The following is a 144,179-nucleotide window of genomic DNA, read 5'->3' as shown; positions in this document are numbered from 1 at the left end:
TCGACCGTTTACTTCTGGTATGATGATTGGCTTGATTATTCTATCGCGGACAGACACAACATCCCTAGCTTTATGAGATCGCGTCTTTATCATACGGTGGCTGATTATCTCTATGATGGGGTGTGGCATTTCACCTTGGATTTTGTGGAGGAACACCCCAGTATTGTTTGCGACATCCTTTTGCTTCCCATTGGTAGTGAGAAGGATATTCGCTTTTGGAAGCCCTCGGTTCATGGAGAGGTTACTTCAGCTTTGGCAGTTTGCTTCGCAATGTCATCGTTTTCCACGGGTCACTTGGGACCTGTGGATTTGGGAAAAGTTTATCCTAACTCGCCGTTCCATCACTTGCTGGCGTGTGATTCTTAACCGTTTGCCTACTCTGGACAAACTTATTAAGAGAGGCCTGGTTGTGCTTAACTATTGCACTTTCTGCTTAGGTGTTGCGAAAGACATGGACCACACTCTCTGGTTGTGTAAGATGGTTATTTCGATTTGGACTGAGTTCTTGGGTTGGTTCAATCGTTCTAAGGGTATCAATTGCGTGGACATCCAAAGTTTTCTTGCCTTCGCCTGGTCAACTAAGTTGAGCTCTCAGCTTAGCAACTACTGGAAGTTAGGCGTTATCACTATTATTTGGGCGCTTTGGACTGCAAGAAACAAAAGCCTATTTGATGGTGTAAAGATGCATAACCGTGCTATTCTTGCTTTTCTTAAATCTTCTTTGATAGAAGTGGATAACACTTTTTCTAAGATGAGGCATATTAATAATCTCTAGACGGATTACTTGGTGGTGTGGCAACTCGGCGTTCGGGTTCGGGCTAGGCCTCCCCCGATGTTTTTGTCGATTTACTGGTCGCCGCCGATGTTTGGGTGGTTCAAAGATAATACTGATGGATCAGCTATGGGAGCTCTGGGGCGTATTAGTGCAGGTGGCGTGTTCCGTGATTGGAGAGGTTTTGTGCACGGATGTTTTCATGTGGAAGGAGGCCTCGGCTTCGCTTTTGAAGCTAAGCTCCTTGGTGTTATCTCCGCGATTGATTTTGCCTATAATAATGGTTGGCGTAAGGTTTGGTTTGAGGTTGATTCCTCCTATGTGGTTCACACTCTCTCGACTAAGTCACGTCGCATACCTTGGCGTTTTGCGGCGGTTTGGAACCATGCTCTTGGACTTCTTGAGGAGATGGAGTTCTGGATCTCTCACATTTTTCGGGAAGGGAATGTCCCGACGGATATCATGGCGAGCCCGCACACGCCTTCTGGTTTTTGGACTCACAGTATTGATGCTATTCGCGGGGCCGTGGCTCGTGATTTATCTGTTCACATCTATATTCGTGAAAATGGTTGAGTGCGCTGCTTCGTGTGGCGGCTTGGTGGATCTGGGGTTCAGTGTTTTCCTCGGCTGCTCTGATGCGGCGTTGTGGAGCTGGTTGGTTTGGTTTGGTTGGGGTGTTCCCTCGAACACTTGGCAGGTTAAGCGTAAGGGAATAAGGGTGTCTTCTTGGAGCTGGAGCACTTGGCGGATGGAGCTATGGGGCTTACTCTTAGGTAGTAGGCTGTCCTGGCGCTGCAACCTTGGGTGGGCTAGCAGCTATGGTACACCGATGGGGGCTGTTCGAGGGGCCTTCGGCACCCAGCTATGTGGCGGTTTGAGGCGCGACTTCATTCTTCGGTGTGGCAATGCATGAGGGAGTTTTTTGTTGGGTTTTGCTCGGGTTTTGGAGCTTCCTCTCGACTCTTTACAGTTGTTTGGTGTGCTAGTGGCTGGGGTTGAGGGGCTTAAGCTTGTTTGGAGGCTTCGCGCACGATCGACTCTTTTCAGATCGGAGGGAGTGAGGTGCTTCGCTCGAAGGAGGTGCGGCCCATGTCATTGTTGCGCCCTCCGGGTTGATGTTTTCATCGTGAGCGTGGTTTTTTTGGCTTTTTCGGTTTGTGTTCTCACCATCCAAGTGGCCGGGGTGGCTTGGGGGCGATGGTTAGGCCGGAGCTCCCGAAGCTACCTCACTCTTGGATAGTTTCCTTGTTCTTTGTTTTGGTTTCCTTTTAGACGAGTACTCTTTTTCCATTTGCGGTTTTTCTCTTTAGGTTTTCTGTAAAGGAGTTTTAACGAGTCTCGGCCCTTAGTCTGCATTCTTGTGCATTCAAGGGGTTTCTTAGGTTTGTTTTTTCTTTTTTTCGTAATAATATTAGCCGTATTTTAATAATTGTGTAGTAGATGTACATCCTTAGAATAGTACTTGCACGTACGGCATACGATTATGCAGTATCATTACAAACGACTCATATCATGGATTTTAGAATATAAAATATTTTTTTGTTCATTAGAAAATAAAATAATTAATTCAAAATAATTTATGGTTATATATATTTGACAAATTAGATGTGGCTAGCATTTTAAAATGGATCAAATCCAATACTCCCTTGGTTCTAATTTTATAGATTAATTGATATATTTACAAAAATTAAGAAAATTACTAAATAAAATAAAATTATACAAATAATTTCTTAATATATACATATTTATTAATCCCCCTATTCACGAATATAATAGTGAGGTTTGTGGCACGTATTTTAATAAATTAATATGGTATGTATATAAAATGAAGAAAGATATCACCAAAATTGAATGTAGAAAGAGAGATCCACCAAAATTGATGAATAATTGATTTTTTTTTTTTGTAAATCTTACGTTTGAATAAATTTAAAAATATAAAGGGCAATTTCTAAAAACAGGGGAAAATTAAAATTTTATGAACGAACAAAAATAATAATAATAAGACAATAATTTATGGATGAATGAAATATTTAATAATAGATTAACGCCAGAGATAATCAATGTGTTAAATATTAGAGGCATGTCAATAAATACTTTATAAAGTAGTATTATCTTTTATAAAATCTGTCTATACATGTAATATGTGCGGAAAAAAGTACTCCATCCGTCCCACGAATCTTGACACGTATTCTTTTTTGGGTCGTCCCACGAATTTTGACACGTTTCTAAATATAGTAACAACTATTACCTTCTCTCTCCTACTTTATCATTTTATTACCTTCTATCTTCTATTTTATCACCTTTCCTCTTCTATTTTATCACTTTTATACTTTATTGCCTACACACTTAAAATACTAATCTACAATTCCTTAATTCTCGTGTCGAAACCAAACGTGTCAAGATTCGTGGGACGGGGGGAGTATATAGTTGAGAGTAAAAGAGGATTACTTATAGGATTTAGCAAGCATTTTAAATGGATTGAAAACCGACTAGGGTAAATGTCACTTTTTGTCCCATCGTTTTAGCAAATTCTAAAAAATGTCACAATTTAACGATATTGACAAAATGATATCCAACATACCAAAAAAATATTTTTGTGTCATGTTAAAAAAATTCGGTTCCCAAAAATTAACGTGGATTGTTGGAGTTCCTACATGGCTCACTCCCCCTCCATCTCAAACCCTCCTCTTTCTCTTTGAGGTCCGTATGCATAGCCGCTCTTCTTTGTCTTATCACAAGAGCTATGCATACCCACCTATATATATCTCCCACCTTCATCTCCACATCCACGCTCCTCTTCTCCATCCCTCCTTATCTCCCTCACCCACTAGGCGTCTTCCTCTTCTGAGTCACATCTGCTCAAACTTCTCTCGAATGTTCTCACTGGTTTCTGAGAAATGGAGTTGGGTATCGTACGATCATAGCTTCCATCATCAGTCATCATTCCTTTTTGATGTTGCCAAAAAGGGGGGAAAACCCAAAGAAAAACCATCTGAAACTAAAGCTGGTAAAGCAAAAGGATCACCAGAAGCTCAAAAGAAAGACGAACCAGAAAGACCTCGAGTCAATGGAAAATAAGTGTTGAAGAAGAAACAACAAAGGAACAACAACAACAAGAAGAAGATGAAGATCAAGCTGGAGTCCAACACTTTTCAGTGTTGTGTTTTCTCTGTATTTTATTTTCTTATGTTCTGCGCTGTACTGCAACTGATTTCTCATCAGTTATTCTTAAATGAAAATACAACTCCTTTTGATCTCAACCTGAAGACAATATCTTTTCGTCCAGGCTCTGATTATTTACTTCAGTTTTGTCCTCGCTCTGTTTTTCTCTGTTCTATTTTTCCTCTGTGTGCAAGTTTATAGGTTATCTTGTTAAGGGGGAATAGTATTCACCCTGTTTAGTAACTTGCCTTTTGATTTCTGTCGTTGTTTGTCTTAGAAATTGTTGTATGGTTTTGGCATCATCAAAAATGGGAAAATTGTTGGGAACTTAATGAAATATCTTAGCCCTAGTTTTGATGATACCAAAATCCTTAAGGTTTCTTTGTAATAGACTAGAACTTTTAGAACTCAAGTGTTGGAATTCATCTTCTAGTTGTTTAGTGTTATGAAGACTGAAGACTGAAGACCGGAGGAATGAAGATTAATGAAGAACGAAGGACTAGAGACTGAAGAACTCAGCTGATGTTCGCAATTAAAGGCAAAAGTCAATTACTGATATTTGACTAGAACGAGTTTCTCAACTGAAGAATCAGCTATGACTGATTCATCTAATGCTGGCTACGTGGAATCAGCGGACTGATACTAAAGTCAAGTATCAGTTGACATTCTTCCTCGGACTGAAACTCTAACGTTAAAAGGAAGTCACGCAATCAAAGTACAACCGCAATAAATGCAGAGATACAGAGGATCGTCCTTTCTCTGCAGAGCATTTATTTTTAGTGATTACCATTTCAGAGGTGCTTTACCTCCTTGTACTTGAGTAGCCGTTTCTCACCAAACAAGGAACCTCGAAGATTGAAGCCTCAGCAAAATTCGAATTACTCTCCAACGGATGAATTCTTGAAGACCATTCAAGATATCTCTTATAAATAGAGGTCGAGGATCACTTCAATCTTCACCGATTCAAATACATAAGCTAAAACGCTGCCGAAATTGCAACTCAGCAAATCAAAGCCTTCCAAAGTTTGAATCGAAGAAGAGAATCACAAAGTCAAAATCAGTCCATTGCTGATTACATATATTCTCTTAGAACCTTAGGCAAATATTGTTTATCCAAAGCCTAAGTTACTGATTACAGAGAGCCTGTTCTCTGTGATCTAGTTGGTAGTTTTCGAACCTCCTTTCAACTGAGCGAAAAGAGTGTTTGAAGTTGTGTGGAGTTTAGACCAGTGTTCTGACTCCAAGAGATCTTAGTGCCCAGTGCGCGCTAAGTGTGTTTGAGAAATCTAACCCAGTGTGTTGGTGCTTGAAACGTGTGGTTTCAGTTCAAGGTTTGCTGTGCACCCATAAGCATATGACTAGAGTGTTTGTCAGTGTGATTTACTGACCTGTGGATGTAGCAATTGGATTCCGAACCACGTAAAAATCCCTTTGTCGTTTATCGCTTTCAGTTTTACTTTCTTATCTGTGCACAAACGTTCTTAACTGAAATTGACTAATCACAAAGTGAAACACTAACCTGACAACGTGTCTCTAAAAGGCTTTTTCAAAAGACAGTTTTTCGCTGCGTGTGTTATTAGTCTAACTGATAATTCTTCGGATAGTCAGTAAGATTCATAACACTTCTCTGATCAATCCACATCTGAACCTCTACGAGAGTATTAGTTAAAGTCTTGACTTTAACTGATATCTTTACTGAAGTGTTTTTCAGTATCAGTCTTCAACCTTTCGTTTACTGTTAAAGGTTATATTGTGTTTGATTTTGAAAAACTGCCTTTAGGTATATTCCCCCCTCATACATCTATTCTAGACATTTCGGACCCAACACTATATATTGTTAATATCATTAGATTGAGATATTTTTAAGATTCCGGTAAAAACTGATAAGACAAAAAAATGACATTTACCACAATAATCATGCTATCAAAATTATGTGCTGCTGCAAATCTGCAATTTGGAAAGGAAAAATGGCCCATCATTTGCTGGAATACACATTTATGATACCCTTTGCCCATCATCCTAGCACCACTACTACCCTATATATATATAGGCTTCAACACACGCGAGGAGTGGTGTATCGCTCACTTTCCGTGAAATGTTTTTTTTTTTTTTTTAAGTATTATTATTATTATTATTTGAATGAAGTATAAATTATTATTAACATAATCAATTTTAATATTTTTATATATTATATAAAAGATAAAGCTCAATGTTGTTTCTTTATATTCAAATAAATGAATAAAAATAATAGGTCGAACTTTAATCTTTATATATAAGAATTAACAATGTCAACAAAAATTTTTAATATGTTAAAATTAAAATTGATGTATAAAATAAAAAAGTAATGGTAAAATGAACTAAATGTGAGTGATGCTTATGGAATGTGAACGAAAATATCAATCATATGGCTGATATTGTACCTAGAGGGCGATTTTTTTTCTCAGGATTCGAATCTTGGAGGGAGCGAAATATTTTAAAGTTTGTTATTCATCAGTATATATTGCCTTGTTCATCAGTATATATGTCTTATTCATTACTAATTTTTTAAATTTCGTTATTCATCAGTATATATTGCCTTGTTCATCAGTATGTATGTCTTATTCATTGAAAAATAAGGGTCATCAGTGTCTCATTGGAGCACACCCCTATATATATATATTGAGAATGCTATCTTTCGTGAGAAACAAAAATGATTGCATAAGTTAGTATATAGTGTTGCATAAGGTGTAGTATAACACTGTATAAATTTTTTACCTGCATGGGTTTGAATCTTGAAGGGAGCGAAAATTTTATCTAATTAATTGAATTTCGTTATGCAGTCATTACAAGCAACTTATGCAACATATAAACTAGCTTATACAATCATTCTCTTCTCACCACATTTGTCCATTCTCATTTGATTTGATCTTCTCCCTATATATATATTAATATATAGTTAAATTTTGGTATATCGTGTCCTTAGGTAATATGTAATTAATATTAAATCTGGATCATATATTGTGTAATGTGACACAAAACAGAAGGCTTTCAAAGCAAAATATATGCAGGGGTAAAATAAGAATAAAAATTTCAGATATTAACAAAAAAATATATTTTTTTAATTTTTTATTCACTCTATGGAATACAATGCATGTAATTGAACATAAAAATACTTTGCATTAGGCAACTCGACGCGTCAGGTACCACTCGCCGCTGCTCGCCACCTTGATTATGCATATAATGCATATAATCGAACACAAATATGTATAACATTACACAAAAAAATTCAAATATATAAACGCCAAATATGCATAACTTTGCACACAAAAATATACATAATATTTTCGTGTGCGAAGTTATGCATATTTGTGTGCAATATATATGCATTTTTGTGTTCAATTACAAATCTCACTGGAACCACACTATATATATATAAATAGGGGTGCGCTCCAATGAGACCCTTATTTTTTGTGAGACACTGAGACCCTTATTTTTCAATAAATAAGACATATATACTGATGAACAAGTCAATATATATTGATGAATAACGAAATTTAAAAAATTGGTAATGAATAAAACATATATACTGATGAACAAGACATTATATACTGATAAATAACGAAATTTAAAATATTTCTCTCACTCTAGGATTCAAACCCTGAGAAAAAAATTCGCCCTCTAGGTACAATATCAATCATAGGATTGATAAAATAAACGCACAAGATCATGTCTAAGATCTCACATGTCGTGTTCTTAGTGCGTCATATGTACACAATGTGCGATCCATATTTGGTACTAACTACTATCTAAAGACACGGTACTACTGGAACCCAATCATATATATAGAGAGAAGATCAAATGTGAATGGACAGATATTGTGAAAATGAAAAATGATGGCATAAGCGAGTATATATGTTGCATAAAATGCTTGTAATTTGCATAAGTTGCTTGTAATGACTGCATAACGAAATTCAATTAATTAGATAAAATTTTCGCTCTCTCCTGCAGGATTTGAACCCAGGTACAATTTTTATGCAATATTATACTTGCAGCTTATGCAACACTATATATTAGCTTATGCAATCATTCTCATTTCTCACAAAAGAAAGCATTCTCAGTATAACCCATCCATATATATATAGTACTTATAATAAGTTCTATCATGTTATTTTTAAAAGATAATATGGCTTGCAAGATAACTAATTAAATTGAAATTATTTTTTATTTTTATGGTTTTTGTGTGGGTTAACTATATTGTAGTATTATTGATTAGGGATTTTGGCAAATAAAATTATAAATTATTTTAAAATTATAATTTTAACGTGACTTTTGAAGTATAACAAATTAAATCGTCACCTTTTCAATTTTTATAATTTCGTCCCCTCAAGTGTTTTTGGGTAACCGGAGTGTTGAATTGATGCTTACGTGAATTAGTAAAACTGACATTGTTTTTGTGAGGCCTAAATGACATTGTTTCGTACAATTTCAATAATTTTTTTTTTTCAAATTATAAAGAGTTGTATCATGTATCTATCTGCACCATAATTTTCAATATTAAGCAATTTTATTGCAGACAATATCGTAACATGAATATTATTGGTAAACTAATCCATGTAAACTCCAATACAATCCGACGATTGAAAAAAATTAAGATACGGAATTATAAAAATTAAAAAAGTGGTGCTTTAATTCCTCTCATCTTAAAAGTTACGTTAATATTTACAATTTCGAACCAAAACCCATATCCATTAATCAAGATTTCCGCTAAAAACCAAATGCAAACCCGACTACTATATCGGTATTAAACAAGATTGCTCCACTGATAATTAAATAGTGTGAAATGTTAGAAATAAGTTGTATTCAAACGATTAATTAAAGTCAAATCTTAGTAATCCATTTATTAGTAGCCATTAATTGCATATGGATCGAACCACAAAAAGTAAGAGATAAACATCGTTGATTGTAATTGTCGATTAATTTGAGGATCTACGCCTACAAAAGTGATGGATCAATCCTAAATTACACCAAACACATTTATACAGCTTATTCAATTAAATGGCTACCTAAATAGAGGTAATAGAGACTAGAATGGTAAACCATTTTGTAGTTACCCCTAATCCTTTATTAGGTAGTTAAGCTATATTTGTCCAAACCTTGTGTCTATGATGTCTATAGCTCCTAGCTAGTTTGATAAGGCTATTAGTTTACCCAACCCTATTTTATAGTTTATTTATTGTGGGAGATTAATTTAATTGAGAATTAATAAATCATTCCAAGAGGGTTTGACGCGTATATTTAAAATGACACTCAAACTAAAGTATGAATTTAGCCACCATATTTATTTATTTCATTTTTCTTTATGACGATTGAGAATTAATGAAACGGTGATTTATTTTTTTTTGTATATTTTTCTGGTAAAACATATAATATGATAATTTTGTATTTTATTTCACATATATATATGACTGCAAATAATAAATACACAGTCAAATTCAACTGTTGGAAAGAGCCAAATGAAGTAGATAAATTGTAATGCAAGAAATGTACTATGCCATAAGTGATTTTCATGTTCGGAAACATTTATTGCGGTTTGAAAAAATAAGTATTGAAAACTTTAATGCATTTAAGTATTTATTTATTTTGGTTTTTCTGTGTAAATGTTTTTGGTAGTAAGATTCTTGCGTAAGAACATCATCTAGTGTCATCATCTTCGTATGAAAAGAAGGGCTGAAAATTGGCAGAAGAAATTCATAATAACTAAAACAACATCTAAAAAGAGAGAAGATATATAATAGAAAAACTGGAAGGATAAAATGATTAATTTATTGACCGTTTCAGGATTTTTATTATTTCGTTTTTCTCCTAGAGGTTATTAATTATTTACCTCTAAAAATATATATCGTCCGACAAAACAGTTTTCCTCCCACAACCCATTTTCAATGCCCTTTCGCCACTAAAGTAGGATATGATTTGTCCTCAACACAAAATCATCCCAAAATCTTGATAAATTTGACCTTTTAACCTTTTACATTATAAAATGGGAAAATTGCACCTAAATATATAAACTTTGCCAAAAATCCATATTTGACGCGAAATTGGGATTTTACATTTTAATACACCAACTTTCGTTGTTGTCCAAATTTGACACGACTTAATTATTAAAAATTCAAAAAACAACCTCTTTTTGTAAATAATTATACAAAGACGTATGTTATTATTTGGGACATTTAAACCAAAACAAGATATTTCCTTATGATGTTTTCTTTTAAACCATTTTAGGCGCGGATCAAAGAAAAATTGATGTGTTAAAGTTACAGCCCTAAAAGTCTACAACATTACAAAGTTTTAATAAAAGATTAATCCAGATTCACCTAAAAAATAAAGCAATAAGAAGAAGAAAGAACCTAAGAAAAGAATTAAAGAATATTGCCATAGGTTGAAAAGAAAATTCAATTCACTTCACACTTTATCTTATATGTATATCTTATGAATTACAAGTACGTATATAATGTCAAAAATGGCATAATTTTATACATTTTTTTTTTCAACAATAAATATACAACAAAAAATGAAGTACATATAACGCCAGATTATCAAAATTTAGCTTAACAAAACCTTCATATAATTCCGCCGACGACGACACCCATTTTCTTCGACCAATTCTCACTCTTTCTCTCATTCTCATTAGAAAAAAAAAAGTTAATTCAGCCCAGAAATCTCGATCCACTCTTCTGAATGCATGTTTTAGTATGAACTGAATAACTCCTAAGTATAATTGTGTAGCAGAAGGTACAACGAAAAGCAAAAAGTTTAAGAAAAGTTGGATATTTTTTCTGATTCTAATTTCCTTGGTTGATTCACGTTATTCATTCAAAACCCCAAATGTGAAAACACTCAGCAAAAAATAAGCAAAGATATAATTCCATGATCATCAAAAAGAAAAAAAAAGGCACATATATACATGTAGCTGATGAAATGAATAATTTCGCAGTTTACGTATATAAATAGATATAGATATGTATATATATCTATATGATGAATGTATATATGAAAAAAGGATCCAAAAAGAAGACTATTATTTACACATAATTTAAGCACTAGTACAGTGTGATTTTTCTTTTCCTTTTTTATGAAAATTTGTGAAAGTCATGGTTAAAAATGATCATGAAAGACCACACTAATATTTTTTACCTCATTTTTTTTTTTGAATGATGGTGTTCATCATTGCTCCAGCAGCATACTTTCTATACTACAATGATGCCTACTCTGAAGAACATATCCATGATTCCACCATACCTTCTCCTCTGACGGCAGCGGCAGGGGCGGCGACGTTCTCCGAGGTGGAAGAGGGGGAGAAGTTAGTGATCTTGGCGTTCCTCTGGAAGTCGTAGAGGGGTCTAAGATCAACTCGGTCATCTTTGGGACTGCTCCATCTGGCCGCATTGGTGGTGTCGTTGTGGGGATCGGAGGGGATGAGGTTGGGGAGGCCGGCGAGGGTTTCTGATACCTGACTGTGATGCCCAAGGCTGAAGTGATCATCATTTGATGGGAATGCATTTTGGGGTTTGGAGGAGGAGGTGGTGGAGAATGGGAATTTGGGGTTTGATTGGAGGAGGGAGGTGAGGATGTTTTGGTTTGGAATGTTGAAGCTCTGTGGCATCGGGAGTTGGTAATTCATGGAGCTCGACGCGCTGTTAGTAGTGCTCACCTTCTGGGCGAAGGGCCGGCGGAGATAGGGCGGTGGTTGGGCGGCGTCCAGGGCGCTGGATCTCGAGCCGAAGAAATCGAGCCTGCTCCTCGGGAAAGAGGAGCTGTTGAAGGGCGGCGCGGGGATTCCGGTAAATTCCTGAACCATGGCTCTGAAATTGGTGGTGTCTGTGGTCAGCACGGTGGTTGGCGCCCGCCTCGACGCTCTCGACCGCTTCTTCGGGTTCCGCGCCGCCGGCGACGCGGCTGCTGGGGCGGCGGGGCCTCCTCCCTGCCGCGGCGGAGCTGCTGTCCAGCCCGATCCCGGCGCCTTGGAAGGACGGCATGAATGGGGAGGAGGTGGGGAACACGATCGGATTCGGGTCGGATCTTAGCGGCGGAGTCGAGATTCTTGGCCATGACAGATTCGAATTCAAGAGCAATGAATTCGGGTTTTGGTGGAGTTGAAGATAGCCGGAGAGCGGGTCGAAGAACTGCGGCGGCGGGTTGGGAATGGGGACTCCGCCGCCGGTGCTCATGTAGGCGGAGACAGAGTCGGCGGCGCGTGAGTCGTACTCCTCGTCGCCACCGCTGGATGATTGTAGGCTCCCACTGTTGGCAGAATCCATTGCTTCTCTCTCTCTCTAAAACAGCACCCCTCAATAAAAGAAGGAATAGACAGAGATTTTGCGTTGTGCGACTCAGATTTTTCTCTTACTTAACAAAACCACAAAAACAAAGGCTGCCAGAAAAATCCATCACAGATTGAGAGAATTTTCAGACATCATTCAACAACACCTCTGATCTCCAAACAGCTTCTGCTGTTTGCCTTCTTCAACCAAAAGGGGGTTTCTCGGATGAAAACAAACCACCAGCGACTTCTCCTTTCCTTTAATATATGAGCAACTAGCTAGGGTTTCACCAACAAAGAAGTGAAGAGAGAGAAAGAGAGTAAAAGGAGCTCTCTGTTAACCTTTAGAGAGAGAGAGAGAGAAGGGGAGAAGGCTGGAGCTCAATTTTTCGCACTAGAAAAAGGAAAAGGTGGGGTCTCCATGAAAGGATGCTACTGTGCCTTTGAGAGAGAAAATTCGTAACTTTTGTGAGATGTCAAACATATAGAGAGGGAGGGAGAGAGAAAGAGATTTTGTCACGCCTATTTTCTTTTTTTGTGGTTTGTAAGAATTTTCGAATGTGAATACGAAAGATAATGAGAAAAATTTAAGAACAATATCTGTAATAATTTATTGGGATAAAGAGGTAGTATACAAACTGCCAAATTAGAGAAGGATGGTTGTTGAAAGCTATGAAAGAAACAGGGATCTACCATCATCTTTTTTAATACACAAAACAATTTAAATAAATACTAGTAGTATTTATTAGCTTTGATTTTTCTATAAAAGTAAATAATCCAAGAAACAAAAATGTCTTCATTTCACAAGTCAAATATTTGAATTTAATTTCTTTTTTTTCCGTCTAAATAATCCACCGTTTGTGCTCATTAAAAACAATACTGTTCATCATAAAAGAAAGTACTAAAAAATTGGGCACGTAGGTAGAGATTTAACCATCATGATTTAATGTTAATTTCGGAGAAGAAAGTTGTCAACTATAACATCAAATTCTAGTTAAATGTAAAAATTAATATTCCTCCCCCATATTATTCATAATTACTGCTGCATATATAAATTTGAATAGATGAAGAAATCGTACAATTTCATAAATAATCGTGGGTACCAACATCCGCACCCAAAATTAAATTCATGCTTCAAAAATTAAATGAAATATGAGACGATGGGAGGCGTATGGCTAGTGAACTGCAAAAAATAAATAATTTAAAAATGCAATATAAAGAATATACCAAGTCCACTAATTTTCGAGTGTTGTAAATAATATTCTGCTTTGGCTTCTAATTTTCAACCGAATATCTTTTTCTACTTTTAGTTTGGTTTTATTTTGATATTACAAGCATATGGGTACACATGTTGCCGTTTTTAATGATGGATAAGGATAGTTCAAGAGATGTTATTCTGAGATGGATGGATCAGTTCAACAACACACTTTAGTTCGCTGCAACCATCAGAACTAAAACATCAAAATTTAATTCACTTTAATTTATAACTTGCTTCAGAAGAAATACTATATATGTATATTGTATTCTCTTCCACATGTATAGAACGTAATTAGTTTTCATACACGTTGCGCCTTATGTATAATTTTAGATTGATTTTATCCGACCGATTTTAAAATGTCTGTCATCTTCTATGGGTAAAATATATATTTTGACTTGTAATAGGATGGAGATCACACAATAATATGTATACATATTATAGATTTTTTTTAATAAAATTTGATTTATGTATTATATTTCTATTGTATATTAATTTAATTAAGGATAAACATATAATATGGTATACTATATTTATGTATCATTACATGAATTACAAAAATATGTATTATTATAAAGTTTGATTATGCGTATTATATTCTTACATATTTTAGTTTTAAAGATAATTTATTAATTTAATATATATTGAATTTATATGTTCAATAGGATAGTCGTCATTTTGATAATTTGAATATAAATTCTTTAAAATTGTGATAAATTTGATCTATTCAGTATTATATTGGGCTACCATGAGAGCACATATTAAAATAAGAAATAAGAGCAATTTTTAATGTATGAATTCGATATATAAAGGTATGAATTGTGAAAAATAAATTTTTGCTATCTTTGAGATTCGAACTCAGGACCATAAATCCATCCAACAGGATTATGAATCAACCGTAGATCTTGATGATCTAAGGGCTGAAAATGTTTCTTATTTTATATCTTAAGAAATGCTCTTATTTTAGCCCTTCCCTATATGGTGTGGTTATAATAAGAATTGTATTTTCGTGAAAACATGAGAACAATGTGTAAGAAATGATACATGCACAACAACAATTGAAACAAGAACAATCCATGTGGAAATTAAAGAACTCAACACAAAGAAGGAAGAAGGTTTACGTGGTTTCGATGAAAGTTACAAGTACAAACACTAAGCCCCAAAGCCTAATAATTCGTGTAATCCGCTCAAATCATAGGAACACACGAACTCTCTAAAGCTCTCATGTATCCCTTCACTCAACTGCTAAGAATGAAAGATAATGAATAAGCATAAACCTCATGTATATATAGACAAGATTCACACCCTCTGATTTTAATCTTCAACCGAGAACAAAGAGCGAACGACTGAGATGCACTTTGCTGCATAAATTAAACGAATGCCTTCATGGATTCTGTTATAACTGAATCAATAAGTATACAACAAGCTGTGATTATACCTTTACATAATTGCAAATTGACTCTTAAGCTGCATGCAAACTAATCCTAAGTTGATCTCAAGCTGATCCTCAAAAACTCTGCGAAACCCATCCTTAAAAATCTCCACCTTGGGTGAGCAAAAAAACCACAATAAATCCATTAGAGCTTTCATTTCATGCTCCATAACAGGGCATGCATACTATCTTCAGTGAGAAAGAACATTCTCAATTCCAAACAATACTTGAATTTGGCAGTTGGTAAGATTTTGTGAGCATATCAACAACATTATATATGTTCAGTACACACTTTGGATACTTGCACAATTCCCTTGGTAATCTCATCCATGATAAAATGCAGTCTCACACCAATGTGTTTTGACCTCTCAAGAAACACTTGATGCTTTGCCAAATGCAATGCACTCTGTGAATCACAAATTATGGCAACATAATCTTGCTTAATCCCAAAGTCTTCAATGATTTCTTTCAACCATATACACTCTTTAACAGCTTCAATCAAAGCAATGTATTAAGCTTCTGTAGTAGACAAAGCTACAACCGATTGCAATGATAATTTTCAACTAATAATTGATCCATAGAGATTGAAGATATAACCTGACTGAGACTTCCTAGTGTCTGAATTTGCTGGATAATCTGAGTCACAAAATCCAACTAAAGCATCACTTTGGTAATCACTATCTCCTCTTAGTAGAATACTATAATTTGTAGTACCTCTAAGATATCTTAAAATTAATTTTAAATCCTAACATATATCTGTTTGCCACACTGTAGCATGATCCGCATCAGGCTTAGTACAAACCATAGTGTATATATGTAACACTACCCACAATATATATTAGTATAAGGTATTAGACTAATTTCTTACTTCTCTGAATTTGTCTAAGCCTTATGTTCAGTGGGCAACTTAAAATGTTGAGCCAATGGAACAAATATTCACTTATTTTTTTGACTCGTCACAAGTATACGAGTGCAATTGAGTATTATAAGCAAGCAAGGTCGTATCCACATAGATTGATTCCTAATGATTAATTACTATTCTATGCTAGTGTCCTCTATCTAAATGACAGAAAATAATGGTTGTGTTAAATAATTAAAATAAATGAAAATGGAAATAAATTCACACAAGCATGAAGAGATAAAACTTATGAAGAATAAATAACACATGGCTATGATTTCTACATTCCAGAAATTAGACAAATTCAATTCAATAATCAATGACAAGTTGTTCCTAAGACAATCTCAAAATTAGTCTATACCCACTTTCGTGGCATACAAACTGTGGATTACATGCAAGGTTATCATCCCCGGATCACTCTTAAATATATACTCCATCCGCCCAGTTACAAATGTCCCATTACTTTTGGGCCCAGAAATTAAAAAATGTGTAATTAGTAGATAAAGTAGGTGAAAATTGTTTAAATATTAGGTATAGAGAGAGAATATGTTACAAATAAAAAATAAAAAAATAAGACATTTGTAATGAGACATCCTATTATGGAAAGAGGGACATTTGTAATGGGACGGAGGGAGTAACTCCTAAAAGTTCCTAGGATTTAAAGTCTCCACACAAGTCTCAAGTTCCTTCGACTAATATTGACAAACATGTTCCGTGTTCTTAGTTCAGGCTATAATAATCATCTCCCAACATCAACTTAATGCTAATAATCATGCAAAATTGGTGGCCAATTGACTAGCCCATTTTTAATGCTCTATCTGTGTGTCGTTTAGGTCTAGCTCGAGTCTATATTTTTGTGTATTTTGTGTTAGGAGGACATATTTTGGGCAATAGGATGGGTGGACAGGATCTTGGACAAAACAGACTGCATTCCACAAAAGAGGCAAGGACTTGAGATCATTCATGGGCACAACAGTCGTACTCTTTTGCCTAGACCAAGTATCGTGCGGAATCCAGTTGCATTCAAGGGCAAAGCAGCGAGCCAAACTGTGAGCAAAATCTAAGCATAGACATCAGGCAAACTTTGAGCAAAAAAATGGTGGTCAAGGGCAAAACGATGAGACAAGCAAAAATTGGTGTACAAGAGCAAAGTGGCGAGTCAGACCTCGAGCAAAAACTGAGCAGAAATATGACATTACCTTTGAGAAAAATTGGCGTACAAAGGCAAAACGCGCACCCATCAATAGAAGGAAAGAAGAATGCGGATATTGATTTACCTTTTATAGAGAGATCCGATGTGATTCACTTGCCAAAGTATGGGAATGCATATCTGATTGGGCTAAGCGCATAAGAAAACAAATATGACCAATCTTGGCTGCGCCCAAAAACCCTAACCGCCGTGCCCAAAAACCCTAGCTGATGCGCCCAGAATTTCTAGTCTGCATGGACTTGGCCCAAGGCCAACTACCATTCTCTATATAAAGATGCAGACCCTCTACGCCCACAAGAAGATCTTACACATCACTTTCCATCTTTTTCTTTGGAAAGCTTAAATAAATCACAATGTAATCATTAGAGTAGTTTAGGTAGCTATGATTTAGCTTAGTTGTATTTACCTTGTTTTATTTGCTCTGCCCAAAGTTAGTTTTGGGCAGAGATATTTTCCGTTTTGACTTTCTATCATTTATCAAAGTATGTTTATTTTATGTTATTTCCTTTGCCTGCTTACTTTATCATGTCTAGTTAAGTTTTTTTTTCTTTTCCGATTTGAAAAAAATCGAGTTAAGTATGAGCATGTCAAATTGTGAAGTCGTATATTGGAAAAGTAGTTGTGCATGTGTGCTACTAAAGCATTAGGCCTGAATCCAAATAACTTGGATAAACTCGGAGCTTTATTTGGCCGATAACTTTCTAGGCAAAGTCAAGTTACAAACAGTACACGGGCATAAGTTTGGAAGGAATCCTATTCTGTATAGTGTGGCTGATGCGGGCGGTAGTAGTATGTCCTCTTGGCATGCCTGTGACCATTTAGATCTGTTATTTGGTAATTCATTCTAGGTATACTCGCACAACTATAGTTTGATGCAGGGAATCTACCAAGGCAGAGGGAGGAAGAGAGTACACTTCTATCCAATACGAAGGGCGCGAATGAGGGTTGGGTGAGCTTGTGCATGTGCCACCGTGACAATGGGGGCACGACTCATGATTAAATGGCTCATAACCAATAATAAATGGGCACAACGAATATCTTTGAACCTATGAGCAATGACTTTGCCCAAACTGGCCAAGGCTATGCCCAAAATCAGGTTGCCTTTTTTTTATGTTTTTCTTTATTTTATTTTAATTTCTCGTTCCTAGGCAAAGTCTTATGTTCCCAGCACTCTGACCAAAGTGATTGATTGTGATCGTGACAAGAGAGAATACGTGGGATCAACCCTATACTTACCGCTAGCGGAACCTAACTGTGGGCATAGGAACTATAAATGTACTTGCGCGTGAGTCTTCAACGACGGGCTCCCACACAAATCAATAAGACAAACAATAAGCACAATAACTCAAAAGGATAAAACAAGTCTTGATTAATTGAATAAAAATAAGTCAGAAAACCATCATTTGTTTACTACCAAATCCTAGGATAAAAATGTACTAGCCACACTGCTGAAATAGAAATTTTATTAGAAAGGAAAAAAAGAAAAACAAGAGTCAAAACAAAACAGTCTTAAACACCCGCGAGAAACCACGGGTAAATGAAAACAAACACCAAAACTATGAGAAAATATTTAGAGATTCATCCTCATCCAAAGAGTCGTCGTCGTCCAACATATCTCCCCATCTTTTAGAAACCACCGCCGACATAGCTCGAGCAGCGTCGGAAGAAGAATGAATCACAAAATTTTGTAGAATCGCACCTCCATCCTGAGCATGTTGGACTTTATTCAAGAACTCCACTGGCACAATATGTGCTCCTGCGCCCTGCAAAACGGCACCATCCGCACGACTCTTACTCATATCCATACTATTCTTGATTATACGCCGGAGCCGGTGCTTTATAGAGGAATCGGAAACCTTCCCCTTCTTGGTAGAACCCTTTGGGCGCCCACGGCCGCGAGGAATGGGAGAATCCTCCATCATCGCCTTTCCTGGCATCACCACCAAAGCTAGATCCGATTGCGGGACCTGAAGCATAGTCTCCGCAGAGGAAGACGACCCAAGTTGGGCCTCAGGGAGGACCTGATGTAGAATCACCGCAGAAGAGGGAGACCTGGGTCGGGCATCAAGAACAGGCTGCCCACCAGAACCCGTCGAAAATGGTTCCCGATGTGAAAGGGACGCCGAGGGGTGAGGATCCTCAAACGGCCCCTTAGGCAAAGGCTGCGTGTCATGTCGCTCTGGATTATCCGCTTCCTCTTCAACCAAAAATTCCCCCTCCTCAACATCGAGACCAGCAAATTGATTTTTTCCCGTGGCCAGAGACTCCTGCTGCTCTTTAGGCTTCCAGTTACTAACTTTAGCAGGAGGCTTGAAAGTATTCAACACCTGTTTGCTGACTTCCTTCGCTGGCATATTGGCATCCTTGTTCGTCCTCTGATTATTGCCTTCCTTAGTTGGAGCCTGCTTGGAATCATTACCATCGGCATTGATTTTAAGCCGCTTGCATTCATCGAGAACGTGGCCTGTTATTTTGCATAGAGAGCAGTAGCGAGGCAAATGTTCATAAACAAATTCCACATAAAAGGAAGTAATATCGCAATCAATTGTCATAGAGTCAATTAAAGGAAGAGACAAATCAATCTCAACAAGCAATCGAGCAAAACTTCCCACTTCCCGATTCGCCGAAGCGCCATCCAATTTGATAGGAAATCCTAACGTACGTCCCATGGCCGCAAAAACCTCTGGGTGCCAATATTCAGCGGGCATATTATATATGCGAACCCAAACTTGACTGAGGGAAGAAATCTCCTTATGAGGATCAAAGTTGCGAGTCCATTCACGCAATCGAAGTGAGCCAGAAGAAAGATCCCAAACCGTTTTGGCCTTGGCTATGTCTTTGTCTTGTTGCGTTCCGAACTTCAGCGTGAAAAATCCTTTTCCCATCGGAATCAATTGCCAACCATTTTTCAGGTTCCATAAACGTTGCAAGTCGGATTTGATGTCTTGTGTAGATCTCGGTTTGTCACCCTTTTGTAGGAAAAGTCGCCCAATAGCGGCATGCTTAAAGCCCTCCAAGTTCTTATCAATGAGGGCCTTAGGGATGGTGAGTGAGAAACCGCTCCCCGTTCTCTCGGAATTCAGCGAAGTGAATTTGTGGATGAGTAAATCAGGCTTTCGCTGAGACGATGTATGAAGCAGAGATGCAAAGGTCCTTTTCGTAGCCTTAGCAGACCCACTGTCTCCAGTATCCGCGATCGGCGCAACACTTGTGTGAACAGCCTTTGGCGTCGGTGTGGTAGCCGCACTTTGTGCCTGAATACCAGAAAAGATGGCTCCATGGTTCGCATCTCTTACCAGATGGGAGTTCGGGGAAAAGTTGTTAGAGATAGGAGGGAAATCAAAACGTGAAGGCAAGGCCGCCGAGGAGTTCGGGGCTGCGAGAGCCTCCGGCGCCGTCATCAGGAGATCGTCACTTTGAGCAGCTGAGCCGTGAGCGCCGGTGGAAGTCCGGAGTCGCGGCCTGCCGGTGCAGATGTCGCAGATCGGAAGTCTCAGCGGCTGTCGCTGCTCCTCCGGCGTAGGCGTCGATGAAGGTGAAAGAACGGTGTCATGCGGCTCTTTAACCTCCGGCGGCCTGCAGCTGGGCCCGCTTGAGCAGCGCGTCCGTCTTCTCGGCATGGCTCCCGACGGCGAGCGGCGAGAGCGCGGCGTCGAGCGAAGCGAGAGCGGCTGCTGCTGCTGCGAGGAGGGCGGCGTCGTCGGTGACGATCTGCTGCTGCTGCGAGGAGCGGAGGGCCGATCTGCTGCTGCTGCGAGGAGGGCCGATCTGCTGCTGCTGCGAGGAGGGGCGGCGTCGTCGGTGACGCAACGGCCAAGGAGAAGCCGGGGAGGGGGAGATGGCACCGGCGTGGCGCCGCACACGCACAGTTGGTCAAAAAGCTTGTGCTTTCATTTTTCGCGTGGGGGACAAAAGCTCCCTACTTTTTCAACAACAAGTAGTTCAATTTTTTATTTCAATGTACTAGCCACACATAGACATATAAATTAGCAATGAGAAATCAAGACTTGAATAAATCATCCATCAATAAAACCTTTAAAAGTTGTGATGAATCTTTAGTTCTTGCTTCCAATCTCCAAGTTTGTCGTCTCTTCATGTTCTCCTAGTGTAAATTTGAGCAAATGTCCCTTAAATATGTTTCTTGGGAGTATTTATATGTTCTAGGTCTCAAAATATATGTCAAACCCATGTAAAACCGAAAAATAGGTGGAAAATTGAAAAACACGCAAAAATCGAGCAAAAGCGCGGTTGCGGCCTGGACCGCGAAGTGCGTCTGACTTTAGGACGAATGGTGCGAATAGGCAAATTCTTACCATTCGTGCCAAGCACTTAGCGCGACATACCTTGGGACGAATGGTGCGCGTAGGCCCTTTCATACCATTTTCCCCCAGTGTTAGCTCGACAACTCTTGGAACAAATAGTGCGAAAAGGCCATTTCGCAACTTTCGTGCTAACACTTTGCGCTACAGACCTTGGGATGCATCGTGCTAATAGGTCCTTTCGTACCATTCATCTCAGGTACTAGCGCGTTAGACCTTGGGATAAATGGTACGAAATAGCATATTCGTATCATTCGTTCTAAGAGTTGTCGCGACAAACCTTGGGACGAATGATACTCTTAGGATGAATGGTATGAAAGAGCCTACTCATACCGTAACCTTGCAATTTTTGCATAGACATAAAGTAACACAAATTTAAATTAAATTTTTATTCATCTTCTTCATTTTACAATAAATATTACTGCAAACACAAGTACTAATCTCACAAAATAACATAAAATAATACTCCCTTCGTCCGTCAAGATTATGGCAATTTGCTTGGGCACGGGATTTAATAAAATTGGTGATGATTTTGATGTAGTGGAGAAAGGGTCCCACCACTTTATGAGATGAGTGGTTGAGATTGAATTTTGAGTGGTTTTTTTGTAAATAAAGAGTGTTAGAAGGATAAAATATTAAAGAGATGGTGGGACCATGCCATAAAAGGAAAGTGACATAATCTTGGCGGACGCCCGATATAGTAATTGTGACATAATCTTGGCGGATGGAGGGAGTAATAAAAGTTCTCAAATCAAACTAAATACATGATCTAAACTTCAATGATTTGAAATGGATACTACATGCTGCGATGGTGAATCCGTGTTCTAGTCACGTATTATGGAGAAGCCTCGAGATTGGTTTATTCTCCACTCCAAAAAGTATATGTCAGTACAATTGGTACGAATAGTACGAAATGACATATTTCGTACCATTCGTGTTGCGCATATATGTGACTGATCTATGAACGGATAAATTTGGATGGTGTTAATGGGTGCATTTGCATCGTACATTGCTCCAGTTGGCGTGACATAACTTGGAACGAATTGTATGAATTCATTTCATTCATACAATTTCGTTGCAGATATTTGTATATCTTTGGGTCTCATCTCATAAATCTGAAACTCCTTGAATTACCTCATAAATATTGGAGAAGGGAAGTAGATACGGAGAAAATGATATTGGCGGCAGCGTAGAGGTGGATATGGAGAAGAGGATAGTGACTCCAATGAAGGCGAAAATTAGAGAAGAGGTTGTTGGAGATACAGAGATATAACTGCATGAGATTTAAGATTTGATGGAGAGGGGGTGCGAAACAAAGAAAATTCCGCCTAGGCATGTTTTGTAAGTATAATTCAAGGGCAATTTTGTCCCCAAGATTGAAATGTGACTATAATTTATTAAAAGAATATTGGATGAATGTTCGCTATTATTTTCACCACGCCGCAAGTATACGGGTATAATTGTAATATATGGAAGCAAGGTCGTATCCCACAAGGATTAGTAGTTCAATCTAGTAATTATCCTAATTCATTTTACTAAGACTATTTAGACTAAACAATATGGTGATTGGTTTGATTATCTAATTAATTAATTAAACAAGCAAAAAGGATTAATGTGATGATTAAGATGATTTAGGGGCTAGACATCAATGGATTAGTAATGGACCTCAAATTAGCGCAACATTAGTCTTGATATTACCTATTATCTAGAATGATCTCCCAACTAGTTCTAGCCCCCTCCCGGACGACTAAAACGGTAGATTACAGGTCATAGTTACCGTCCCCGGTTAACTTCTAACCTATAACTCCTAAAAGCACAACAAAGATCAATAAACTCTCACCCAACTCTCAACCTCCCGGTTTATTGAGTCGATATGTTTCAAACACCTAATCTATTGCAATTATCCTCTCCCGATTCAAATTACAAATTGGAAATGTATAAAGAGTGGCCAACACTTCATACAAGGAATAAAACTAGGGCTTGAAAAGATAATGGAAAAGGCATTATCAAAGACAAATATTGAGCATAATAATCAATTCATTACATCATCCATGAGCCTAATCTCCAAATCAAAGGGGGATTTTAGCCTATCGTGCTTACAAATAACATACCCAAATCAAATGGGTACATAAATGAAAGAGTGAGTAAGAGGTGACAAATCCTATTCAATAAGCTTCCTTCAATCTTCTATCTTCTTCAATGTCCTTCCAAACTTGGTGGTTGAATGTAGTAATGGAGGCTAGGGTTGTGTGTGGAAGATTGGGAGTGTTGGGGTTGGTGTGTGTATTGAATGATATGAGAAAAAGAGGGCGAAAAGGGGGGTTTTGGGGTCAAAAATCGCGTCTGGGCCCACCAAAGGGCGGATCCCCACCTTTTCCCCGCGGTCGCGGCACGAACCACGGTCGAGAACGTGGCCGGAAGGAGAGGAGGTCGTGGTCGGGGACCGCGGCCATGGCTCGGACCACGGTCGATCTTCAAAACCGTTCTGTACTCGGGCACAGGGGGCCGCGGTCGGCCTCGCGGCTGCGGGTGGGACCGCGGTCCATTCTTCTTCGGCCACGGCCGGCTGCCGCGGCCGTGGGTGGGGTCCTGCACAACTGGCTTTGTCGGCTCCGTTCTCCCTCGTCCGAGCTCTGATTCCGGCGCCGTTCACGCTCACGGATTTCTCTCGAGACGTACTTCACTCTTATATCTTCACAATCTTCCAATTAATCATTTATTTTTCCTGAATTTACTCCAAAAGCTACACCAAGCATCAAATATCAACAAAACTCAAAATTGGGAAATAAACACATATTAACATTTAATTCATGGGGGAAAAAGACAACAATTCATGCACTATTGAGGTACGAAAACCATGTTTGTCAATGAAGTAACTTTTTATTATTATTAACAATTAAGTTCAATGAGTAGTTAAATACCTGATAATATATAGAAATTCAGGGGTGGACTTTGATCTCAACTTGTACGAGGCTTTACAGAAATTCGAAAAGCATAATCGGGAATGAGACTCAATGTCATACAATTTTGTTTGAGTTCTATGTTTCACTATTATATTTGATTATTTTAATAATATTTATTATAATATTGTAAATTATATTTAATTGTTATTTCAAAATAATGAAATTTAAAAATTTTATAGAGTATATACTAACTTTGGATTCATAAACCCTAAAAATAAATTATTAACAAATAAAATTAAATTAAATGATAAAAAATAATTATGTGCATTGATCAATGGAACAAACCCTAGTTAATAATTGTAAAATTAAATTAAAGCATACAAAATTTAAAATGAAGAAAAAAGGAATAAAAGAAAATAAATGTGAAATATTAAATATGGTACATTGTGACAAATGTTACTAACCATAGATTATTATACTTCACAAAATTCACACATGGTAGCCAAACATTATTACGACCATTATGAGTACATAGAAATACTTTGATCATATTAATCAAAGCTCAATTTGATAAGAAATCACGATTAATCAAAGAAAAATCACTTAAATTTATCTCTAGTTGCTTCAACTATACACATGATTTTATAATTAATATAAATTCATTTAGCGGCATTACTATTTTCTAATCAAAATTATATAGTAAAAAAGAAATTTTGTTTATATAGATAAAAAAAATTATGGAAATAATAGTCATTGTGATCAAAATACACTTGTATCAGATAACAATGTAAAATATATTGTTGCACAATTTTTTCGATTTACACAATTTTGTAAAATCGTGCAGTAGTCGCGAAAGAGTGTGTAGCGATGTATTTTACACTATTACAATTTTTTCATAGTTACACACTTTTACATTGTTCGACACTTTTGCGAAAATAGTGTATAACAGTGTAAAAAAAGTACACTATTACACGATTTTCGCGATTATTACATGATTTTGTGAAAATTGTGTAACAATGTATTTACACTGTTGCTCACTATTTTCGTAAAAGTGTGTAACAGTGGTGAAATATATTGGTAGATTTACACTAAAAAAAATACTTCCTCCATCTCAACGAAGTTGAAGCGTTTCTTTTGAGCACGAGATTTAGGAGCTAGCATTTAGTGTTTTAAGTATATTTTTAATTTTATGAATAAATGATTTTATGTATAATTATTGATTTTGAATCAAATGCAATCTTTTTTTTAATAATCTGTTTTATTTTTTAATTTTACAATAAAATTAATTAATCTTTTTTTAGATTATTACTTTTCAGCATTGTGTGAAAACATTAGCACCACCATTTTCATTTCCTGGTTTTTGTATCAAGTTACCAAATTCAAATGAATCAGTCGATACTAAAGGAATTCCACGTTCATCCCTTGTTTTCACTTTGTTAATTTGTTCCACTATTTCCATTGTTTCACTTAAATCATCAACTATTCTACGATCACTATTGGAGACATGTTCAACACTAACCTCACCATATTCATCAAGCTCATTGATACTCAAATTCGTAAAAGCCTTAGGCTATAATTGGATTCGACAAATGAATTCGGCAAAATTGTGAATCAATTCAACACATAGGACCTAAAAAATTATAGAATTGTGAATCAATTCAACACATAGGACCTAAAAAATTATAGAATTGGTGCATAAAATCTTTGACTTACAAATCAAAAATGAAAATTGAGAAAATAGAAGAGATCGCATATACATACATGTTGTTTGTCGTACATATGTAGAGAAAAAAAGAGTGTGTCTGTAAACTTAGAAGAATCGCCGATGTCGCCCTCTGACTGAAACCACATCCTAACTCGATCCACTTGATCTTGTTCAGCCCGGCCCTCTAACTAGAAGCCCTAGATCTGCGAGAAGGGGGTAAAATTCATCGAAGAAGATGACCGAGAAATGGGGAATCTCAGGGTGCCGTGTCACCTCCCTCGCGCTTCCCTCAAGCTATTGTCGCCCATCTCCCTCGGAATCACTCATCCCTCAAATCGGTAGATCTTTCGCCTCCTTCCACGCTCCACTCAAGCAACTACCGTCTCCCTCTTGCCTCCGTCAAACAACCACCACCGTCGTCGATGAAGATGCAACTGGCGAAGAATCGACGAAGAACTCGAGAGAGAAAGGGTAGAGCTGCAGACGAGCCCATTTTTCATGCTCTTTTTTAGTACTCCCTCCGTCCCAGCTGAAATGTCTTGTTTCTTTTCGGCACGGAGATTAAGAAATGTGTTTAAAGTAGATAAAGTGGGTTGGTGGAAATTATTTAAATATTAAGTACAGAGAGAGAGTGTATTGCCAAAAAAGGAAACAAGACATTTCAAGTGGGACAACCCAAAAAGGAAAACATGACATTTCAGCTGGGACGGAGGGAGTATGTTTTTAGGTTTATATCAAGTCTTTTTGCATGTTTGTGTGTGTGTTTATGTCTGGGAGGACACATTTTGGGGCACATAGATGTGCAGGGACATAGAGGGGCAGAACAGGCTCCATTCAGCAAGAGAGGCTAGTACCCGAGTTCATACAGCCACAGGGGCAAAGCATGCGCTTTGCCTATATCGAGTACCGTGCGGGATTGGATCGTGTTCGGGCGGATGGCCCAGAAGACAGAGACGTGACCAGAGGATAAAGGAATAAAGGCAAAGAAAAAGAGGCTATAAGAGAAGCTTGCATGTGGGCGTACACGGGAAAAGGTGCGGCACATCTAAGATCGATCCAAAAAAGGGAGGAGATCTGCTTGCCTTCCATGCGAGATTCTTGCCGACCCTGAAAGATCTGCAAATTCTAAGGCATGTCGTGGAAGGAATGAATCGACCACACAACCCTAGCCTAGCCGGCACCTGATCGTGGGCCGAAGCCTTATGCTTTCTCTATAAATATGGATGCACTGCCCAGCAGGAGGGGCTCTTGGACACTTAGAGATTTCCAACTGTGAGAAATAGGGGTGCACTGATTCAGGCCGACCCCTTATGCGGCCACTTTCCTTATTTGTTCCTTATTCTTATTTTTACATGTATTGAGAGTGTGAGGCAGATACAAGGCCGAAAGGCATTTTATTTTTGTTCTTTATGCTTTTGTTTGTTTGCCTGGAGTTGGAGCCGGCAAAGATTGCTTTTAGCTTTTGCCCAGACTTCAATTAATCAATTATGTTTTATTTCTATTTCTACTTTGCCTTTACTTTTATTGTTATGAGTAGCTAAGTTTATATACCTGGTATGGGCTAAGTCAACGATTGGTATGGGTAATAATAATTTGTAAGGTCAAAATTAACTTAATAATTGTGTAACCATGTTCCCGAAGCACTGGGTCAGATTTCAATATAACGTGGGCAAACCCGGTGCCTTATGCGGCCGGTAATGCTCTAGGCAAGGCCAGGTTACAAGCAATACGTGGGCACAAGTTTGGAGAAATCCTACTCCACATAGTGCGGCGAATGCGGGAGGTGGTAGTGTGTCTTTGGGCATGCCTGATGACCATTTAGGTCCACTAAGCCATAATGCGTTTTGGGCATACCCACACAACTACAACTTGATGAGAGGAATCTACCAGCGTAGAGGGACGAGGGGTGTACACCTCCACCCAACATGAAGGGCGTAGATGAGGGCTGAGTGGGCTCGTGCATGTGACACCGTGACAATGGGGGCACAGCTTACTGATCAAACGGCTCATAACCAAAGACATGAAGGCACAATGAAAGCCCTTATACCAATGACTGAATGAATTACCCAATATCTTACTTAGACTATGCCCACACCAGGTTTCTTTTATTACTGATATTTTTCTTGTTTATTATCACCTTTTACATAATGCCCAGATTTAGATTTACATTCCGTATTTGGCCAGAGTACTGGTGAGTGACACCTTTGCCCATAGAGGGCAACCCTTTATAAACTGTGACACTTAGTACTGAGATACACTGATTCCTTGTAGGTTCGACCATATACTTGTCATTAACTAATTTTGATTGCAGGGCATATGACAATTACAAATTTCATTTGCCCGAAGTCTTGACGGTGGGCTTCGGCAGTGACAAAGAAAACGAAGATAGGTAGTCCTCGGAATCCCTCATCCGTTAAATTTTCTAATTTCTTTCCAAAACAAAAAATGACTCATCTTCGTTGGAACGGTCTGAAAAGAAATACAACTCATCTTCGTTGAGACGAAGAGAGTAATATTTTCAATTTGTTATTTTCATGGATAAAAAATCCTTTTTGTTATATGAAAATCCTGTTGTCTCTTCATTTAATATATACCAACTCCAATAATTAGTGGTGAAGCCATAGACTATCTAGGGTGCACTTCAGCCCCCCTCTTATTTTTCAATATATATTGTAAAATGTATGAATTAAGAAAGAGGGGAAATAATTAATAGAAACCATGTCTTCACATCACACACCCACCTCAAGAAATGGTTAAAAGTGACAATCATTTAATTTTTCAATTGATTTATTGGATGATTGAATTGACATTGGTTTTATTCGTAGTCATTGAACATTTTCTGCAATATATGAAGATTGTCAAGAGTGATTTGCAAAATCATATGAAAGATGATTGGATGAATGACAGTTTCGTCGTGTACATTGAGAAGGATATTAATACACATCGAAATCAACTGTCATTGTTTTCTCAAACATAAACAACTAACTCATTAGATATCTATTCTTAGATTATTGATAATGCATTGAAATTGTTAACTATTTAATCTATAAAAACATTATTCGTTATAATTATTACGTATACTTGGTTTTTAAGAAGAAAAAAAACATATGCAAATGATCAAAAATCATTTGGCTCGGAGTAGCCGCCCTAACTCGTATAAATTCAACTCCTTTAATGAGAACTAGTACGTCCATCCGTGTGATACACGGCGAACATCGAAATTAAACGATATATTTAAATAAATAAGTATTAATATTAAATAGAATTAAAATATAAATAAATATAAATTATATTTTTAAAACAAAATAAAATAATTCATATCAATTACTCAGTAAATTTCCGAATTTAAAAACGTAAATTTTCAACTTTGTACAAAGTGTAATAATTATAGTTCTTAAACAATTTTAAATCATTTGATAATAAAAATTAACATTACACATTATTATTATAGAGTGTATTGGTAAGACGCTTATTAACATTACACATTATTATTTTAAATCATTTGACGATGAAACGAAGTCTGTTGGTATGACGCTTCTCCTCCAATCAATAGGTCGGGGTGTTCGAGTCACCTAGAAGTATTAAATTCTCCTCATAAACTTATATTTGAGATTCATATTAAATATTTCTTCATAAATCAAATTTGAAGATATTTAGTAAAGAATTAAATTATACTCTATCCGTCCCACTTATTTTGAACACTTTCATTTTTAGTTTGTCTCATTTATAATGACACTTTCTAAAAATAGTATGTGGTCTCTACCATCTCTATACATATAAAATAAGTGGTCCATACCTACTTTATACTCTTAACCTTTTTTTTCTTAATTTTCTTGCCCAAAGCAAATGTGCCAAGATAAATGGGACGGAGGGAGTAATATAAAACTTAGAGATAAAAATAGTAAAAAAAAATGGTGGGAGAAGTGAGGGAAAAAAACAAGAGAGAAAAAATGGGGGAAAACTCATATTTTATATATTATATAGGCTATCACAAAAACTTGGGTACAATCGGGTGTACCGTACAACTGGGTTGACCCGCACCCAGACCCCAACCCGCATCCTGATCCGAACATGTATTCCGACCCAAATCGTGTAAATGACATTATTCGGTTATACAAATGACACTGTTTATAATTGACACTATTCAATTATATAAATGACACTGTAATATTTAAAAATGTTATAGTATCATTTCGAATCTTATATTGTCATTTACAATTTTATAGTATCAATTACAGGAAGTGTCATTTATATTTATGAATATTGTCAATCATACACAATGTCATTTACAATGTTATGGTGTCATTTATACGCAATGTCATTCGTATAGTATAATAGTGTCAATTACATGCAGTGTCATTTGTATAACTGAATAGTGTCATTTACACGATTTGAGTTAAAATGCGAGGTCAAATTAAAATACGGGTCATGATCTAAGTGCAAATAAATTCGATTTTACGATATATCCGATTATTCCCAATATCACCTATTAGATTAATTATATGGATTCTTAGCTCCGCGACCGCCTATGATCCCACGATCTTAAATCTATATCTTGAGTTTCTGAAATCTATCTCTCTAACTTCTGCTTTACTTTCAGCAGACTAATTATTTTTCTAAAATTTATATCTTCAAAAGAAAAGGAAGATAAAAGAAAACATTGTTGAAAGCATGGGAACGTCATTCAACCAATCCATAGGCATGTTTATTTGTTATTTCGAACTTTTATATCATTATATATGTATAATAGATGCGAGCGTGGCATATAAAGTGACAGGAAAGAATCAACCAAACATTATTTAACACATGCATGTTGCTTGCTCCTCTTAAACTATACGGTGTGACAGTATGTGTGTGTATGCATGTATAGACATATATATCAGTCAGATCAAATAAAACCATTCACTTATATGAATTGGGAACCGATGTAAATTACGATTGTATGAATAATCATAATATGTAAAATACATGATTATATATATATCAGTAGTGATCGTATAGCTACGATCTATTTTATTTGCATTTTTTCAATATTGATGACACTTATTTAAAAACGGGAAGAGTATTGCGCAAAAATTTACAAATCATATTGTGAATTGTGATCTATACTATATACGTTGTGCGTGCGTGTGCGTGTGCGTGTGCGTGTGCGTGTGCGTGTAGTGATTGGACTTGGCATCATTTTCACCGGTTCTGTTCCTCAACACACTCATCATGATCTTGGCCGTTGGATTTGATCATGAGATTCCCCTTTTGATGGGTCATAATTCCAGCTCATATATATAATTATGCCTTTTCTGGCTACCTCAGGAAAAAGTGGGGTAACTGTGAAATAAAAAGAAAAGGGCCAATTTCCAAGTATGATGATCTATAAAGTTATGCCCCGCAAGAAAGCTTTAATTTTAATTTTCACCCATCAATTCCTCGCTTACTTTCAGTATCAACCCAATCACTAATCACTATTTCCACGGTCTCTAGATTGCTTAAAAACTACTTAAACTGTGGCCTACGTTTCTCATTATGGAATAATTCTGAGATAAACATAATTATTTCAGTGATTAGGATATGATTTGTGCGGACATGATTGGTTACAAAACTTTACAGTATTTCATTATTTTTCCACGGATACATGAAGTGAAAAAAAAAAAAGTTCATTATCATATGCACATAAAAAAAGTGTCTAATTATTCTCAACATAATATGTTTTGAAAATGTTTATCTAATTGAAACAAAATAAGACGGACATTTTTATATTTTTCGTGATTCGCATCAACATCTTATATCTCAACTTATTAATTATATGATGCCAAGGATTATAATGGCGAGAAAAAACTATATTTCATATCCCAATATTTGGATAGTTTGTGTAATTGTAAAAAAGTTACAAACAAATACATACATAGCTACAACTTTTCTTTTCAATTATCTCATATGCTGCAATTTTTGGGGGCTGAGGGTAGATATAGCTCGCTAGAAATCCATGTAGTTAATGACGTATAAATTTCATTTCTCTGTTCGGGTGTTTTTTTTTTTTTTTGATAAAGTATCTTATTCTTTCATTAATTGTTTTCATATAAATATCCCAACATATGGTTAACCACTACATATACTCATACTATCGATTTTGTTTCCAGTTGACTCCTAAATCCTTATTTTGTCCGGCAGTTGAGAGCTAAAGCAGAAATTCTTGTGGACAACATGAAAATTTAACTTAAAAAACTATATGTGGGTGAAACAACATCGTATCGTTTTTTTCAAAAAGATTAACAAACAAGTGGAAACCTAATATGTCGTTTTACCCACTCAAAATTCCCAAATATAGCCCTTAAAAAAAATCCCAAATATAATTCGGACAACCTTAACACATTGTAATTAATTATTCATTATTGAATACGTGTGTTGACCTAACGGTAGGTGGTTAATGCTTAAAGTCTGAGGTCTTGGGTTCGAGTTTACCGTAATTTATCAAAAAAGAGTTCGAATTCACCGTCGTGTGATCTTTAAAATTTCTTTAATTTATTTATGTAATTGATCAAAAAAATAATAATTATCCATATGTTGGGATGTTTGTGACGAAAAAACGAAAGAATAGCATAAAAATGTTTTTTTTTAATAAAACATAGGAATTTCCCTCATCATTGTCCACATGGATTTCAAGTACTCCATTGGTCCCAAAAATTGTAGTCTTTTTACTATTTTCGTTCATCCTCGAAAATTGTAATATTTTGTTAATTTTTAGAAATTGCTCCTTATATTTTAAATCACATTCACACTCAATAATGAGGAGGAAAAAACTAAACAATTTAACACATTAACTGAAATCAAAAGATGATGATGGTTGCTAATTATAAACTGGGAAAGTTTTCCGTACTTCAGTAGAATGCAAGAATTAATATTACATATGAATATCAAGATATAATGTGTATAAAACATCATGCATATAATATAAAATTAAACATAAATTTGTTTTCGAGCATCCAATATTAATTTTGAACGTGGAGTTTGGTAAACATAGAAAGTGAAGGCGTTCATTAATGACTGCAATTTTATTTTATTTTGAAAGGTCAAGATAAATTATATAAATGAAGAGTACAAGGGTGACTCAACCCTCAAATAGTACAAGCCCAAAGTTGAAAAGTAAAAGTTACAACTGGAGAAATACAATCTCTTGGATGTAAGCACCAATCATTAACGGAGTAACAAAATGTGCGAGGAAAGTGTGCGCCTAGCCATTTCCAAGAATCAATCTTCACACTTTCCACAGTTTTACTGATCACCGGATCAACTCCATTAAAAATGAAGTCATTTCTCATTTTCCAGATTCTCCATATAGTGCTGCCAGAATAAGTTTTTAACCTGTTTTTCCTCTTTACCTCGGCCTTCCAGAATGAAATTGTGAAAATAGTTTAAGAAATCACTTGAGGAGTTCGAGAGCAAGTTAACCATATCCTCACCAATGCCCAAATTTGTGCTGTAAATTGGCACTCGATCATCAAATGGGACGCAGATTCAGGATTTTTAGAGCAAAACGCACAGGCCATGGATTGATCAGCAGATAAGATGTTTCTTTTACTCAAGTTCTATTTGGTAGGAATTCTATCGTGAATGCTGACACTTTAACTGGGATTGCTTTCCACCACACCATTGAAAGGGAAGAAACATTATATAGTAGCACCTGGATCATCGTTGGACAAAGCATCGTACATAGAGCGAGTTGAGAAAAGCCCATTAATGACTGCAGATATATATAATGTCTTTTCGGATTTGCTCTTAATCATGTGAAGAAGAGGAGGCAAAGTTCATTGTTTGTGATGATTTTATTTTAGCTTCTTCATATGGCAAAGAACTGTTGTGTGATTTCCTTCAATCATATACGGCGTGAGCAAACCAAGCTGCCTATAGTCTTGCTACGTATCATATAATACCAGTTGATTTATAATAAAATCTCAGCTTTTAAATTACAAATTAACTATTTTATCTGAATTTTATAGGAGGATTGAAAACGTGGTTCGATGCTAAAATCAGAAATCGTGCTTTTCTCAGTTGGGGCAAAAAAATCCAGTTCATCGTAAAAGTTAGCACGCAACTTTACCATATACACTCGTTAATTCTTTTTTTTTTTTTTTCTTCTAATAAATTAACTTTAAATAAGTAAATTTAAATATCATAGCACGATGATAAACTCGAATTTTAATTACTTTTTTCGTTCCAATTCAATAGGCCACAGAGCCCAGACTCAAAAGTTTAAATCAAATTTATGGGAAAAATATCCAAAAATATATATATATAGGGAGAGGTTCAAATAAGAACCACTAAATAAAATTAGAACAGAGAACCATTTTAAACCATTCGATCATCAAGATCTACGGTGGATGCATCATCTTGGTGGATGAATACAGATCCTGGGTTCGAATCCTGAAGGGAGCAAAAAATTTATTATTTTCGAATGCATTAATTTATATAGTAGATGCATTGATTTTAATGGTTCTTATGTTCTCACGATAAGTGTGGTTCTCACTATAACCGCACCCTATATATATATACTTAAACTTTAGCACTATTAAATGGAAAACTTATATCCAGTCCATTAGGGTTGGAGTTGAGTCCTTCAAAAATCAAAATGTGGTTGGAGTTTCTACAATTAAATAGAGTCCACTCCCTTTATCATGATCATTTATTAAAAATAAAACGATGTAATTTTAAAAAGCCATAGGACACAACAATGCTTGTCTTTAGGGCGTAAACGCGTCGAGTTGAGCTGAGTATCATATTTAAATTTAATTTATTTATTATTGAGTCAATCTCTAGTTAGCCGTGTCTATTAAATACATTAAAAAACACACGAGCTTAACTTAATTATCTTCTAAAGTTTAGAATTAAATTTTAATATTTATCATGTTAAGAAATTAAATAAATTAAGTTTTTTCACAAAAATATTGTAATATATTACAAAAATTCATTATTTACTTATAACAAACATAGTTAATCGCTCCATATATATGCACTTGATAGTAATAATACAATTAAAATATAAATTGTACAATTTTTTTTATCCTTCTTTTTTCATGATAAATTTATTCATCAAAGTAAATGCAGATATAACGTGTTTCAACGTAAAATTCAGAGGGATTTAAGTTTCTGGAAGATTTGAAGTGGGTTTTTTTTATGCCGTAAAAGTTAAGAAATACTCTATACTTTAATCACACCTTTACCTAACACAAATAGAAAATTTTAAGTTGTATCTTGCACCGTGAAAAGACATCACTTTCTTGCTTTGCATATATTCTACTTTTTGAAAACATACGAGTCATTTTAGATTTTCATTCTTCTTTATTTATTTTACTAGTATGCCCATATGTTGTGATGCACGATGACGAGTATTAAATGATATTTATAAAAAAGTATAAATATTAAATAGAATTTGTTAGAGTCAATGTTGACTCCGACAATGTTGGGATCAATGTTGAGAACATACGTGTTTTCAATGTTGGGTGAAATGTTGATAACATTCATGGTGTCAACATTTCTGGGTTGCAACCAACATTCAGGAGTCTGCCTTGACTCCATACTTTGACTCTCCATTGGTAATTGTATATATTTAATCTTTACCTTCCTTTCACGTTTTCTTATTCTTTGGTTGTGAAATAAAAGTTTTATGCTTGTTGACCACGTTTTTAATAAGTGGAAAGGTGGTTTATCATGGTCCAAAGTAGTGGGCTGTTAGTTCCTATTTTTCAGGACCCATGATCTCTCTACCAACATTCCAGACTGGTCGACGGGCAGTTTTCGGAGGTGGATTGCGGCGGTTATAGGAAGCTTCTGGAAGTGGGAAGTGGAGGAAACTAACCACGACATGAAGGTCTATAAAAGGAGCAAGAAGCCTCATTCATCCTGACGTTTTGGAAGTGCAAAATCAGAGACTTAACATTCACCCGCAACCATCTCGTCATTTTCTTGCTGCAAACATGTCACCGGCTCTTCAAGGATTGCTTTGACGAAGTAGACTTAGGCAGCCAATCTGTAAAGTCTATCTTTGTATCGACGGGACGTCGAGGGCAAGAGTTGAAGTGCAAGGCCATTGGGGCGTAGCAGGTTGTGTGCTTTGTCCGATTAACTTTAGTTATTCGGCTGTTTTGGATTCTGTGTTGTATCAACATTATAGTACCGAAAGTAGATAGGTTGGTTTATCTTAGGCAGTTGTTCTGTAAAGATAGATCTCCAAGAAGATCTAAATCTGTACTTTGTATTGTTGTTTCAACATAGTGATTTTTGCCTTGAGGCACTCACGGATTATTTATAATCCGTGAAAAAAGTATTCATGTGTGTTATTAATTTCCGCTGCATGTTGATAGTAATGTTAGTAACATTCTGTTGATAACATTGCATTCAACATTACTCTTTTCTTTACACAGTTTTACTTTGTTGGTAATTTGGGGCACTAAACTCTTTCAATTGGCATCAAGAGCAGGTTCTTGACGTACTAAGAATCGATTCCTGTGTGCAAAATTACCACTTATGGATTTGTCAAGTGTGTCGGCTCGACCTCCTACTCTTGATAGTGGTGGGAAGAACTACAACTTGTGGAAAACTAGGATGAAAATCTATATCAAATCTATTGATGAACGTGCCTGGGTGGCTGTGTTGGATGGGTGGACTCCACCGCGTACCACTGATGAAAATGGAGTTACTTCTCTCACACCCGAGAGTAAATGGTCTGCTGATGAAAGACTCATTTCTAACCATAACTCCAGAGCCTTAAATGCTATCTTTATCTCTGTTGATGTTCCTGCCTTTCGCATGATTTCTAATTGCACGGAAGCTCGAGATGCTTGGCTCATTTTGCAGGAACAATGTGAAGGTTCAGCCAGTGTTAGAGCTACAAAAATGCGAATGTTGACCACCAAATTTGAGATTCTGAGAATGCGCGATGATGAGACCTTCTCTGCATACTATGAAAAACTTTGTGAAATCTCAAATGAAGCTGTTGGACTTGGAGAACCTATTAGCAACGAAAGATTGGTCAGTAAAATACTGAGATCTTTGCCTGAAAGGTACAACATGAAAATCTCTTCAATTGAAGAAACTGCTGATGTTGCTACTTTGCGTGTTGGGGATCTGGTCAGTAAGTTGTTAACTTTTGAGATGAATCTCGAACAGCAGAAAGCTGATCATGTGTCCAAAAGTGTGGCTTTTCGTGTTGAAAATATTCCTGAAAACTCTGAAATTACTAACTTGTCTGAGTGTACAGATGTTGATCCCGAGGAGGAAGATGATGCTAATCTTGCTATGTTGGTTAAAAATTTTAACAACATGCTGAAATCCTTTAAGAAAGGAAAATCCAAAAATGGTTTTAGGAAACCTTCTGGGATGTCTGCTGGATCTTCATCCAACATCACCAATGTTAAGAAGAATGTTGGAACAACATCTGAAGTACGAAGTGTTGATCACATTCAATGCAGGGGCTGTCAAGGGATGGGTCACTATGCAAATGAGTGTCCCACAGTTGCAAGAAAAAGGCATTCTGGTCTTACTGCAACTCTTAGTGATGACTCAGATTCTGAGGAGGAAAAAGTTCTCCTTATGGCTTCAGTTGATGAAGAGCATTTGCAGGGAGAAGACATGATTGGAGCCCTTAAAAATCTTGATGATGAAATGATTTTTTCAGATTGTTCTTCTGAATCAGGAACTCTAAGTGTTGATGACAATATTTCCAGATCCGACTGTGATGTTGATCTGTTTGATGTACCTGATAATATGAATGTTGATGTTGATGTTGCCAACACTGATGTGAACATCTCTTCTGAAAATGATCAGTTTGATGTGATTTTTAACAATGATGTTTTTGACATGGATACTGATGTTCAGGAGATTGATGGGATGAAGATCCCCACTAACACAACGAACTGGTATGAAATGACTATTCTTGATGATTTCAATTCGAGTATACCGGATTTCTGTTGTGTTGCAGCTTTGGAAGAACAGGAGAGTGATCCACTGAAAGAGATGGAGAATTTCAAAGAGCTCTATGAGGTTGTTGATTCTCAATGTCGGGAGTTGAGAAATGACATCTGTATGTTGGTTGATGAAAACCAAAATCTCAAAGGGCAAATTACAAGGCTTGAAAGGATGCTCTCTCAACGTGATGTTGAACTTGATATACTTCGAGGTAAAGTTTGTGATTCTGAAAGGGTGTTTAAACGGTTTAACAAAGGGACCTCATGTTTAAATGAAGTTCTATCTCATGGTCAGCATAGTAATTCTGGTATTGGTTTCTGTGCTGAGGAGCAAAGAAAGCAACATCGTCATACTACTGTTTTTGTTAAAGAAAGAAATGTCAGTATGAATGTTGACAACATTAAGGATCCTCATAAGAAAAGCAAAAAGAAAAAATCCTATGTTTGTCATTATTGTTCTGCTCCTGGACATATCAAACCTCATTGTGTCAAATACATAAGTGATTGTGCTGTAAAATCTGCGACACAGATGTTTGACTGTTACCAGAAGAATGTTAGTAACACTGGCAGGTTTGACTTTAGCAGATTGTTGGATAAGAGAGAACAGAATGAAACCTGTAACACTGTTGTCTACACCTCCTTGAATGCTAATATTTCTGAGAATTGGTACTTTGACAGTGGGTGTTCTAGACATATGACAGAAACAAAGGCTTTACTCTCTGATTTTGTTCCAACATCTGGAGGAAAAGTCACGTTTGGAGGAGGTGCAAAAGGAACAATTCTGGGGAAAGGAGTTCTCAATGTTACTGATTTTCCTAAATTAAAAGATGTGTATCTTGTTGAAGGACTTAAGGCTAACCTGTTTAGCATAAGTCAGTTATGTGATGCAGGTATGACTGTAAAGTTCGACAAACATCTTTGTGAAGTCTTTGATGACACAAATCAGTGTGTAATGATGGGAAAAAGGTCTTCTGACAATTGCTACAAGTCCCAAGAAGAAACGCTCTGCAATGCAGTCAAACTTGATGATGTTGAGCTTTGGCATCAACGGCTGGGACATGTCAACTTCAAGAATCTTCAAAAGTTGATCACACATGATGTTGTTCGAGGCCTTCCTAATCTGAACTTCAAGAAAGATGTTGTGTGTCAACCTTGCCAAAAGGGGAAGCAACACAAAACAGCTCATCCAATGTTGTCAACATGTTGTACCTCGAAGTGTTTCGAACTCCTGCATATGGATCTGATGGGACCCATTGAAGTTGAAAGTCTTGGAGGAAAATGGTATGTTCTTGTGTGTGCTGATGATTTTTCAAGATACACTTGGGTTGAATTCTTGAAAACAAAATCTGAAACCTTTGCTCATTTCAAGAAATTGTATAAAAGGTTTAGAGTTCAATATGGCCAGTTTGTTGGAAGAATTAGGACTGACCATGGCAAAGAATTTGAGAACTCTCTCTTTGATGACTTCTGCACTAACAATGGAATTTTCCATGAGTTCTCTGCACCCAAAACTCCTCAGCAAAATGGTGTTGCCGAAAGAAAGAATAGAACCATTCAGGAAATGGTGAGAGCCATGTTGCAAGCAAAAGGTCTTTCCAAACGACTATGGGCTGAGGCTGTAAGTACAGCATGTCACATCATCAATAGGGTGTACATGAGACCAGGTACTATGTTAACTCCGTATGAGATTCTTAAAGGTAAGAAGCCCAATCTCAAGTACTTTCATGTTTTTGGATGTGTCTGTCACATTTTGAATGACCGTGATCATCTCAACAAGTTTGATTCCAAAAGTGACAAAGGTCTCTTCCTTGGATATTCTGTGAATAGTCATGCTTTTCGTGTTTATAACCTCAGAACAAAGACTATTCAAGAGACTGTTAATGTTGTGTTTGATGATTCTCTTAGTCTCATTGATAGAACAGATGATGAAGATGTTACTGAGCTACTTGAGGAGCCCAACAACATAGGTCATGCTTCTGACCACCACAGAAGTGGCAATGATGGTACAACATCTGTACCAACATCTGATGTTACTTCGTCAGGGTCAACATCAGAAGGAGAAGCTGGCAACTATGTGTCGGACTCTGAAGAAGAGTTGGAAGCTCAATTTCTTCATGATTCCATCAGACGAGATCCCCTAAGTCATGTGAGAAGAGATCATCCTAGTTCTCAAATCATTGGAGACGTTGGTGAGAAAGTTGTCACTCGACAGAAGAAGGAAGTCAATTACAAAGAGTTGGTAAGAATTGCATGTATGACTTCTGTGTGTGAGCTTGCTGAGGTTGAATGTTATCTGTCTCTTGTTGAACCTAAGAATGTTGCTGATGCTCTTAAAGATGTTATGTGGGTCAATGCTATGCATGAAGAGCTTAATCAGTTTATTCGAAATGATGTGTGGGATCTTGTCCCTAGACCACATAACAAGAATGTTATTGGTACTAAGTGGATTTTCAAGAATAAAACTGATGAGTCTGGTAACATTGTTAGAAACAAAGCTAGATTGGTAGCACAGGGGTATACGCAAGTAGAAGGGATCGATTTTGATGAAACTTTTGCTCCTGTTGCTAGAATTGAGTCAATTAGGCTGTTGTTTGCCATTGCTTGTCAGTATGGGATCTCCTTGTTACAAATGGATGTTAAGAGTGCCTTTCTAAATGGTGTCTTATCTGAGGAAGCCTATGTTGAACAGCCTAAAGGATTTGAAAACACTAGCAAGCCTGATCATGTGTTTAAACTTAAAAAGGCTTTATATGGCTTAAAACAAGCACCACGTGCATGGTATGAAAGGTTGACTGTGTTTCTCCTTGATTATGGTTTTTCTCGTGGTCAAGTTGATAAAACTTTGTTCATCAAAAGGCATGCTGGTAACACTATCATTGCACAGATTTATGTTGATGACATTGTGTTTGGTGCAACTAATGATAATCTTGTGAAGGACTTTGTTAAGGCCATGTCTACCACATTCGAAATGAGTATGGTGGGACAATTGAATTTTTTCCTAGGCTTACAGGTAACACAAACCCCTGAAGGCATTTTCTTCTCTCAAAGCAAGTACTCAAAAAGTCTTGTTCTAAGATTTGGCCTAGAGTCTGCTAAACACATGAGAACTCCCATGGGTTCCACTGACAGATTATGCAGGGACGATGTTGGACGTGATGTTGATCCAACACTATACAGAGGAATGATTGGCAGTTTGCTTTATCTAACTGCAAGTAGACCTGATATTCTGTACAGTCAGAGACGGACCTACGTTTCCTACCATGGGGGCACGTGCCCCCACAACTTTTGTTTTAATTAGTTATATATAATATATCCTCTAAACCCAACCTTGCCAACCCAGGCCGAGAAACTAATCTTGCCCCCCTTCCTTAACCTTTTATATATATATAATATTCCCAAACCCCAAAATCAATGCAGACTCTAAAAAGTGATACTATTATAATTTATATCAAACAAAGTTTTTTTTTCATATCAAATAAATGGAATTCACGGTGCAGACAGACTCTCCACTTTTATAGCAGACTCCTTCGACTCTTAAAGCAGATTGTGTTCTCTCTCTCCTCCTTCATCATCATCAAAACTTTGATTGATTTTATCTCAATTTTCGACAGATATTATAAAATAATTCTTATTATAAATTTGTAATATAAATTAATTTGATTGCTTCTTCCGAAAATTCTATCTATCTATTTGCTTATAACACTTACTCTTATTCTTCCGATTGCTACAATTACAGTTAAAAATGTATTTTCTACAATAAATATCATAAAGAATCGTCTACAGTTAAAAATGTATTTTCTACAATAAATATCATAAAGAATCGTCTACGCAGTCGGATGAGAGATCAATGGACGAATGATAGTTTGAAATTATAGATTGAGAAAGAGATTTTTGATAGTGTTGATAATGAGTTAATCATTCAAATATTTCAGTCAAGGAAAACTCGTAAGTTTCAATTGTAATAGACTTGAAGTACTAGTAATTTTTTTAAACGTATCTTTTTACATATAATTATTTTGTGCCCCCACAACAAAAAAATTCTGGATCCGTCCCTGTGTACAGTGTAGGAGTGTGTGCTAGGTACCAAGCTCAGCCAAAGGAGTCACATTTGAAGGCTGTTAAACGCATCATACGCTATGTTGCTGGAACATCTGAACTTGGAATGTGGTATTCCAAAGACACTAACTCTAACATTGTCGGATTTAGTGATGCTGATTGGGCAGGTGATGCTAATGACAGAAAAAGTACAAGTGGAGGATGTTATCTCTTGGGAAACAATGTTGTGTCCTGGTCAAGCAAGAAACAAAATTGTGTTTCGCTCTCTACTGCTGAAGCCGAATACATTGCTGCTGGCAGTTGTTGTGCCCAACTTCTTTGGCTCAGACAGATGTTGGACGACTATGGTATGGAAAGTAACATTTTGACTGTCATGTGTGACAACACTAGTGCTATAGAGATTTCTAAGAATCCTGTTCAACACTCTCGCACAAAGCACATTGATATTCGTCATCATTTTATAAGAGATCTTGTTGAGAAAAAGCTCATTGTGTTGGAATACATTCCTACTGAAAAACAACTTGCTGATATTTTTACCAAGGCTTTAGATTTTGAGAGATTCTCCCATCTTAGGAAGTCTCTCGGTTTGTGCTGCATTTAATTGTTCTTGCTTGTGAGATGTTAGGACTTAGGTTTTCTTTGTTGGATCCTAACATCTTTATTTTTTTTCTTGTGTTTGTTTTTTCTTTTGTTTAGGCATATGCATGTAAGAGCCTGTGTTACTGAAAGTGCAATGTCCATGTTGGTTGGTTTGATGTTATTCGATTTAACCGGTTCATGCTGTGTTCTTTTAGCAGAAGTTGAATAAAAAAAAAAATTGATGTTATAAGACCGGTAGCACAAGAGTGAGGCTTAATGGTCATAAAACATCTGAAAATAAATGGATCTTCCCTTCTCTCATCTAAGTACTCGGGGCACGGCGTTCGCTGCGACGATGCACTCAGGGAAAATGGATGTTGAGTTCTAAGATCTCAAAGTGTTTCGTTCTCTTGGTTTTACCTCAGCTGAAAGAATCATAGTCTGTTGTTCCGGATGTTGGATAACATTGTCTTCTAATGTTGAACTAACATTTGATGTAATATTGGCTCTACTGTTTTTGTTTCAATAGGCATTTCCTTTCTCTTCTCTGGCTCTCTCTCTCTCCTTATCTTTTTCCTTGGTGATCATATCTGTTTTTTGGTTTTCTAGGGTTTGTTTGTCTAATGCGTGATCCGTATCTCCTTATCTCCTGTGATATGATTTTCGAATTTTGATTGGTTTTGTGAGGGAGATTTTTATGGGATTTGTGTTTATCTCGTGGCTTAGTGGTTGATGTTGGCTGGGGTCTTCTCGTTTGTATATAAAAGGGTTGTTCTGATTATTATTTACTACCTTTCATTTCACAAACCCTTCTATCGAGATTTGTGCAGTCTTTCTTTGAAGCTCAAAAGTCATGGACAAAAATCCTGATCTTTCCTCTCTCATCAAGAGTCTGATCCAACACTTTGGATCACCGGAAAGTGCTGCCAAACATCTCTCCGCCCTCCCTCAGATGGCCGGATCAACTGACAAACCCTCGTCTTCTCAAACTCCGATGGAAGTCACGGGAGGGTCTTTTCCTCTAGCTCCTTCTCCAAAAGGCTCTCCGAAGAGAAGCACCACTGAATCGTCTGTAGGGGCTGATGTTGACCCTGCCTCTCTGCAAATGGTTGAAACTCCCATCAACCCTGAGCTGATCTCCACTGTTCCTCCCCTTGAGAATGTTCTTTCAAAAATGGCGCCTGATTTCTCTGCGAAAGTTGACGAAAATCTCACGAAGGGGAAAACTTCTCTTCCAAACCCCACTGTTCATGCGACCTCGGAAAAATCCACAGGACTTCCAGTTGTTGGTGTTTCTCAACATCAAACTTCACTTCCTACTCCAAGCGAAGAGTCAATTCCGTCTTCAAAAGAGGAATCAGCGCATGCTTCTCCAGATACCTCTTTGGAGAGAATTGGAGAAATTGCCAAAGAGGCCCTGCTTGATCTTGCTTCACAACCGGGGTCAGATGTTGATAAAGCTTCTGCTGTTGCTGTAGAAGAATGTGTCGCTGGAGATATTCCCACATCCATGGATGTTGATGACTCTGAAAAAATTCCTGATGTTGGTCAGGATGTTGATCCAGAAGAAAGCACAGATGTTATTGATGTTGACACCTTTGTCCCTGACAAGAAAAGCCGAAAACGTAAAGCAGGAATGGCCTCTCTCAGGAGGTCCTCAAGGTCAAAATCCACACGGGTGATCCCTTCTACTCTAAATCTTCCTAGCCGAGAAGACAGTGATGTTGGTCCAACATCACAGCCTACTGTTCTCAAGCCAAAGGTTGAGCATTCTCCCACCTCAAAGAGCGGAAAGGTATCCTCTACCTCTCACACTACCTCCCCTCGCATCAGCTGCTCTGGAAGCTCCTCTGAATCAGAGGTTGAGGTTAGTAAGTCATACTCCACTCGTTTTTACACTCGTGAAGCAAAGAATGCTCTCAAAGTGTTGGCTGCTAGGAAGTTTCATAATGATAGACGTGCGGATGAGGATTTCTTTTCAAAGTATAGGCTTGATATTCTCTTACAAGATAGGGGTATGTGGGGTACGGTTGTAAATGTTTTTCCCTATGATGCTGACATTGTTAGGGAGTTCTATGTTAATCTGATGACAGAAGCCTTTGACCCAAAATCTGTCAAATTTGGGAAAGTATTTGTTAGAGGGAAGGTCTTTGATTTCTCCCCAACTGCCATTAACAAAGCATGTTTCACTACGAATACCAACACTGCTGATGTTGAGGTTAATGATGATGAGATGACTAGGGAGTTGACTGGAGGGAAACTTAAGGCTTGGACCTCGAAGTTTGCTGCATCCACTTTGTCTTGGAAATATTCTGTGCTTCATAAGATTGCAGTTTACAACTGGCTCCCAAGCAAAAACACTACTGCTCTAACCAAGGAACAAGCTGAGTTTATCTTTAAAGTTGGTAAGCCTCTGGCTTTCAACTTTGGTGAACAAGTGTTTGCTAACATCTCTCGTGCAGCCTTTAAGTCCACAGGTGGAAGTATGCTTCCCTTTCCAAGCCTCATCTACAATCTCTTGGTTCAGCAAAAACTTAAGGAAAGAGAGGAAAGTGTGCTTGTTGAAGAGAAGAATCTTCTTGAGTTTTCCAAAACCCTCCTCACTCCTGATCGTGTCAAAGATCTCCCCTACGAACCTCCACGTGATGATCCTACCTTGTCTCCTCAGCCTGATGATGAAGCTGACTCTACTGAAGCTGAGATTGATATGTATGGTGAAGACGAAGATGTTGATCGTGCGACTGCTCCTGATGTTGCACTTGATGTTTCCAACATCATTTCTGTCAAAGCACATCTCACTAGAGAAGCATCCACATCTCGAAAAGGCAAGGAACCAGCTGGAGATTCAGAAGTTGAGATTGATCTTGATGTTGCAGAGCTCATCAAGGCCAGAGAGGATCTTCTCAAACTCAAAAGACAAGTGCAGTTGATGGTGGATCGAACGATCAAGATGGGACAGGACATGCTTGCCCGGGTCGAATCGTGTGACCAAGTCTTCGCCAAACTCCTACCTTTTCCTTCTTCAACAAAAAAGGGGGAGTAGTGTGTTTCTGTGTTTCTGACATTCGTTGGCGTTTTCTTTGTTCCAAAACTTTTTTTGTTTTCTTTGGTGATGTGTTTGATGCGTGGACATCGTGAATTTGTTTTGTGGTGCATGAGCACCTGTTTTTTTTGGTAACATAGTTTATGTTATCTTGGTTTTTTTTTTAATATCTGTTGGTTCAACATTTATCATGTTTTTGATATACCTTCGTATATTGTGTTGGGCAGGTTAAATAAAGGTCTTGGCCTTCGGCCGACCTTTATTTTGATCAAATGAAGCTAAGGTTTCATCTTGGTTTTTGATCAATGTTGATCGAGAGGTTAAATGCTCTGAATGCTGCTGCTTGTTTTTGTTCATTCTGAGTATGTTGTTCGAGACAAACCGATTGTTAAGTCAACATTCAGTTTGTGTTTCTTAAGGTTGTACCTCAAGTGCTTCTTAAGGTTGTACCTCAAGTGCTTCTTAAGGTTGTACCTCTTGTTTGTTTCAGGGGGAGTGTTTCTACGACATCTCCTCTGGACTGTTTTTGAGGTTCACCTCCTGTTTGATTAAGGGGGAGTTTCTAACTCCTTCTTGATCTGATTTCCTGTAACATAGTTTTTTTTTCTGTATATAGTTTTTCTCTTTGTTTTGTGTTTTTGTTGCAGGAAGGAAAAGATTAAGGGGGAGATTGTTAGAGTCAATGTTGACTCCGACAATGTTGGGATCAATGTTGAGAACATACGTGTTTTCAATGTTGGGTGAAATGTTGATAACATTCATGGTGTCAACATTTCTGGGTTGCAACTAACATTCAGGAGTCTGCCTTGACTCCATACTTTGACTCTCCATTGGTAATTGTATATATTTAATCTTTACCTTCCTTTCACGTTTTCTTATTCTTTGGTTGTGAAATAAAAGTTTTATGCTTGTTGACCACGTTTTTAATAAGTGGAAAGGTGGTTTATCATGGTCCAAAGTAGTGGGCTGTTAGTTCCTATTTTTCAGGACCCATGATCTCTCTACCAACATTCCAGACTGGTCGACGGGCAGTTTTCGGAGGTGGATTGCGGCGGTTATAGGAAGCTTCTGGAAGTGGGAAGTGGAGGAAACTAACCACGACATGAAGGTCTATAAAAGGAGCAAGAAGCCTCATTCATCCTGACGTTTTGGAAGTGCAAAATCAGAGACTTAACATTCACCCGCAACCATCTCGTCATTTTCTTGCTGCAAACGTGTCACCGGCTCTTCAAGGATTGCTTTGACGAAGTAGACTTAGGCAGCCAATCTGTAAAGTCCATCTTTGTATCGACGGGACGTCGAGGGCAAGAGTTGAAGTGCAAGGCCATTGGAGCGTAGCAGGTTGTGTGCTTTGTCCGATTAACTTTAGTTATTCGGCTGTTTTGGATTCTGTGTTGTATCAACATTATAGTGCCGAAAGTAGATAGGTTGGTTTATCTTAGGCAGTTGTTCTGTAAAGATAGATCTCCAAGAAGATCTAGATCTGTACTTTGTATTGTTGTTTCAACATAGTGATTTTTGCCTTGAGGCACTCACGGATTATTTATAATCCGTGAAAAAAGTATTCCTGTGTGTTATTAATTTCCGCTGCATGTTGATAGTAATGTTAGTAACATTCTGTTGATAACATTGCATTCAACATTACTCTTTTCTTTACACAGTTTTACTTTGTTGGTAATTTGGGGCACTAAACTCTTTCAGAATTAAAATATAAATAAATGAAAAACATGTATTAAAAATAAAATAAAATAATTCACATCAAATTTTTCAATAAAATCCCAAATTTAAAAATATAAATTTTCAACTATATATTACTCAGACGCAGATTAAGGACCGAGCCTCATTAAAACCTCTTTAAGGAAAACCCAGAGAGAAAAGTGTAGTGATAATTATAATTATTAAATAATTTTAAATTATTTGATAATAAAAATTAACATTACACATTACTATTATTATTATTATTATTACTATTATTATTATTATTATTATTATTATTATTATTATTATTATTATTATTATTATTATTACTCCACGTTATAATAAATAAATAAATATTTTTAGACACAAACAAAAATAAAGAGTTGTAAAATTTTAATGAAGAGAGAGAAAAATAAAATATTTTAAAGTTTTCACAATTTATTCGTTTTAAAATTCATTTTTGATGGTTTTTATACCATATTAAATATTTTGTCATGAACTTATATGTAAGATGCGTACGTATCAAATTTGATGGTATTTAAAAAATAATTAAATTATATACAAAATAGAGACAAAAATAATGAAAAAAATAGTGATAGAAGAGAGACAAAAAAAGAGGAAAAAAATGGAGAGAAAGAACTCCTCTTTTATATATTATATAGATATGTACATGACGAAGAAAATTAGTTGCTATATATTATTGAATTTGAGTAAATTTGTTAATAAACAAATTTAAAATTTTCTATTCTTAAATTGAGCAAATTTGAGGTGAATAGACAAATATTGGGATAACTTATAAATTACAATTTAAATAGTTTGGATAGGAATCTCAAATAGAAATGGGAATATAACTATTTCTTAAGTACTATATTTTTATTTATGAAATGAGTTTGCTAATTTGGATACTCTCCATACACATTGAAATATATTTTTCTTTATTCATAATGTTAAATACAAATATAAATAATATTTAAGTATAAATATATACAATTCATATTTGTTTTTGACATTATGCATAAATATTGGGATATACAATAATACGATAAGACTAGGATCTATAGGGTCTCAATCATACATATAGGGTGTGGTTCTAATGAGAATTACATTTTTTATGAAAATATGAGAACCATTATAATTAATGCATCTATCATAAAATTAATGCATTTGCTATTAAATTTACGACACTCGAAAAAAAATTTGCTTGCTTGGGATTCGAAATCTACATTTTACATTCATCAATCAAAATGATGCATTCACCATAGATCTTGATAATTGAAGGGATAAAAATAGTTTTCCGTTCTTATTTTATTCAGTGGCTCTTACTTGAATATATATATATATATATATATATATATATATATATATATATATATATATATGGAAGAGATCAAAAGAAAATGCTAAATGTAGAGAGAAAGAGAAAGGCGGTCTGAATAAGTCAATAAATTTACTGAATACGCCAAAATTTTTACTGAACATAATAAGTTTATTGAAAGTCGTCTGAGGTTAAAATCCTGAAGGTGGCGTTTTTATGAATAAATGTCTATTCAGACGGTCTCTTGATTTATTCGGTAAAGTTATTGACTTATTCAGAATGAATAATATAAAATTCTCCATGACGATGAAGTGCAGTCTGTTAGTAAGACGTTTCTCTTCCAACCAATAGGTCAGGGGGTCGAGTCACCTAGAAGGCTAGAGTGTGAGTGTGTTTTTTCTTTCTTTGGGTGTAATAATTTAATATATATATATATATATAGGAAGATGCTAAAATAAAAACACATCTTAAAATATAACATAGGAACTATTTTCAGCCCTTAGATCATCAATGTCTACGGTTGATTCATCACCATGTTGGATGAATTTTCGAATCACATAGGTAGCGAAAATTTTATTTTTCACAATCGTCTAGACATTTACATAGAGAATTCAAACGTGTTTTACATACAATTCATACATTTTAGCTAGTTCGTATTTTATACTTTAAAAATTGTTCATAGCCTAGCCCTCTCCTATATATATATATATATATATATATATATATATATATATATATATATATATATAGGAAAGGGCTACCGTGAGAACACCTCTTAAAATTAAAAATAAGAATAATTTTCAATGTATAAATTTATGTAGAACACGTATGAATTCGCTGTATAAAGGTATGAATTGTGAAAAATTAATTTTTGTTACCTTTGAGATTTGAACTCAGGACCATGAATTCATCCAACAGGATGATGAATCAACCGTAGATCTTTTGATGATCTAAGGGCAAAATAATTCTTATTTTATATCTTAAGAAGCGTTCTTATTATAACCCTCCCCTATAGAGTAATGACAACTACCAAAAAAGTACAGTTACTTAATATGTTAATATATTAAGTGCAATTACTCTATATGTTAAGTGCGAGATTAGTAGGTTTTGCATTTAAATGAGAACCTTTAAATAAAATGAGAACGGAGAACAATTCTCAATTCTTTGACCGTGAAGATCTACGGTAATGAATGAATGTATCACCTAAGTAATAATTGTGGAGGAAACGAAAATTTTAATTTTGTGATACATTAAATTTATTAATTTTATTAGAAAATATATTGTTCTCATGAAAAATGTAATTATCATGATATGCACACCACACACACACACACACACACACACACACACATATATATAAGGAGTGGTTCAAATGAGTCAGACTATTTATTGTATATTTAATCCGTCCCACGAATCTTGACACGTTTCCATTTTGGATAATAATTATTACCTTCTCTCTCCTACTTTATTACTTTTATTACTCTCTCTCTCTCTCTCTCACTCTCTCTCTCTCTCTCTCATACTTTATCACTTTTATTACATTCTCTCTCCTATTTTATCACTTTTAGACTATGTTGCATAGGTACGGAGGTGCGGATGCGGGAGCGATACGATACGAGTACGAGGATACAGGTTTTTAAAAATTATAGGGTGCGATTCGGTAATGATACATCTAACTATTAAAATTTTATGATATATAATGCTTATAAAATATATACAATTTAAATTTTCTTAAATTAATTATATGTAATTTACATTTTATTTTACCCAAAAGTTAAGCATTTTCAATTATATAAGTTAATTGAGCAACAATATAACGATTCAAATATTATTAGTCCAATATATAAGTCATAACTGAAAATAAAATTATCAAAATAACCTTGTGTAGGCCTTTCGTGCACGAGATACGTGAATTTCGCCTATTGAATTTGCGAATCCGATTTATTTTTATAAATTGTTTTAAAAGATACGCCACGTGGCGAATCGGGTGTGAATCCGACGAGAATCCGAGAGAATCGCACCCTAAAAGAATCTGATTCATCGTACATGTTAATTTTTGAAGAATACGTGCATCATAGCTTTTACATTTTATTAACTACTCACTTAAAATACTAATCTACAACTCCTTAATTCCCGTGCCGAATCCAAACGTGTCAAGATTCGTGGGACGGATGGAGTAAATAAGAATCATTTTCAACCCTTAGACCGTGAAAATCTACGATGGACTTATGACTTTGTTGAATGAATTCATGATCAAGGTTTAAACTAAAAAATGACGAAAATTCTAGTTTTTTGAATTTATAATTTTTTACAATAAATTAATTTATATTGTTTAATGGAAGAATTAGAGTAGACTTGTTTCATATCATATAGTATATGAGTTGTATAATAACTATTCCATAAAGTAGCAAAATAATGAAACAAATTGCTCTTTTTATTTTTATTTTCTTTTTAGATCATCTTTCCATGCTAGGTAGTACCAAGTCAGACGGTTTTTTAGGACAATAATTTAAGTCGATTTGAAAATTAAGACAAAATTTTTTGAACTTGTAAAAATAGGACACTAATTAATAAGTATTGCACCCGCAATATATTTCTTGGCCCCTAATCGAATATAGTATAGGGAGGAGTTAAGTCAATTTTTTTTTACTTACGAACAATGTTGAAGTAAATAATTTTATAATTAATAATTTTGATAATTAAAATATAAAATCGATCAAGTTAGGATTTGTTTTAGGTCCCAGCTCTACCCCTAGGATTGCAAAATCTACCCGATGCGTTTAGATTTAAGATGGGGTTGAGCTTGAGAAAACATGTCTAAAATACTACCTATTTAAATAATTTTTCAGGTCAATCGATTTTTTTGTTTCTTTGAAAAAAAATAGATTGATAGTGATTCCTCATTTTTTCTTTTGATGACTTGAACTCCGACCTATTAATTAGAGGAGCGTCTTACCAATTGAGCTGCACTTTGTTGTCTCGGGCCAATCAAGCTTTAGGATTAAAAGGTTTGAGGTTTTCGGGATAGTTTTAAGTTAATAGGGTAAAGTATCAACATTCATAATGTGTATATTTAAAATACCCACTTTAATAAAAATATGATGATTTTATCTAAATTAAATTGAAGCATCGATAATCTCTTTGGATGGTGATAGATTTGTATGGATTTTTGTACAAGTTTTTATAATTTTTTACACAAAGATACCTATATAAGAAAATTTGTAAACTTATGAGTTGGAAACATGTACAACGCCGCCGAGGCTAGTGTAATTTTTTTTTTTAATTAAAAGATGTACATTATTGACCTGATATATGAATTGACAAATTTTTGATTGTCGTGGCATTAAATTTCACATCTTTAAATATCTATTGACAATTAATTTCATATCTTTTTACTCATCCTACCTTTTATGATGAAATGCGGTTGAATATTATAGAAAAACCGGAATCTAGGAACCATTGAAAGCACATCAAAGAAGCTAACAAAGGGCCGAGCCTCATTAAAATCTTTACAGGGAAAACTCAAAGGGAAAAACCCATGCAAAGAAAAAAGAATGCTCGTCTATATAACAATCCAAAAACAACAAAAATAAAAAAAACATAAAGAAAGAGGGACTCCACAACCATGAGCTTCGGACTAACCATTGCCCAAGCCGCAAAGCCACTCATCCTACATTTTATAATACTCACACTTTCAGAGATGGCGAAAAATATAATTTATATATTCTAAGCAAGCCATGTGTCTATCTTTATATCATAATCAGTACGTCCATTTGTGCGATGCACGACGGACATTGAAATTAAACGATATTGTTGGGAACTTAATGGAATATCCTAATCCTTGTTTTGATGATACTAAAATCCATAGACCTTGATTGTAATAGACTAGAATTGTTCGAACTCAAGTGTTAGAGTTCTGTTCTAGTTTAGGTTGTTGTTCGGAAGACTGAAGACTGAAGGACGAAGGACTGAAGACTGAAGTTGCCAACTGAAGTATCAGTTGAAGAATCAGTCGGAAACTGATTACTTAATGCGTGCCACGTGGATTCAGCGGACTGATACTAAAGTCAAGTATCAGTTAAACATTCTTCCTCGGACTGAACCTCCAACGTTCAAAGGAAGCCACGTACTCCAAAAGTACAGCCGCATTAAATGCAGAGATCTCAGGATCATCCTTCTCTGCAAATGTCATTTCTATTTGGTGGCTACTTTATCAGAGACGTCGTATCTCCTGCTCCTCAACATAGCCGTTCTCACCAAACAAGGAACCTCGAAGATTGAAGCATCAGCCCAAATTTAAAAAGCTCTCCAACGGAAGAAATCTTGAAGATGTTCTCCTCCAACGGACCTATTCAAGACCTCTCCTATAAATAACGCTCGAGGATCACTTCAATATTCACCGATTCAACAACATAAGCTGAAACTCTGCCAAAATTGTTTCTCAGCCAAAGCTTAACCTCTCCAAAGCTTGAATCGAAGAAGAGAATACCAAAGCCAAAAATCAGTCATTGTTGATTACATACATTCTCTTAGACCTTAGGCATACCCCTGTTTATCCAGAGCCTAGGTCAAAACTAACTCCAAAGAACTTGTTCTTTGGAGTTTAGTTGACAAGATTTCAAACCTCCCTTCGACCGATAGAATCGAGTGTTTGAGTTGAAAAGAAGTTCAGGAAGGTACTCTGACTCTGTGAGATCCTAGTGCCAGTTCGTGCTAGGAGTGAGAAATCCAACGCAAGTGCAGTGTTGGTACTGAAGATTGGATCTTCAGTTGATTCGGTTGTGTGCACCCGGCTAAGCAGACAGATAGGTTTGCAGTGCACCCGTAAGCACTTGCGGAGTAAAGTTGTTGGTCTGATCAACCGACCGTGGATGTAGGAAGTGTTTTCCGAACCACGTAAAAATCTATGTATTATTTACATCTTTCAGTTTTACTTTCCTACTTGTGTTCTTACAATTGATAAACTGAATACTGATTAAATACAAAGAGAAACCTAAGACTAACAACGTGCTCAACAAAGGCTATTACGAAACAAAAGTATTTCCGCTGCGTATGTTATCAGTCTGACTGATCTATCATCTGATAGTCAGGAAGATTTATAACATCTCTGTTTTAGCAAACTCGACTGAAGCCTTAACGTGCATCAGTTAAGTTCCAGTGACTTAATTGATAACTCATTACTGAAGAGTATTTCAGTATCAGTCGTCAACCATGTTTGGTCAAAACTCTTTTCAGTAAACATGCGTCTTAGTTTGTGTGTAAAGTTTCGTTTTGATCTCTATCTTAAGATCCCTCTGATTTGCGAAAATAGCCTATAGGTGTATTCCCCCCCCCCATACACCTATTCGAGACCCTCCGGACCTAACATATATATTTAAATAAATAAATATAAATATTAAATAAAACCAAAATATATATAAATGCATAATATGTTTTAAAAGTAAGATAAAAGTAATCTACATCAACTGCGCAATAATATCCTGAATTTAAAAATGCAAATTTTCAACTTTGTATAAAAGTTAACAATACTTATAGTTATTAAATAATTTTAAATCATTTGATAATAAAAAGTAGCATTACACATTATAATAAATAAATAAATATTTTCATACACACATATAAATAAAAAAATTATAAAATTTTAACGAAGAGAGAAAATAAAATGTTTTAAAATTTTCATAACTTATTAGTTTTAAATTTATTTTGGATGATTTTTATATCATATTAATGATCTTATCACAAAATTAATTTAAGATGCATATTAAATATTTCTTTATAAATCAAATTTGATGATATTTAGAAAATAGTTATATTATAAAAAAGAGAGGGAGGAAAAATAAAAATAAAAAATGGTAGGAGAAGAGAGAGGAAAAAAAGAAAAAATCGGAGAAAAAACTCCACTGACTCCATTCGTCCCATTAAAAATGACGAGTTACTTTGTTACACGTAAAATAAGAAGAAAGTGTAAAATAATTAATAGTGATAAAATTTATATTTTTCATAAATTAAATTTTATCATTTATGAAAATAAGCTACTTATAATGGGATAATCTAAAATAAATAGTATAAGTTAGAGGGAGAGAGAGAGAGAGAGAGAATATTATTAAATTGCGATTATATATAAAAAGAAAAAACAAAAAACATAAAACCCTTGAAATCACAAGAAAACAGACTAAGGGCCGAGCCTCATTAAAACCTTCCTACGGAAAACCCAAAGGGAAAAACCGTAAGAAGGAAAAAGAGTACCCGTCTAGACGACCAAAGAAACGACAAGAGAAGGAAGAGCGGAAGGGAAAGTTTCAGGAACTCCGACCTAACCATCGTCCCCAAACCAACCCGGCTCAAACCAACAGAACCAAAAAAAAAAAAAAAAACCAACACAGTAGGCAAAAGGCCGGTGATACGCCGTCGCCAAATGCCCACAACGAAAACCAAACAAACAGAAAAGGAAGGCAAAAGGCCGGTGAGACGCCGTCGCCATATGTCCAACACTAAGACTCACAAACAGAAAAGGAGGCTTACGGCCGGTTATATGCCGTCACCATGAAAGGAGAGAGAGAGAATATTATATAGATTTAAATAAATTGGTCAATGTTAGAAAACATGTCATTCCAAAGAGTAGTCTAATAGTGGATAGTATTGGAAAAATGGCATCGATAATTGGGCAAGAGCCATTTTCAAATTGTTGAATGGAAAATCGAATTTATCAAGAAAAATAAAAACAGAGAAAAAGATGAGGTGCAGTCAAGAATGGTAATTGGCATTGGTTCTAGGCGTTGACTGTCCAGTGAGATACACACAGCCACACACTACTACATTTTATGAATTTTGACAAAATTGCAGGTTGAATATTTGACCCATATTTTTTGCCTTTTACTGAATCTTACGTTGATGATTACCATTCGCCAATTCTGAAGTCGAATAAATATTCAAAAATATATATTTAAAATTGTTATTAATTTTCAATTCTATATTGAATTACTAATTTTGAATATTCAATATTTCAATTATATAAAATTTAATTATGTATTTTATCATTCTTTAATTTTTCGACAACTTTTAAGTTGAATAGAATTATTGCGTATGTGGAAAAATACATGTGTGAAGATGAACTTTTTAATGACAAGAAAAGAAAAAAATAGGTGATGAGACTTAACTCAAGCGGTAAAGTTGAGGCATCCAAAAACTCTCATTTGTGAAATGTTTTGCGTTCAATCTCGCGTGCGTGAGGGTAGTTTTCCCATTTTTGTGTGGGTAGTGTTCCGCCTGCGTGCGATTATTTTCCCATATTTGTGTGGTGTAGAGGTCTCACCTGCGTGCGAGTTACTGATTTGATTATATATTAACCTCTTGTAATTCTCAAAAAAAAGAAAAGAAAAAATTAAAAATTCTACTCAACTTTTAGATGCCAAAAAATACACGTATATTCAACGATGTCATTTTAAAATTGATTTGAAATTTAACTTTTTATATGTACTTTACGTCAAATTTGTGAAAGTCCTTCTCGATTTTTAGGTGCCGAAAAATTGTTCCGATAATAAAAATGCATATTTTTCGTAGTTTGTATATTAATTTGTCAAAATTGATAGTATGAAATGGAACTAAAAATAATTTGTGATATATTTAAGTATTTGATCTATAAATTAATTTTATAGTTAAGTAGATACACCCCTAACGTTATAACAAAAAAATAAATGGGCCCCTAACGTTATGTTTTGTACAATTAGGTCTCTAACGTTTATAAATTGAGACAATTATGTCTCTCCGTCTAACAATTGTGAATGTTACCATGCAACTATTATTTATCTTGCCTCAACATTCCTCCCACAAACTATCGGAAAAAATCATGCTCTGGTATCTGGTGTGGGCACTTGGCAAGCATATGTTTAAACATTCTCCAATAATCATTTAGGGATTCCCATGTGATATCTTGATGTTACTTATACTTGTACTCAGGTTCTGAATGCGAGTGGAAGGAAATACTTCTCCAAGAACTTTTGTTGCAAGACAGGTGTTGGGTAGGCTTACTTATGATCGAGTTGTTGTGCTTGATTAAGAAGGTTCCGAAAATTAAGCCTTATTTTTTGAATCATACTTCTGATGATGTACTACTCTTTGTACAAGATAACATTGCTGCTATTCATCTTCCAAACAGGCTGTAAGCCAAGATTCAATGGCAAATTCAGAGCATCAGGTTCTTGATCCTATGCCCTTTGGGGCGAGGAGTGATAGGTTTTCGATCTCCATGGTGAACTGGTCGGTGGCCTCCTACAACACGGCCGAAGGACTGTTAGGAATGGTGTATTTTGAGTGGAGGTAGACAAATGTGTTTTCCATGGAGGGATGTAATTTGGCGTGGGTTGCAATTCTCCAATTGATCAATTTTGGTGCCCGATGGGATGGGATGGATTTTATTTTTAGGGCGTGTGGAAACCATTGATGATGGTGGTGGTCGTTTTTGTATAGGGGTAGGGGAGAGAGGATCGTGGAAGTTGGGAGTTACAGAGATAGAGTGGGGAAAATGGGTAGTGGTATTAGGCGGTTACAGGGTTTAAGTATCTCTAACAACCGCCTGCTGATTTGACATCGGTGTCAGGTGGTTATCAGTGCCCTATGTCCATAAGATAACCCTTCTACCCTTAAAGCAGATTTTCGTTCCTCCTTTATTTTCGCGATGATCTTTTGCCTGAACACTTATGAACAATACGACAAAACACACTTTGTGAGAAAAAAAAAAAACCTCAATACAGAGTTATGGCCTAAACAAGAACAAAAACAAAATCAAAGAACTAACTATATAAGGAAAGATACCAAGTTACCTCTTGGCCAATGCCCTATTTATCGTCATGGGCATGACGTGATTACCTCATTCAAAAGTCATTATTGGTGAAGAGTTTTTATAACTCCTTCAAATCATTGGTTTATGCCCATAGTATGCCTTCAGTCGTTGCCCGCTAACTTTGAATATCTTGCTTGTCTTTGGGTTCTTAACGTCCACAACTTCATTTGAAAATTGAGTTTGAACTTCGAACGATCCTGCCCAACTAGTCTCGAGATTTCCTATGGAAATTTTGAAGTGTGTTTGGTACAACAATACTTGTTGCCCAAAGTCAAGCTGCTTTTTGCATCGTGAACTTTCTTCATCCTCTCCTTGTAGAGAACGACATTATCATAGGACTCACGCCCAATCTCCTCCAATACTTGGATCTCTAGCTTTCTTGCTTGCCCAACTCCATCCCAATCGAAATTCATCTTGTTGAGTGCCTAGAAAGCCCTTATTTCATTCAACAGGATAATTCTATTTATAGCCCTTATATCATTCACTATAACTTTTATATATAAAGGGCTCGTTTGCTATGTGGCATGGAATAATGTGTTATATCTTTGACTGAGATGTCTATTAGTTTATTAGATATCAACATCATGTTTGGTAATATATATAAAAATGTGTTACGCTATCACATCTCTCAAGTATGATACAAAATAAAAAAAAGATATGAATAATTGATAACGGACCATTAATTTATAAAGAACTTTAAATTTGATGCAAACAACATATTAGAGTACTATAAATATACATCCCACCCTTATCATATATAACAAACGAGCCCAAAAAATAATAAAGATATCAATGAATATTAATATAGAAGATATTAAGGAGCCCAAATAATATCCTAAATTAAGATATAACATTAAAGATATTTAAATTAAGATATCTTTTAATAATATATTAATGATATTATTAATATTAATATCCTAAAAATAATAAATATCTTTAAATTAATTTTAACAAATAATATAGCCCAAAATTGAAAAAAAGTTTCAATCATACAATCTAGAAGCCGGCGCCCGCAGTGTGATTAGGAAAGAGGCATCATAGGCTTCACACACCATCACAACGCCTACAGTAATGTTGTTTTTATATTTGCTCGGACCTTTGACGGCCCAATAGAAAGCCCATTGATTATATGCGTTCAATTTTGAAGGTCCATATTCTATAAATCCGGACTCGATAATAATGCTTTAAAAATAAAAAGCCCATTAAATCCACCCTGATATTTGGGCTACGCTGGCTCTGACTTGTTCTTGAAGAAAAAGAAAGCTAATGCAGACGGCGTCAGCTACACCTGCTGAACAAATTTCAATTTTTACCTATTTATCCATATAATTGATATCACAGACATGAAATTTCTTGGTTCAATTGAACGGAATTTATTAGGTTTTTTCTCCCTTTTGTGCTGAGGTAGTAGTAGTAATTTGTAGGTTAATCGTATCAAACAGAGAATTCAGAGAAAAGAAGCGGAAAAATGCCATTGCTATCTAAAGCTGTCTTCGCTGCCAAAAACCATGCGGAATCATCTCTCCAGGTTTTCAAAGGGTAATTTTTTTCGTTGGTTTTAGCATTTTCTAAAATATGTTGCTTATATTTCAGTTGCGTTTTTAAATTTTAGTTTGGAATCCGCAGCATATGCTGAAATGCTATATGTATGTAGTGCTACTGCTCTCGTTTTGATCTGCAAGGAAGCGCATTTTGAGCAATGATTTTAGAGTTGTAAATTTGATGTTGTTGATTGGAAGATCACATTTAGCTGTTTTTTCATGGTATGAGTTTGTGAGAGGCTAGTTGACTGTTAGTTGAAGGAGAAAAGTAAAGATGGATTACACTGGTGGAATGTGTTGACAGCTTTTTTAATTTTCATTGATAAGGAAGAATGATGAATTTGGGAATAGAGGAATCTGAACTTATTTATGACGTGCTGAATGGTGATGGACACTTAAATTGGTGATGTTCACATGGATTTGTCATTGCCTGGTGGTTGAAACATACAATAGTGATGCTCACATGAGAGAGCATACCCCATACTCCATAGACTAGCTTATTAGAACCTTTCATATTCACTAATATCTAAGTGTATTTCAATGCCTTTTCTCAGGTTTGGTTTGTCAAAGAGATTTTTCTCATCAATGTCCAGAAGGCCCGCCTCAAAAAATTTATCTTCTCATCCATTGACTAAACAAACAATGGTGGCAGATCATGAGGGTCTGAACTGTTTCACGAAGTGTGTATTCTCCTTTTCAGTTCTTTGTACATGGCCTACTTTGTGATTTTAACCTGCCTTTGATGAAGCAGCAATGTTATGTGGAATGTATTGGTAAATTGATATTTGATCTATATTCTTAAAAAGGAAAAGTACTCAGCACCGACCTATTTTATGTTGTCGTGAAGATTACTGTTTCACATATCCTGGGCTGAGCCTTGTGAAAACTTTGTTGTAAAAAATAGACATGCATTTAAATTTTTATTCTTTATTTTATAAGGTGAGTAGACTTGTGAAAGTGATTTTGGATGTTGAATCAGCTTTCAGTATTACTCTATAAAGATTTCATTGCTCCATCTCATCATATGATGAGTCCACTTGCATGTTGCAATGTCTGGCTGCCTCTGATTTTGGTGATAATTCTGTGTAGGTATGGTTTATCTAACAGATACTATTGTAGCAAAACAAGGTCCACAAACAGTATTAAGACTTCTCCGTTACCTGAACAAGCTGGGACTAACTGGAGATCTTTTCTAATTGTATGATATCGTGTCCTCCATCTCTTTCAAGATGCTCAGTATCTATGTCATCTTCAACCTCTTTATGAAATGCCTCTCTGTTCATTCCCTTCATCTCAGATTTATTTGTGCAGCCTGGTTTGGCTTTAGGTGGAATTGGTGGGTTGTTTTGTCTCGTTCACTATAATGATGAAAGGAGAGCTGTGCTTAAAGGTAATCTGTGTTATACTATCCGAATTATCAGCTTCAAGTATATGCATGTCCTGCTATATATATATTTTCAAATTAAGGCTTATCTTCTGGATGCAACAATCTAATCACAACTTCCAGAATTCCGAGATGGGATCTCTGATGATGAAGTGAATTTTGGTCTATTTAAATAATCTATTACCTCTTTTACTTGGGGATGATTTATCAGTAGCATGTTGTTTGTTCTAACTGGTAATTCTTTCAATAAATTGCATGGGGCTACTTTTTATGAGTTTCCTATTAGATATAAATTGCACTGGATCAATTTTTAAAGGATTTCCTATTTCCTATTACATGTTACCTTATTGGAATCCAAAATAACTTTGGTTAACCTAATTCCTCAGATAATTAAAAATTGGTGGCTAATGTAGTCGTTCTTACACTGTCTTTGCTACACTGAAGTGAGTGCGTATGATGTAACACAATCTTTTAAACTTGTGATAGGCAAGGGTGTAAAATTTGAGCGAAGTGCCTTTCAAGGGCCGATAATAGGTGGCCCTTTTAGTTTAATTGATACAGAAGGTCGGCTTGTGACTGAAAAGAATCTTCTGGGGAATTGGGTTCTTCTTTATTTCGGCTATACTTCCTCCCCTGATGTTGGGCCTGCAGAACTGCGAAAGATGGCCAACGCAATTAATATCTTAGGTTCTACTCTTCTACTTTGGCTCGAATTGAATGATCTATTGTATCTATGTTTTGTAACTGAAATGTTTGAGTTCACTAAAAGAATCGAAGCAGAATATCAAGGTCTTGCCCATATTTGTCACTATTGACCCTCAGCGGGACACCCCCTCACATCTTCGTGCTTATATTCAAGGTGAGTTATTCTTGGTTAGATTCTTTTTAACCATCACAATTTTTTGAATTATGTGACCTTTAACTTTCTGATGTGGTTTCACTGCTGCTTGTCAAATTAAGCACACGATAAGTTTATCAATTTCCCTTTGGCACGAACTGCAGAATTTGACTCAAGAATAGTGGGTTTGACTGGACCAGCTGCTGCAATAAGGCAAATGGCTCAAGAATACCGGGTGTTCTTTAGAAAGGTTGATGAAGAAGGAGATGATTATCTCATAGAGTCTTCTCACAACATGTAATCGGCATTCTTCACACCTTATGTCCTAAATTTTATGCTAAAATGCTTCAACTATCCATTTGAACCGTTACTACTATTCTCTAATCATGGACAGGTACTTGATGAACCCGGGTATGGAGGTCTCGAGATCCTTTGGCATCGAGTATAACGCCGAGGAACTGTCGGAGGCCGTAGCCAAAGAGATCAAGAAAACTGCAATTGCTGAGCCACGCATTTGATCTGTTCTATTTTGCCAGTGTAAGGGCCTTATTTCTTAGCAGTATTTTTTTTCCTAAGGAAATTACCTCACCGTTCAGTTTTTTGTTAGTACTGTGAACTAGGCAGGGCATCCATTATTCGAATGCATTCGTTTAAGTGCGTGCTATTTGGTCTGCAATTTGATTGCTAGTAACGGAGATCATTTTTGTGAAAATTGAGATTAGTTGGTGTATAATTGCGTTGGTTCTCTAATACTAGGTCTCCAAATTGACTGTTTAGAATACCATTTATTGGAATACCATTTCTTGGGAATGGTTCAAATGAGGTCTCTTAATTATTGTGAAAACGGAGAACTATTCTTAGCTCTTCGATCATTAATATCTATGGTGGATGTATCTCCTTGATGATTGAATGCAGCACCTGACTTCGAATTCAACATGGTACGATATATTTTTTTTTTTTTGAGTTCTTTAAATTGCACTGCAAATTCAGTAATTTTATACATCTAGTTCGGTGTTCTCATTTTCACGATAAATATAATTTTTATAATAACCAATTCATATATATATATATATATATATTGTATTTAATTACCCAGGTAGAAGTGTTAGTTAATAAAAGATGGGTAACTGTACAGTTCTTACATTGTATCATGCTGGCTATGTACAACGTAAAACGAATGAGTTTTTAATGTCAATTTTTCTTCTCCGCACAATCCCATATTTTGTAGCTATAATATCAAAACATGACTTATGTCGCACATTCAAGTAATTACTATTGTTATCTTGTAAAATATTACTCTTTTTGTCCATAAAAATGTGGTGTAACTAATTTGGATAGCACAAGTTTTAATAAATAGTTGAAAATTTTGTACAAAGTGAAGAAAGAGATTATCAAAGTTGATTTGGTAGATAATTAATTAATGATTTGTGAAGATTAGTTATTTTTTTTAAATAAATTTTAAGTGTGAAATGGGTTGAAAGTATATAGATATGTGTACTAAAATGAAAATAATATATTTATTGTGGATGGATCATAAATTCATAATGATAAAAGATCCAGACTTTTTATGTATAGGGGAAGTATATATTATGAATTATCTCATGTGATTCTGATGGTTCAAGAACTTTACACAAACCAATATCCGAATCCAAATACTATGAAATCATTTCTTGTGGAAGCATAGGGGAGTATTAATATGATCAATATGTCGTCGAACAAAGTGTTCGTATTCAGATAAATCTCAATTTTTTTGTGAAAATTATTTGTTTGACGGAGCAAGGAGGAGAAACATGAATGTAGCAAGTGCAAGTCAAACTTGAAAAACAACATTCATTGGGTAACAGCTGTTAGGAAGGGTTTTATATATACGTGTGTTGATGAATCACACCTAACTACAAGACGTGAACTCCTCCTCTCTAACACTATCATAATCAACAAAGATCCCCCTTTCCTTTCTGTTTCTTGTACGTATAATTTAATTCATGTCAAATACTCAAAAATATTTTATACCATCACTGATAAGCAATATGAACAAGGGAGCTTACATCCTTTGTTCTAACTACTTGTATTTCAGATAACAAACTATTATGATTAAAATGTATATAATCACAAAGATTCATACCGATCATTTTACGATAATCATATTCAAATACGCCTTACATTTGAAACAAAATTATATGGATATTTGGGCAGATTTTGAACTTAGGTAGGAATATAAGAGGAAGACCCAAAATAAAGTAGCGGATTAAAATAAGAAATCGAAATTCCTGATTCACTATATTTTGGGTAATAAATGTAGAGAATGTCATCTCTTCCACGACCGAGTCTTAAGGAGTCCTCTTTTTGGTCCAAAGACAATGTGCACCATTACACAAGAAGATAAAAAGTATCTCCCATTTCCCTCTTTTCTTTTTACCCTCTTTCTCTCGGATGCCATTATCTCTTTCAGAGAGAGGGGAGAGAGGACTAGAGAATAAATGTTTTTTTGTAATGCCTTGAACACGAGGCTATGAAATCAAAAAAACATTCTCCTCTCTCCCTCTCTAACCCTGCTTTTTCAACTCTAGATTTGGTGGAAATGGGACATTAACTTTCTTCCATCTCTTGGCCTACAAGTTTCCAACTTGAATTATATACTAATATCAAACCCCTCCCTCATTATGCCTTTATACACCCCATGCACATCCACCGCAACCCTTTCATTTCTTTCTTCCACATAGCTATACCAACAAATTCTTCATCATGGGAGACAACGCTCCAGCTCACAAACACTCCGGCTGCGGCCTCTTCCACCTCGTCTTCGGGCGCCGCAACATACAGCCGCGGCGCTCCACCTCCACCGGCTCCCTCCCCTCCGCCCCCCTCAGCCGCGTCTCCCGTTACCCCAGCACCCCCTCCCGGAAAATCCGAAACGACGATAAAATCATCGAACGTCCCGGCAAACGCCACGCCATTTCCCATCAGCACCATAATCCCACAGCTCACAACATCAATGCCGCCGCCCACACCAATGCAAGAAAAGCCCCGCAGGCCGGGCCGGGATTCGGGCTCTCTGGCGAGCTGGAGAGCATGATCACGGACTACCAGCGGACGTCCAGAGGCGGCGGCGCCGGCTTGGTCCGTGCGTCGTCCAGCAATCTCATGCTATTCGGCAACTTGGGAAACCTCCGGCAGGGCGGAAACGGCAATGCCGCGGCGGCGGAGAACCCCAAATACTCGACGAGCGTGATGGGGAACGTGGTGGCGAAGCCCGTGTCCCTGTGCCGGGCCCTGTCGACGAGAATGGACCCGGAAGAGCTGAAGATGCTCGGCAACGAAGACTACCGCAACGGCAGATTCGCAGAAGCTCTGTCGCTTTACGACGCCGCCATCTCCATCGACCCCGACAAGGCCTCCTACAGGAGCAACAAGAGCGCCGCCCTCGTCGCCCTCGGGAAGCTTCTAGAAGCCGCCCTCGAGTGCCGAGAGGCCATCCGCATTGACCCCTTCTATCAACGAGCTCACAACAGATTGGCCCTTATTTATCTCAGGTCATTGCCACCATCCCTTTTTTTCACCTTTCTCATCCTCTCTTAATAATCTTTCTCATCGATTTCAATAGATTGGGGGAGGCTGAGAGGGCTCTCTACCATTTCAAGCAGGCCGGCTCCGACGCCGACCCCGACGCCATCAACAGAGCTAACCAAGTTCTCATTCATTTGAATAAATGCACCGACGCCAAGAGGCACAGAGATTGGACCACTCTGTTGAAGGAATCGGTTCTAGCTGTAGACGCAGGCGCCGATTCTGCGCCGTCGGTGAGAAATCTCGTCATCAACAAATTTGCTACTATGCAAAAAAAAAAAAAACCAAAGTTTTTTATATTAGTTTTTCTTGTATGAAGATATTTGGATTGCGAGCTGAGGCGTTGTTGAAGATGAACAAGCATGGAGAAGCCATTGAAACAATGGAGAAAAGCCCGAAATTCGAGGTGGATCTGTGCACGAAGTTCTTCGGGCCAATCGGAAGCTCGAGCTTGCTGGTGTTCCAATCTGAGGTTCACTTAGTTGCAGGAAGGTTTGATGAAAGTGTGGCAGCAGCAGAGGCAGCAGCCAAGCTGGACCCGAAGAGCAAGGAGGCGAGTGCGGTGCTGAGGAAGGCTCGGGCGGTGGCAGCGGCGAGGTGCAATGGCAACGAGCTGTTTAAGGCAGCGAGGTATTCGGAGGCGTGCATTGCATATGGCGAAGGGCTGAGCCATGATCCGCACAATGCACTTCTGTTGTGCAACAGAGGCGCGTGCAGGTCGAAGCTGGGGCAGTTCCAGAAGGCCGTGGACGACTGCAACGCGGCGCTTAAGGTTCGCCCTTCCTACAGCAAGGCCAGGTTGAGACGAGCTGATTGCTATGCCAAGGTTTGTTTCTCTTATTACTAGTATTTTCTTGTTTTGGAGCAGTGATTTGCAATGGTTTTCAGATTGGGAAATGGGCGGCTTGCGTGGAGGACTGCGAGGCGTTGTTGAGGGAGAATCCGGAAAATGAGGAGATCGTGAGGATGATGAAGGAGGCGGAGGTGCAGTTGAGGAAGGGCGGCGCCGCTCAGGATTTGAACGGTGCTGGCGGGGAAGCTGCTGGCTTGCTTGTGGTGGCCAGCAGTGAGCATTTTAGGGACTTTGTGGCTTCTTCTGGTCATTCTTCTCAACTCTATTACCCTCTCTACATTCATTTCATTTCATAATTATTTTTGGTTTTTGGTTTATGTTTAGGTGTTTGTGTTGTTCTGTTCTCTACCAAGACAGTAGACTCCAAAATCTTGCAAGTTGTAGAGCAACTCTATGAGAGATATCCATGGGTGAAATTTCTCAAGGTATGAATCAAGAATGGGGTTTTGCAAGAGTAGTTCTTTGAGTTATAATGGTTTGTTGATGTTGTGGTTGTAGGTGGAGGTGGAAGATCACCCTTCCTTAGCAAAATCCCAAGGGCTAAACTCATTTCCGGCCTTCATAATCTACACGAATGGATCCAGAGCCACTGAGATTGCAGGAGACAAGTTTGATTTGTTAGAGAGATCAATCAAAGGTCACATCAGATCATAATCTACACAACACAAGATTAATGGAAACAAAATTGATGCTTTTTATTAGGAAATAGCACAGAAAGATTGCTCGTTTAGGACAAAACAATGAATGAAGCATAGGATTCAAAGAAGCATTTGGGTCTCATCATTTCTTGATTTCTTGTGATAATGCATTTGTTTTTGTCTAGAGAAAAGGAAAAAAAAGAAAAAAAAGAAAGGCATTCTTAAACAACAACTCTTTCAAGAAATTCCCTTGTAAATTATGCACGATTCTTTCTTTTCTTGAGAAAAAGAAGTTTTGGCGTTTGAATATCAGTGGAAGTTTCTTTTCCCTCCAAATTCTTGACTAGAATGATGGTAAGTATTTAATTTTGTTTAATCAATCATTAGTGGGATTGAAGGGCCTACTAATTATGGTTGCTAGAGTGCGTAACAGCTGTCGTGCAGAACATAACTTTAGTTAAAATAGTCGGTAATTAAAAAAAATAAAAAAATAAAAAAGTATAAACCATTTTTTCTCTTAAACATGTCTCTAATTAATTACCTAATTATGCGCGTTTGCTGTTGCTGATTATTTTATGTCTAAATATGTGAAGATTTAATTACCAGAAGAGACATGATTGCCGACTTTTTCTTTGGGTTAAAAGTAGGTCCGCATACTTTGGATAATTGATTATTTAATCGAAACTGAAAACATCCCTTCAAATAAATAAATAATCAAATCGAATTTCTGAATTGGCTAAATTATTCAAAGTAACCCAACCATCAACTTGCCTCAAAAAAGTCTTATACTATCATTAATATCTCACTAATGCAATTGAGGGCGGATTCAACATTTACCAACAGGGGAGGATTGAATTTGTTGAAGTATGGAGCTTAGAAGTATTGCATAGGGGTTTGGAAGAGGTAGCCCTCGAGTCAAATTTTCAGACAATTCATACAATTTATTTTTATGTTCTAATAGAATTTTAATGAACTTAAGACTAGAATTCGATCACCGACTATAATAAATAATTGTTCCCTTTTATTGATTAAATACATATGCATTGAAAGCATAGAAAAGACTACATTTATATAGTTTTTAAAAAAAATTATCTATCTTCTACAAGAATAAACTAATTTTTCTTACTATATTGAAATATTTTTTATCTTTTTCTGAAAGTTGGACTGGGTTAAAAGCTGAACTATATAGATATTAGGCTAAATATATTTAATATATATATATAGGACAAAATTTTGGGTTGCAACTTGCATTGGGCTGGAGCCTAGTGCAGCCCCTCAGAAGATCTGCCCCTGAATGCAATCGTTAATTTTTGTTAGCGATCTTTGTATAATCAATCGAAATTACCATTTTCATTCGTGAAAAATAGATTGAAGTAAAAAAAAAAGAGAAGAAGATGAAAATCTAAAAGTGTGAGTATATTATTAATAGTATATGACATATACTACTATATCATACTATTTTTTTAGATAAATTGATAGTTTCGGTTATTTTGAATAATTTAGCCATTTAAAAAAAAAACATCACAATTGTGATGGCGAGAGTGCAGCGAAGCACATATATTTTCAGTATAGATCCATATCATTAAAATAGTACATACGTGGTGATTAGAAGATGAATAACTCAAAATCGCACACGAATTAGTGAAATACTTTTCCACACGATTTTATTTTTGGGTTCGTTTCGAACTCCATTCAAACTAATTTGCCTTTGTTTGCGATCATGGGGTTTGGATGTAGGCCCATTAAGAACGGGCCTTAGGTCTTAGGCCCATTACATCTTGTATCGTCGTATTATTGAGGTGCACCAAATCTTATCACTGATCAACGTAATAGATCCATCCATATGGCAAGGTGAATTGAAATCCACAACTTTATTGACAAATACACATACCCTCCCTCACTCGTCTCACAAATCACAAAACAGATTATTACTCCAAAATCCTAATCAACGAATTAAACCTGTTTTTTAAGACTATCATCATCATCATCATCATCGTCATCTGAACACTCATCTTGAAGAATGACTGCGGATCCCTTGTTGACATCAAGCCATTTCTTCACCACGAAATGCTTCTGCGAACACGATTGCGCAACGCCTACGGTTGTTACGTTGATAAAGTCGCAATACCAACTATCGTAGCCGTCTAGCACGATTATGAGGCTGCATACGGGCCCAGGTAAACACGGCCCTTTTCCGGCGAAGAGGTCCACTTCCCCGTGCCCAAAGTAGTCGTGGGTGGGGCCCATTAAGCCCCAATCCTTCAGATTCACGATGGGCAGTTGGGCCTTGCTGTTGTCGCTTAGGAAGATGGTTATGTTAGAGCTTGTTCCGCCCGATGGGACATTGCCCGTTTCCACGTAAATGCTGTAAACACAATCCCACGCATTTGCCTGCTTATGCAAATCAACAACTCAATCCACTATTGCACTCTGCTTCCCAACTATACTCCATTTACTTTCAATCATTCATAAAATATTTTTATGAATCAAGTCAACCTAGCTTAAATCATACAAATAATCAAGGACAAAGTTTCAATCCATCAAAATCTATCAAATCCTACAAAGTAAACGCGCTTGTGGCTTCGGAAACTCAACTGATGTAGCTTATAGTGAGGAGTTAGACACATAGTTCCACAAACACCCACATATGGCATAAATTTGATATAATAATTTAAGAATCTTGATTTTCTGAGACATGAGTCGAATCACTAACTTTCTTTATGTATACTTTATGAATATCTACAGAATTGATGTTGAAATACACTGAAAAAATGAAAGCAGTAAGAGAAGTGGTTCGATACTTACATTTGTGTAGATGATGAAGGAGAAAAGGATGAGGAGATTGAAGCTGAGACGTTTGATTTCCATGTCTCTTCGGATTCCTTTTTTTGAGTCAATTATTGGAGTAGATATAAATTGGGACTGCCCCTGGCTTTAACTACCAAATGGGCAAAAAACAAATGTTTCATTTATTTTTCTATATCTTATGAAGAAAATGAAAATTGGGCAAGAAACTTCTCAATTTGTTCAGTAAAATTTAGATTTTTGTTAAATGCAGTCCACATATTAAACTAAATAGTATATTTTATTTCCCGCTGGCATATTTCGGAGAAATGATTGCGTGTCCCAACAGTCCATACGAATAAATCTAGGGAGGATTTAAGTTTTTTTGGTCCTCACCTACAAAGGAATGATATTTTTTTATGAGAAATGAAAATAAATTTAAAATATTAGATATTTATATTTTATAATTGATAGTATTAATTTATTTCGAGTTCTCGTGTGAAATAGAATTAACGAACAAGCTAATAAATCTATGCAACACATAAATAAATTCTGATGGGGTTAAAAATTTCACTATATTAATTTGTTCGTATATTTTATTGATTTATTTATATATTTTTATTAACTTGTTTGTTATATTATTTTGTTCATAGATTTCAAACTATTAAATTTGAACCGTAAATATCAATGATTCTATGTTCTATAATTTATCTTATTTCTTATTAGAATAAAGTGATTTCTCACTCTATCTATGTCACACCCCAATTCTTGAATGAATAAATATAATCGAGGTGTGAATAATTCATAGAAATAAACAAGGAACAACCTTGTTAAAACCCGAATAATAAGATAGAGAGTCGGGCTATGCCCCTTTGGATCACAAGTTTTGTTTCATGTTTCTGACAACCAACATTCATTAACATAAAACTAGAATTTCAAATTTAAGCTCGACATGAAGTCATCTTAAGTTGAGAAAACAAAAGATGTATAAGAGTAATTGCTACAACGGAAGTCTAACATAGGAATTTATCTCTAGCCTCAGCTCCGTCCCGTCAGCACCGGCCAGCCAACCTGAAAACATTTGAAAGTATTTTTGGGCTAAGTACTAATGTACTTAGTGGGCATGCATTTTCTGAAACATTTCATTATTTTCGTAAAGAGCAGTTTATCCAATTATACTTGACATGACTTAGAAGGTTTTAAAATGAAAGAAGTACTTCTAAGCATGTTAAAACATTTTTCACTTGTGCGCACATGTCACACTCCCTTTCCGTTACTCGCTGTGATCCCGGACCTTTTAGCCACCGACGGATCCATATCTCCCGCTTTACTTGATCTGAGGGCGTAACCCAGTCAAGTTCCCATTTGGGACCCAATGCTCCGGAACACATCCCGTCGAGCACCCTTATAACGCCTCATACATGATTAGTGCCCGAATGGAGATCAACCCACCGAGTCAGCTAATAGGTGTACACAATTCTCAAACAACGTGTTAGGTCATAAGAGAACCTCGATCGATTAACTTATGCGAGCCTTAAACAGAGCAGAGTGCACAAAATATTTTATTGGATAAACAGTTTTCATTACATTAAATAAACAAATTGCATTTCATTGAAAACATTTAGAGCTTAATAACTCAATCATACTTTGTACATTTGGAAAGTAAGCCCACCTGGTTAGGCAAAGCCTGAAGATCATAATCACATATAAACCTGTCTTGGGAAAGCAGCGCTAATCCCCCTGGTCACAAAGCCTACAAGAAATTCTATTCTTAATAGGTCTCGTGAAGCTAATCTTACGTCATGGTGTAGTGCTTAATATTTTATAATTCACTTAGCCGGGTTTTCAAAATTTAATAAATAAATAATTGAAAACATTTCTCTTGAGTTAAGAACACCAACAATATTCTTACTCATCTTTCTTTAATAATTGGAATTATAATAAAAACCAATTAAATCATAAATAATTTTATTGCAAAATATAATGCAATTTCATGTCATGCTTAGCATATAATAAGTAATTACTTAAAATATGCACATAATAATAATTAATATTAATATGAAATCATTCTTTAAAGAAATAAATAATTAAACTTTATCAGAGTCTAATTAGTAAATTTAAACCAAGTCATTTTTCTTAGTAAAAATGCAGCCCAATTTATTTAATAAGGCAGTCCACTTTGAATTAAAAATAAAAGCCCAAGTGAGATAAAAAAAATCAAAGCCCCAAACTCGTTACGCACATATACTAAATCTTTCATGAAACATCCTTTAAAATAAACTTTGATACATAGAAAATAATTCAACAACTTGAGCACTTAAGGGATTGTTTTGCAACAGACACCAAATCTGCCTCGGATCTCCAAATAAGGCTCCAAAAGACATTCTGGAAACTAGACATTTCAAGGATCATTCTCCAATTTGAATCAAATGAAAAACAGTTCAAACGAGCAAGATATGTCCTCTCAAAGATGGGTATTTAACAAACAAAAATATAAAAATTTCAGATTTCCAGATTACAACCAAGTCAGTGGGCTTTCTTTAAAAATTCATATCTCCCTTTACAAAACTCCACTGGGAACCCCAAGGGTCAATTCGGAAACTAGGGAGAGATCATAACACTCTCCAGTTGGATTTACTCCAAGACAATTCATGGTTTAGAAGATATGACTGTCTAAAGTTCAGTGCACAAAAAGAGTTCAAGTTTGGCAGATTCAAAACATAAATCGGAAAAACCACTTTAGGCTTCACCAAAAATTCTAAAACTGAACAAGTAAGTTCCCAACATGTCAGTGAATATTCAGTAGAAAGATAGGCTTGAGAATCAAAGATTTAAGTCGGCCTTTGAGACCTCAAAGTCGTAGGTTTGTTAAACCTACTGGATGGCTCAAGGAATAAGAACTAGATTTCAAAAATTTATACCGGTTGTTTTCCTTACTCAAAAATGGTGAGGCCAATTCCAAAAGAAAGATACGGGAGTCTAGAGTGACATACTCAAGTTTCAAAGATGTTCACCGATTTAAACTTGACTTATGGCCTCCCAAAGATGGTTTACCAAAAATATATTCCAGATGGGCAGTGATGTTTAAAATTTCATAAATAAAACATGAGAGCTCTAAATATTCTTAAATTTTACCATAGTATAGAAAACATATTAAACACGATACACAATTAATTTGGGAATTTTTGGGAACCGTTTGGATGGCTGGCATCGCCTTGCAATACACTGCCGGAGCAGTGTGCTTATGGCAGATTCGCTGCCTTACCTCATGCACGGTTTTTCACCCAATAAACTCTACCAAAATAATCATCCAAAATCATAAAACATATCCTCACATAATATAGCACACATATGTGTAAAAATCCATGGTCTTAAAGCATTTTCTATTGAGAAAAACCAAAGAAAACTCACCCTCGAAGCACAATCTTCACTCTAACTTTACGCCCTAGGTTTCCCACGCTCTCCCTTACTTTGATACTACTCTTGGAGCTTAAAGGCTTCTATGAATTCCAACTTTGGTTGTGCAGAGAGAAGTAAGGATATAAGGGCATGACTAAAAGCTTTTTTTTTTTTTACAAAGCGTAGTGGTATGAAAACAAATTAGTGATGGTAGGGAAAAATATTAGTGGTAGGGAAAAGAAAATATTAGTGGTGGTAGGGAAAAAGATTAGTGGTAGGGAAAAGAAAATATTAGTGGTGGTAGGGAAAAAAATTAGTGTGGTGGAGAGGTAGGTGATTGAATAAAATAAAAAGTCTTCTGGGTTGTACTATGAAAACTGTAATAATCGTTCAGTGTTTGCTTAAATAAATAGCTCGTGTAGATGCTAAATGCTTAATATAAATAAATATGCAATGCATATAAATTTAATAACTAAATTTACAAATGTTTTTGTAAATCATTTTTGTTGGAATTAAAATAAATTCATTTTCTTTATATCCGGTGTGAATAATCCTGACTTCTAAGTTCAAAATTACTCTAAATTTAGCTAGGAAAAAGCGGGGTGTTACAATCTACACAGCTAAACACATTAAATATTATGACATTCTATTAATATTATATGAACAACATTCTATCAGGTTACGAACAATGGGAGAACACATCAACTATTTATATATGTATTTTTTTTTACTATTCTTGTACTCCTCAATACTTTCTTGCTTTGATGAGGATGGACCAACTTATTATTCTAATTTTAGATTTAGATTTCATGATGATAGTTAGTTCATGTTGGTTTGTGTCTTGTTTGATGTTGTTTCCTATATTTTTTGGATGTAGTCATTTTTTAGTTATCTCTCTCTCTCTCTCTCTATATATATATATATATATATATATATATATATATATATATATATAGAAAAGTTAAACAGAGAATGCTAAATATTTAGAGAATAGAGAATTCGTGAAATAAAAACGAACAGATCTACAATTTTTACGAACAAATCAATATACCGCATGAACAGCAATTTGCCCCGGGTTCGAGTCCTGCTGGTGGCGAGTTTTTCTCTTCTTTTACTAAATACGTCTGTTCGTTAGTTATGTTGATTTGTTCGTAAAATGTATAGACTTGTTCAAAATGAAATATATATATGTTTTTAATCCGTTTGATTTTCATTTTTTCTTGTTGATTTCTCTGGGCGTTGTCACTTTTGGGTAGCATTGTTTATGAAATAATGGTTAGTGTTTATTTACAGATTGGAGATCTGTCTAATCCCTCATCCATTCACATGTTTGTTTAAATAAATATTAAAAAAGAAAAAGAATAAGTGCATTTCTAGAGTGAGCATTTGAATTTTTAGTGCAAATACGTTTATAACTAATATACTAATACTATCAGTGACGACATATTTTTCACTAAATATATAAACTCATAAAAAGTACCGAACAATACTATGTAGGATATATAAATATTATATTTATTAAATTTAGGGTTAAGTATCAATTTCACTCCTAACGTGGAGGCCCCTGGAACGTTTAGCACCCTATGGGCAAGGGTGTGTCAACTAAGCCCACGAAGTCAATAATTTTCTTCAATTAAGCCGTCCGACTTAACGGAGAGTTAACACCATTAACTTTTTAATTTTTAATTTGTTTTTTTTGTTGGTGTTGGGACCCACACCTTCTTCTTGACCAAACTCACTGGAAACCTAATCCTATCCTTGTCAGTCCACTTCTCCTTCTGCGCGGTCAAGATGTACACCATTGCAGACTAATCATCGGCCTATCCTTGAGCTCCCTTGTCAAGACCTTCCCAGCTTCCTCCCTGACTTCAGCAGGTAAGGACCCAGCTACCCCTCTTTTTCTCCCTCTGTGAACTCCAGCAATGACGCAGCTACCCATTTCATTCTCCCTCTGTGAACTCCAGCAATGACGCAGCTATAGGTCGTGCCTTCGCCTCCAGTTTCGACCTCCGGCAACAACAGCAAAAGTTGTCGCCGCTCTCCCCCTCTCTTCCCGACTCTCTCTCTTACCTCTTCTCATAGATCGAAACAGGTGGGTCAAGCCCCGAATCCCCAGATCCCCATACTCGGAAGGAGAGAGGAGGCCTAGGCCGAAAATCGCCGATAACCTCACCGGAAATCACGTGGCTGGGGAAGGAGAGAGGAGGGCCACAAAATAAAATAAAAAAAATAAAAAAAAAACTGACGGAGTTAACTCTCTGTTATGGTCAGGGGCAAAATTGAAGAAAATTATTGACTTCAGGGGCTTAGTTGACACACCCTTGTCCATAGGGTGCTAAACGTTTCAGGGGCCTCCACGTTAGGGGTGAAATTGATACATAACCCTTAAATTTAATATTTTGACTACACAAAATTTTTAACCCTAATTCTCTCGAGTTAATTATCAGTCTATTTGGGTCAATTCATAAATTTCGGATTGATTCCTAATCACAATGACACATGATATAAATAACGAGTTATATTAGTGCATGTATTGCATGTGTTAGCCAAATAGTAAGAAGTTAATGCATAAGTCCAAAGATCTTGGATTCGAGTCACCTGTGGAACAACCTTGCATTTTTTTATTTATTTAATATGGTTAATTTATCAAAAAAATTAAATAACGAGTTATATTTAAGTGTATTATATCAAAATAAAAGCAGTAAGAGAAGTGGATCGATACTTACATTTGTGTAGGTGATGAAGGAGAAAAGGATGAGGAGATTGAAGCTGAGACGTTTGATTTCCATGTCTCTTCGGATTCCTTTTTTGAGTCAATTATTGGAGTAGATATAAATTTGCACTGCCCCTGGCTTTAACTATCAAATGGGCAAAAAACATGTTTTAATTATTTTTCTATATCTTAGGAAGAAAATGAAAATTGGGCAATAAACTTCTCAATTTGTTCAGTAAAATTTAGATTTTTTGTTAAATGCAGTCCACATATTAAACTAAATATATTTTATTTCCCTCTGGCATATTTCGGATAAATGATTGCGTGTCCCCAACAATCCATACGAATAAATCTAGGAAGGATTTAAGTTTTTTTCGTCCTTACCTATAAAGGAATGATATTTTTTTTATGAGAAATGAAAATAAATTTAAAATATTAGATATTTATATTTTATATAATTGATATTAATTTATTTAGAGTTATCGTGTGAAATAGAATTAACGAACAAGCTAATAAATCTATGTAACACATAAATAAATTCTGAAGGGGTTGAAAATTTCACTATATTAATTTGTTCGTATATTTTTTTGATTTATTTATATATATTTATTGACTTGTTCATTACATTATTTTGTTTGTAGATTTCGAACTATTAAATCTGAACTGTAAATATCAATCATTCTATGTTCTATAATGTATCTTATATCTTATTAGAATAAAGTGATTTCTCACTCTATCTACATAGCTAAACATATTAAATATTAGGGATAATTGTCTGTAAATCCATAATGTTTGCACGGAATTGGTTTTTGCTCATATTTTAAAAAATCTGCCTCTAAATACATAACCTTTCATTTTTGTCTCTTTTTTGTCCAATGACCGATTTTTTCGTACGCCGGCGCCGGAAGTGACATGGTTGCAGCCGGAAATGACACCCTAGACATATTTTTGACATGTGGAAAAAAAAATTAAAAAAGAAAAAAAACCTACATCATCATCTTCCCCAACCTCCCCCACCTCCAAACCTTAATTCCCCCCTCCCCCACCCGTTGCCGCCACCCTCTGCCGCCGCCACCATCGTCGCCCCCTCCCCTTCCCTTTCCCCCACCCTCCGCTACCGCCACCTCTCCCATCCGCACAGAATAGGAAGAGGGGCGGCGAAATTTGAACAAAAGATTCAAGTATAAGGCTTTCACACAAACCTTAATCCTCTCTCTGTGTCTGCAACTTAAATCCTCCCTCCTTCTTCTTCCATTGTTGGCGGTTCTTAGTCGGGAGTTGGCAAAATTGCAATAGATTTGAAGATGTCTTCGCCTAAGGGAGAAGACTCCGACTCCGACGATGGATTCAACGAAGACATGGAGGCGCTAAGAAGGGCTTGCCAGCTGACCGGTGAAACGCCTGCCTCCACAACCGCCACCGATGGCATTGCCAAGGAGGCTTCCTCTTCCGACGGGGAATTCGACGGAGATGAAGACAATGACCTTGAATTAGTTCAAAGCATTTAGAATCGCTTCTCTGTTCCCATGGATATGGGGGAAGAGCCTCTGAAGATGAAGCCCTTGTGTACCATGTTGCCCGATTTGTCCGACAGCGACGATATTGAGGAAGATTACGAGACCCTCTGAGTTATTCAACGGTGTTTTGCCACAATGCGTGAGAACTGTGGTGTTTGATTTTGGGAGAGAGAGAGATGACTCAGGCGGAAATTCATAGGAAAATCGGAAAGGGAATAGAAGAGAGAGCTTGAGAGGGACATAGGCGGTCGGCCGTGATGGTAGCGGCAGGGGTGGCGGCTGGTGGGGGGAAGGGAAACTAGGGTTTGGATATGGGGGAGGTTGGGGAAGATGATGATGTGGGGTTTTTTTTTTTAATTTTTTTTTCACATGTCAAAAATATGTCTAAGGTGTCATTTGTGGCTGCCACAGTGTCAATTCCGGTTTCCACCGTGTCATTTTCGGTGCCGACGTAAGAAAAAATCGATCCCCGAAAAAAAACGAGACAAAAATGAAAGGTTATGTATTTAGAGGCAATTTTTTTAAAATAGGAGCAAAAACCAATTATGTGTAAACGTTATGAATTTACAGGCAATTACCCCTAAATATTATGACATTCTATTAATATTATATGAACAACATTCTGTCAGGTTACGAACAATGGGAGAACACATCAACTATTTATACATGTATTTTTTACTATTTTTGTACTCCTCGATGCTTTCTTGCTTTGATTAGGATGGACCAACTTGTTATCCTAGATTTAAGTTTCATGATGATAGTTAGTTCAAGTTGGTTTGTGTCTTGTTTGATGTTTTTTCCTATATTTTTTGGATGTAGTCATTTTTTAGTTACGTCGTTTATATATATGTTTTTAATCTGTTTGATTTTCGTTTTTTCTTGTTGATTTCTCTAAGCGTTGTCACTTTTGGGTAGCATCATTTATGAAATACTGATTGATATTTATTTACAGGTTGGGGGTCTGTCTAATCCTTCATCTATCCCTTTAGAGGTTTGTTTAAATAAATATTAAAAAAGAAAAAGAATAAGTGCAACTTTTAGTGCAAATAAGTTTATAACTAATATACTAATACTATTAGTGATGACATATTTTCCACTAAATATATAAACTTATAAAAAGTACCGAACAATACTATGTAGGATATATAAATATTATATTTATTAAATTTAATATTCTGACTACACAAATTTTTTAACCTTAATTCTCTCGACTTATCGGTCTATATATTTGGGCCAATTCACAAATTTCTTTATTTAATATGGTTAATTTATCAAAAACAAATAAATAATGAGTTATATTTAAGTGTTTATTAGTATATTTTTAATTTTCATTTTAAAAAATAAAGTATTAAAACAAGACGTAATAACACTCAATAGTAGTACTTCGAGGAAGAGGAAGTCAAGGCAGCCATCTGGGAATGTGATGGAGATAAAAGCCCGGGCCCCGACGGCTTCAACTTCACCTTTTGGAAAGCTTCTTGGATGATTATCAAAGATGATTTGATGTTGGTGATGAAGGAATTTCATCAAAACGGTAAAATTCCGAGAGGCGGGAACACTTCTTTCATTGTACTCATTCCAAAGAAACAGGAAGCAGCTTCTATTGAGGAGTTCCGTCCCATCTCTTTGATCAATAGTCTTTACAAGGTCATTGCGAAGACGCTCGCCGCTAGAATGAAGTCCGTGATTGGATCGATCATCTCTGAGAACCAAAGTGCGTTTATAACTGGACGTTTTATCTTGGATGGAGCTGTAATTTTAAATGAGTTGATCACAGAGGCAAAGAAAAAAAGGTTAGGCAGGATCCTATTAAAAATTGACTTTGCCAAAGCATATGATTCTATAGAATGGGATTATCTGGATTCCTTGATGGACTTACTGAACTTCGATCCGATTTGGAGGACATGGATCATGGGATGCCTTTCTTCGAGCTCGGCAAATGTTTTGGTGAATGGATCCCCGTCCGGGGAATTTGGTTTCGAGAGAGGATTGAGACAAGGGGATCCGTTGTCCCCTTTTCTCTTTCTTGTGGCAGCAGAAGGCCTACACTCTTTGATCGAGAGAGCAACTTCCAAACAAATTCTGACTCCGGCAATGGTAGGTAAGGAGAATATTCGAATTTCTCACTTGCAATACGCGGATGATACCATCTTCGTGCTTGATCAAAATGAGAAAAATGCCGTCTCTTTGAAGGGGATCTTACATCTGTTCCAGTTCATTTCCGGGCTTCAGGTGAATTTTAAAAAAAGTTGTATTGTTGGGATCGGGATTGAAGCGGATATAGTGCAGCGAATGGCGAGGGAACTCAAGTGCAAAGTGGGATCCTTACCTTTTAAATACCTTGGAGTGCAGATTGGAGGAAGGAGAAAGAGTGTCAAGGAGTGGAATCCCATTGTAGAGAAATTGAAGAAAAAGATCGAGGGATGGAAAACTAGAAAACTATCGTTGGCTGGCCGTATTACCCTGATCAAGGCGGTTCTGCAAGCTCTTCCGGTTTACCAACTTTCATTCTCCTTTATCCCAAAATCTGTGGTAAGTCAGCTCAATTCTCTGATGGTGAAATTCTTATGGGGAGAGAATGGGGTCTCTTGTTCTATTGCTTGGATAAAATGGAGTGACATGTGTTCCAATAAATGTGAGGGTGGAGTGGGTTTGAGAAATCTGGAGTGGTTTAATTATTCTCTGGTGATGAAGTGGGTCTGGAGATATCTTGTGGGGGGCGAGGAACTGTGGGCTAGAGTTGTTAGGTCCATCTACGGAGAGGTGCAATGGGGGGAAGAGGGTCTCATTGGGCCGGGTAACAGCAACATGAAGGGGGGGTGGTGGCCGAAGGTGGTGGCAGCCGGGGGTGGCCGGGGAAAGGAATGGTTTTTTGGGAATTTGGTGCGTAAGGTGGGAGATGGCCGTCACACAAAATTCTGGAAAGACAGATGGGCGGGATCCAAACCTCTTCGCTTTGTTTTCCCAAGACTTTTTCAGTTTTGTGTGGATAAAGATATGTCTATTTTTCAGTCTGGCAGATGGGTGGATGGGCAATGGGAATGGCAGTTCAGGTGGAGGAGAGAACCTTTTGACAGAGAGAGGGCGAAGATCGGGGAATTAATCGCTTTTCTTTCTGAGTTTGTTCTTCGTGCAGGAAAAGATGATGAATGGTCATGGAAAGCTTCACAAAATGGAGTTTTTACTACAAATTCAGCATACCATTCGTTGGCGGCAGCTTGGAACGCCGACTGTTCAACTCAGCCTTTTAAGGAGCAGCTTGCAAAAGTTTGGGTGATCCCAGCTCCACAAAAGGCCAGAGTGTTCGCTTGGAGATGCTTGAGAAATAGGTTAGCAACTTGTGACAACCTTTTTAAGAGGAAAGTGCTCACGACGGCAGATTTGTGGTGTAATGGATGTGTGTCTAAAGAAGAAACGGCCGAACATCTTCTGTTGGATTGTTCGAAAACGGAACAGGTTTGGGATGATATTGTTGCTTGGGCTGGCTTTCCCTCGGCGAGACCGAGGACTTTGGTTCAACACTTCGAGTGGTTTATACATCTTGGCATAGGAAAGAGGAGTGGGAAGCTGCTTAAAGCTCTGTGGGTCTGTACGGTCTGGGTGTTGTGGAAGAGACGCAATGAAAGCAGATTTGAAGGAAAAACTTGGGCTTATGAGGAGGTGGCGATGGAAATTAAAGGAAGGCTATGGAGTTGGAACGAAGCATTCAGAATTTGGGCAACGGATGTTAGTTTCTCTTTTTGGTGCTCAAAAAATTTCTTTCTTTCTTCATGTATGACTCTTTAGGTACCCCTGGTACCGGTGGTTTTAATCAAATTCCTTTTTCCTATCAAAAAAAAAAAAAGTACACCTATAAAGAGGGTCATCACTTGATCAACATTATAAGGGCAAGAGGGGGGGGGGGGAAGTGAATTGAAATACACAATTTTATTGATCGATTGGACGTCAAGAGACTTCCAAATGCAAATCCTAACTCGACTCACATTTATTTAACTTACACAAATATGCTAGCAGACATTATCTAAATGAATTAAGATTTTGAGAATAACAAATGTGAAGTTTAGAAGCCTATAATCGTGATTAGTATCCACTCCTCATACTATCTAAAGGGACACCATCATAATCAGTTGAGCACTCATCTTGAAGAATGAGAGCCGATCCCTTGTTGACGTCGAGCCATTGCTTCACCACAAAATGCTTTTGAGAACACGACTTTCCAAAGCCTACGCTGGTTATCTCAATAGAGTCGCAAAACCAAGTATCATAACCATCTAGCACGATGATGAGGCTGCATATGGGCCCACGTAAACAGGGGCCTTTCCCAGCGAAGAGGTCCACTTCTCCCACACTAAGGTAGCTGTGGGTGGGCCCCATCAAACCCCAATCTTTAAGATTCACGATCGGCAGTTCATCCTTGTTCTCGTCGCCTAGGAAGATGGTTACGTTAGATTTAGTTCCGGCCGACGGAATATCGCCGGTTTCCACGTAGATGTTGTAAAAACAATCTTTGGAATTGGCCTGCATGGGAACTACCATTTGTCATTCCATTTTGTTAATACCACGTGATTAGAAAATGTAAGTTCGTATCTCGCAAAAGTGAAACCAACTTCATTCTATTGACTGTGAAATTAATTTTTTATTGTAATATGTAAAAATATAATTATTTATATATAAAAAATTTAACATGGGATAAAACATTATTAATTTAATGCATAAAAACTCATTGTCTAATGAAATATTGACTAGCTTTCTTCATGAATAATGATTGAATATCTACAATGTTTATATACGTATGAGAGAAATAAAAATCTTAAACAATAAAATAACTAAAAGCAGTACTAATTAAGAGAAGTATACTTACATTTGTGTAGATGATGAAGGAGAATAGGATAAGGAAACTGAAGCTGAGATGTTTGATTTCCATGTTTGTTCGGATATTCGTATCTTGAGTAAATTATCGGAGTATATATAATAAGGTTTGCTCCCTATAACTATAATTAGCAAAAAAGTTAATAAATATCGAAATTGAAATTGAACCATAAACGTCACATTCTATATAGATAATATAGATTTTTGTTAAAAGGTTGTCCGCCACATATATTAACAAAATATGTAATTTGTCGTCGGGAAATTTTAGAGACACGATACTAGCTATAGCGTATCCTCAACAATCCATGTGAATAAAAAGTATCTCGCAAAAAAAAAAAGAAAAAATCCGTCCTTATAGGAGTATAAAGTTTTGTTGTTAATTCGAGTACCTTTTTTTTGTTGCGGAGAATTCTCATGTTTTATTTTTGTTGTATATATAAAGCATGTTGTCTTCCCGACTAGCATCGGATTTTATTCACAACTTCATGAAGAATTTATTAATACTTCATCCGTCTTATCACATTTTTCATTTTCGTCCGTCCCATAAAATAAAAGAATATCACTTTCATTTTAGGACATGGCATCACTTTTTCTTTTTAATCACAACCACTTATTTCTACTTAACTCCACAATCAATTCAACTACAACCACTCATTTCCATTCAACATATTAACTACCAAGCTTTTCTTAAAATTCGTATCATTCCATATGTGATATTCTCTTACGCGGCGAAGGGAATAGTATTTTTCTGAGTGCATAATTCATCCATCAATAATTGTTAAAAGCTTATACTACTATAATATATATAGGGTAAATTTGGTATAATACCATAATAAATTTTCAAATTTTGGTTGCTCCCACAATTTTTCATTCTTGTTTCAAAATTTTTAATAAATCACTTTTTTTGGAATTCCCCACGATGACAGATTCCGATAAAAAAATTCAATGACGTGGCAATACAATGTAATTACATAGAAATTATGCGACATAGCAATCTAATTGCCCCCTGCGTTTTAACGGTGCTTGATCCCGTTAGAGCTGCGCTTGGGGTGGCCATTAAAACATGGGGGCATTTTGCTTTAGTTTTGAAACGTTGAGGTAGTAAACAATGGCAAACCTGACGTTAGAGTGTTAAAGGCGATAGGGGATAGGGGTGTCAACGTTGAGGGGGAAAGTGGTACTTGACCCTTAAATATGCCACATCATTCAAGTTCGGCGCCACATCATTTAAAAAATTCGCCGAAAAATCACACTATGGGAAATTCCAAAAAAAATGATTTATTATGTATTTTGAAACAAGAATGAAAGTTGTGGGAAAATCAAATTTTGAAAATTTATTATGGTTTTAAACCAAATTTACCCATATATATATATAGTTGAGTTTCGATAGTACCTTGTAATATCAAATCTAAACCACATATTTTATACATGTGGCACTTTAAGAATGTGACACGTGGCAAAGATTTTCCAAAGCCTTCCAAGGCAATATCCACGAAAGGGGTAGAATCGGAATAAAATTTTAAACATTAAAAAAAAATCAAATATATATATATATATATATATATATATATATATATGCATAAGTTTTCACACATGACCTCCCCCCAAAACAACCTTTTTTTTAAAAAATATAAAAAATTCTTAATATATATATATATATATATATATATATAGGAAGAGGTTCTAATAAAAACCTCTGTTAAAATGAAAACTAGAAACCTAATCTTGACCTTTTAAATATTAGATCTAATGGTTAGGATTTAGTCAACAAAAGAAACTGTGCATCTATTATATTTTACTGTGCACTTAAAAAATATGCAATTTATGCAATTGAAACCAACAATGCAAAATATTCAAGCAAATCGAAATTGTGCATCTATGCAATTGAAACTGTGCATCTATGCAATCGAAATTGTGCATCTGTAGTTTAATCTCAGCCCTCTATTTTATTTAAATCAATGGTTTTAAATTGGTTCTTAGTTTTCATTTTAAGAGGGGTTTTTATATTAACCCTACCCTATATATATATATATATATAAATATATATATGGTTCTATGGAGAACAACAAATATTCAAATAACAGAGAACATTGAACATTAAACATGTCAGTAATTCTCCTTGAACGTTAAACATTCATAACAGTCATTTCATTGAACATGGCGTTGAACATATAGGGGGTCGAATCCCAAAACGCCCAAAAATTTAATGTTTATTCACGCCCGTGTTCAACGAAATGACTGTTACGAACGTTTAACGTTCAAAGGGAATTACTGACATGTTCAATATTCTATGTTCTTCGAATATTTAGTATTCTCCATTGAATATATAGAAGAAGAAGAGCACCTGTAGACTTTCAGAGGAAGGCTTTCCAGGCTAGCTCTGTATTTGGGAGACGAGGACCCGACATGGTATATACCAATGATGGGCCTAGTTAGTTACGTAGTTAGTGCATGAAATAAGTGACTTTGTAAAATTACTATCTTGCCCTCAATTGTAAATGCCTATAAATACCCACGACCTTGGAATAAAAAAGGAACAATTTCTCTCTTTTCCCAATACAACTCACTTCTAGCTTTCTAAGAATCTGATAATCATGGGAACACAGGTAGATCATAAGAGAATCTTCACCGTAAATCCTATAGGTTTAATTATAGTTTCACCATATATATATATATATATATATATATATATATATATATATATATATGTGTATAATTTTATATACAAAAATACATATGTATATATAAAGGGATAAGTTAAAATAAAAACTCATTTTAAAATATAAAATAGTATTCCTTCCGTCCCGTGAAGCTTGAGCAGTATTCCTTCTCGGGTTGTCCCGCGAAACTTGATAATTTTCCTTATATTGCAAAAAAAAATTCCTTTATTTACCTTTTCATTTTTTCACATACCACACTTAACACATAAAATATTAATCCTTTAAAATTCGTGTCAAAAAGAAACTGCTCAAGCTTTGTGGGACAAAGGGAGTAACTTTTTTCAGCCCTTCGATCATGAAGATTTGTGGATTCATGACTTAATTTGTTGAATGAATTATTAATGGTTAGAGTTCGAATATCATAGAAAACAAAAAAATTAATTTTTAAAATTAAGACATTTCAACGAATTCAAACGTATCATAAAATTCAATGGTACGTATTTTAAACTATGAGTTTATATCCTAACCTCTCCCTATATATATGAAATTGCGAACTTTGCTCGACATGCTCGACCAATGCGAGTCGAGCATGTTTAGCACTAATGTTCGACATGCTCAACAACTGCTAATCGAGTATATGTCGAGCATTAATGTATTTTAAAAAAATCCATTAATGTTCGACATGCTCGACCTCCGCGAGTCGAACATTAATGATAAATACACCAATACGATCGACATACTCGATTATTGCGAGTCGAACAGGGGTAGAAAAGTCTTACTTGTAGTTTATACTCCATATTTTACAAAAAATATATATTTTTTAAGTTTTGCCTTTCACAATAAGTATATATCATTTGCCCCCGCAATTCAGAGCTCTATGTAATAAGGTTAAAAAGTAGCCTTATAAAATGTGCATTATGAATATTATCTTTGACCTGTAAAAGACAATCCTTAATAAATTAAGGGTCAATAGCCAAAAAATACACCAACTATCACCGAATTCGTAAATTACACATGACCTTCAAAATTAGCTCCAGAATACATCACATTTTAATTTAGTTGTAAATTGCACACGGTGAAAGTTCCGGCAGCCCTTAAGTTTGACCGGCGATGGCGTGAGCAGTATTTAACATTACATGACATTACTCGTGGCTTTTTTCACAAGCTGGCAACCCACGTGGGCAAACGACGTCGTTTTGTCCAAAAATAAATAAAAAAATTGAAGAACTCCTCTCCGACGCCGACCTCACCCCCAACGTCACCCTCCGCAGCCTCATCCAGTCCTGGTGCACCCTCCACGCCCCCCACGACGTTGAGCGCCTCCCCATCCCCAGGACCCCGTCACCAAACCTAGCTCATCTCCCTCCTCGCCGCTACCGGCGCCAGATCTGGGGATTTTCCCCTTTTTACCCCAGGCGACGAAGGCAACGCCGCTCCTATCAGTGGCCGACCCACGCACACCACACAACAACAAACCCCAATTCAAAATTTAATTTACCCAAAGTTGCCAACCACCACAACTCAAAAATTTGAAAGAGAAGCTAGGGCACGGTTCTCTTGAGTTCAGAAATTATAAAATAATTGAGATGAGGGATGAAGGAAAAGAGAGAGAAGAGAGACAAAGATAGGGAAGAGCGGCGCTGGAAGGCAGGACGACGGCCTCTCCAGCGGCTGCAGCGACTGGGCAACCGCGGCGGCAGATATTTGTAGATAGAGAAATAGCGAAAGTTGGAATTGAGATTGAGAGAGAACAAGGCTGTTTCCTTATTTTATATTTTATATTTTTATTTTTTATTAGAAAAACGTGTCTAAAACAACGTCGTTTTATATGCTTGGCGGTTAGTCCATGTCTGCAATTTCCGGCTGCCACGTCAACTACGCTTAAGGTGATGGTCAACGCATGTGCAAATTGTAACTAAATTAAAAGGTGATGAATTATTGTCTAATTTTGAAGGTCATGTGCAATTTGCAAATTTGGTGATAGTTGGTATATTTTTTGACAATTAACCCATAAATTAATTAGTTTTCATGTATTTTCAAGAAAGCGTGCTAGTTTTCAACAAATCATTGATTGCTTATTAAATACTACTACTATTCTATTTTATAAAAAACAAAATATGTATATATTGGAATGGAAATGAGACGTAGCTATAAGTATGTGAAAAAATATAGAGCACAACAATTTTTCCCCTCTAGTAAAAGTGTCACGATCTCATCATTGATAAGCATAAATAGATCCATCCACATGGCAAAGAGGAAAAATGAAGCGTACTGATGAAATCCGCAAACTTTATTGATTTGAAAGTCAAGATAATACCAAATTCATATTCTTTTTTTTTTTTTTTTTTTTTTTTTTTTTTTTTTTTTTTTTTTTTTGATCGGTCAAAGTCATGTTAGATGTTAGTAGTTAGTTCCCCATCCACTCCAAGAACCACCTTATCTCTCCATTCACCAAACTCCACCTTATATCTCCAATCACCAATTCGTTCCCAAGAGGGATCGAACCCGGGTCACTTCACTTAAGTGAGGACCCGGTGGCCAGTGGGCTAAGCCCCCTGGTTATACCAAATTCATATTCTAACTCGTCCGACATTCATTTCAATCGTCTATGTTGCCATACATTATCTAAACTAATATGATACATATATAGATAATTAATCTCAACAATTAATGAACATAATCATAATTAATATCCAGTCTTGAAACTAATAGCATCATAGCAACACTCATCTTGAAGGATGACCGCCGATCCTGCGTTGACGTCGAGCCATTTCTTCACTACAAAATGTTTGTAAGAACATGATTTTCCAAACCCTACGGTGATTATTTGGATAGAGTGGCAATACCAACTATCGTAGCCGTCTAGCACGATTATTAGGCTGCACACGGGCCCGCGTAAACACGGGCCTTTTCCGGCGAAGAGGTCGACTTCTCCGGGCCGAAAGTAGTGGTGGGCGGAGCCCATTAAGCCCCAATTCCGTAGGTTGACGACGGGGAGTTCGGCTTTGGTGTTGTCCCTCAGAAAGATGGTTATGTTAGAACTAGTTTCGGCATATGGAATATTGCCGGTTTCTACGTATATGTTGTAAATACAATCTGAAGCATTTGCCTGCTTTCACAAATCAAGAATTCGCACCATCACTGACCAAAAAGAACTAAGGGTGTTTTCTCTATTAGAAAAAAAAGCACAAAGAGAATTAGATTGGTACTTACATTTGTGTGGATGATGAAGGAGAAAAGGATAAGGAGATTGAAGCTGAGATGTTTGATTTCCATGTTTATTCTTCGCATTTTTTTTCTTTTTCTTTTTGTTGAGTAAAATATTGGACTATATATAATTTGGTTTGTTCCGTATAAGTACGAAAATGCAACAAAAAAAAAAGTTGTATCATGTGCATCTTAGGGAAAAATCAAAATTGGGTAAGAAACGTCGCAATCAGATAATGTAGATTTTAAATAGTATCTTTTATTTGCCGACGGCACATATTCCAGAGGAACTCCCTAGAAGTCCATGTGAAGGATTTTATTTTCGTCCTTTAATTATAAAGTTTTGTAATTCGAAATCTTTCGTGTTACATTTTTATTTGTATTAATGGGTAAAAATACTCATATGTGACTGTGTATTTATAATAAAAAAATATTATATTCCACAAAAATATGTTGAAAATGCTCAAATTATGTGAAGAGATAAAAAAAGTTTAAATTTTTGAAAAGTTTGTGGAAATTAGTGATATTGTGACAAGAATTGGTTGAAATGTTTTTTGTCGATCGGCAAATCAACTTATCAATTGGCCTCTGGATCGGTTAGCCAAATCATAAACTATTTGATTTATTTTCACATAAATTTCATCAAATTTAATAACTTTTTTTTTTTTTATCTCTTTACATAAGATTAATTGAGCATTTTCAAGATATCTTTACAGAAGAAGGCAATTCTGCATGTAACTTATTGTGCTATAATTCAAAAAAGAAAGTAGGAAGGAAGAAAGTAGTATATTGTAACATCAACTCATCCACACAAAAACGTGCTTATATATTAATTCATTTTCTAAATTGAAAATGAAAATAGATAGAGTTCGAGCAATGAACCTTATCTGGTACACAGAAGAGATAGCACCACTCTACGAGTCCCCACTTATTCACTCAACTACTAAACGACTAAAAATTGTGAGATGAAATTCACAATAGGACATTAATTACAAATTTAAGAAAGGGCCCTCCTACTTAGAGTTTGCCGGGCCCGGGCCGAGGCGGAGGCGCAGCACACTTCCATTGCCGCGGTGAGCTGATACGGTGGCTCGTCCTTGGCCAACCACTGCTCCACCGCGAAATTCTGGTAGGAACACGGGCTTCCAAGCCCGAAGGCGCTGACTTGGACAAACTCACAATACCAACCGGCATAGGGGCCGGAGCCATCCGAAGTGAGATTCAAGCCACAAATCGGGCCGCTGAGACACGGGCCTTTGCCGCCGAAGATGTTGAGCTCTCCAGTCTCGAAGTAGTTGAATCCCGGGCCCATCAGACCCCAATCCTCCAGATTAGCGATCTCGAGTTCAGCCCCGGAGGCGTCGGATAGGGTCAGGCTTATCTTGGAGTGAGTCCCGGCCTTTTTCACTGACCCCGTTTGCACGTATATGCCGTACACACATTCTGCCTCATCAGCTGCCTGCTTTTCTAATTCAATCTTACTTACCAATTGTATACGTAAACAATACTTTAATTTGATTGCACAAAACTTTCCATAAAATTTTAATGCATTTGCTATATTAATTGCAGCGACAGCAAACCCAAAATTTACTTTTATACGAAAACAACCCATCAAAATATACTTCAAACAGTTGGTGAAACTTCTTGAATTAAACAACTAATGAATTCTAATTAAACTTTAAAGTCCAATTTAAAAAGGGTAAATAAAATAGAGAAGCAATAAGACATTGATAGTATAAAGAGGCTACTTACACTTGCGTAGATGAAGAAGAAGAATAGGATGAGGAGATTGAAGATGAGATACTTCAACCCCATGACTTTCTTCGGATTCATTTTTTTTTTTGTTTGTTTATTGTGTAAATTATTGAGGTGTGTGTTACTATGCTCATCTACCTCCCTATAAATACAAAAAAAAAATCAACGTGATGTAATTATTTTCTACTTTTTTTCCTTCTTCTTTATGTTGAGGAAAAACGTGGGGTTACTATGCATGAGTACGCTCCACCTAAATCGTACATTCCTTCGAATTTAGGGGTTGTTGACAGTAGTATTAATTAGTTTTATTATATCTTGTTCGATTGGATGAATATGATCCAAAACGCAGGGGAAAACACAGATTTTTTTGGTGGGGTTCGATCAAATTTTTGAGTTTAAACTTCAAATCAAAAGGAAGTTCTTCGACAATTCATTTCAGTTCATCAATAAAGGGTTTTTGCAAACGGATTAGCACAAATATTTGGGAAAGTTATCGATATATTCCACAAGAAAACACACGAGTAATCAAATTGTTGGGTCGGACCAATCGACGTGAAATCCATCGGGATCTAAAACTGTGTTTCATCATGATCCAAACTCAAGACTTTTCGAATAAATTACACAATGTCATATAGCCCCCAGAAAAAAAATGTTTGATATATATTTATTGGATCGCAATTAATTACTTACATTTGCCTATAAATGTGTAATTTTATTCATAGCTCCCGTTTTATTCGCTTTTATGTCTTATTTAAAATATTAATAAACACACTAGTTTATCATTTAATAAATTACATAAGTAAATATAGAAATTTAAAAATCGCATCACAATGGACTCAAACCTAAGACCTCAGGTCTTTGACATTAACCACCTACTGTTAGGCCAACACACGCATATTCAAATTGCCTATTGTGGAGTGTTGATGTGGTGGCTGACGACGCCAAGCAGAGGAATTGCAAAAAGCGGAATCAATCCGACAGCAACGTGAGGCATGGGCGGAAGAAGAGACATGACACACGGCACTGCGGCTGCGGCAGTAACAGGTGGAATGGATAGAAACGTTTTTGCCGGAAAAGAAAAGGAGGGCGAGAAAGATGTGTTGGAATAAATAGCTTTTTAATGCCATAATTACTTTGGTAATTAATGGAATTAAATGATATTTTTGGAATCTACATATTGAGTAGATTAATTTGATATATTTACTTGTTCAAATCTATTAAGAATTGAATGAGTAATTAATGCCAAAAGATAGCCACTGTTCGGACAACCTGTTTGCCCAAACAGTGCACGTGACGGCGGTTAAGGACCGAAGAGACACGATGGTTCGGAACACCTGTTTGTCCAAACTTACGTGGCAGCGGTTAAGGACCAAAGAGGCACGCTGGTTCGGACCACCTGTTTGCCCAAACAGTGCACCCCTTCGGACAAAAGAGACACATCTTCGAATTGGAAAGTCACGTCTGTTCAAGGAAATCCCTGGAACACTATAAATAGGGCCCTCCAGAATGAGATTTAAAAACACCAACAAATTTAGATAATTAATCTTGTCATATTAGTTTAGTCTACATACTCAGTCTCGAGTATCAAGCCGTTCAACCGGATAGCGATCTCCTAGTGCTAAGGACTCGTCTATCATCCCTAAACCGTTGTATCTTAGGGGCAATTACTGTAGATCCGCGAGCACAAAGCGGAAGTAATTTTGCCTTACGGAGAGAGAATTTATTCTCACCTCGATTCTGCATCTTTTCCATTTATCGTCATTCTATTTTTTACACTTAGTTTAATTTTGAAAAAATGAAATTAGGGGTTTTAAAGATATAATAATATATTTAAAATTATTTATATTATTATTTTAAATAAGAAGTTATATTGAATAAAATGGGACTAAAAATAAAATTTAATAAAAAAAACCCCCCACTGCCATGGCTTTCGATCTGTTGATTTAAAAAAAAAATAATAATTTGTGAAATAATGAAATTGAAATTGGATAAGAAATGTGACGTACGAAGCTGCTGACTTGTAACATTGAATAGCTCTGATTGATGAAGTCCACGTGATGTATTAAGGGTGTGGTTGATATCCATGTAAGATATAGATAGATAATTAAATAAACATAAAATAAATATTGTGAATATGGTGAAATTAGTAATACTACGTTATTCAATTTGTTTGATAAATAGGATTGAAAATCTAAACTAACATAAATACAGATTGTTTGGTTTAAACTCGGAATTATGCTTCAACTTTATTAAAATAACTTTGATATAATAAAAAAATTACAAAATCATAAAATTATATCATTTGTATATAAAATTAAATAAACTAAGATGTATTATGCTTTGTAATATATAATTTGTTTTTTATTTTAAATTAAAAACATCACTCTCTATGGAAATTGAACCCACAATCGATCTGTAATACCTATTTATAAAAAATTGTTTGTTTATAACTTTATGATAGTATAGTGCGCGGCACGTTTCTTTGTATATATATTCGATATGTTACTTTCAAAACAATATTTCTGAGAACCACACATCCGTACTATTCAATAAATGGTCCATTACCAGCTAGTCCTATTCAATAATTGCGTCTTGCTATAGTTAAATTATTAATACTAAATAATTTTGGATTTAATTAAAGAGGTGTTTTTGAGTACAATCGGGTATACCGTATAATCGGATTGAGTCACATCTAGACCCTGACCTACATTTTAATTCGAATCTGCATCCTGACCCAAATTATGTAAATAACACTATTCAATTATAAAATTGACACTGTTTGTAATTGACCATTATATTATGTTATACAAATGACATTGCGTAAAAATGACACTATGACATTGTAATTGATACAATGTATAATTGACTCTATTCAAAAATATAAATGGCATTTTCTGTATTTGACATTGTAAAATTGTAAAAAATACTAGTATAATATTTTAAGTGGCACTATAACATTGAAAATGACACTATAACATTTTAAAAATGTTATATGTCATTTATGTAATCGAATAGTGTCATTATAAGCAGTGTCATTTGTATAACCGAATAATGTCATTTATACGATTTGAGTTAGGAACTTAGGATGCGGGTCAACTCGATTGTACGGTACACCCGCTTGTACCCAAGTTTTTGTGATAATTAAACTTTGACTTCTTTATTAAATTTTGAATAGGGTATGGTTTCAATGAGAATTACATTTTTTGGGAGAACGTGAGAACCATTATAATTGATGATTTTGCTGGTAGAAATTAATGCATCCATTGTCAAATTTACTGCACTCGAAAAAAAAATTGCTTCTTTCATGATTCGAACCCAGGTGCTGCATTTATCCACCATCAGTCACCATTGATCTTAATGTTCGAAGGCCTGAAAATAGTTCTCTGTTCTTATTTTGTTTAGTGGTTCTTACTTGAACCTCTCCATATATATATATATATAGGGTTAGGTTCTAGTGATATTGTTATTTCGTGAGAAGCGAGAACAATGAAAAAGGCAGTATACGATGTTGAATAACGATATTCAAAAAATTAGTAAAATTTTCGCTTCCTCCAAGTGTCGAACTCAAGTACTAAAAATTTTCTCCCTCCACTAAATAAAATACGAACAGAGAACCATTTTCAGCCTTCAATAATTAAGATTTACGATAAATGTATCATCGTTAAGTTTCAAAAATATCTATAAATAAATGTAGAAGAAATTGTATTCGACACCAATTCATCAAATACAAAGTGTCAATATTGTGGAATAGTAGTGTTGCTGACTTTGTTATTCTAACCTTCAAATTGACAGTTAATCTAATTTACCTTAAATGAATGTTAAGTCTCGAATGAGTAAATATTGATGTATTGGGAGAGGAAAATACATCAATTTAAATATATTGGAATCACTTATATTAATTTGATGATAGTTTCATTTTTTGACATCGATTTCTTAATTTGTTGATTATATTATCCTTATTGAATCTTAGATTAAATTTTTTCATTTAATTGTAATAATAATAATAATAAATAATAATAGTAAGCTCTCAAGTGTTTTCAAATTGAAGTAAAATGGATTATAAGAGCAATCTTGATATTATAGATTTATGCTACATTTTAGTTAAAATCTTTTAATTTATTCTACACCGCAATAAATCAATTCAAACACAAAATTAACAAGCGATGTGTACTTTTATCAGTGAACATTAAGATATAGGTTCATACTCCACACCGCTTCCCATACTTCAAGTCCAAATAAAAAATACTCCCACAATACCATATCAGCTTTTAAAACTCACCAATATTTTTCTCTCGAACAATCAACGCACAAACTTAACTTTCATATCAGACCCACTAGTACATAATTTTCATATGAGTCCTACTATATTTTTAACTTTCACATTTTACCATTGCAATTTTATATCCAAATAATTCTATCCTACTCCATTAAATAGAATTAAAAAGTTATGCAACTTTATTATGTAAAAATCAAACCCATTACTCAATTAATAACTAAAAGTCAAAATTAAATGTTTAAGCAAAATAATTGGACATAATCAACCCTAATGTAAAATTATAAACTTAATTAAAATACAAGACATTAATTAAATTAAAATAAAAATAGTTTTTTTTTAATAAGTAACACGTATATTTATTGATTGAGAAAACGAAAGGAGCCAAATTAAGCAAATGATAACTGATAGCAATCAATCCCAAGAAGGTCATTCCTGTCCTTTCCCACATTTATTCCCTCCATCAACCCTACCCACTCACACTCACACTCACAAGTCGGATCCAACGCCCGGCCCGACGAGAACTCTCACATGACAGACACGAGCCTCAAATCGCCGGCGCGCTTCTTGTCATCAGACGAAGAGCATTTGTTCCTGATGGCGGTGAGCTCGTAAGGGGACGTGTCGGTGGCGAGCCACTGCTCGACGGTGAACAGCTGCTGCGCGCAGTCCAGGTGGACCCCAGTGGTGGTGACCTCGACGTAGTTGACGTACCAGCCGTGGCCCGAACCCGACCCGTCGGAGGTGAGGTTCATGGAGCAGACAGGCCCGGTCAGGCACGGGCCTCTGCCGCTGAAGATGTCGAGGTTCCCCCTCTCGAAGTAGTTGTATCCCGGGCCCATCAGCCCACCCCACGCCTCCAGATTGTTGATCCGGATCCCGTAGCCTTGGGCATTGTACAGAGTTAAGCTGATGATGGAATCGGTTCCGCCTTTGATGATTGACCCCGTTCTCACGTAAACCGTGTACACGCAATCCGGATCATCCTGCATTTTTTCCAAATCGTAGCAACATTATCTAATTGGATTACATCAATTAACCCACAATTGAATCGTGATGGATCATCGTTGGCGATCGATCTAATCTGGAAAACTAATACTACTTGTTTACACACGTGACTTGCAGTCAGTAGAGAGAGGGAGAGACTTACAGATCTGCAGATGGTGAAGATGGAGAGGAAGATGAGGAGATGGAGGAAGAGGAGGCTGCGCGCCATTGGATGCTTGCTGTGGAAGCTTCTGGTGTAATGCGCAGTGATGTATGTGTGTTTATATTAAGTGATTTGATTTGATGAATTCAAATGGAAAGGAAAAGGTAAGAAAATTAGGCGATACATTATTACTAAAAATGTATGTTTGGAGGTCGGACGCGGGGACATGTTATTATTTTATTTTAAAATAATAAAATAAAATTTTGGTAGAGCTGCAGCTGCCTGCCTATCATGTGATTGCATCTGATTTTGTTGTCTCCCACTAATCGATCTACTCTTACATGACATCGCATGTTGAGATATTATTTTGAAGTGCGTGCGTGGCGAATTGGATGGATACCTGGAGTAATTAGCCACATGGTAGCCATCCATAATTTACCTAAATAAAAAATAATTTAATTTATTTAATTTATTTTTTAAAATAAAAATAAAATTTAGTTATTTTGTCATATTCTCTACATTGTAATTTTTTTTAATTTATTGGTAGCTTTTTTATTTTTATTAAAAATAAATTAAAAATAAAAAATGCAAAAAAAAAAGTACAATGTAGAAAATATAGTAAAATAACTAAATCCTATTTTGATTTTTAAAAATAAATTAAATAAATCAAGATTTTCCTTATTATACTAGTGTGTGGGTGGCCACAATGTGACTGCATAGATTTATTGATCTGGATAAGATAGTCTTACGTCTCAAAATTGGAGGGTGTTTTGCTAAGCTTATTTTAAAGAGATTATAATTTTTTATACTAATATATAAGATGTTTTAAAAAATTATAAGATATACTTCTTTTGTGTCGTTCCAAATGTTTCTATTTTTTTAAGCATGGAGATTAAGAAAATGTGTATAAAGTAGATAAAGTAGGTATAAACTAGATAAAGTGGGTTGATGAAAATTGTTTAAATATTAAGTATAGAGAGAATGTGTATTGCCAAAAAAGGAAATGAGACATTTGGAGTGGGACAACTCAAAATAGAAAATGAGACATTTGGAGTAGGACGGAGGGAGTAATATTTTAAAAGTTGATAAATTGTCAAAATATTTAAATAATTGAACTTATACGTTAAAGAGAGATTTTTTTTTATTAGTGAAAAAATATTTGTTAGAGAAAAAATCGAAGAGATATGAATTTAAAATAGTATATGATGAAAATAATAAATTATAGTTAAATATATAATATTTGTAAAATAATTCTTGCATATACAAATAAATTGGGGTAGATGAACTTATATTTTGAGGGACTTATAGCTCTTGGAGCTTATTTTTAGAGCTTAAAAGTTATTTAGAAATTTATTTTACCAAACATTTTGAAGTAGCTTTTAAGTTCTTAAACAATACTCCCTCCGTCCGCCAAAAGTATTCCACAATTACTATATTTGGCGTCCGCAAAAAATATTCCACTTTTCTTTTTAAGCCATGGTCCCACCATCTACCTTTATATTTTATCCTTACAAACACTCTTTATTTACAAAAAACTCACCCCAAATTCAATCTCAACCACACATCTCATAAAGTGGTGGGGCCCTTTCTCCACTACATCAACATCATCACACATTTTATTAAACTCCGTGCCCGGCCAAAGTGGAATACTTTTGGCGGACGGAGTGAATATTTTTTATTAGGCGCGTGTAATACATGCGTCAATAATAAAGAGGAACCAGCATAACTCATGGATGGACGAATCTACACATGGGCTACCGTGAGAGCACATCTTAAAATAAGAAATAAGAACAATTTTTAATGTATGAATTTTATATAGAACACGTATGAATTCGCTGTATAAAGGTATGAATTGTAAAAAATAAATTTTTGCTACATTTGAGATTCGAACTCAGGACCATAAATCCATCCAACAGGATTACGAATCAATCGTAGATCTTGATGATCTAAGGGCTGAAAATGATTCCTATTTTATATCTTAAGAAATGCTCTTATTTTAGCCCTTCCATATATATATATATATATATATATATATATATATATATATATATATATAGGGAGAGGTTCAAATAAGAACCACTAAATAAAATTAGAACAGAGAACCATTTTAAACCATTCGATCATTAAGATCTACGGTGGATGCATCATCTTGGTGGATGAATGCAGATCTTGGGTTCGAATCCTGAAGGGAGCAAAAAATTTATTATTTTCGGATGCATTAAATTTAATAGCGAATGCATTAATTTATATAGTAGATGCATTGATTTTAATGGTTCTTATGTTCTCACGATAAGTGTGGTTCTCACTATAACCGCACCCTATATATATATATATATATATATATATATATATAACAAAAATATTTTGTGATAGCTTTATATGTCACAAAATTTGTTAAAGTTTTTAATGCAACAAAAAATTACTTATACTTTTATATGTACTCCCTCCGTCCACCAATTCATATCCTACACTCCTACTCATTTTTTTGTAATTATTTATATATTTTTTAATTGGTGGGTCTCAATAAACAATACACTTTTTCTCCACTCAACTAATAAACAATACACTTTATGGGTCCTTTTTCAACTTAACTAATAAACAATACATTTTTTCTTAAAATTCGTGTTTCCTCCCTTAGGTCATGAATTAGTGGAAGGAGGGAGTAATTAAAGTATATAAATACATGTGAGGTGTAGCTAAACTTTATTACACTTAAAAATATAACAAAATTTGTGACATATTTATTAATGTCACAAAAATTATGTCGTTATTAGACAATATTATCGCAATACTTATAAAACATACTATTTTAGACTAGTGCATTTAATTTGAATTATTCAATTAGAGAGAAAAGATATTTGACTTAATATGTCTCAGAGATTTATCCTAAATAGTGGAAATAGAGCAAGGCAGGTCATTGATAAAGACAAGACGTTGATGCGGCCAATTTTTTTTATGATGTATTTCTTAATTGTTTGTTAAGGGGTCATGATTGTTAATTAAAAATACATTTGACATAGTAAATCTCAAATTGTTGATCCCACACTAGTTTTATGATTATAATGTGTTTCCCTTTGTAAATTTACTTATCAAATACTATTAAATTGAGAAAAGGAAAAATAATAAATCCGAGTAATTGTTGGGTCGTTGGTATTTAATGGTTATTAACATGGACTTAAATTTAGACCATGCCACTAGTCCACTAACTTATTGTGGGGGTATATAATTATATGCCGGTTGGTTTGGTTCACAATATGACATAAAATATGATATATTTGATCAAAATATCTTTTATATGTAAAATATCAATATTATGTTTGATTATATATACTAAATTATTTACTATAAAAATATTTTATGATAGAACAATAAATTTTTAATAATTTGATCAATCAATTTGTGACGAGAAAATATAATTATGGTAGTCTAATCTATGAAGTAATTAGGTCATGCATTTAGGGCTAATATACTGTTTTCATGTTGTAACAAGCAAAACATAACAAGTAAAAACTATCAAAATGAGTATCTATCAAGATTGCATTTTGTCGTCAGTTTATTCCGATTGATCCATTGTGTTACAGATGCGGCGAAGTGGAAGAGTCGATAAAGCATGTTCTTCGAGATTAATTGTCCGTGGGTAAGGTTTTCCTGGTAGCATTGCTGCTATGGTTGAACTTTTTGCTGGTGAATGATTTTTCTTTTCACGAATGGATCAATTTGATTGCTCGTGTGGATAACTAGCAATATCATGCTCTCTTTGCTGCTATAAAGATAAAAAAATTCGATCGTTAAATGATTACCAATCAAATTAACGACCAATTTGAGTGATCATTATTTGGATGGTAGTTCTGTTTTTTAACGATCGAATTTTCGATCGTTAAATTTAACGATCAATAACGATTGAAAATTTGAGCATTATATATATCGATTTTTATCGTAAATTTTCATTATTTAAAAGTTTTAATAATCAAAATTTTCTTTTAAACGACTGAAAATTCAATCGTTGCACCAAAAAAAAAAAATCATTTTCAATTGTACTCCGCTTTGCCCCATGAGCCTTTCTAAGAGCATCCGCATTGGGCTACTCGATGGCCCTTACTCAAGTAGCCCAAGCATCGAGTAGCCCAATGCAAGGCAGGCCTACTCGAGGGCTACTCGTTCGTTCGAGTATACCCGATCTTGCTTAAATTGTGGCGCGTGTTCTACACTCGCCCTTATATAAAAAAATAAAAATAAATTCAAATTTTGAAAACGGCAACTTTTTGGCAGATTGCAATTTTTTTTTCGGTCCATTTGATCGTTTGTGAATTTTACTTTTTTCTTTTTCTTTTTTTCTCTTCTTTAAATAATCATTCTTCCAACTTCTCCACTATCTTCAATCTTCTTTCACTTCTATCTCCTTCCACCATCTTCAATCTTCTTCCTCTATCTATCAATCAACCCGGATTAGTCATGGAGGAATGGAGAGAAGTTAGGAGGAGAGAGCGCCGGCCGAGATACCAACCCCTCCTTATCACAATCGGAGAGAGAGAAGAACACAAGAAGAAGTTGCAACCTTCTTCTTCAATAACTTCCCTGAAGGAACAAGGATCGACAGCCTGGAGAGAAGCTTCAACAAGATTGGGAGAGTTGTTGATATTTTTTGTCCCAAGAAGAAAGATGTCAAAGGAAAACCTTTTGGTTTTGTGCGTTTTCAGAATGTTTTGGACAAAGAAGAGATCCCGAAGAAGGCTAATAACATTTGGATTGGCAGCTACAAAATGAGGTGCTACGTCCCCAGATTTGAGAGAGCAGAAAAGGATAAGGAGATCTTGGAGAAGGAAGGTAGATTCATCAATACAGAAGCAGGAAAACTGAATCCAGTGGAGACAAAAAAGAAAAGCTACAACATTCCAATCAGATCACGTTAGAATGGCAAATCCTTCGCAGATGCATTGGCCGGAAAATACGCGTTGCTAATGGACTAGGTACTGGCATTCCAAGCTTCCGATGACGAGATGGAATGGCTCCACAAGTCGTTCACCGGTTTCGTTAAGACAGATTTCGCGTGGGATGAGTACGGCAACGAGATTAAAAGTGAATGCACTGGAATTTTCAAGGTTAGCTCGTTGGGAGGAATTTGGTTATTATTCAAAGTTTAAAGGAGCATGGGGTGCATGAGCTTTTGACAGAGATGGATGAATGGAAAAATTTCTGGTTTGAATGGGTGAGACCGTGGTCTTACGTCGACGTGAGCACACAAAGGATGGTCTGGACAAAATGGTACGAGGTTCCGCCCCAAGCCTGGAACCCTAGGTTTTTCGAGATGGCGGGAGCTCGAATGGGGATGGTCCTCAAGCTGCATGAAAACACGAAGAATAAGGATCGTTTGGATGCGGCGTTTGTTCAGATGTCTACTGGCTTGGCTTCCATTGATAGAATCATTGAATGCAGAATCAACGGAGCGCATTTTAAAATCAGGATTGAGGAACTGGCAGACCAACAATGGCATACGGAAACAGATGCACTGAGTGAATCTTCGAGGTCTGAGACGGATGAAGAGTTGCCACCAGAGGACGGTGATGAAGAAGAAGGGTCTCTTAATTTTCCGGCAGATGCGCAGGTGAACGGGGAGCCCGTTTCAGATTCCAACACAGACAAATTGGAAGGCGATTCTCAATCAGTGCAACAGACGGTTCATATTCCACCAATAACTGAAGCCGCCATTCCAGTTCCCCATATTGAAGGCTTACCAAATGCAGACAAACAAATTGTGGGGTCCCATTCTCAAGAATTACCTCCTGATGTGGACTTCCCGAGGAATGGGGATTCGCCCGCTAGTGGAAATCATCCAGAGAGAGTGCGGTGGAATTCAGATTCAGATTGGAATAGACTTGGCCCAACCCCTTTCAGTAATCTCGCTGGGCCCAGTACCTTCGTGGCTCAGAATTGTGGGCCGTCCGGGTCTGGCCCCTTCTCCGAAAATTATGGTTTTTTTTCTTTGGCCCATTCTGACTCCTCTTGGTCAAAAGTCGAGGAGACTCAGATCCCCATTTCTGGCGACAAAAACTCTCAGATCACAAAATTCAGGAAAAAATCATCCCACAAGAAGAAGAAGGGAGGAGGAGAAATTCCTCTTAAATTTGGGCTTAGTAGATTCATCCATAAGAAATCAAAATGCTCTCATCCAAAATCGTTGCAAACAAGAGTCAAGGATGGCGTTGGGAATTTCGAAGGAGTGCAGATAGAGGAGGAGAACGGAGGCCCTCTGCTAGGTCGGAGTTGTTAAGGAGAAGAGCAGAACTTCTCTCACCCTCAGTCCTCTCCTCATCCATTCGAGGAAGGACAAAAGATTTGGGAATTTGGGAAATCTCTTGGGCTCGAAAGCAAGTGCGGGGACGATGTTATGGCAAAGGAATTGCAAGACCGGCAAGTTAGAGTTGAGACAGAGGAGGTGCAAAATGAAGTGTGATCAATGATTGTGATGTCTTATAATATTAGGGGGCTGGGGAGTAAACTCAAGAAGAGGGAGATCAGAGAAATGATCCAAAGTAAGGATATTGATTTTTGTTTCATACAAGAAACAAAAATGGAAACTTTTGGAGAGAGGGACAAGAATTCAGTTTGGGGATCAGAGAAGGGAGAAATAGCAGTGCGGAATGCTGAAGGAAGATCAGGAGGTATACTCACAATGTGGAATCCAGAGAAGTTTGCTGTTTCCAGTCAGTGGGAAGCTCCGGGGGCAGTGTTCGTGAACGGTTTTTGGAAGTCGGATTCAGGTATCTTTTGTTGCTGCTTTATCAATGTTTATGCTCAACAAAGTTTATCGGAGAGACTTGTCTTGTGGGATATTATTAGCTCGGTGGTTAAACAAAATGCGGATTCTTGCATTTGTATTGGAGGGGATTTTAACTCTATCAGGGATCCCTCAGAGAGAGCTGGGAGAAGTTTCAATTTTCTTTCCAGGGATATTATGGCTTTTGATGGTTTTATTAAAGATAATGAGTTGATTGATATTCGCTTACAAGGTAGGAGATTCACTTGGTACCAACCTCAAGGAAATTGCAAATCTAAATTAGATAGGTTCCTTGTTAATGAGAAATGGTTGCAATCATGGCCACATACCAAGGTTGTTGGGCTCCCAAGAACAGTGTCAGATCATTGTCCTCTCTTGTTGGAAACAAAATCTGTTGACTGGGGTCCAAAACCCTTCCGTTTCATCAATTCGTGGACTAGCCATCCCGAATTCGAAAAGGTGACGCGTGATTCTTGGAACAAAAGTGGAATTCAGGGTGGAAGAGCTTTATATTCAAAGAGAAACTGGAATGTCTCAAGCAAGATCTGAAAATTTGGAACAAAAAGAGCTTCGGGAGGATTGAGGAGAACATTGGCCTTCTTAGAACAGAAGTTGAGAAATGGGACAAAGTGGATGAAGTTCGAGGCTTGGTGGAGGATGAAGTCCTCAAAAGGAATGAAGCTATTGCAAATCTTTACATTCAAATGAAGAATCGGGATAGTCTTTTATCTCAAAAAGCAAAGGAAAGATGGTTGGCGGACGGTGACGTTAACAGTAGCTATTTTCATAAAGTCATAAATGGAAGAAGGGCAAAGAACTATCTCTCTGGTATTCTTATCGACAACCGCTGGATCGAAGATCCTCTCACTGTCAAGAATAAAATCAGAGATCACTTCGAAAGGCAGTTTCGACGCAGCCGAGGAATTAGACCAGAATTACCAATCAATTTTGCTCTTAAAAAGCTGTCGATGGAATCAAGGAATAATTTGGACCTCCCTTTCACCGAGGAGGAAGTCAAGACGGCAGTTTGGAGCAGTGATGGAAGCAAAAGCCCAGGGCCGGATGGATTCAATTTCCATTTTTTGAAGTCTTGTTGGATGTTGATCAAAGAGGAGCTTTTGGAAGTCATGAATGATTTCCACTCGCATGGAAAGTTGCCCAGAGGATGCAATCCTTCGTTTATTGCCTTGATCCCGAAGAAGGATGCAGCTGTGGAGTTGAAGGACTATCGCCCCATTTCTCTCATCAATTGTATGTACAAAGTCATCGCCAAAGTGTTGGCATCCAGGTTGAAACAGGTGATTCATAGTGTTATCTCTAACTGCCAAAGTGCGTTTATTGAAGGAAGGTTTATCTTGGATGGGGTTGTTATTCTTAATGAGATCATTGAGGATGTAAAAAAAAAAAAGGGTACTTTTATCTTCAAGGTGGATTTTGAAAAGGCATACGATACAGTGGATTGGGAGTACTTGGATACCATGCTTCTTCTTATGAACTTATCTCCAAAATGGCAGAGTTGGATCAAGGGCTGTCTTTGCTCAGCTACAGCCAACGTCCTGGTGAACGGCATCCCATCGGGTGAATTCCAACTGGAAAGAGGACTTCGGCAGGGGGACCCTCTGTCACCCTTCCTTTTCTTGATTGCAGCTGAAGGTCTCAATATTTTAACGGAGAGAGCAATTCATGAGAAGCTTCTGCAGCCGGTAGAGATTGGGCATGATGGCACCAAAGTTTCTCATCTTCAATATGCTGACGACACCGTGTTTTTGGCCTCGGGAAAGACAGAGAACGCATGGGCATTGAGGAGCATCCTTAAACTCTTTGAGTCTCTCTCAGGACTTAAAGTTAATTTTGACAAGAGCTGCATCTTTGGTATTGGAATTCAAAGCCCTGTGGGAGAGCATTTGGCTTCGATTCTCAAGTGTAAAGTTGGAGTTCTTCCAACAAAATACTTGGGGATTATGATCGGTACTCGCCTCACCCGAGTAAATGATTGGAGGTATCTCGTCGACAAACTGAAGAGAAAAATTTCCAGATGGAAAAATCGAAAGTTTTCGTTTGCCGGAAGAATCACAATGCTCAGATCGGTAATGTTGTCTATCCCAATTTACCAGTTCTCGTTTTCAATTCTGCCAAAGAAAGTCTTGGCCGAGCTCCGAAGTGTGATGTGTAATTTTCTATGGGGAGGAGGGGAATCGGAGGCTAGAAAGACTCATTGGATTAAATGGGAGGTATTGTGCAACGATGTCCGGGAGGGAGGTCTCGGTTTCAAAGATTTGGGGAGTTTCAATGAGGCTCTCATGGTTAAGTGGGTGTGGAGATTTTTAACTGAGAGGAACTCTCTGTGGGCACAGGTCATTAGAGCGTGTTATGGGGAGATTGAGTGGGACGATGGGGGTTTTAGAATGTCAAGTTCAAATAAGAAAAAAACGGGGTGGTGGAAGAAAATCGTTGATGTTTGTGGGGGGGAGGGAAGGAAATGGTTCAAAGAGTGTTTGGATGTGCAGATTGGAGAAGGCGATTTTTTCAAATTTTGGAATCATTGTTGGGTTGGGGGAAAAAGGTTGAGCGACAGATTTCCTAGGCTATATCGACTCTGTAAAAATCAGGACGAGTTTATCTCGAATATGGGAGAATGGTTGGAGGGTGTGTGGGAATGGAAGTTGGAGTGGAATCGAGATTTGAGGGAGAGAGAAAGAGCCCAGGCGGATGAGCTGTTGTCCTCTATCAGGGAAGTCAATCTTCAAGCAGGAAATAAAGATTGTTGGAGGTGGAAACCTACCCCCAACGGCTTGTTTTCAGTAAATTCAGCATACAAAGCTATCCGACAAGCAAGATTGGAGAATGGGATTAATTGTGAGCAAATGGATTTCAAGAAACTGTGGAAGGCTCCAGCTCCTCACAAGATGAAAACAACAGCTTGGAGGATTTTTAAAGGAAGACTGGTGACGTGTGATAATCTCATCCGAAGAAATATTTTGGCTGCAAATTTGACCTCCGATTGCATTCTTTGTAAGGCGCAACTGGAGGACCTGAATCATTTATTCTTCTCCTGTCAGATTACTATGGATCTTTGGAAAGAAATTTTGTCTTGGATTGGTATTCAGACGGCACTGCAACGCACGGCAAAGGAGAACGTCCTTGCCTTTTCTAATCTTGGGGACAAGGCAGATAATCATTTTTTGTCTAGTATTTGGATCTGCGTGGTGCGGAGTATTTGGAAAGCAAGGAATGATTGTATTTTTAGCCAAGCGTCATGGAACTTATCTAAAGTGGTAACCGAGATCAAGATAAGAACGTGGAGCTGGACGCAGGTTTACAAACAGACGCCACAGCCTTTGGACTTAAAATCTTGGATGATTAAGCCTAAGGTGATGGAGTGAGTTCCTGTTTGCTCCTGCACGGGAGTGATGGACTTGGTTTTTGGTGTCTATTGTTTTGGTTTTCTGGTTTTTTGGGTTGTGGACTTTGGTACTACTGGTACCACCCATTTTATTTTAATGAAATTCTCTTTTCTCTGATCAAAAAATCTATCAATCAACCCCCATGGATCCACATAACCCAAACATATATGATCCAAATTGGTGCCCCGATCTCTCTGCTGATTATCATCCCGATTTAGCGGGATGCAACTTGGGGGATGACCCTCCAACCGGCGAGGACTCTCCAACAGGCGATGAGGAGTCACCGGCGGCCCATAGTTCCTCCAAACCGAAGAAAGGAGGCCAGAGGAAGGAAATCGTCTACAAGATCAAGCATGACAAGAAGGCGCCGGCGGAAGAAAGGACTATCCGTCATACCTACACCCTCGAGGAGACGAACCTCGTCGTTCAAATTTGGACGGAGCAGACCAACGACACCATCCGTGGGACCGATCAAAATGGGGAGGCGTATTGGACACGGATTTTCGATCTCTACAAAAATAAAAAGGTTATTGACACCTAAATACAAGAACTTTTGGGCTCATTTTGACTTTTCTCACGAACTTTGAAAATTATCAAAAAATATACGAACTCTGACTCATTTTATTTTTTCCCACAAACTTTGAGAATTGTCAAAAAATACACAGTTAAAAGATAACGAGAGATATTCCTCTAAAAAAAAGATAACGAAAGTTAATTGTCATCTATCATTAATTAAATGAATTAAGCTAGCTAGTTAATAGATAATGAGAGATAATGAATGTATGATTACATATGGCCCAATTGTATAATTTTAATTAGCATTTCTCCATCCAATTAATGACGTGAAATATTCATCACATGATCATTATTAAATTGCGATTTATATAGAATAAAAGAAAGAAAACACCAAAAGAACCCTTGTAAGCACAAAGACGTCGACTAAAGGCCGAATCTCATTAAAATCTCATTCGACAAGACCCGATGGAAAAACCCTGAAGAAGGAAAAAGCGTGCTCGTCAACAAAAACAAACCAAAGATAAAAGACAACCCAAATGAAGACGAGAGCCAAATTCTGAGTTTCAGTCTGACCATCACCCAGATAAATGCCACGTCCTCAAACGAGCAACAAACGTGCAAAAGATCATGGCACAACAAAGAGTACGCAAAGTGGCAGAAGACAAAATCCTAAGCTTCGGGCTAGCCATCACCCAAAAAATGCCAGCACATTGCTACGCAGAAAAACAAAATAATCAAGAAGAACAAAAAACGAACCAACGCACGTGATTGACAGAAGAGGCAAGCCATAACGGTCCAGCATTTGTTCGGGAAGAAAAGATCAGGCAGACTATGGAGAATAGACACTTCTCAAAGAAAACACCACCAAGTGAAGCCAAAGAGAACCATGCAATTCGCCACCACCAACCAAAGGGGCCGGGCAAAAATGTGCTAAGGTCCAGCGCACTAGAGCCTTGAGAAACTTTACAATGTCTAATTTTAAGTGAAGTGGTACTTATTGTTAATTATAAAAGAAATTTTTGGATAATTTTTTTTATAACAATATATTTCGTGGGAAAAAATAAAATGAGTCAAAGTTCGTGTATTTTTTGACAATTCTCAAAGTTCGTTGGAAAAAAATAAAATGAGTCAAAGCTCGTGTATATTTGACAACTTTCAAAGTTCATGAGAAAAATCAAAATGAGCCCAAAGTTTGTGTATTTACATGTCAATAACCCAACAAAAAAAATAGAATAATAATAAAAATAATTTTTATTTAAATTATATTGTATGTTGACTTGAATCTTATTAATATTCCAATTAACATTACTCTTACAAATTACACAGAGTAGTTGTGGTAATATGGGGCACTAAGTACATGATTTGGTGTATATATTCTAAATAGGTCCAAATAATAATTGATATTTAAAACAATTTTAATTTATAAAGTTAAATGTTTGGAAAATTCTTTTGTATTCATATACGAGACAAGAATTCTTGGGTATTCATTATACAAGACGAGAACGAATAGTAAAATTATTTTTAAATTAAATTTGTGATTGGCAAGAGTAATTTTTTTACAGTATTTATCGATTTTTTCATTAGACTTCATCAATTGAAAATTCAAATAAAAGGATATACTTTATTTTTTAGGATATTCCACCAATTTAAAACTTAAATAAATTACATAATTTGTACAATTCATTTTTTAATAAGAGCCAACTTTTGAGATAGCCATATTGAGCAATGAAACTCAATATTTGGCCATTCATCTAAAAAACACAAATTTAGCAATTTTTTGCAATTTTGGATTGTATTGCCCTTAATTTGGGTGGACCGGATCGGGTTGAGCGCGCGGGTTTAGGCGGTACTTTTGGCACTAATATTATAATTTGTGCAAAAAAACTAACGAAAAGAAAAATAAAAAAAATACTAAGTAATTTGGTACTTTTAGCACTAATGTTATAATTTGTGCTAAAAGTATCAAATTACTTAGAACAAATGAGAATACTAGTGCCAAAAGTACCAACATAAATTAAAAAAATTAAGTAATTTGGCACTTTTGGCACAAATAACAATATTAGTGCCAAAAGTACCAAGTTACTTGATATATTTTTTTTGTTCTAAGTAATTTGGTACTTTTGGCACAAATTATAACATTAGTGTCAAAAGTACCACCCGAACCCGTGCGCCCAACCCGATTCGATTCACTTACAGTTCGAAAATGTAAAAAAATAGCCAAAATTTGTGTTTCTAAGATGGAGGGCGTCTTGAATTTAGAATGACTAATTAATGGGTATTTATACTATTTATAATTAATGTTTACTCTGTAATGTTTGTATTTTATTAAGACGAATAATCAAGTATTAAACAACTAATTTTATAAATAAATTAAAATGAATTCAGAGAGTAGTGAGTATTACTATGTGGGTTTGAGATAAGAATGAGTAGTTAACATATATTTATACTATGTATTTATTTATTTTTGAAACATTATACTATGTTTTATTAATTCTTACTTTGTAATGTTTGAGTTTAATAAAGACATATAATCAATTATTTTAACAACTTATTTCTAATTAACGGGCAAATATTAATTTAAACCTCAAACTATTTTTGCACTATCGGTTATATCCTGAACTATCAAAACATTTATTTTAGCTACGAAATATTGACGTGGTTTGCCGAATGCCACAATGTATATAGAATTATTCATTTAAAAAAAAACTTACATTGCATAAAATGACGTAATGTGATTTCGTGTAGAAACACCACGAGTTACTAACATGTTTACAGGCTTTGTTGAGACATTTGCACGTCGATTAATACTATTAGGGGATGTTTAATTTAAATGATTGATAAGATAAATGATTGAATATTTTTATACTTGTACTAGGATTTTTTTTCAATAAGTTAATAGGTCAATATATCTATTTCTATTTAGTAAATTGAAAAAAAAAATCCATAAAGATAAAAAACTAGAAAAATTAGTCTTTTTATGTAAATATACTGATCTACCTTTAATCACTAAAAAAACTAAGAAAAATTCAAAAAAAAACCCCAAAACATGAGCCGCTCCGCCACTGCCTCTCTCACTCTCTCTTTCTCTCCTCGTCTCTTTCTCTTTTTCCCTCTTCTTGCCTCTATCTTTCTCTTACTCGATTCTATGATTTCTATCAGCCGCCTCCTCCTTCGTAGCCACTGCCGCATCCTCCATAGCCATAGTTGTCTCCATAATCCCCACTTTCTCGTAGGTACCGCTGCCGCCTACCAAACCTCCAAGCGTCGCCTTAAAACCTTCATCCTTCAGCAGTTTGACTCCTCCCACCGCCCCTCCGCTTCCTCCAAAATCAGCGATCTGCTCCATCCCGTGACCTCGCTAGAGATAGACGCACTAGTTAAATCTCTCTTTCTTTCCCCGTCGCATCGGTCTCCACTGTCTCTCTCTTCAATGTCTCTCTGAATGATTAACACACTTTTACGATTGCAAAAAGTGTGTAACAATAATTGCAAAAAAAATGTATAACAATATAAAATATATTGTTACACACTTTTCGCGACTATTACACAATTTTGCAAAATCATGTAAATCGAAAAAATGCGTAATATATTTTACACCCTTACACAATATAAGGGTATTTTGATTAGAAATGTTACTATTTTCATAATTTTATTCATGTGACTTGATTTCCTTTTACTATAAGGTGCTGCCTCTTTCTTCATTCCCAAAGTCAAGTAATTGTGAGAATTTCTATATCTATTCGTGAGATACATACGTAGAATAATTATAAAGACCATCATATTCACTGACCAACAATAAATTGGTCTGATTAATCAACTCAAATTCGCTTCAATCGTTATGTACTGAATACAGATTTTTTTTTTTTCTTTTTTACTATCACATCACTTAAATGATAAAATAAATAAACTATAGCAAACTCCGTTAACAGTTTCGTCTAGTCTCGTCTTGTAAAACTTCCTCATTCACATGATTTTAGTGGGCTAGTAATGGCTACAAATTTCTCCTCTTTAAAATAAAAGATAGGGATATCCAATCTCATGTATTTTGTTTTCTAAGAATCTATTACCATAAATTATCAATAGTAGAGTGTATGATCATTCCTTTTATTAAGTATAGGAACAAAAAGTTGTATAGCAAGATTATAAAATATAACAAGAAAAATAGTTAACAACAGTATTAGTGGTCTTAAGCATATTACATAGTATATTATATATGATGAACATTACACGTAAATTGTGATGATTCACTTAGTCTGGATGCCCACTATAAGGTTGAATGCTCAAATGGGACCTGTCCGGGCCTAAATCTGGAGAAAAAAAACCCGATCTATTGGGCTTTGGCTTCAGCCCAACTCGATCGAGTATTTAAAGCACCAAATTCTCTCTTACATCTTATTATATATTACACACACAATATTTCGATGAATGATAGATAAAACAATATTTCTCATGCAAAATACAGTGAGTAATTGGGTCTTATACAAACAAACACAGTGTTCTATAAATGTATGTATTTCTAAATAATGTTACATTATACTATATTTTTGGAGTTTCTTATACAAAAAAAGTCATATAAAGTGACCAAAGTCCGGACTATATATTGAATTTGATAATAAAGAGTATATCATAATACCAAAATTAAGTTATATTATAATAGGTAAGTTTCTTTATGCTACAAAGTCACATAAATAAAAAAATTCCATGATCTCAAAATGGTACAAAAAGACATGTATTTAAATTTGAGAAATACTCCAAAGCAAAGGATGACCGACATTGCCATGCAAACAAACTCCAAAATTAGTAACTCCCCATGCACATATCAATCTAGCACCACCACATCCCCCTCCATCGCCCCCTACATCCGCCGCTCTTCATTCCCTAATGGAGGAGCGGCTTCCACCGTCCAACGACGCCAACACCAATGCCGACACCGATGCCAACATCAACACCGACGCCCCTCCCAAGCTCCCGCTGCCCCTCCCGCCCGGCCGCGCCGCCCACGAGACCTACGTCGTCCAAATCCCCCGCGACAACGTGTGCCGCGTCCCGCCGCCCGACCACGCTCGCATCGTGGAGGAGCACACGCGCAAGGCCGCCGTTAAGATGTCGCAGCCGCGGCGCCGCCGCTTCCGCTGCTCACTAGCCCTCCCCATCTTCCTCATCGTCATCGTAGCCACGATCGCCATCCTCACCGCCCGCGCCACCATCTTCCGCCCCATCAAGCCGGCTTTCGCGGTGACCCGCATCCGCGGCGATAATCTGGTGGCGCCGCCGTCACAAAAATCAAACTCCACCCGCCGCGGGCCGGAGTTCAGGGTGGGGATCCGGGCGGATAATCGAAACCCGTGGATGTCGGTGAATTACTGCGGCGGAGGGGCGGCGACGCTGGACTTCAAGGACAAGAGAATCGGGCAGGGGAAGGTTCCGGCGACTATCAGCGAGAACGAAGAGGGCAACGCCAACTTCGCGGTGGTGTTGGCCGGAAAAGGGGTGGCGGCCTTGCCGAAGGATGTCAAGGAGAAGTTGACTGGTGAAGAGGTGAAATTGATGGAATTGTCGATGGATTTGACGGTGGAGATGAGGAGCTATTTGAGAAACGAACAATTGAAACTGCAAATCTTCTGCGATTTTAAGGTTCGAAATTCTTTGGCTAAGAATGCTAAAATTATATTGCAGAATTGTGCAACGCCTTTATAGAGATTGAACCGGAAAAAAGGTTTCGATCGATAATCGGAAATTATATAAGCGCATGTCATGTGTATTCTTATTATGCTCCATATTCTCCGTTTCAAATTCTACCCTTCCATATGTTTATTTTTCGGTCGTATATCTAGTGTATTTTGATAACATGATAAATGTACATTTGACATGTATGTATTTATATTATTAGAATAGAAGATGAAATAGTTGGAAACCGATTATGTTAGTGTTGTTAATGTCCCAAATTTTGATGTCCTGTCCATTTTTCTGGACTTTGAATTTTGTAAAAGGCCATATATGTCATTTGAATGATAATTACCAGCTAGAATTTATCAAGTATTTACATGTTCTTTTCTCGCTTTTGTATATTTTTATTTTTTAAATTTGGAGGAGGGGTTATGCACTTCAGCACTTGTTTGGGGATTTAGGGGGCCGGAGGCGAGCAATTTGAGTTTGAACCGAAATATCTCCTTATGCAGGTGAAATTATTGTTTGGTTGTGTCCTTCAAAGAGACTAACAAATATGGTATTTTTAATTGTTAGAGGAAGTTCTGAATTACATATTTTACTTTATTTTGCACACGATGTTGATTTAGATATATATATCTATATATTATATAATCCTATCAGTGATTCTTGACCTCTCCTTAATTCATGGTCCTACGTGGATTAATGTGAAATTTTTATATAATTATTATTTTTTGGGCCCAACCTTCCCAACTGCCAAAGATCTCTGTTACAGCCGAATAAGGCCCTACCCGATTAAATTGGCCTTATATAATTATTGGGCCTTCATTCTGGCCCACAATTTAGTTTAACTTGCTAGTGCCCATTTAATTAGTTAATAGAGAAAAAATAATTTCAGTATCTTATTATAACTGAAAGGCCTTGAATCGCTGTAACCTTGTAACTAAACGACTCATAATATGAAGTATGGATTTAGAAAGAACTAATGCCCGGTTGCGTATTAGCATTGAAGCGAAAGTAAAAACGAAAACATTAGAAAATTGCAATTAGCTTTAGCATATGCTTCATTCTACTACTTAGTTTATTATAATGATTATAATCATTGCAACCATGGAGGTGTGTGGGTTAAGGTTACAAATGCATGATTGCTCCGAGATAAATTATTTGCAAAGTGGCCCCTATACTTCTTCATTTTTCTTATTTTATATTTGTTGGTATGGTAGGGTGTAATCGAACCGAGTCGAAAAGAATAGTGGTGTGCTCAAGTTTGGTTTGTTTAGTATCGAATCGAATCCCGAACTTTACTTACCGAATACTTTGAGGCCCGCGAGCGGCTCACGAGCCTAATCGAGCCTATACGAACTTTCTAAATTTATATTTATATTCAAAATATTGATTATTTTATTTTAAAAATAAATTATTTTATTTAAAATAATAAATATATTAATTATTTTCTTATGACAAATAAAATTAATTAGAGATTTAATACAATTATTATTAATTTTAGTGGATAAATATAAGTTGTACTCCCTCCGTCCACAATTTAATGTCCTACTTGCCTTTAAAAATTTGTCCACAATTTAATGTCCTACTTGCCTTTAAAAATTTGTCCACAATTTAATGCCCTATTGTGCTTTTTGTACACTTTTACTCTTAGTCTTTTCCTATATTTACTACCCTTTGTCACTAATGGACCCACCTTAAAACACCTTTATCATTTTTATATTCTATATTTATTACACTTTATCACTAGTAGACTCACTCACAACATCTTTATCACTTTAGTCAACTATCTTTATCACTTTAGTCAACTACCCTTATATTTCATCCACATCACATTTTTCAGCTTTCTTAGTCTCCGTGCCCACACCCAAATAGGGCATTAAATCATGGACGGAGGGAGTATATACTAATAATTTATATTTTTCAAGCTGAATCACTTGACGAACATGTTCACGAGCTAATGAGCCGAATACTACTAAGCTCAAGTTTGGTTTGTTTATTTATCGAGCTTCTCTAAACGAACTTGAACGAGCTTTTTTCGAGCCGAGCTCCGAATAGTTCGCGAGCGGCTTGATTTTTTTACACCCCTAAGTTTATAATTTTCCAACCTCCAAGTAGCATGCTGGTGGCTTTATACACAAACCCACTAAGGTTTTGATGTTTTCCTAATTAAGATAATGGGGTAGATTAATAATTAGTGCATTTTAGTGACCATGATTATAACGAAAGCTCTATAGCTCCTTAAATTGGGAATAATCATGGCTATGCTAAAGGTGTGAAACTTTTTGTTAGTGGTTATTTACTTTAAAAAGAGCTTTATTAATCGCCAATAATGATGGAAGAAAAACTTGTCATCTATTTTTTATATATATCATCATATATGTCTATTTAATTAAATAGATGTGGAGAATTTTGTGTAATTAGGAAGGTAGCATAGATGGAAATTTATAAATATATTGGCAACGATATATGTTATTCTGGGTATGTGTGTATTTAGGTCCTTGATTTTTCTTATTTGGTAACTTTAGCCTTTCCACTTTAATTTGAAGTATTAATTATTATTATTTTTTTGTTAAATCGCCAAAAAAACACAGCTTATTTTTGCTCAATTTTTCAAAATCTATGAATATGTCCAATCATATAATCTTCTTTTGTAGAGGAACCTTATGATTACTTAAATAAGATTCTTCACAAATAATTATGTGTAATTAAATATACCAGTTAACATAAAATTAAATACCATTAATGATTGAACTTTCAAATCTCTCTTTACGATTCGAACGTGAGTGATGCATTCATTTAATTAAGAAGACGATACATTTACCGTAAATCTTAATGATCGAAGTGTTGAAAATGATTCTTCATTCTCATTTTAAATAAGGGCAAATTGCATGAAAATACCTCACTTTATACCAAAATCTGGTTTTTTGACAATCTTTTTTTTGTTGCAAAAATTTCAACTACCTTTCAATTTGTTGCAATGTCTGTCCCGTTAAATTTTCCGGCCAAATTAAATCTGAGTTGGCAGCCGGAATGCCAATGTGGCATCAGAAATGCCAAATCACACCCACCATCCCCCTCCCACGTCACCCTCTCTCTCTATCTCTCTCTCTCTCTCTCTTCCCCCATCCTCCTTTCCCATCTCCCCATCGGTTATCTCTCTCTTTCCCCCAAAAACGTCGGTCCTCTTCCCCCTGCGCAGACCCTTCCCCCTCCTCCACCACCCCGGCGCCGCCGCGTTTTCTCTGGTCGGCGAACCCTCCCCCTCCTCCACCCCTCTAAAGCCGTTGATGTTGGCTCTAGAAGAGCAGCACAGCCCATCTCTCACCGAGCAGCTGAAACCCTTATCCACCACCACCCTCCGTGCTCTCCCTCCAGCACCAGATACGCTCATCTCCTTACTCCCAGAATCCCCAAATCAAGGACTTCCGGAATTTTGCCAAGAAATTGAACGATTGCGAAGAATCCGCATTCTCGGATGTAATTGGGAAAATCCCCCACCCACCCACCCACCCACCAGAGAAAACACGCTATTGCTGCTCAACAGCTTGCGCCCATGGCGGAAAACCCTAATTTTCTTCGATTGGGTGAAAGCCCGAAACACGTTTCCCATGGAGACCATCTTTTACAATGTCACCATGAAATCTCTGTGACTTGGCCGCCAATTTTGGCATATTGAGGCTCTCGCGCTGGAGATGGTAGAGAAGAGAATCCCTCTAGACAACATCACGTATTCCACTATTATCACCTGCGCAAAAAGGTGCAATCTTTTCAATAGGGTCGTGGAGTGGTTTGAGACGATGTATAAAACTTGTTTGATGCCTGATGAGGTCACTTATTCTGCTGTTCTGGATGTGTGTGCAAAATTGGGGAAAATTGAGATTCTGGGCAGATCTGGGCGGTTGTGATGGCGGTGGAGGAAGTGAGAGAGAGGGTGAAAGTCGACGGGGAGAGGGAGAGAGCCGACGGAGGTCCCAGAGAACGTCGGCCCTCAAGCCAGCGGACTCGAGATTTTGGGCGGGTTTGTGGCAGCGGTGGAGGAAGTGAGAGAGAGGGTGAGAGCCGACGGGGAGAGAGGGAAGGGGGATGGGGGGAGACTGGAGAGAGAGGGGGGGTGACGTGGGAGGGGGATGGTGGGTGTGATTTGGCATTTCTGATGCCACGTTGGCATTCCGGCTGCCAACTCAGATTTAATTTGGCCGAAAAATTTAATGGGACGGACATTGCAACAAATTGAAAGGTAGTTGAAATTTTTGCAACAATAAAAAAGATTGTCAAAAAACTAGATTTTGGTATAAAGTGGGGTATTTTCATGCAATTTGCCCTTTTAAATAATACATATTATTTGAATCTCTTTTTATATATATATATATATATATATATATATAGGGGAGGACTACAGTATAAATATTTCTTAACATATAAAATACGAATTACTTAAAATGTATGTGCAAAAAATGTATTTTTCGCAATTTATACATTTACACAACGAATTCATAAGTGTTCTATATCGAATACATTTTAGCTAGTTCGTATTTTATATGTTAAGAAGTATTTATACCATAACACTCCCCATATATATAGGAATGAGATCATATAGATCACAATGCTTATAATAGATCCCTAGATCCAAATCTTGACCACACATTTATGACATGTGGCGCATCAAGATGGTGACACGTGGCAAGGATTCCAAGGCAAAATCTGGAGGGGTAAAATTGGAATGTAATTTTCGGATTTAATAATTAAAAAAATATATATTTTTTTTAGATTTTCTCAAAATAGATATATTTTAGATGCATATAGTTTCACACAAAGATGCATAAAGTTTCACGATGAAGCGCAGTCTGTTGGTAAGACGCTTCTCCTCCAACCAATAGGTCGGGGGTTCGAGTCACCCTAGGAGCTAGAGTGTGAGTGAGTTTTTTCCTTTCTTTGATTGTAACAAATTTAAAATAAAATAAAAAAAAAAGATGCATAAAGTTTTCACATGAAATGCATAACTTTGAACATAAAAATGCATTCAATTTTTCCAATTTTGGTATTTTCACCACCCCACCCCATACCACCCCCCAATCCAGCCCACACCACCCCCCAACCCTCCCCATTACCACCCCCCAAAAATAGGCATGTTTCACATGCATATAAAATCAAACAAAAATGCATAAAGTTTTCACATAAAAATGCATTAAATTATACAAAAAATGCATTTCATTTTAATAAATCTGGTAGTTTCGCCACCCCACCCCTGCCCCTGCCCCCCCCACCCCACCCACCCCCCCACCCCCACCCCCCCAATTTTTTTTTTTTTTTTTCAAAAACTGATTTTCTGATTGCTGGCCGACCCCCCCCACCCACCCCCCACCCCCCCCCCCAATTTTTTTTTATTTTTTTCAAAACTGATTTTCAAAAAAAAAAAAAAAAAATTTTGGGGGTGGGGGGTGGGTGGGTGGGGGGGGTCAGTGGTCAGAAAATCAGTTTTTGAGAAAATAAAAAAAAAAAAAATTGTGGGGGGGGTGGGGGGTAGGGGTGGGTCAGTGGTCAGAAAATCAGTTTTTAAAAAAATAAAAAAAAATTTTTTTTTTTGGGGGTTGGGGTGTAGGGGGTGGGTGGGGTGGGGTTCAGGGGTGTGGGGGGTGGGGTTGGGGTGGGGTGAAATCTTATGCATTTTTATATGAAACTTTATGCATTTTTATATGAAAGTTCATGCATTCTCGTATGAAACTTTATGCATCTAAAATATACATATTTTGAGAAAATCTAATTTTTTTTTTTCGAAAATTACATTCCAATTTTACCCCTCTCCAAATTTTGCCTTGAAATGCCTTGCCACGTGTCACCATCTTGATGCGCCACATGTCATAAATGTGTGGTCTAGATTTGGATCTACGGATCTATTATAAGCATAGGGATCCACCGGAACCCAACCCTATATATATATATATATATATATATATATATATATATATATATATGTAGGTGAGGTAAAATAAAAACACTTCCTAAAAAATAAATAAATAAAAGAAACCATTTTCAACTCTTAGATCATCGAAATTATTCAACGATTCTAAATTTCGCAAAATATTTAATTTCTCTACGGAATCTAATTTATATGTATATATATGGAGTAGTTTAATGAATTTCTAGTCCGATATACCATTATAAATTCGTTGTTAAAAACTACGAACTAAAAAAAATCCACCTTTTATAAAATTCGAACCTAAATAATGTAAGGTTCTCATTCGAATTTCCTCCAACTTATATAAACCCATATACATTTCCTTGCATTACATATCTTTTTACATTTCAAAACCACTTTTTTTTTTTTTTTTTTTTTTACAAAATTCCTTATTCAGTTTACTAGAGGAATCATATTTGGGAATATATTAGTCTTAATAATGAATTATGCAAAATCTAGAATTACATTGCCATTAAGTTGAAATAAAAAATTTGATAAAAAAAAAGAAAGTTAATTAAATATCCATGATTAAGATCTTCCTTTTTTAAGGGATGCATTAGATAATATTCCATGCCATAAAATTAGTTATTACTACTTTACGTGATTCCAAATATTGATGACTATTACTTTTGCAAAGTTACACAGATATTGATTCGCACTTTCAGATCGCTAAAATATAACTGACCCAGCTAGAACAAATTAATTATCATAAACCATCATTTTTATTAATTATCATAAAACATTATTTTTATTGTATATATATATATATATATATGTTGGGTCCCGGAAGGTCAGGATAGGTGTACGGGGGAAATACACCTATAGGCTATTTTCAAAACACAGAATATAACAACCTTTTGAAGTTAACTGAAAGAGAAGACTTCAGTTAAATAAAGGTTGAAGACTGATATACTGAAGATGACTTCAGTAAACATATATCAGTTAAGCACGAGACTTTAACTGATATTCACGTAGAGCTTCAGTCTTGATTTAGAAACAAAGGAGTGTTATGAATCTTACTGATTATTCGAAAATTGGTCAGTTAGACTAATAACACTGGCAGCAGAAAATTTTAATTTTGAAAAAGCCTTTGATAAACATGTTGTCAGGTTAAGGTTTCACTTTGCGATTAATCAGTTTCAGTTAAAGAGACGTTTGTACACAGAGAAGAAAGTAAGAACTGATAGCGATAAAAGACAAAAGAATATTTACGTGGTTCGGAATAATTTCCTACGTCCACGGTCTGTGGATCACACTGACAAACACTCTGAGCTTGTGCTTACGGGTGCACAGCAAACCTTACGACTGAAAATCAAATTTTCAGTACCAACACGCTGGGTTGGATTTCTCGCTCACTCTTAGCACGCTAAGACACAACAATGCCTTTGCTAGCGCTGACTACGATCTCTTGGAGTCAGAACACTGGTCTGAACTCTACTCCACTCAAACACTCTTTTCGCTCAGTTGAAAGGAGGTTCGAAATACCAACTAGATCACAGAGAACATGCTCTCTGTAATTTGAACTTAGGCTTTGGATATTACAAATATTTGCCTAAGGATCTAAGAGATCGTAGGTAATCAGTGGTCTGATTTTGACTTTGTGTATTCTCTTCTTCGATTCAAACTTTGATGGCTTTGAATGACTGAGTTGCAATTTCGGCAGCGTTTCAGCTTGTGCTTTTGAATCGGTGAAGATTGAAGTGATCATCGAGCTCTATTTATAGGAGAGGTCTTGAATAGATCCGTTGGCGGAGATGGTCTTCAAGAATTCATCCGTTGTGAGAGACTGAGAGTAATTTGAATTTGGGCTGAGGTTTCAATCTTCGAGGTTTCTTGTTTGGTGAGAAACGGCATCTGCTCTGCAGAGAAAGGACGATCCTCTGTATCTCTGCATTTAATGCGGTTGTACTTGGAGTGTGTGGCTTCCTTTAAACTTATGGAGATTCAGTCCGAGGAATAATGTCAACTGATACTTGACTTTAGAATCAGTCCGCTGAATCCACGTAGCCAGCATTGATGAATCAGTTATGACTGATTCTTTAGTTGAGAAACTCGTTTAGTCAAACATCCGTATTTGACTTTGCCTTTAATTGTAAACATCAGTTGAGTTCTTCAATCTTCAGTCTTCAGTCCTCCGGTATTCAGTCTTCAGTCTTCAGAACACTAAACAAACTAGAAGGAGAAATCCAACACTTGAGTTCGAAAGGTTCTAGTCTATTACAAAGAAAACCTAAGGATTTTGGTATCATCAAAACTAGGGCTAGGATATTTCATTAAGTTCCTTACAATATATATATATATATATATATATATATATATATATGGTGGGGTTAATATAAAAACCCCCCTTAAGATGAAAACTAGGAACCTAATCTAAACCATTGATTTATGTAAAATAAACGGATGAGATAAATTATTGTAGATGCACACGGTTTCCTTTCAATAAATTATAGAAATATAATAGGGTTAGAAATGTAAAAAAAACATTTGCTTAATAACTACCTAACGTGATTATAGGAACCATTTATTTTCCACTTCAATTGCATTTTCTCTCTCCCTCCAATTGCATTTACTTATTGTTGTAGGGTAAAAATAGACGTGCATATTCTCTCACTCCAATTGTATTTAGGAAGCAAAATGCATATATATTTATTGTGCATGTCTATTTCAATATCTAGATTTGTTCAATTTTGATGTTGCTTTTTACTCGAAGATTGGTGTTGCACGGATGATAATTTTTACATGCACGATTGTTGTAGTGTGTGGAAAAAAATATTTTTTTATTTTTAAAATTTGAATATAAATTATTGTTGCATTTCTTATGGTTACTAGTTGCACAAATTGTTTGTTTTATGTTGTTGCACAGATGAAAAAAATTGATAAAAATACAAATATTTTTCTTTTTTGGTCATGTTTATATGAAATGTAGTAATTGCATAATTGTCTTAAGCAAAATGCATATATGTTAATCGTGCATATCTATTTCAATATTTAGAGTTGTTTATTTTGATGGTGGTCTTTTGCTCAAAAATTGGTGTTGCACAGATGATAGGTTTAGCTTGCACGAATTCTGTAATGTGTGGGTAAAGTGATATTCTCTTTCTTAAATTTGAATATAGAATTGGTAGTTGCACATATATGTTTTTATTGTTGCATAGCATAAATTAATATGCTTTTGTTGTTGCAGATTACATATTTATGTCTGAAATGTATTATTGTTGCACTATACATTATATTTGCATAGATTAAATTGGTGCATAAGAATATAAGATTTCACAATTTTTCTTATGTGCAAGGTCAAATCCAAGCAACAAAATACAATAACCGAGCAACACAATAATCTCATCTAACTATCCATCTACAAAAATACTTAACTATGCAACTATATATGATCCTTCAACTATGCACCTGAAGACTTCGAACCCTTCAAATATGCAACTATGCAATTACGATTTACGAATCCTTCATCTATGCAACTATAAATCCTTCAACTATGCAACTCAGAAACTACTAATCTTTCAACTATGCAACTCAGAACTTCGAAACCTTCAACTATGCAACCTATTTAAATTGATTAACATCTAAAAAAAAGTATTTAAAATGAAAATAAAAAAAAATTGATATTTTAATATGTGAAATATTATCTTTGAATCCTTATTTTACTTTTTAAATTTTAGTTAATTTATAAAAGCTAATGCAATGAAATATTAAAAAATAACACAAAGTGACTAAAAAAAAAACGAAAACTAAATGTTAATGGAATAATGAAAATATTGAAATCAAACCCCACAATTCTCGCCAACTACATTTGAAAATAAACAAAATTACATTGCTATCCTTTATTATACACAATAAAGAAAAAACGGCTAATTATCTAATTAATTATTAACCGCTAGATCTTCAATTTTAAAGGCTAAGATTAGGTTCCTAGTTCTCATTTTAAAAGAGGTTTTTATTAGAACCTCTCCCTTATATATATATATATATATAGGGTGTGGTTCTAGAGAGAACTACATTATTTGTGAGAACGTGAGAACCATCAAATCTAATGCATTCACTGTAAAAATTAATGCATTCGCTGTTAAAATTAATGCACTCAAAAAAAAATTGCTTCCTTCAGGATTCGAACCCAGGATCTGCATTCATCCAACAAGATGATACATCCACCGTAGATCTTGATAATCGAATGGCTGAAAATGGTTCTCCGTTCTTTTTTTTATTTATGGTTCTTTCTTGAACCTCTCCCTATATATATATAATATTTCCGTATGTAATGACCTAACCCGAAACCCTAACCCTAGCTTTGTATCTCCTATAAATAGAGGCATTTAGTCCTCATAATGAGACGCTCCTGCAGATTTATTCTCTTTATGCTCTCTACGCTATTTTCTCTTCTCCTCTTCTCTCTACTTTCAACAATTTTCCTTTTCCTATCGTCTTTTTGTTTTGTGTTGATTTTTTTTTCTTCTTCATTTTATGCTTACGAGTTACGACTGATGAGGTCAGTCCACCTCACATGGTGTGAAATGTTCATCCTACAAAATTGCTACTGGTTTGAAATAAGCAAGAAATTGTATTTCTTAATACTTCCTCTGTTTTCCATATATGTAATTTCGATACGAATTTTAATGAAAAACTATTTAAAATATTAATAATGGAAAAATAGCTCCACACTAAAAATATTGTTAAATAGATTGTGAGTAAATACTTTAAGTTACAAGGATAAAATTATGAAAATTAGATGTTGTATAAATTTAAAGGACATATCAAATAGGGGCAGATTCAAGATTTGTCGATAAGGGGGGCTGAACTTGAAGGTATGTATGAGGGTTCGAGGGGCGGTAGCCCCCGAGCCAAAATTTTTGGGCAGTCCGTACAGTTTATCTTTATGTTCAAGTAGAATCTTAATGAACTTAGCTATCACTAATTATAATAAATAATTATTTTCTTTTTATTGATTAAATAACAAATATATTGAAAGCATATAAAAAACTATGTCTCTATATTTTTAAATAAATTAATCTATCTTCTACACGAATAAATTAAGTGTATAAAATATAAATGATTTTCAGCCCTTAGATCATCAAGATCTACGGTTGATTCGTAACCCTTTTGGATGAATTCGTGGTCCTGAGTTCGAATCCCAAAGGTAACAAAAATTTATTTTTCGCAATTCGTAACCATGTTGGATGAATTCGTAACCCTGTTGGATAAAATTCGTACATTAAAAAACGTTTATATTTATATTTTAAGAAATGTTTTTACTGTAGCCCTCCCCTATATATATATATATATATATATATATATATATATATATATATATAGGCCAATGTTCAATGAAGAAGGCCTAAATGTAAGAAAGAAGAGAGAAGTAATCTCATCCGTTAATCTTATCTAATCTAACGGACATGATTTATTCACGTCATGTTCAACGGATTTTTCTGTTGAACGTATGGGGGTCGAACCCCAGAACCCCCAAAAATATTGTATATGTTCACGAATGTTCAACGACCGTATATCAATTGAGAAGGCTAAATACCGACGGAACCCCAGAACCCCCAAAAATATTGTATATGTTCACGAATATCAATTGAGAAGGCTAAATACCGACGGCGGCACACGACCGTCAGTAATTACCGATGGCGTTCCCGTCGCTAAAAGTCCTCGAAGATTGGCGGTGGTTTTACGAGATATTTATCGGCCACGCTACCGACGGCGTTGCCCTCGGTAATTACCGAGTGTACCAGTGTTGTTGGTAACGCTCGACGGAGATCTGAGAATTTTTCCAGCCACCCTACCGACGACGTTCTTGTTTTTTTTTTTGAAAAAATATTTATTTATTTCTTTCTTATTTTTTTAATCAATCTAGATTATATTTGTACTATATTTTGAACTTAATTGCATACGTTAAGACGAAGGTGCCAATATGTAAAAGTAATTTAGAGATGTCAATAATCGACGACGCGTTAATTTATGGAATTTAAGGAATTATTTTAATCTGTCGGTAATCGATGACACGTTCAAATTTAACAACGGCGTGAGCCACACACATCGTCGGTAATTACCGTGGGTGGCTCACGCCGTCGGTAATATTATTACCAAAATAAATTGAAATTTAAACAAACATTGCCGATGGCGTCGGCCGTCGGTAATCACCGAGGAGGTCACGCCGTCGGTAATCCGCCGGTACCTATATCGAAATCGATCCGCCTTTTTTTTCCCGTCGGTGTTCAGTCGGTATTTATCGAGGGTGGATGTGCCGTTGGTAATCACCCTCAGTATTGTGCGTGTTTTTTGTAGTGTATATATAAAGACCCAATTTTCATAAAATAATAAAAATAATAATAACGTGTAAATAACCTCTTTCAACATATAAAAAGTACAAAACTTCAATCCAAGACACCACGAAGATGCAAAGACACCATATCAAGATCAAATAAAAGTAGAAAAATTTAACACAAATTGTATAAGAATAGAACACACAAGCCTAAATATGTTTCACTAATATATATAATTAAAATCCTAAAAATGCAGACATTTATTTCTGGATGAGACGACGAGCAGTTATAGGCAATTATTCACAAATAATAATAATAATAATTCCGTCTCAAAATAAATAATAATAATAATAATAATAATAATCCAACCAATTATAAAAGAGAATAGAAACATGTCAGATGGGGTTCAGACTGAACCCAACCAATGATCCTGAACCACATACATCCCATTCATTTGTTTTCCCATCACAATGCACATGCTACTCCATGTGACGCCTCGTGTGTTTCTTTTTCTTTTCTTTTTTTGACTGAATTAACTATTTTTGGTCCATAATATTACTCCCTCCGTCCCGGGCTTTTGGTATCCAGTTGAGAACGGCACGTGTTTTAATAAAGTGATTGATGTGTTGTGAGTGGAATAAGGGTCTCACATTTTATGTGAGAGTTAAAATAATTAAAGTTTTGTAAGGGTCCCACCTACTTTTACCAAAAATAGAAATGGATACTAAAATATGGGACGGCCAAAAAAGGAAAGTTGGATACTAAAAGCTGGGACGGAGGGAGTATTTCAGTCCATTCCATACTATTCATTTGAAAACAATTGTAGACGAAAATGAATATTCTGAAAAATCAAAACACTATTTAATGTGTATAAGTACTTGTTTATATATCAAGTGGAGTTGTATCGCATGATTGATAAAATATATGATCGATTATTTTTATCAATCTCATTTTTTCAATGGAACATGAATCAAGAAAAACTAATTCAAATAAAAATGATAGTAATTATCAATTATCCTAAGATATCTCAAAATTTCAATCATCTTACTAAATAAGAAGTTTTTTTAGGCACTAAATAAGGAATTAGTCTTATTATTTTTATATAAATCTTCAAAATTAAACATCCTTAAGAGTTAATATCATTTTTTATTAATGTTTATTTTGAGACCGTGTTATGGTGAAAGCAGAGGACACAAACTATATGTAATCTAAATATTACATTAGTGTTGCCAAAATAAAACAGTGCATTTGTAAACTGTGTCTGCCTATATATGCTAACGTACGTTATCTTCTTATATATTTTAATTGGGATATTTGTCGTAAAATACACGAACTTTCAACAAATTCTGGTTTTTCCCATAACCTTTAAAATTTGAAAAAAAATACACAACCTTTCGATTTTTTCTAATTTTTTCTCATGGGCATAAAACACTCTCAAATAGAAATTGATTTTTAGACTTTTGACTTAGATTTTTTGATACCTAAACATGTACGTCGGCTTTATTATGGCACCTTTATTATCCCCCACGCTTATGTATCAAAAAATATAAGTCAAAAGTCCTAAAATCAACTTCTATTTGAGAGTGTTTTATGCCCGTGGGAAAATTTAGAAAAAATCGAAAGATTGTGTATTTTTTTTTTCAAATTTTAAAGATTATGAGAAAAATCAGAATTTGTTAAAAGTTCGTGTATTTTACGGCAAATATCCCATTTTAATTAGTCAAAATATATAAATATAGCTGATTTCCAAATTTATATTAAAGCTCTATTTTAGATCTTTAATAATTTTGGATTTATATTTTTACTGGCCAAAATCCATATAAGCCCCCCTATTAACAAAAATTATTCGGACTAACGAGTTTATCCTATTTAGCGGCCCATATAGAACCAATCACATACATGAGCAATACATGAGTTCGCCAAGTAAAACCATAAACATAATAGTTACTTGGCGACTAAGTTAAACGAAAATCATAGTAGATCATTTCCTATGAAATCGGAGCTGTTAGAGTTGCAACGGCCATTCATCAACAAAACCCTAGCTAACACTAACCATCACCCCGGAGACCAGGTTGCTTATATATATTCAAACCCATTAACTAAAGGAGGGATATCCACAATCACTCACGTCTCACTCTCGCAGTCGATTTCTTTCTCTTGCATTTCTTGTGGATGGCCGTCACCCCTCATTCTACAATGCTCAATAACTCTAGCTCCGATCAATCGGAAACATCCTGATTGATGCATAATCCATATTTCATTATTTAGTTTATTGCTCTATATTATTTACTCTACATGTTATTTACGTTCATGCCATCAATTATTTCTTTCATGTTTACTAATCTGAGCTTTGTAATTTCAGATTGCTAGTGTCCAATCAACGTAACTGGCATCACTTCCATATATTATTATTGGATTCATCACAGATAATATTAAATTTAGTTTCTTTTGTTGCTTGAATTTTGATTCAATGATGGTAAAATGTGGCAGACAGATAGAAGTATAAATATTAAAATAACGATTTTATTAATGGAGAAAAAAAAGGAAAAGGAAGCAGAACAAGAACAACAAAAAACCTCAGGCCTCATTAAAATCTCCAGAAAAGAAGGCAAAAGAGTACCCGAGGAGCGGAAAAGAAGAGAGACGCCAACGAGCACCGAGCTTCGGCATTGCACCTTGCGCATCGAAGGCGAAACAAATAGAAGTATAAAATTCTTACTGCAATATGTTTTGTTTAAATTAGGTTGATGTCAATTTTGCCAGCATTAATTTTTTTATATAAATATAAAGAGGATTAATAATGGTTCCCTATTTTCCTTCTTGGGTGATCGAACTCCCGACCTACTCCCTCCGTTCCACTATAAGTGAGACTATTTCTATTTTGGGTGTCCCACCATAAGTAAGACTCTTTTCTTGAGTAAAAGTTTTACCCTTTAAACACTTTTTCACCTACACACAAAATACACTTTTCTTAATTTTCGTGCTAAAAAAAAAAGGTCTCACTTATAGTGGAACAGAGGGAGTATTAACTGGATAGTCGGCTGCATTAATCTTTTATTAAAAAAAGATCAATAATAGTTCTTTCATTTCCCCTTGATGACTCGTTGGCCTCATTAATCTTCTGGCTGCATAATTTAGTTAATAACCGAATTAGTATAAACGATGGCGAAATGATGCATGACAATTGAGTTTCATTGTTAATAATCATCAATTATTTGCTCTTTCATAATTAATGTTTTTTTTTCCTTTGCCATAAATAAAAGGAATCAAGTTGAATCCCTAGTAAAACAATAGTAATCTAGACGTGAAAAGGAAATGAATCTATATAATACTACCTCCGACGAAAGAAATTTCTACTTTTTTTGGGACATCTACAAAAAAAAAAGAAATTACCCTTATTTTTCACTTTTTCACCACTCTCAATACTAATTAAAATATATTTTCACCATTCTCAATGCACTCAACAACCTTTTCACACTCTCAAAAGACTAAACAATTTTTTTGTAAAACTTATTTCACTCTCTCCTAAAAAGTTATTTCGTGGACGGATGAAGTATATAAAACTGAAGTTTTTTTCCTTTTTTTTTTTTCTTTTTTTTTTCTCTTCTTCAATTATTTTTTCATTATTATTTTTCTATTTGGCCTCTATCAATTTTCTCTATCTTTTCTTTTTTATACATCATCAAATTTGATTAATGACAAAAATATTCAATATGCATCTTAAATTTCAGTTCATGAAGAGATCTTTAATATAGTATAAAAATAATCAAAAATGGATTTAAAACAAATAAGTTATGAAAAAATTTAAAATATTTTATTTTCTCTCTTTATTAAAATTTTAAAATGTTTTATTTTATGTTTGAGTATAAAAATATTTATTTATTTATTATGACACTTAATACTTTGTAATGTTTATTTTCGAAGAGACTTTTCTTGAAGATTTTAAGAGACTTTTCTCTCAAGAACAGTAACTCTCATGTGGAGTAACAGTAAACTTTAGTCTTTTTCCTCCGCGTGCTCTCCTCCGCGTGCTGCTTTTTGCGTGACACCCGGTTACCGCCGACCCCGACACAGGACCTCCTCCGAGCAGCAGCAGCAGCAGAGAGGCGATCTGCACGTCAACGGCGGCGATTGGGGAGCGGAGTCGAGGCGGCGATTGGGCAGCAGCAGCGATTGGGGAGCGGAGTCGAGGTGCGGTCGGATTGAAACAACTTGACCGCGATCTCTCTCTCTCGCCCGATCTTCTTCCTCGCGAGCTCCACCGCGAGCTGCTCCAGCAAGGCCGCCGGCGTCGTTCATGTTTGGAGGGCCGGAGCCGCGAGCCTGCTCCCTGCCCCTGTCCATTCCAGATAGCAGCCAGTCCAGAAGCCACCGGCCAGCCGCAGCCTCGTGCCCCGCAGCAGTGGCCACCTCCGGTTTCTTCTCCAGAATCCCGTTGCGCCTCCTCCGAGATCCGGCAGATCTGGTGCCTTCTCCACCACCGCGCGAGATCTCTGGAAAGATCCTCGCCGGTCGCGGCTCAAAGCTGCGTCGGAGCGGAGCGTCGACCACTCCGGCAGGAGCTCCTAGCTACTTGTCGCCGTTCACAGTTCAACAACCCGATCTAGATCCCCTCTCTGGGGAGACTCCAGATCCTCAGACGCTGCTCGCCTCTTGCCGCCGTCGCCACTTCGGCAATCATGTCGACGGGTGGGCTTAACCTACCGGTTGTCTCCAACAATTTTATTCATAATTCTTCCCTGCCACACAATAAAAATCATAACCCATCGGGGGGAATTGCTAATGTGTCAAGCTCTGTTCTGCCAGAGGCATCTCAGCTGCACCAGAACCCAAGCCCGCCTGTGGGGTTGGCGGCATCTGTTCAGCCTAAGTCACACCAGTTTCGTGTGGATGGCTCGTCTGCCGATCAGCGCAGTCGAAACATGGCTCCTAATGCAATCTTCCAGGGAAGAATTCTAATATTGTTCCAGCAAATAACCGCTTCCAACAGAAGACGGCTAACACACCTCTTCTCAAATCATATGTCGATATTACTGCGAATCGGACGCCGCGTCGTCCGGATGTTGCTGCACATCATTATCATGCTCTACGCCCTACAAAAGAAGGTGATCACTACTGTTTCAAGATGCCTACAGAGCTTCATTTGAAGCAGATTTCTGACCTTAATCATGCTTTGACGGGAAGGTTGTTGTTAAACAAAGGGGAGACGCCCAAGCCTGCGTTGATGATTAAAAAGGAGCTTCAGAACATGTGGAATATCAGTTCGCCTTGGCAACTCATTCCTTTGGGTAAAGGATACTATACCATAGTCTTCCAGAACGCAGAGGATAAACAACGAGCTAAAGCCAAGTTGATTTGGGAAGTTTTTAATGGACATCTCCGCCTTCGCGAGTGGGCGAAGAACTTTGATCCGTTTAAAGAACTCTCGTCGTTGGCAAACGTTTGGATTCGTATACATTATTTGCCTATCGAATATTGGCATGCGGAGGTGCTGGCTGGAATTGCACGTTTCGTGGGCCATCCGCTGAAGATTGATGGTGCTTCGATTACTCGAGATTTCGGACAGTTCGCTCGTGTTCTTGTGGAGTTAGATATGTCCAAATCTCTCCCTACTACGCTTCTATTTGATGGGGGTGACTATTCTTTTCATGTTGAGTTTACTTACGAGTACTTATCGTATTATTGTTCCAAGTGTAAGATCACGGGGCATTCTCCCGATAAGTGTCGTAAAGCTAATCTGCCAGTGGAGGCTACTATGAAGCCGTCTGGAAAACAACAAGCAATAGCGAAACAATGGCAGGAGGTTTCTGAGCCAGGGATTTCTGGGGGTGAATCGATTCCGGTGGGGCTACAATCTGAACAGGTGCGGGCTTCACCAGCACATGGAAATAACTTGATACGACAAGAGGTTGTCGAGGAACAGCATGCGGTGCAGCAGAAGGTCTCATCATGCGCTGCAACCCTTATTGAGAATAGTTTTGCTGCTTTAGAGTCGAGTGAGCAGGTTGTGACGTCCCATGAGGATGTGAACGAGAGGGATGACCGTATTTTGTCAGGGCCTGATTCGTTGGAAGTTGTGCTAGTCCCGGTAACTTCGGAGCATCAACTGGATGGCAACGATGAGGATGTGGATGAGGATATAGAGATGGAGACACCGAATGGAGTCGTGAATCTTGCGAAGAATGTGGCAGCTGCTGCAGAGGAGGGCAATAGCTTGCGGAATGAAACTTTGGCGCTTAAGGATGCAGTGGCGGAGAAGCAGTCGGAGGTTGGGACAGATGGTTTTGTGAGTGAGCAGGTTCATTCTCCGATTCAAAAGGAGGTTGTTGGAGATAAGCAGTCCAATCCTACTCCGGAGGATATTGCTGGTCGTATAAGTCGGTTAGAGGAGCAGGTTAATCAAGGGATGTTATTGCTCTCGGAGCCGAAGCGCGGACGTGGCCGTCCAAAAGGATCGGGAAAAGGAAGTGAGCTTGGTCATGCAGTTCCGACTGATAGCATTAAAAACCGCCTCAGAAATGCGGAGGGTCTTGGATTTCAGCCGAGCAACTTCGTTGTTGACCATAGTAGCAGCAACACGATGCGTACTATGAACAATATTGCGAACCTCCGTTGGTCGGTTGTAATTGCCATGGAAAATGATCGCAACAAGGATGACTATCATTCCAATATGGATTTTAATATTTGATTGTTGGTTTTTGCGATAACGTTTAGACTTTTCTGAGCGTTTTGTTTTTTTTATCGGACTCTTTTAGAGTCTCTGTTCCTGGCTTGCGTCTTGTGCATTCAAGGGTTTTTATTTCTTCTTTTTATATTAAACTTCCATTTCAGCAGTTGTAATGTTTATTTTCATTATCAAATAATTTAAATTATATATAATAGCTAATTGTAATTACACTTCATACAAAGTTGAAAATTTACGTTTTCAAATTCAGGGCTTTTTTGAGTAATTAATGTGAATTTATTTTATTTTTAAAATATATTTTTTGTTTACTTATATTTTAATTATGTTTGATATTTATATTTATTTACATAAACAAGTCATTTAATTTTGATGTTCGTCAGACATCATACGGATGGACGTACTAGTTAGTAGAAAGAGAGAAGTATTAGTCAATAAAATCTTAGATTAATGCTCTAGATTTGTGGTTAATAAAGTAAAATTTAAAGACTATTATTTCATATGTAACAAAATCATTCATTATATTGAGATATTATATATATCTATGTGTGTATAATATAAGATATATTATACTTATATATGTATATTTTTGGGTATGTGGAAGAGAAAGCATGGTACTATCATGCAAGGGGCTGGACCCTCAATGTGGGGACCTACGTTACTCATAATGATTAACGTGTCCATGTCAATATTTGGAAGTATGTATATTTTTTATTTTATATATTAAAGTATAGTTTTCAATTTAAATTGAGCATAGGTGGTATTGAGTGCTTGTGTTCTAATGGTGTTTACACTCATATTTTTGTTAGCTGCATGCATGCATTCGCAGTTCTAACTTTAAATATTTCCACTCTTATCCATTTCGAAATTAGGTCCTTATAGACTTGTGGTACATGACATTGATTTCAAACAATAATGAAAAATCTAAATATAAATAAAACTATTAGATAATCGTGTTAAAAAATAAGAGAAAAATAAGTTCATTGTTTTTTTCAGGATGGGCTTTAAAGAAATAAAGAAATTTCGTTATTATTTTGAAATGGACAAAAATAATTGCCAGATAAATTTGGATCATATAGTGGAATTACAAAAGATTAATTATGTGATCAATCGAAAAAAACTTTATTGCTTACTTAGTTACTTTGAGTGTCAAACTGCATTTATTCCTAATTAGAGCACCAAGACCTAATTCCCCAAAAAGAAAAATATATACAAGCACTAGCATAGATTGCATAATATATTATATGCTAATTAATAATATAAAGATTTGGGTGTCTCTAAACACCATGAAACCATGAATGATTGAGTTCATAGCTAGATGACCCCATCAATTTATTAAATTCCCATCATTTTACTCTCTTTTAGTACCAAAAAATCAGGCCTGCTTTCCGGTATGTGATGCATATTAAAGGGAATTAATTCGCATGGCATGTTTTATGTATACAGTCACTATCACATCCTTATATATGTATAAATATGTTGACGTTTGTATACATATATAGGGATGGGTTTTACTTAGAAATCATTTCAATTTTTTAAAAATCAACATGGTCCATAAATCTCGATTGAATGAGTAGTTATGTTTAATAATTTCCTCGTGAATATTTAGTCGACCTATAGAATTCAAGAATGAAAAATATATGAAGGAGCTAATAAAGCTGTTTTTATTAACCCTTTTGGTTAAAAATATATGTCACGTCAATGAGAACTATTATATTCCTGTTTGTTACTAGAAGGAGTTAATAATAAAGCTTTCCAGAGATCAGCTTTGAAGGTGAGAATATAAATAGGAACAAAACTTCACATTATGACATTTCTCATAAAATAAGGTTAAAGATTAATGTAATTGGAGTCAAATTTACAGTCAAGGGTAGGTAAAAAGAAAAAGAAAATGTGAATGAGACATGCATTTACATTTTTATATATTTTGACCAGGATTCAATATCTTAATAGTATGATATATTTTGATAAGTTGTATCTCGATATACAAAAAAAATAAATTTTTTTTGGTGTAATTAACCTCGTAGACTCTTTAACTGATAGTATCGTATAACAAACATGCACAAAAGAGACATTACAAAAGTAAAATAGTAGTACATAATTAAAATACGACGATATGCCTGATATTCATGTCATTTTTTTCATAAATAGAGATATGTACATGAATAATTAGTAGTGAAACCAATAGGAATTTAAGGGTAATATATCGAACTCTCTTTTCTCTCCTTCCATCTAGTTTCCTACCAATAATTGAAGCTTGGAGTTGTTTCTCTCATTTTTCAAATATTTTTTATATAATATATAATCTAGATTACCAATGATGAGGGATTAAATCCTAGTGGACTCCATCTTTCCACATCTTAAGGTTGTCAAATAAATTGGAGGCATGTTAGTGTCATATTCCCAAAACTCCATGTGTTTTCTTCACATCAACAAACACACTTGCAAATTATTGAGTGGATTCCAACACCTCCTTCAACCAATTTTGTATTAGATTCCCTACACCTAGCTATAATTTGGGTGGTTTTCCCTGTCAAAACCTAACAATAAAGAAGGGGAAAATTTTAAAGTTTCATATCACTAACATGGGGTTTTGTTTTGAGGTATCAATATATAAAGAAAGTTTTGGGAACTATTTGATTAGAGTTTAGAGTATATTTCAAATCTAGCTAGGTTTCTATTGACATTAATTTGTCGTCGTGTTTGTGGGGTATATTCTGTTTCTGATAATCATTTATAGTATTTGCTATTATTTGATGTTTGTGGTAATACTTTTCTTGTACCAATTATATATATTGCATGTAACAAATTCACATAATACTATATATCACATATCACATATATAATAATATTAAACGCGTCGTTTAAAATAGCATTACCCGCCGTGATTTACTCGTTGGTGTATGATTCAACATCATTAATTACTCTTAATCTGCAATGCCACCATTTCATTGGTCTCGAAATAGGGTGCAAGTATAATTATCGTATATGTAAAAGGGGACAGACAGCTAAAATGAAATAAATATTTATATAGTATATATATAGTAATCAATTATAACGATCCTATACTACCCTACTTCAAAATTAAATTAATAACCATAATACAATGAGGTGAATCCCTGTTAATAATATTGTTTATACGTAGGGTGTTGTATCCCTAGGTGTTGCTTTATTAAAAAAAAACCTCTCGTATCTCTATGTAATTTGTTAATTACAAGTGCAGTTTTTTTTTAGTTTCTCAAATAGATGTTTCATCTCGAGCTAGCTAGATTCCTAGAATTAATCATGGAACTATAGAATCTCTTAGACGAATTTAATAAAGACAGAGATTATGAATATCCAAAGTATGCCTCGAAATTTTAATATACTAGAGAGAATATTATCGAAATGAAAATGTCACTTCAAAAACATATGATGAAAATCAAAATTTAATTTGATTTGTCACATGTACGTGTCTCTATATTCTTGTCTAATTATTGAGAATAGTATCAAGATTTTGGAGAGTTAATGTATTATTGACATAATGAGACTGGTCATTCGTTTAGTAGACTTTGCTAATAAAGAAAAAAATGTATCAGACATAAAGAAATGGATTAGCTATAATGAAAGAAAATTGAAAATAAAATTGTGAAAAATGATAAAACTATCTTTTGAGAAATTGAATGTAATGGACATGAGACTCATAACTAAACCCTTTTGACTCAGCATGGGTCGCAGTTATCATAAAACGTTAAAACCATTGGGTCCATATATTTACATTTACTCCGAATAAGATTCAATAATATTTGGATTATTTTTTATTTTTTATAATATTTTACTCAATCAGATAATGTGATCAGACGTTCTGGTAACTCCATTTTTGCCCGAAACCCTTTTGGAGCCCTGCATTTATTACTGTGGTTATGAGGGGGGATAATTATTTCATTTTTTTGGTTTAATTATGTATTTTTAATTAGGAGAAGTTTTGTGGACAAAATACAATATTATTATTATATAATATAAAAATGATCTTATCAAATTGCAGAGGTTGCAGCCATTGACCATTGTACTAGAATTTACTGTCAGAAGTAATGAAGGAGGTGACCATAGTTGTCGGCTTAAAGCGTGCAGAGCTTAATTGATTTCAGGAGATAATAAAATCGCAAAAAATGTCACATTAAAATAAGGGCAAATGGTTTTTAATACCCACTTTTATAATACATCTATCAAATCTATCCATCTTTATAAAACATCTATGAAAAATACCCACTTCATAGTGAAATACCATTCCTACCCTTATACTTAATCTCTCTTAATAATTTTGATTGAGCTTAAATGGTATATCGGCTGGAAACTTTCCTCGTGCCCGATAGATTACTTTGTAATCTGGGTCTGAACTGTGAGACAACGCCACGTACTTTTAAGCAAAAAATAGTTTAAAACAGTTTGATCCCGCGCTTCTCAAAATGGTATCAGAGCGGGTTTTTATAGAGGAATTATGTAATTTTTAATTTATTTATAATTAACCTATGTGGGAGGAGACTCCATTAAGAATTATGGATCCGGACGAATGTCCGAGATGTGTACGATACAGGAATTCTCTCCAACATCTGGAGGAAGAAACCAGTCGCCTAATAGGCGATCTCACATGGAACAATCGAGCCCTCGTTACCAACTTACGACGAGGAGGAGATATCGAGCTTATTCGCAAGATTATCGCGAGTATTCAATTCTATCATGAGAACCTCATGAGATTCGCCGCAACCAGAACGGCGATAGAACGAAACAGAGACGATGCCCATCAGTCACACGATTGATGGAACCAAAAAACAAGGCGGGAGTAGCTTATCAATAATAGAGGGGTCCAAACCTCTATATAAACCCAAGCTCTGGAGAGAAGAAGGCATCCGAAAATCAGAACACATTTTCACACACCACTTTCTCTCTCTAGAAAAATTATCTTTGTATTTTTTCTAGTTTTCAAAGTTTTTTCGTTTTAGTTTTAGTTCCTTTTAATTTTATGTACACAAGTATTAGCTACTATGAGTAGCTAAACAAGTTAGTCTCCTCCCTTGGGGAGTATTTTATGAAATAAATTAATTATTATATAATTCCTCTATAAACGCTTAGTTTTTGTCCAACTATTCCGGTTGAGTAAAAATATTTTCTTTATATTTTCCAACAAAGTATTGAGTCGACACTTAGTGAAGGAGGAAGGTTGCAACCATCTCTTGCGAGTGCGTGGTTGGTGCGTGCCGGGTGGGCAGACGAGCCGTAAAATGCAACAAGACTGACTCCTGAAGAAGACCAGTCGACAAAGATATAATGTTGGTTTATATTTTAGATTTATTTTGAAGTGTTACGGAAGCATGTTGGGCCTGATTAATTAAATTTGAAACTGTTTTATGATGAATATGTAGAGGATTTGTTAAGGGGTAGTTTTGGCATTAATTATGAGTTGGATATGGTTGATTTATGTTTTGTGAAAGTGGGTATTTTTGATAGATAAGTTATGAAGGTGGGTATTTTAAATTTTGACCCTTAAAATAACCACGGTTTCCATTTAATGATTATGATTATCATTTACAACTATTCATGATCGTTGCCTGCACGCATATATATATATATATATGGAGAGGTTCAAGAAAGAACCATAAATAAAAGAAGACCGGAGAACCATTTTCAGCCATTCGATCATCAAGATCTACGGTGGATACATCATCTTGTTGGATGAATGCAGATCCTGAGTTCGAATCCTGAAGGGAGTATTTTTTTAAAAAAAAATTAGTGCATTAATTTTAACAGCGAATGCATTAATTTTTACAGTGGATGCATTAGATTTGATGGTTCTCCCGTTTTCACAAATAATGTAGTTCTTTCTAGAACCACACCCTATATATATATATATATAGTTTAGAATCCATCTAGTTTTATTTTAGTGGAGGAAGAATGGTTGAATTTGAACACTAAAATTAGTTGTTTATATATTCAAATCTGTACCGTTTAAATGTCGCTTTAGAAATTTTTATACTCAATTTATCTGGTCTTTTAAATGATATCTTATGTGAACTATGATCCTTTTGTTTTTCGGTCGATGTATTTCAATATGGAATTTTGAGTGAGTGGTGTTTGAGACCAAAATATCTTAATTAAGTTGAAATAAATTTTACCATAATAATTGATTCAACCTCGGCGCATGTCAATATCCTCGACTTCGGACCTATCTTTATCAGTCTACCTTCTCGTATTTGAACTAAATTAAGTTGGGTATTAGAGAGCCTTTTCTTATTAGGACGTGTTTACTTTGATAGAAAATGTTAGAAAATATATATTTTTCATCATTTTCACATGTTTCTTATGATGGATAGTTTTCTCCGATCAGGCTGGAAAATTTATTCGTGTAGCCCATTTTCACTCATTTTCTCACAAATGTTGGATAATATTATCCTATTGGGAGGGTGTGAAAATATTTTCAAACATTTTAATTTTTTTATCCATCTATTTTTAACAAAGTAAACACATGATAAAAAAAGGAGAAAAAAATAATATTATCTCACCTTTTCTTATCCATCCTTTTAAAATGAAAATTTTACTACCAAAGTAAACGCACCCAGAGTAAATAAATAGTTTCTGCGACTGTATATAAAAATTATATGAAATTAAATTAGATGTGATGTATCAATAATAAATTACCTTTGTCACAATTGTAAAAGATTAAATACAAAAAAACCCTTTTTTTCTATTTGAAAAGCCAAATAAAAATTTATTCATTCAACATGAGTACAAGGGGTTCTCAAATTCAAAAAATATATAAAGGGAATCACAAAGACAACCTCAAAGAACATCCTAAAATATCCTAGAAGGAAAGCAACTCATGGGATCCGAAAACCAACAATGAGACGATACACAAAAAAACGCAAGAAAAAGCTGCCTTGAACCACCTCTAAGTATAAATAATTATGCCATCAACAATTATACTAATATCTGAACGCTCGTCACTAATTTTTTGTCATGTATTCCTCTTTAAATCTTCCAACAAACGGATTGCCAAACAAATGCATTGCCAAATGATATTGAACATCATCTTTGAATCTTTATTCTTGCCCAAGTTGACAAAATTAAAAGTGATCAAATTAATAGAGAGATTGAAGATAGAAAAGGGACATTGAGCCAGCTGCAGATACTATTCCAAATTGATTCGGCAAAAGGGGCAATTGTAATCGTCATTCTCAAGAGAAATTCTTCTCTTCTACAGGTTGAATCTTGTAGGAATTCTATCTTGAAAATCCCTCCAAGTGAAAGAAGAGACCTTAAACGAGATGTTCTTTGACCAGATATTGTGGAAGGCAACCAGAATGCTTTCCTCGATTAATGAGGCTCTATGAAGCAAGAAATACATCTCTTTAGTTGAAAATGTTCCATTACTTGTTGTTTTCCACAAAAACACGTCAAGCTTTAAAAACTTGAGAGATACCCTGCACAAAACACACCAAAAGTCCAAGAATTTAAGAAAATCAGCAAAATTAAAGATTTACTCCAATTGAAAGACCAACTCCAAGAGTTCTCGCTGAAGTATCCCATCTTTCCCACGTTACAAAACTTTTGAGAAGATAACAGATACAAAAAAAAGGTTAAACGATCGAAATCATCGGTCGTTAATTAACGTCGTTAACGATCGATTGGCAATCAAAATAATTTTTTAACGACTCAAAATTCGATCGTCAATATTACTCCCTCCGTCCCGCCAAGCTTGAGGCGCTTCTTTTGGGCACAAGAATTAAGAAGTTGTAGATTAGTGTTTTAAGTGTGTACTATAAAAGTGATAAAGTAGGAGAGATAAGGTAATAAAGTGATAAAGTAGGAGAGAGAAGGTAATAATGGGTGCAATTAGTTTTGTAAATTAGTGCTTTAAATTGCCTAATTTTTGCCAAAAAAAGGAAATGACTCAAGCTCGGTGGGACAGCCCGAAAAGAAATACGACTCAAGCTCAGTGGGACAGAGGAAGTATTATTTTAGCAATCGAATACCGATTAGCGACCAAAATGATTTTTTTTAAATTCAATCGTTAGGTTGGCGGTTAATATTAATTTTTTTTATTTTAAAATCTATCGTTAATATTATTTATTTTATTTTATTTCAAATTGATTGCTGATATTATTTTTTTATATTTTAAAATCGATCTTTAATTCGATCGTTAATATATATTTTTAAATTTTTTAATTTGGTAGATAATATTATTTATTTTTTCTATTTTTTATTATTTTAAAATCTGTGAGAATTTCTTAATTTTTTTTAATGATAATATTAACTTTTCTAAAACTTTTCTAACAATAATATTAACTTTTCTTTATTAATTTTTTTATTATTATTTTAAGATCCATCACCATTTCTGCTCCCGCTCCAAATCATTCAAACAAGTCTTAGTATTCTTCATGCACACGTATAATTTAAGGCGATACTTGGATGAGATTGCATATTGAATGAAAGTTTAGATGAACTGATAGGTGTTAGTTATATTAATAATATGCATATTCTTTATTGGTGACCACTTAAAAGAAACTCCAATGTTAAACGTGTTTGACTTAGAGTAGTTCTGTGAGTGGTTAACCATTGAAAAGTTTATGAGAGCATCTGTAGTGGAGATCTAAGAAAGATCGGCTCTAAAAAGTGGTCCCCACCATTTAAGGGCCCACACCCTATAGTGGAGAGCCTTCACCTTGATTCTTAAATTTTATTTTTTGTTTTATATTTAATTTTAATGACGTTTATAATGAAATTTAACATCTAATTTAATACTCCTCCAGTCCACGAAAAGTAGGCCTGAGCATCCGACCGACCAAAAAACCATAAACTGACTGACCGACGGTTTGAAATGTTCATGGACCGAATTGGGCGAAATTTAAAGACCCAGCCAATCACACACCGACCCGTCGAAATAGTCGGTGTTCAACCGACCGAATCGAGCCGAACTAGTGGAGGTCAGAGGCGGCGTCGCGCTTTGAGAGAAGATGGATGAGAAGGCCGACGGTGGCAACGGTATGTTGCAAGATGGTGGCGGGGCTATTGCAAGAGGGGTGGTTGGAGCGGGCGAGGTCTGTTAAAGGAGGGAGGGAGGTCTGGACAGGGCGATGCAACAGCAGGGCGTCTGCTGGCGTGGCGGCGGCATCAGCTGCTGCGACTTTGGACGGGGGTATGGCCGGCCAGAGGTCTTCTAGACGGCGAGGTCAGTTGAGGAGAGGGGAGGATTGGAAGCGACAACAAGAAATGGAAGAAGGATACGCCTTTCACTTCAAATTTGGGAGATAAAACTTAGGCGGCTGACTTTAGATTTGGGAATAGATAAAACTTTGGTGGCTGACATTAGTTTAGGGTTAGGGAAAAAAATACTAATAATATATAATCGGTTGATTCGGTTTTCGACCGATCAAATTCAGGAAAATCGAACCAGCCGATGAAACCAATTTTTCTGTAAAAAAATAGGCCGAACCGACTGAACCGATATCAAAAAACCGACCGAAAATCGATCGGTTCGGTCATTTTTCGGCCGGTTCGATTTATGCTTCACCCCTAACGAAAAGTATAACACTTTTGTCATTTCGGGTGTCCACCAAAAGTGTAGCACTTTTATTTTTTGAACATGGATCCACATCTTTTCTTTATCTTTTATCCTTACAAATATCCTTTATTTACAAAAAAATCACCCTCATTCAATCACAACAATTCATTTCGAAAAATGGTGGGTTCATTTCTCCACTACATAAAATCGCCACCAATTTTATTAAAACATATGCTCGCCAAAAGTGCTGAGGGAGTAATAAAATTTTCATTAAAATTAAAATTTAACATTACATTAATTAAAAAAATGAAATAATTAAAAAAATGTTGCAATACTTTTCATTTCTATTTTATCCTTATTTTAAATGCATTTTATCAAAAAAATTAGAATTAAAAATATTTGGAAGCTACATTAAGCTGATATTGTATTGAATCTCACAATGAAAAATGTAGGATTCTCTATAATGTGTAGTACCCTATAAATAGTGAAGATATATTTAGTTAAGGACAAAATACGTTAAACACGCTTAAGAGAAGCTGAACAGAGTTGTTACAATTGAAATTAGTTTTTCTGCGGCGAGATCGTGGTTCCTTCAGGTGCGGCAGCAACTGTGATTTTCACTGAACTGTGGGGAATAATCGTTCGCCATTCAATACGCTATTTTTTTGGACCATTACTCTTCGATTTATCATTCAAAGTTAACCTTAATATTGTGTTTGATAATCTTAAGATAAAACAATACTTTGAATTGTACCTTTTTCTACAATTTTTCCTTTGTGAATGACAACAATGGAATATGCATTATTGAGTGTGGTTAGGCAACGAGCAACGATGATGGTGGTTCTGTTTAGCATGACCTTGTCGAGCGAGTCCTGCACAATCCTCTTCGATTTTGCATCAAGAGCAATTGTAGTTAGCTTCATCAAGAAATAGAATCCTCAGATCGTTTAGAGTTGCTCTAGCTAAAGATATTCTCTGTTTCTATCCTCCAAAAAACTGAATTCCATTCACACCAAGCATCATATCGATCCCCTCCTTGTAGGCAATGTTGTCCTTGATGCTTTCTAGCCCAAAACACTAAATACGTTGCATTGCTTGAAGTTTTAGACATGAATTCGGTTTTTATCTCGCCTTTTTCTTTATTCGTTCTAATTGGATCTCAAGAAAATGATGAAATTCAATGAATGGAGTTTGCGATTTTGCTGCAAATTATACTGGTAAAAACTAAATTTAATTTCGTCCTTTTTTTTTATCTACAATAGCAGCAAACTCCACTTTAGAAACATTTCGCCAGATCTGGACTGTTCGAGAATAAAGGCCACGACGTGATCTACAGCCTTTGCTTTGTCTCGGTGCTTCTCACTGCATGCTTATACGACATCCTCTGTCGACGGTTTCCTCACCCACATTCTTTCCAACGGCACAACACATTGCTTGCAACAACCTCGGTGGCGCTGTCATCGACCACGAAATCAACGGCTTCTCGTGCGGGGAAATTTGACTTTTTTTTTTCACAGAAAAGGATTAATTTTTTAGTTTTTTATTTTAGTAGATATTTTGTATTTTTACTATATGAGAATGTGTATTTTGATACATTGACTCTTTTTTTTTTTGAGAACCAGACAAGCAACTATCATTAACCATCAGAAACAGAGTTAACATCAAAAGGCAAAACCCAATCAGAAGAAATGGGTGCCGAAGCAGCAAGAGCAAAAGAAGTTAATCTGTCAGCTATAGAGTTTCCTTCCCGTGGCGTCCAATTGAAAGAGATGCGTCAAAAGCAGCTATTCAAAGCATGAATCTCACCCAAAGTGTCCCCCAAATATGAGAGATCATTTTCTTGTCGGATAATCATCCAATACAAAAGTTGGCAATCCGTCTCAGCGATGACTTCCATGAAACCAATTTCCTTAGACAGCTTGTGACCCTCCATCAATGCCAATGCTTCTCCTTCCACCACAGTAAAAACACCATGCTTTCTACCGTATCTACACCCCAGCACCGTTCGATCCTTGTCGAAGAGAACCACCCCAATGCCAATACCAACCCCTAAAAGCACCGCCGCATCAGTAGAGACCTTGACTTGTCCCTCACCATCGCATTCCACAAGGGTCGCTGAGGATCTCTGCGGGGGTGAAGTCGTGAGAAGAGACCATCGAGCCCGAGTCGCCATGTTGAGACAATCCACGTGAGAAAAAACTTTTTGTTGAAAGAGAAGCATGTTCCGAGCAAACCAAATAGACCACGCAAGAGTTGCAAATTGAGCATGAACCTCCCGATGTGGGTAGCCCCTAATCTTTTTAAACCATTCCGGGATAGAACAGACCTCATCATTCTCCAGTGCACTTAATCTAAGAGAGGAAACGGCCCAGAGAACCTCCACCTATTTAAAGTCCCTAATCGCGTGCTCTAGTGATTCGTCATGTTTTCCACAGCGTCGGGATCTGATATCAACCTCAATAGCTCTTCGCCTAAGCACCTGTACCGTCGAGATAGCGTTAGCTAAACATCTCCACATGAACATCTTAACCTTGGGGATAACACCAAGTCCCCAGATCCACTTCCAAAGAGCTCTGTTTGAAGAGGACGAAGAAGCTTCTTCCCTCCTCTTAAGTAGGGGTGGGAATTTCGGGATCGGGTAATCGGGTACCCGATACCCGACCCGAAAAAATCGGGTATCGGGTACCCTATACCCGAAAAATTAGGGGTCCGGTTCGGGTTCGGGTATTTAGGGTGTTAAAAAATCGGGTATCGGGTATACCCGATCGGGTATCGGGTATACCCGAAATACCTGATTTTTTAATTAAATGTATTTAAATTATATAATTAAATTTAATTTTAAAAGATCTGAAATTGAAGTCGGTTGACTTCAAGTCTTCAATTCCCCTAATTCCTTATTTCCCTAATTCTCCTTCCTTTCCCAGTTTTCCTATTTCCTTCTTCCTTCGCGAGAGACGTCTCTCCCTCTGCCGCCGCGACTCCTTCTCCAGCGAAAGGCCGTTAGCCGGTCTCCATCTCCCTCACTCCGACTCAACAAAATCACACCCAATCCGGCGGCGAAGCAGTGGCGAGAACCACCGCCTCCGCCTTATCTCTCTCGGTTCTCATTGGACTCCGGCGACACACTAGCAACCAGCCACCGCTCGTTGGTCAAGTGGCGCCGTTGTCGGTCACCCTACCCCGTCTCCCTCGACTCTACCCCTGAAACCAGACACACGCAGATGCCATCCGCCGTCGCCTGACCTCCCTCGGCCCCTGTCCTCTACAGATCTGGACATTGATGTCCAGAATCCCTCCGCCTTCCCAGTTTAGGCGCTTCTTTTTCTTCTTCTTCTTCTTCTTCTTCTTTGTTTGTTTTTTTTTAAATAAATAGATATGCTTCTGTTTTTCAATATTGGTTTGAGAATTGAGCAAAAAAAAAATGAAATTCTGTACAGATTCGAAAATTGTCATTTAGATCGGGTAATTTCGGGTACCCGAATACCCGATTCGGGTATCCGACTCGGGTATTAGGGTACCCGATTAAAAATCGGGTACGGGTTCGGGACTCTATTTTTCGCCTTATTCGGGATCGGGTACCCGATTTTTTCGGGTAGGGTACCCGATCCCGACCCGATTCCCAGCCCTACTCTTAAGATCAAGGGCGAGCTTATGCCCTGACTTAACGGAGTACATATTGCACTTACCCTACGGCCAAAAAGGTTTGTCACTCTCATTTGGGTTGCTTCTAAATTGAGACAACAATTTCCACATATCTCCTGGTTGAAGGATCACTTCCATTTTATCAGAATTCCAATCTGTCCCATCCTCATCCAAGAGCTTCTGAGCTTGCATCTCCATTCGAGCAACCTCTACTCTCGCCGAAAGGAATCTTCCGTTACCATCAGGCAGCCACGAATCAATGTTAATCCTGATATGCGCCCCATCACCTAATCTCCATGCAACTCCTTTCACAAGTAAGTCTTTGCCCACTAGTATGTTTTTCCACACAAAAGAAGGGTTATGAGCATTACTAGCAAAAAGTAAATCCGTTCTCGGGAAATATCTTGCTTTTAAAGATCGGGAAATGAGGGAGCTATCGTTTAGAAGCAGACGCCAAGCTTGTTTAGCGAGCATAGCTTGATTAAACAGCGAGATGTCTCTAAAGCCCAACCCCCCTTTCACATTTTTCCACACACAGCTTTTTCCAACTTTTCCAATGTACAGCCGTTCATCTACTTTCTGCCCCCATAAATTACTAGCCGCCACACTATTGAGACGCTGACAGATTTGTTCCGGGAGAGCAAAACAACTAATGATATAGAAAGGAATTGATTGAAGAACCGATTTAATAAGTACCATTATCCCAACTCCCGACAGAAAGCGGCGTTTCTAATCTTTTGATTTCTTTCGCGTCCTATCCACCAACATTTGAAAAATCTCCATCTTAGATCTTCCCAGCGTGCTAGGAATTCCCAAGTAAGTAGTTCTGTAACCAGCTCGAGTGACCCCCAGCAAATCGGCCAGCTCAATCTGCCTCAACTCATCAACATCACCACTGTAAGAAATAGTAGATTTCTCCAAATTCACCAACTGACCCGAAACTCTCTTATAAGCACTAATAAGATCAGGGAAAGCTCGCACTTCCGTACCATTACTCATTCAAAAGATGATGCAATCATCGGCAAACAGTAAATGGCTCACTCTTGGAGCCATTCTACAAATCCGGATGCCATGGATTAATCTTCTGGTGCCGGCTTGTCTAAGTAACCCCGAGAGAGCCTCGGTACAGAAGAGAAA

The 144,179-nt window shown here is 36.2% G+C and overlaps 9 protein-coding genes, 1 long non-coding RNA gene and 1 pseudogene across 11 annotated transcripts; 4 read left to right on the top strand and 7 right to left on the bottom strand.

Annotated features, from left to right (window-relative positions):
- Positions 1-10,969: 10,969 nt before the first annotated feature.
- On the bottom strand, positions 10,970-12,366 carry LOC131001443 (uncharacterized; annotated as a pseudogene).
- Positions 12,367-58,616: 46,250 nt separating this feature from the next.
- LOC131001429 (protein SCO1 homolog 2, mitochondrial) lies at positions 58,617-62,018 on the top strand. Its single transcript, XM_057927827.1, has 8 exons — positions 58,617-58,975; positions 59,532-59,657; positions 60,067-60,175; positions 60,289-60,367; positions 60,848-61,048; positions 61,131-61,220; positions 61,364-61,496; positions 61,594-62,018. Exons 1-8 carry the CDS (start codon positions 58,905-58,907, stop codon positions 61,715-61,717), a joined length of 933 nt encoding a protein of 310 aa, XP_057783810.1. The 5' UTR covers positions 58,617-58,904; the 3' UTR covers positions 61,718-62,018.
- A 1,508-nt stretch (positions 62,019-63,526) lies between these two features.
- Positions 63,527-66,590, top strand: LOC131001415 (inactive TPR repeat-containing thioredoxin TTL3-like). Its single transcript, XM_057927801.1, has 6 exons — positions 63,527-64,729; positions 64,801-64,996; positions 65,083-65,589; positions 65,652-65,862; positions 65,941-66,041; positions 66,115-66,590. Exons 1-6 carry the CDS (start codon positions 63,942-63,944, stop codon positions 66,268-66,270), a joined length of 1,959 nt encoding a protein of 652 aa, XP_057783784.1. The 5' UTR covers positions 63,527-63,941; the 3' UTR covers positions 66,271-66,590.
- A 1,508-nt stretch (positions 66,591-68,098) lies between these two features.
- LOC131001441 (PLAT domain-containing protein 3-like) lies at positions 68,099-69,381 on the bottom strand. The gene is made up of 2 exons (XM_057927839.1): positions 69,060-69,381; positions 68,099-68,645 (listed from the first exon to the last, which is right to left on the bottom strand). The coding sequence occupies exons 1-2, from the start codon at positions 69,120-69,122 to the stop codon at positions 68,208-68,210; spliced, it is 501 nt and encodes a 166-aa protein (XP_057783822.1). The 5' UTR covers positions 69,123-69,381; the 3' UTR covers positions 68,099-68,207.
- A 436-nt stretch (positions 69,382-69,817) lies between these two features.
- Positions 69,818-72,594, bottom strand: LOC131001447 (uncharacterized). Of its 2 annotated transcripts, XR_009093935.1 has the most exons (3): positions 72,450-72,594; positions 70,711-70,791; positions 69,818-70,109 (listed from the first exon to the last, which is right to left on the bottom strand). It is a non-coding gene; the product is annotated as an uncharacterized LOC131001447 (long non-coding RNA). The 2 variants fall into 2 exon arrangements; XR_009093934.1 differs by having other exon boundaries at positions 70,711-72,594.
- A 7,981-nt stretch (positions 72,595-80,575) lies between these two features.
- Positions 80,576-81,694, bottom strand: LOC131001413 (PLAT domain-containing protein 3-like). The gene is made up of 2 exons (XM_057927800.1): positions 81,529-81,694; positions 80,576-81,185 (listed from the first exon to the last, which is right to left on the bottom strand). Exons 1-2 carry the CDS (start codon positions 81,589-81,591, stop codon positions 80,748-80,750), a joined length of 501 nt encoding a protein of 166 aa, XP_057783783.1. The 5' UTR covers positions 81,592-81,694; the 3' UTR covers positions 80,576-80,747.
- Positions 81,695-86,769: 5,075 nt separating this feature from the next.
- On the bottom strand, positions 86,770-87,562 carry LOC131001412 (PLAT domain-containing protein 3-like). Its single transcript, XM_057927799.1, has 2 exons — positions 87,410-87,562; positions 86,770-87,305 (listed from the first exon to the last, which is right to left on the bottom strand). The coding sequence occupies exons 1-2, from the start codon at positions 87,485-87,487 to the stop codon at positions 86,883-86,885; spliced, it is 501 nt and encodes a 166-aa protein (XP_057783782.1). The 5' UTR covers positions 87,488-87,562; the 3' UTR covers positions 86,770-86,882.
- A 646-nt stretch (positions 87,563-88,208) lies between these two features.
- On the bottom strand, positions 88,209-89,312 carry LOC131001411 (PLAT domain-containing protein 3-like). The gene is made up of 2 exons (XM_057927798.1): positions 89,156-89,312; positions 88,209-88,862 (listed from the first exon to the last, which is right to left on the bottom strand). The coding sequence occupies exons 1-2, from the start codon at positions 89,234-89,236 to the stop codon at positions 88,401-88,403; spliced, it is 543 nt and encodes a 180-aa protein (XP_057783781.1). The 5' UTR covers positions 89,237-89,312; the 3' UTR covers positions 88,209-88,400.
- Positions 89,313-93,763: 4,451 nt separating this feature from the next.
- LOC131001410 (PLAT domain-containing protein 3-like) lies at positions 93,764-94,919 on the bottom strand. The gene is made up of 2 exons (XM_057927797.1): positions 94,582-94,919; positions 93,764-94,417 (listed from the first exon to the last, which is right to left on the bottom strand). Exons 1-2 carry the CDS (start codon positions 94,645-94,647, stop codon positions 93,959-93,961), a joined length of 525 nt encoding a protein of 174 aa, XP_057783780.1. The 5' UTR covers positions 94,648-94,919; the 3' UTR covers positions 93,764-93,958.
- A 6,230-nt stretch (positions 94,920-101,149) lies between these two features.
- LOC130998127 (uncharacterized) lies at positions 101,150-104,739 on the top strand. Its single transcript, XM_057923561.1, has 2 exons — positions 101,150-101,588; positions 101,852-104,739. The coding sequence occupies exons 1-2, from the start codon at positions 101,150-101,152 to the stop codon at positions 104,737-104,739; spliced, it is 3,327 nt and encodes a 1,108-aa protein (XP_057779544.1).
- A 5,333-nt stretch (positions 104,740-110,072) lies between these two features.
- LOC131001409 (NDR1/HIN1-like protein 13) lies at positions 110,073-111,315 on the top strand. Its single transcript, XM_057927796.1, has one exon. The coding sequence runs from the start codon at positions 110,158-110,160 to the stop codon at positions 110,971-110,973; it is 816 nt and encodes a 271-aa protein (XP_057783779.1). The 5' UTR covers positions 110,073-110,157; the 3' UTR covers positions 110,974-111,315.
- Positions 111,316-144,179: the final 32,864 nt, after the last annotated feature.

The sequence above is a fragment of the Salvia miltiorrhiza genome, chromosome 8, assembly GCF_028751815.1.
Source record: "Salvia miltiorrhiza cultivar Shanhuang (shh) chromosome 8, IMPLAD_Smil_shh, whole genome shotgun sequence".
Classification (NCBI taxonomy): domain Eukaryota; kingdom Viridiplantae; phylum Streptophyta; class Magnoliopsida; order Lamiales; family Lamiaceae; genus Salvia; species Salvia miltiorrhiza.
The sequence above is the reverse complement of the archived record's forward strand: the minus strand, read 5'-3'. Positions and strand labels throughout refer to the sequence as shown.

Coding starts and splice junctions, on each gene's coding strand:
- LOC131001415 (XM_057927801.1), top strand. CDS start 63,942: ATGGGAGACAACGCTCCAGCTCACAAACACTCCGGCTGCGGCCTCTTC. Junction 64,997..65,082: donor GCGCCGATTCTGCGCCGTCG/GTGAGAAATCTC, acceptor TCTTGTATGAAG/ATATTTGGATTGCGAGCTGA. Junction 65,590..65,651: donor GAGCTGATTGCTATGCCAAG/GTTTGTTTCTCT, acceptor AATGGTTTTCAG/ATTGGGAAATGGGCGGCTTG.
- LOC130998127 (XM_057923561.1), top strand. CDS start 101,150: ATGGAAACTTTTGGAGAGAGGGACAAGAATTCAGTTTGGGGATCAGAG. Junction 101,589..101,851: donor GATTGATATTCGCTTACAAG/GTAGGAGATTCA, acceptor AGTGGAATTCAG/GGTGGAAGAGCTTTATATTC.
- LOC131001413 (XM_057927800.1), bottom strand. CDS start 81,591: ATGGAAATCAAACATCTCAGCTTCAGTTTCCTTATCCTATTCTCCTTC. Junction 81,186..81,528: donor CCTTCATCATCTACACAAAT/GTAAGTATACTT, acceptor GTTCCCATGCAG/GCCAATTCCAAAGATTGTTT.
- LOC131001441 (XM_057927839.1), bottom strand. CDS start 69,122: ATGGAAATCAAACGTCTCAGCTTCAATCTCCTCATCCTTTTCTCCTTC. Junction 68,646..69,059: donor CCTTCATCATCTACACAAAT/GTAAGTATCGAA, acceptor TTGCATAAGCAG/GCAAATGCGTGGGATTGTGT.
- LOC131001429 (XM_057927827.1), top strand. CDS start 58,905: ATGCCATTGCTATCTAAAGCTGTCTTCGCTGCCAAAAACCATGCGGAA. Junction 60,368..60,847: donor AAGGAGAGCTGTGCTTAAAG/GTAATCTGTGTT, acceptor AACTTGTGATAG/GCAAGGGTGTAAAATTTGAG. Junction 61,049..61,130: donor CAACGCAATTAATATCTTAG/GTTCTACTCTTC, acceptor GTTCACTAAAAG/AATCGAAGCAGAATATCAAG.
- LOC131001412 (XM_057927799.1), bottom strand. CDS start 87,487: ATGCGAAGAATAAACATGGAAATCAAACATCTCAGCTTCAATCTCCTT. Junction 87,306..87,409: donor CCTTCATCATCCACACAAAT/GTAAGTACCAAT, acceptor TTGTGAAAGCAG/GCAAATGCTTCAGATTGTAT.
- LOC131001411 (XM_057927798.1), bottom strand. CDS start 89,236: ATGAATCCGAAGAAAGTCATGGGGTTGAAGTATCTCATCTTCAATCTC. Junction 88,863..89,155: donor TCTTCTTCATCTACGCAAGT/GTAAGTAGCCTC, acceptor TTAGAAAAGCAG/GCAGCTGATGAGGCAGAATG.
- LOC131001409 (XM_057927796.1), top strand. CDS start 110,158: ATGGAGGAGCGGCTTCCACCGTCCAACGACGCCAACACCAATGCCGAC.
- LOC131001410 (XM_057927797.1), bottom strand. CDS start 94,647: ATGGCGCGCAGCCTCCTCTTCCTCCATCTCCTCATCTTCCTCTCCATC. Junction 94,418..94,581: donor TCTTCACCATCTGCAGATCT/GTAAGTCTCTCC, acceptor GAAAAAATGCAG/GATGATCCGGATTGCGTGTA.